Below are 144,179 nucleotides of genomic sequence, written 5' to 3'. Positions count from 1 at the left end.
AATTTGTGTGTGTGTGTGTGTGAGACATAAAGTGGTGCCCTATTGAGGGACTCACCCTAATTGTTTGCAGCCCCTCTACTCCTAATCTCAGGGCAAGCCAGGCTTGCATAACTGCCCGACTAGCACTGTCTCAGGTGGTCTTCTCACTTGTTAAAAGGAGGAAAAAGAGAGAGAGAAGATAAAGTTTTGAGGTTTTTGTTTTAATTGCACTGCTTAGAAAAAATAATGAAGTTTTTGTTCACTACCAAAACGAGAGGCAGACCTGCAGAGGAGCGAGGCAGCTTTTTCTTTTTGAGACGAATCACATTCCCTTTATGTCCTGCTGCACTTTCCCACTTCATCCATTACAGACTTTACCAGACCAGTGAAGCCAGGATGCTAATTCCAAAAAAAGAAGAAAAGATGGAAAAATATTTTTGAAATAAGAAAGTAAATTCAGCACAAATGAAATGCTGGGAATGTTGCTAAACTTCTGTTCATGCTGGTCAGAGCAAGTAGTAGTAGTCGTAGCAGTAGTAGTAGTAAATTGAAATGAGTAATACATTGGTTTCCTAACTCATTCATGATAAAAGACCAGCTGTAACAGAGGTTCAGCATATTCAGGAAAAGATGACAAGCAGCACTTTAAAAAAGAAAGGAAAAAAAACACAAAATAAGAAAAAAAAAGTAGCATTCAGTGGTGAAGGTCTGGATTTAATAACTACTTGGTATTAACCATGTGTTAGAGGATTTTTAAGTAAAGTGGTGTTGTGTAGGACGCAAATGCATTATTCAGTCTTTTTAAGATTAGTAACTCTTTTTTTTTTTTTCTCCCTAAGTTTACATTTCAAAACATAGCTAAGGCAACTTTGTGTGTGTGCTCGGTGTGTGCATGCTCTTATCAAGATCCTGCTGGCAACTAACCGTACAGCTTCTGACAGTGCTCAGCGAACTGCAGATTATTAAAGTGATCTTATCTTAGTGGCCTTGACACAGAAAGGACTTGATCATGATGCTTCATTTTTCAATGTCTCTGCAACTCTTGTTCTCGTTTCTCTTTGTTTAACACTTGTATGTTTTCAGACCTTTCCGTGTTTTTTTTTTTTTTGTTTTGTTTTTTTGGGGGGGGTTGTTTTTTTGTTTTTTAAATGGACAAAAAGGGAAGACAGAAAAAAGACATTTAAAGCAAGGGTTGTTTTAAACAAAGAAACAAAAAAAGACATCTTGGACAGGCCTCGATTGTGTCATTTTTTTTTTTTTTTTTTTCTGAAGCTGATGAGGGTTGACTATTATCTTTTTCCATGTATTTCTGGGCATTGATAGGTTGGTTTTTATAATTTTAACAAACAACCTTTTGGGTTGGTCTCCCTGACCTGTCTGATCCCCTTCAGGCCAGGGAGTGGCAGCTGTTGATCAGCACCCTTCTCCCTTCAAGAAACATTTATGTAACCTGGGACAAAACACTTTCTTTTTGTGGTAACTAATGTACTTGTTTTGCGATTCTTTGTTGGGGCTTTTATCTTAGGGAAACTGAATCAAGCTACGCGGTAATGAATAAGCTTACATATTTGTTTCAGGTGGGTCAATTCCATAGTCCATTTGCTTGGGCCTCAGAGTAGTCCAGTGTCAAAACTAAGCTAAATTCCTGACCTGAAGAAGGCAGGAACTGAAATGTTCAGAGAGATGGGATGTAGGAGATGGGATCTGAAACATTTTGGAAACAAAGTGCAATATTACTCAAAGAATTTTCTTCATTTTCATTTTTTTTCCATCACGATGATGTATTGATATTCTATGAATATACTATGTTCTGAATGCTTTAACCTTTCGTCTAGTTCTTCCTCTTGATTTGAATAAACATTTGTTCTAAATTACACAACTGTGGTTCCTGTGTGTGTTTTCCCTCCAAAGCTGTACACGCAATAGTGTAGGCCAGTAGTTGCACACTTGTTCACCTTTCCTGCGTTTCACTGACTGCCATCATATACAACTGATCACAACAAAGCATCCTCTAAATACAAAAGCAAATGTTGTTTAAATGACTAATCATTATCCAGTGCTTTACTTAAAAAAAAAAAAAAATCTATACAAATGGGTCACAAGAGACTTACAAGCACACAGGCAGCCAATCATCTCTTGAAAAGTAGTACAACACTGCCCCTAGAGGTGGTTTGAAGGTAGCACTGATCCTTGCTGGCAAAAGATACATGGTACTGAGAAGGACACTGAATGGGTCTTAGTTGGATCACAAGTACTAAGATATTGGACGATGCACACATTTTGTGTTAAAACCAAAAACATTTGTGTTAATACAACTTCAAATTCCCTGTAATTTTTTTTAAAATACTGCAGTATTTTTTTTTTTTTTAGCCCAGTCTATCCTGAAATAAGACATCAGTGTTAAAGTTTGCCAAAGTTAACTGGGCCTAGTTGTTTAAACTCAGATAAATGTTTAACTTGTACAACTTGCAGCTTTCTAACTTCATAGTGCTGCTCTCTTGGTGGTTTGTCTACACATGACCTCTTTACTATGTTTAACAGTCTCTTTGCAGACCAGTAAGTCAATTTCATCCGTAATGCATCGACTTGCATTTTACGTCAGCCCAGTTTTTTACTAATTGATTTTTCTTTGCAAACTATGTGCATGTGTGCACAAGTGAGCTCAACAAATTCGATCCCGCCGGATGTGAAAGGATGTGTTGTAGGGCCTTCTGTTTTTGTCGCAAATCCAGCTGGGACAAGATGCACAAATGATCTCACTGACATGAAGAACGTTGATGCTGTTGCAGAACTGGACCTCACAGTTTCTGATACTTCTAAGCTCTGTGACGTGCAGTAGAAACGGAGGAATGAAGGAACCGCTTTCAATTTTCTTTCCCAAAATTAACAAGGCAAATTCGAAGAGACAGCTCATCAACTTTTACTGGAAATGTTTGCAAAGTATTAGTTCAAGCCAGCCTCAGTGATGACTCAGCAGCCCGGCCAGCTTTGACCCAGCACTTCAGTTTTCTCTTTGTCTCCTCTTCTCAACCCTCAATCCCCCCCTGGCCCCTTTTGACTTTTGTGGGCCCGGGCCTTTGTGGGTTTGTGACCCCTGTAGACTGGGGAGAAAAAAAAGGAGGAGGGGATAACTAAGGGAAACCATAGATTGTGGCAGTGTGCATGCATGTGTGTGTGGTGAGAGTGTTGATTAGCAATTGCTGACGCTACACAGGCCTCAGCTGTTTCCTCTCACGGGATAATCCCGCTACCCAGAAGCCCCCGTGTGATCCAGAGGTTCTCGGCAACCTGGTGTGACTAGGCATGTTCAGCGTGGAGGGGGATGTTGGGGCTGAGGCCCCTGTAAGCCTGCCTGCCAGTGTCACATCATCACTGTGACATAATAGAAATGCAAACACACACACACACGCTGAGTGGACTGGAACGCGGCAGTGACGTGAACTCACACATTCTTATGAAACAATTGGATAGCCAGCATAGCCACAGGTCTGATACTGCAATGAAAGCAAAGATCTGGGAATAGGCGTAAATGTATCTCAGAAACTCAAAATTATGACCACTGTTTTTATAAAATGAGAGAAGCATTTCAGCATGATCCACACATTGATTTAGTATAATACAGACATGTATAATCTAAGCAATACGGTCTGACCTCTGCAGCTGACAGACAGAACTGAGCTACTGTGTAGTTATCATTAAAGTGTACCCTTTTCTCTCAAGACAAACACATTTTACTACAGATAGACTCACAAATTCTGGCCTTTCTACATCACATTTGTAACTGGATAACCTTATTTTCTAAACTAGTTGCCATGTCACTGAACCATGCTCGCATGAAGATTAAAACAGTACATTTTTCAGCGACAGAGGGATCCAGATATTCTGGAAGGATATAGAATTTAGACGACACAGCCTGCATGAAAGTGAACATTAGCCAGCAGCTAAATTCAGCCAGAGCTCCACCTGTTTTTATTACTGAGCACAAAGAAAGTAGCAAAGAAAGAGCTAGAAAGCCAGACAGCCAAAAACGAAGTAGCCACACGGTAGGACAAAGCTCTTAATTTCCTCATTTACTATGCTGAGATTTTGCTTGATACAGCTCCAACAACAGGGCAGCACGGTGGCACGGTGGTTAGCACTGTTGCCGCACAGCAAGAAGGTCCTGAGTTCAATTCCAACATCAGGCCGGGGTCTTTCTGTGTGGAGTTTGCATGTTCTCCCTGTGCTTGTGTGGGTTCTCTCCGGGTACTCCGGCTTCCTCCCACCGTCCAAAGACATGCAGCTTGTGGGGATAGGTTAATTGGATAATCCAAATTGTCACTAGGTGCGAATGAACGTGAGTGCGAATGGTTGTCTGTCCCTGTGTGTTGGCCCTGCGACAGACTGGCGACCTGTCCAGGGTGTACCCCGCCTCTCGCCCTATGACAGCTGGGATAGGCTCCAACGCCCCCCGCGACCCTGAAAAGGACAAGCGGAAGCGAATGGATGGATGGATGGACAGCTCCAACATTAAAACAACCTGCCTTCTTTTGGGCAGACCCACTTTAATGCCATGAAAGCATCTCTGATACGCTGTATCTTGGTCATCTGTCTGGCAGTCCAGCATTGCCAGAGGATCTTTTGGATCCAGTTTGTCTCATGGTCCATGGATTGGGGTTTTCCCAGGAGATTCACTCCACAGATTCCAGTCAAGTCTAGAAGCTTGACTGGGCTGGAATCTGTGCAGTTTGGAAAGGCAGCTGTCTTCAGGGAGTGCCGTTGCCATGGTGGATGTGTGCTTGGCTTGTAACTACATTTAGGTAGGAAGCCAGCATGTTAAATAACATTCACAGAAATGCTGGGAACAGAGTTTTGCTAGCAGAACTTTGCATTTTAACAGCATGACCAGACTTATCTGCTTCACCTGTCAGCGGGTTTAATCTTGTGGCAGATTGGTGAATATTAGGCTAAACCTCATGGGGACCTTTAGTCCTTGCATGAATGACATCGGTAAATAGATATTAAAAATTGCATGTATGTCAGCAGCAGCTGCTGCTGTGATTAAACAATACATGTCAGTTGTCAGTTTTTAGCCTGATTGACTAAGTTTGTTCCTCCATGAAAGGCAGATGTCAGATTCCTCGACTAATCCCAGCCTCGGGTCTCCAGAGTTTGTTCTCACCTCACTGATCTGTCTGTTTATAGTAAGAAAACATAATTGTTTTTGTTTTTTTTTAAAAATGAGCTGAAATTGGCTGTGTCTGTGCCACCTCGGCCTTGACACACAGACCACACATAATTTAAAACGATGGTGCTAATTGAAAATCCTTTTAAATGTTCTCAGTGGAGCTGGGTGGGCTGCTGTGGGTCTCCATGTTTAGTAAGGACAGGAACATGATAGCCAGAATTACAGTGGGCTATGTTCTTATGCCAAGACTCCCATCCATGCCATACCAAAGTCCCAGCATGGTCAGCATTCCACCTCCAACCATCCTTCACACATACAGACACACACACACTGCACCCGAGTCCCCTGGCATGTTTGCCACTCATGTGCAGCACCACAACTTTGCCATGCCATTAAGTAGGAAAGGTCCTGCACACTTTGTGCATCTCTTTGCCAGCACATCCTCAGAACTAATCATCAAAATAGGCTGATTATGAGTGACTCCCGCAGCAATAGCCAAAATCACCAAAAAGTAGAGATCAAGTTAAGTGTGATAAAGATTTACTGTGTCATTTTAATTGTGCCAACAGATAGTCTATGTGACCTAAAGAAGGGATTTTGAATCTATATATGCACTTGTGAATCCAGTTGTAAAGTGTCTTTTATATCAAGATGCTCAAATAACAGCTTGATTGCAGACTGCAGAAGAATAACAAAGCCAGTAGTGTTAGCCAGGCCACGAGGGGGAAAGAGTGACCCGGGGTTCATTTTGGACAGATTGTACTTGAACAAGTTCCCCTCCCCCGCTCTCTTTTTTCCAGCTTTTTGTGACCTGTATACCACACAGGTCACATTACTAGATTTTATCACCACGGTGAGCAATGCCGGGTGCTCTGCTCTATTCTGGAGGCTTAAGGGGACTTCACCAGTGACACTCTACCCCCTCTGTTATGTCACCTAACACAGAGCGAGTGAAATTCTGCTGCAGCCTGTAAAAGGACACTAAAAGGTTGCCATAAAAACAGCGATGATACTAGAGTTTCTATCTAGGTGAATTGATGACATGTCCCTAATTTGCTGCTTAATAAAAAAGAAAATATCTGTAATGTCTTTCATAACTGTATTCAGTCAGGGAGGAAGCATAAAAGCATAAGATATTTCTCAATAAAGCTGTTCTAACATCCTTTTTAATGTCTGATATGAAGTGCTGGTCAGTAAATCTGTAACATATAAAATGTGACTAATAGTACGCGACATCAAGCAGGAATTATGCAAGTTGAAATACAACTTCTTTCCGAAAGTCCTTGGCCCCCTTATGTTCTGTTTCAAGGGGGATGAGAGGTCAGGCTGAGGAGTGCTGTTTCACCACTTGTCTTATTTTACCCAGCTGGTCCCCCAGTGGAAGTTGCTCAGCTTCCTTTTTTAGCCACGGCTGACTCATAGCACAGCTCCCATCCCCCTTCTCTGCTCTTGTGCAAAGTCCCTGCTCAGCTTCAGCTCTCTCTCTCTCTCCTCTCCCCACCCTCCTGTGTGTCTTGCTCCTAAAAAACAACAGGTACATCAGGGCACAGAGAAGGCGGGGCTGTCTGGTGGGCAGCCTGTCCGAGCCTTCCAGTCACTTCTCCATGTCATTCCACCCCTCTGCCTCCAAACATCCAATCTGTCACCTCTTCCCTACCCTTTGCCTCCCTCACCCCGTCTGTCCATCCCAGCACTTCTGTCCCTGCGCTGCCTGCCCCTCCTCCTCTAATCTCCAACTTCTGCTGCCCTCCTCTTCACTGGATTCACATTCTTTCCAGGCAAATTATAAGCTGTCCTTTAAAATTCCGCCTGCAAAGCAAACGTGCTTGCCATGGTGATGACCTTTTATTTAAAAATAGCTTAAATGATGCAGTCGCCTCCCCAATTCTCTTTTTCTTTCTACCCCCTTTTGTCCACTACTGCATGCTATAACACTTTTATTGTGATATTTGCACACTGCACGGCGTTAGTTGTGTTGCTGTGTGCTTTATAAAATGTCACACTCAAGTGCTCTCCAACGTGCTGATAAAGCATGTGTTTGTGGATCAAAACATTGGGAACACAGTAGTATCCAAACATCTTGTGGCCGTTTTTTCCCTCTAACATATAGTGTATCCGTTCATTTAGGACCCACTTGGTGATAGCTCAGTGATGTCCATAAAAGTCCTTATCAATGCTGTAAACAGGGCGAGTCTTACAATACATCTCACAGGGGAAACTACAGATGTTTATAAGTCTGCAAGGGGCTTTCGAGTGAGTTTGTGGCTTGCAGATATACACAAAATGTATCAACTGAGGAGCTCTAGCGAAAAAGATCTAATATTGTATAAAAGTATGTCAGCTGGGGATTGAAAAATCTGTTTACTTCTAACACAGACTATTGTTTCTTGGGCCAGCATTTCTATGTCCAGAGTAAAAGTTTCCAAGGATGCTGATAAGCTTGAAGTGCAAAGTTGCCTTGATGTTTTGAATCTATACTCATACACACACTTAAGACATCCTGCTGCACTCAAAAGATCATCATGGAGCTGTACTTCTAGAACAAAACAAGACACTCTTAACAACCCTCAGGATGAATATTCAACATATTAGCAGGAAAATACAATTATAAAACAGAGGCTTTTTTCATAAAGATCTGGCCAATACTTCAACAGTTCAACCGTTTTATAAATCCCTCTGCCTGTCTTGTTGTAGAGAATAAACTAGTTCTTTAGAGGAGCTGCTTATTTGTTGTATTCTCTGCTGAGACTTAACAGAGCTGCTTCCTGACACCTTGCAGGAATCAAGACGCTATTAATGGTGCATAACATCAATAATCGCAGGATTTAAATTTCTTGTCCTTAAATTTGTTGCCAGGTATCCTGGGACTCCAGCTCGTGTTCCAGAAGTTTCCATCTGTCTGGTCTGAACTGGACTGGACAGTTGGCATTTTCTGAACCCATATTTTGAAACTCGGGTCAGAGGGACAGACATGTACACAACATTGCCTGTCAGCCCAGCTGGTGTCTGTAAAGCTAAATCCAGGAGAACGGATAGGAATGGCCAGGTGGCTCAGACAGCCACACTGACACACACACCCTTACACAAATGCAAGCAAAACACGTGCGTCATCATAAGAATGAGTGCATCCAAATTGTCCTCTAGCAACACTTTTGGCTGTGTCCAAATTACAATTTGATGAAAGCCACAAAGGATATCAATCATAACAAAGTGCGAGTTGATGAAATGTTAATGGGGTTTGAGCTGGCTCTATAATAACAAGGAACAGACCGGTGTCACAGAACAGATAAATAACCTACAAGAAGTCATGATTATTAAACTTTTCCCCTCCCTGTTGCTGCTGTTGCACAAACATATTTATGCAGTGCCCTTTCTCCCTTACAGAGAAAGAAAAGCGTTGCATACCTGTCCTTGAGAGATTCAGCAGCAGCAGGCAGAAAACAACAAGTAAGGCTCTCATTCTAATTATCATTTGAGATGATGTGAAATGATTGAGAGCTAAGCTAAATCTCCAGACAGAACCGTGAGGAGATGAGGGAGGATGCGGCTAAACTAATTCCTATAACTTTCTGAGATCTGTCAAACTTATGGAAGCTACTTTTCTTGTTGTGATTTATTAAGGCGGCGTATTGTATCCCAGCAAAATCCCATGATCTCAGTGGGTGCTCCTGTTAAAATAAAGATAAATCTCTGAACCAGAAACCACCACCAGAGCTGGACTATGGCTCCATGGTTCAGCTGACAGACCTCAGCCAATAGCATAAAGGGAACTAACAGCACTTACTTTTTTCTTTTTAGCCAGGCTGCCTCCTTCTTAAACATGTGGTTGCACACACACACACACACACACACACACACACACACACACTGTTGTTCCTTCACGGCACAAATTAACCCCTGTGGATGGTGTGATAAGTCAGTATCGCTAACTCTTTTTTTCTTGTTTTGTTTTGTAGGGTTGCCTCAGAAGTGTGAAGTTAGATATTAGATTTCTTAAAGAAAAAAAATTGCTTCTCTGTGCTCTAACTTTTTCTTCCTATAAGAGAGAGACACACACACACTACACACACACTCACACAAGAGTCACTTTAGGACAAGAGCAGCCTGGGCTGGTCTGCACCAGTTCCATGACTCATTTAATCATTTGGAGCGACTGCCCGGTGAAGAAAAAAAACAAAACAGGGAAAACTAAAAGGTCTCTCTCATTTCATCTGAGTCAGTTTTTGGCAACTGAATGAGCGGAGCTGCAGTAGTCATTGCTGCAGAGAGCTTCGTTTATCATGACTGTGAGCTGAGCAGACAGGCAGGAATGTGTAGCACATAAGTCTGACCTCTGATCAGGTTCCTCTCCGCTCGGCCCGTCCTGGTACCCGCGCCTGAGCGATGAGAATATCTGATACGGATCATTTATGAGGCGAGTCGTATTGTGTTGCTGTCCAACTTTTAAAACGCCCCAACACTGTAGCCACAATCTTCACAAACCTATTTCTGTATATGTTGTGGGAGTGCAACTGGGCCAGTGCAACATGAGAAAAGGTTATGCAACAGTCTACTAGTTCAAGAGTTAAGCGTCAGGTGAACTAAACACTCACTTCGCTTGCACAGTTTGTTTGCTGACTCGTCTTATCATAGGAATGACTTGAAAGTTGCTTCTGTTCTCAGCTACGGTCAGTGAAAATCAGTGAGGTGTGTAAGTGGATGGTTGTTAGCGCTGTCACCTCACAGAAAGAAGGCTCTGGGCTTGGATCCACAGGCTGGCCGGGGCCTTTCTGTGTCGGGTTTGATTGTTCTCCCAGTTTTCTCTGGGCGCTCTGGCCTCCTCCCATGGTCTCACGAACATTTGCATGTTAGGTGTAAACTGGCCGTAGGTGTGAGTGTGAATGGTTGTCTGTCTCTTTGGGTTAAATCTGGGGTAGACTGTTGACCTGTCCACGGTGGACCGGATCTCTCGCCCTGTGACAGGAGGGGTAGGCTGCAACCCCACTGTTATCCTAAGTGGAAGAAAATTGCTTGATGGATGGCCGCTGTAAGCAGACTGGGTGAAACTAACTGGGACTGCATATAAACGCCTGCAGCAACTGAGCAAAAGATTAATGAGACACACATAAGCTGAAGGGACTGAGCTGCTGAGGTAGTAAATGATTATTAACCCTCCTGCCTTCTTGGGACCTTTTTGTGCCACTGCTATGTGTTAAATGGCTGCCATTTCCACTGTGTTCAGTGGAATATAACCAAACTTGCCACAGGATAGTTTTTACCTGTCAATGTTAATATTCCAGTGTGAATTCCTTAAATCAGCCTAAAATGGCTGAGCAGCAGAAATCCCCACACCCATCACCCTGGGGACCATTTTCTGCCCATTGACTTCCATTATAAACGCTATTTTTCAACCCCAAATTATCATCATATGATTTTATTTTTTCTTCTTTTCTTGGATGTCAATGAAGACTCAGGGCCTTGAAGTTTTAATTTTTAAATTGCAAAAAAAATGCAAAAAAAATAATGGCAGGTCAAAATGTATGTTGGTGCCAATCTTTGGTCCATCTAAAGGCCTACTTATAATGACAATCACATATTACTTCAACTGGTTTTTTGTGGAAATATTTAGTTTCGTTTTTTGGTTTTTGGGGCTTATAACACAGGGCGCTCATGTAATAACACTGGGATTTGAAGGGTTAAAACAACGAAAATATAATTAAAACTTTACATGAATATTTCAGGGAGAAGTAGTTTTACAAGGTTGGCTAATTTAAAGTGGAATAAAATATGGATATATGGTCTTTTTATGGCGTGGCTGAGAATGGTCCCTAGGGTGATGGGTGTGAGTTTTTTAAAGGATGGCAGGAGGGTTAAGAGACCAGCACCTTCATCTTGTAACCATGACGATATGACAATATTTAGCTTTCTGCTTACACAAACAGGAAGCGAATGAGTTGGGATGCGAATCAGAATAGTTCCGGTGGCAACAGTCTAACCAGCGGCACCAGCACCTGTTATTTTCTCATTTTATCGTTTTTATACAGTTTATATAATAAGAACAATTTACACGCAAAAAAAGAAGAACAAGATAGAAAGAAGAAAAACACATTTCTGATTAATTGTCTGCACAACAAACTGTCATCCTACCAAAATGACGCTTTGCATGAAGTTCTCTCTGTTGTTCTCAGTGCCCGCCAGCATGAAACAACAGGTGGGTGACTGCAAAAATGGTGACCCCCAAAGCATGCGGCATATAAAAAGATCGTCTTAACACGGAGCAAAACTTCCTGGTAAAGATGTTCGTGGTACCAGTCAAATATGTAACACCCACGTGACAGAGTTTGTGCTGGTTGAGCTAGAGGACAGATCTTGGACTGAGAGCGTGTCGCTGAGCGCGAGTGACAGAAACAGAGGGACATACGGGCTGAATGGGAATAATAAAAAAAGTTAACTTCTGTTCTGATTATGCCATTCCCTTTTATAACACTAACTCCGTTGTGTAACTCGGTCAGTCGGCTTCCTCCTCAATAAACCCTCACGTCTTGCCCCGTCCCGCCGTGAATCTGACATTTCACCACTGACGGGCAACAACAAACAATATTGTTCTTGTGTGCAGTCAGAGCGTAACTGGGCTGGAGCAGCAACATGGCACGATACAGAACAGCCGGATCAAACCAGCTGAGTCTGGCTGGACACACACAGAGTTACACTGTGCCTGTCTCTCTGATGTGTGACTTCCGTTGGTTTGTAAAGGTCATTTGTCTCACACTCGGGTCACCACTAGTTTCCCTTGATGTCCATTCATTCCTCTCTGTGCTTCTTCTCTGCTTTTCACGCAGTCTCCATCCTCTTACAGTCTAATATCAGTCAGGCGTGCCAACCTGGAAGCCCAAATTTCCCCTTATTGTATCTAGAATGTGATATTTATAGAGCGCTCACACGCTCACCGCTGAGGTCAGAAAATGCTCTTCCACCCTAGGCAAACTACAATTGCTCATTTAGGTGGAAAGGCCGTTTATCCTGATTACGTCTCGACTGCCCTGGGATGAAATTAAAAACGTAGGTGGCATCATGTGTACTTTTTCACTCCTTTGCTTCTGAAACGAGAAAAGTTGCCAACCTTATCATGTTTCTAAGCCAAAACTACAGCCAATCAGAGAGCCTCATGTGGAAGGTTTGTGCTAGTCTGGATCAAATGGAGGACTTTAATGAGCACTCGGTTTGTGAAAATGTGAGCACAGTGGCCCTGGTGAGTATGAGAGGAGTTACGAGAGTCAATGCGCTGACTTTTATATGGATGTCAACATGGATAAAAACATGCCTACGCACCCAGATCCCAGATATCGGGGCAGCCAAACAGCACAGTGAGAACAAGAGTGACATGATATGAGAGTCCAGCTGGCTGTATAAAGGCTCTGCCTTTACAACCCCTCGATGGACACGATACCATGGACACTGTTAATAATAGCTATACAATAAAAAGTGATCAGAAACAGAAGCTGTGAAGTCTCCCCCGCTCTGAGCCGCACAGCTTCTTTCAATCCGCCTGCTGTGGGAATTTGCGGATGGGAGGTGTCGAGCCACGTCTCCTTTTTTGGCCGTTATTTTTCGGACTCCCTTAAAATACCACTTGCATTGAGCTGCTCACCGAACTAAGGATGGTTGAAGAATTTTCCAAAAAGAATGATCGTACCTTTGCTTCTTCTATTTTTGAAGGTTTTTTTTCTTTCTTGGTTTGGGTTGTTACAAAACTGCCAGCCATATAACAGGAAGCATACTGTCTCAATATTGTAAAAAAATTACTTCAGATGTTTTCTTGTGGGTTGAGATATATCAGTAAGCTTGTACTTATCTGTATATACAATTTGACTTGCCTGACACCACTTCCCTCAGAGCTGCTGCCCTGGGCGCTTCCCATACATGCCAAATTGGAGCCAAAACTTTAAAGAATCACAAACAGACTGCTTGGTATGGTCGAGACGTGCTAGATTAATTTATTATCAGTCAAATACAGTTCTTGTCAGCCTTTTAGCTTGTTAGCTCATCGATTTTACTCCTGATTCCTTCTCCCTGCTGGCTTTTAAGATACTCACTGCAGAATTTTGGTGAGGCAATTACACAACTTTTAGGTACAGTTAGAGTTATCCATCCATCACTATTATGTCAGCAAACTGAGTAAAGCATTTCATAACGTTTCATTACAAGTTTCATGTATCCAAGAGCTTAATGTTGTGTCTAGAAGATAAAGATTGATAGTGATTTTGTTGCCATATCTTCTGATGTTGATGTGGGCTGTGCTCTGTGGCTTGCTAATATTTGAAATGATTAAATACTCTAAGTTTTTAAAAAAAAAATCCTTCGAAACGAATCTACAAAACATTGCCACTGAATCCTTTTATTGTAATGTACTGCAGCTGTTTAAGCAAGATGGCGCCGGTGTGCATGGCTGACCGTCTCCGACCACGTCTTCGCCTCGGCGTTGTACTTCTCGTTGTTTTATCTTTGGTTTTATGTTCTCTAGGTGATTGTACACTAATAACTTATGACAGAGACACGCTCCTGAATCTTCGGTTTTCCTGTTCTCAACGACCTGACTGCCTTGGGACCGCCGGTGCCGCTATCCCCCTGATGCCTGTCTCCCCTACCTATGTGACCTATCCTCCTCTTCCCATGCTCCGTAGGAAACGCTTCAGGAAACGGGGTAGGAGGAGCGGCGTCCGTGTCCGCGTTAAGGCTTATATCAGAGCCATGGCTATGGACTTCCCTTCTACAAGCCGTGAGCTATCCTGTTTCTTCCACTATCTCAGCAGCCACTCTGCGGCTAGATTGCTAACCCACCGTTGGATTTGCTCCGTCGGCCTTCAAACCTACCCTGCTCGCCCAGTGGCTTACCACTCTGCCCGATTTTGGATAACACCGCCTGGCCGCGGTGTTCAACATAACAACCTTTGCTCCTTGCGACGGGCTACTACAAAGGTCCTGGCCCCCCGGATTCGGATGGCCTTATTTAATGTCAGGTCTCTTTCAAATAAGGCCTTCCTCCTAAATGACTTTTTTCTCACCTCGGGACTGGATGTCCTATTTCTAACGGAGACCTGGACTTCTCCGGGTGAGTTCATCCCCTTCTCTGAGCTTCTACCTCCTGACTGTGCCTTCTTTAGCTCACCTAGGCTAACTGGTAGAGGTGGTGGCTTAGCCTCGGTTTTCAATAATAAACATGATGCACGGCTGCTATCCTCTCCAACCTATTCCAGTTTTGAAGTTCAGCTATTGGAACTGACGGGCTCTCGGACCACTTTGTGTGTCGTGGTCTATCGTCCGCCTAAATATCATAAGATGTTTATCTCTGAATTTGCTGATTTTTTGGGATCCGTTCTTTTTAAATATGATTCTGTTATTGTCTCTGGAGATTTTAACATTCATGTCTGCTGTATGAATGACCAATTGGCTAAAGACTTTCTTGTGCTGACTGATTCTTTTAATCTTATTCAGTGGGTGAATGAGCCTACCCATGTTCAAGGCCACACCCTTGATTTGGTTTTTTCATTCAATGTGGACATTTGCATTAAGGAAATCAGGAATACTGGTCTCTCTGATCATTCCCCGGTCATCTTCGATGTAGACCTGGGTGATACTGGACAATACCTAAACTCTCCTCTTTATCCTACGCGCACTATTAATGCTAATACTGTGGTCAACTTTATTACGTCTTTTGTTAACTCCCCATTTAGTATGCTGGATTGTTCTTCCCCACACACACTTGAGAACTCTACTAATACTCTTTTTACCACCTGTTCCTCGATTCTTAACATTGTTGCACCCATCAAAATGAAACGCCCTAGAACTTTCTCACAATGCTGGTTAAATGATTCTGTTCGTGCCCTACGACGTATATGTCGGCGTGATGAGAGGAAGTGGAGGAGTGATAGACTTCAGTCTTCTTATGATATTTTACGTATTAGCCGCTCGAAGTTCCAAACTGCTGCCAGAACGGCTAAAGCGGCTTTTCTCTCTAAAATTATTACCACTAATGGTGATAATCCACGAATTCTATTTAAAATTTTTAACTCTGTGGTGAACCCCCGTCCCTCTATGCCACTGCTGTCTTCCCCGGGTCTTTGTGGAAAATTCTCAAACTATTTTTTAGATAAAGTTTTATCCCTTAGATCTACTCTTCCTCTGGTGACTGATTGTATGTCTACTCCTGATTGTTCGGCCACCTTTTATCAATTTGAACCCGTTTCTCTCTCCACTCTGAAGCGTCTAATTGATAAATTGAACAATACTAACTGTGTACATGATGCTCTCCCATCCCGTATTGTTAAGGATTGTTTCAGTGTAATTGGACCTTGTTTATTGTCCATATTGAACTTCTCCTTGCTTTCTGGCTATGTACCTTCAGCTCTCAAGCATGCCATAATCCAACCTGTTCTAAAAAAAAAGGAACCTTGAGCTTAGTGATTTTGCCAATTTTAGGCCAATTTCTAAGCTTCCCTTTCTGGCTAAAATACTTGAGAAGGTGGTTCTGCTCCAACTGCAGACCTACCTTGATGAGAATAATATAAATGATAAATTTCAATCGGCCTTCAAACAACATCACAGCACAGAATCAGCATTGCTTCGTGTTTTCAATGATCTCCTACTAATGGCTGACAACGGACGCCCCTCAGTCTTAGTGCTTTTGGATCTATCATCGGCATTTGACATGGTTGACCATAATATCTTATTAGCGAGACTTGAGCACACTGTAGGCATCAAGGGCGCTGCCCTGGATTGGTTTAAATCCTATCTCTCCAATCGGCTCTCTACGGTACATCTGGTTACATCCTCTTCCTCGGCTGTACCTGTTTGCTGTGGTGTCCCCCAGGGATCTGTGCTGGGCCCTACCCTTTTCTCATTATACTTGCTTCCTTTAAGTGCCATCTTTGAGAAATACCATATTGCTTATCACTATTATGCAGATGATATCCAGCTCTATTTTGAGCTAAACGACGATCTTGCTCTGTCTCTGAATAGCCTCCGAGAATGCATGTCTGAGGCCAAGAAGTGGTTGTTGTCGAATTCTCTTATCCTTAATGAGAAGAAAACCGAGATTATGATTTTTGGTAGTAATGCCCTTCGTGCCAAACTCCAGGATGCCTTTGGTTTTCTTAGTTGTTCTCTCTCTGATACTGTCAGGAATCTGGGTGTCTTATTTGACAGCTCCTTTTCATTTGACAAACAAGTGTCTGCTGTTGTCAGATCTAGTTTTTACCAGCTTCGTCTTATCTCTAAGGCTAGGCGCTATATCCCGCATAAAGATCTCGAAAAGCTCATCCACGCCTTTGTAACGTCGAGGCTAGACTATTGTAATTCACTTTATTGTGGTCTCCACTCTTCCCTTTTACAGAGATTACAGACAGTTCAGAATGCTGCAGCTCGCATTCTAACTAAAACCAGCAAGTTTGCCCACATTACTCCTGTCCTTGCCGATCTGCACTGGTTGCCTGTCAAATATCGTATTCAATTTAAAATTTTGTTGTTTACTTTTAAAATTACTAACAACACTGCACCCAGCTACCTTAAGGACCTTTTAAACCCTTATGCTCCTGCCAGGGCTTTAAGGTCATCGTCACAGTTACTGCTGGCTCAGCCCAGATCTCGACTTAAGACTAGAGGTGATCGATCGTTTGCTCTTGTTGCACCTGTGCTTTGGAACAATCTCCCGATTGGCATCCGGGCATCTGATTCTATTCATTCTTTTAAATCACAGCTTAAAACATATCTTTTTAAACTTGCCTTCTCCACCTTTTAATTGCTGGTTTGTTTGTTTGTTTGTTTGGTTGCTGTGACCTATTGACCTCTTGTATTAATTCCCTCCTATCTTTCTATTGGTGTTTTTTATTATGGTGGTACAGCTTTTATCTTGCTATTACCCATGTGCTGTAGTCATTCTTATTGGTAGCTTTTATCTATGAACATAACTCCTTATTTTTTTTTTATCCGTTATCAATGTTTGAACCTTTTATTGTTTTATGTAAAGCACTTTGGTATGCCCAAGGCTTTTAAATGTGCTCTATAAATAAAGATTGTTGTTGTTGTTGTTGTTGCAAATCTTATATAAAGGCAGTCTATTTACTTCAAGACTCGGCTGGAGAAAGTCAAAGTCTTCACCCAGGCGCCCAAGAATAAACACATACTCAAAGTTTTCAATCTCTGTGACACTGCTGGCACGGATGAGGCCACCGGATATCCTCCAGGAGCGGTTGATGATGTCAGAAACACCAGCGCCATGGTGTTGAGTGCCATGTAATTGACGGTACATGACAAGATGGTTTAAGTCACTTCGGCTTGTTGATGAACAGAAAGAGAATCATGTTCTGATCTCATTAAGGAAAAGGTCATTATTTTCCATCCTGCAAGCGTGCACGCATCCATGCGAACTGATGCAAGTGCTTGTTTGACTCCTATCCTCATTGAGCTCATTGTCCGTTTCCTCCCACGGACACGTGCTGAGATGGATAGATAGTTTAAACATATGCAAACACGTGTGCTACAAGATCAGCGTGTCCTCGAGAGACGTGTTTGCGTTCAGCCTTGTGTGACTAACCGTGTGTCTTCTCTCCTTAAATGCAACTTTCTGTCGATGAGAAACTTCCGCTGACTCTGTTCTCTCCTTGTTTATCCTCTGTGGTGTGTTTCAGGGAAGGCTGACAGGAGCATGGGGAATGTGGTGGGAGAACAAGCCCCATGTGCGTAATACACAGATTCACACATGATTAGTAACGGCATAAATCATCTGCAGCTGAACTCGTCTGGATTTTGAGGTTAGCGATGCAGGCAGTTGTGCTGGCTCTGCGTCTTTTCTGCCGAAAACTGAAAAAGGGTCTGAGTTGAATCTTTTAGATCCTCTTATTATGAAGAGAAAACTTATGTTAACCCATCTGCTTCTTAACTTGATCCCATGTTGACTGCCTCACCTCTATAATCAACTTGCACAACTTTCAAATTACCTCTAAGCGAGTTATTGATTATCCAACAGACATCACTGTTGATCGAATTACACCTAAGACACAATATCTTAGGGATGCTTACAGCGATTAGATGTAATCTGACACTTGCACAGTTGTGGTAGACACTTTAATTACCCTGTGGAATATGAGTTTTCCCTGCATGAACCTTAAATAATGACACAGCAGGTCATTTTAAGGGTAAAACCGGTGGCACAGGTCGACTTTGTGTGTTTTTTACTCCTCCACCGACTTCTCCTTTCACTCTCCCCACACACTCCCCAGAACAGAGAATCTACTGTGAGGCTTTACTGTATGGGTGGGACTGGGTCATTATCCTATTGGAGTCTGATCTCAGGTGTTGCATGTACCAGTAAAATGTCAGACTCGATTATTCTCACCTGAACACCATACTTGTTCAGAGACCACAAAAGTGAGGAAACACGCGATGACGTTGACGTTTATCGTGTAGAGAAAAGAACAAAGAAAAGAGGTTAAAAACTGAAAGATCATGTTTCAGAAGCTTAAACCCTTCTCACTGAAATTAAAGATTACTGTTATTCCTAAGGACCGTTGCCATAACAAACGTTCGTCATTCAGAGCATACAAATACACACCACGCCATGTCCTATTGTCTGGTGATATAACTGTCTTTTCTTCAGAAGGATATTGTGATATAGACTGTAGACAAAGGATGAATACACTCACTCTGATGTCGCTCACTGGTTTGTGGAGTTGCATTTACGCAGCTTCATGAAGTCACCAGCAATTTTTTTTTTTACACACAGAATTGACCATATTTAGAGGATGGGGTGGGGTGGTTAGCAGGTAAAGCTCACAAGCCTGTTTAGCGAGGTGGATCCATACACTGCATCACATAGACACGCATGCCTGCTGATTAGTGCTAACAAATTCAAGAATTTCACTCACTATTACTGGGTTACAGATAAGTGTGCCAAGTGTTGGCAGGAGGGATCCTTGTTTTCACGTTGTGTGTGCCAAATTCTGATCGTATCTGAATGCTGCTTCAGAAATTGAGAAGCATATAAAACATTGTAATTCATACTAAAGTTGAATTAACTATCAATTTACCATTTAATAAAGTTGATTACAAAGCATCATCCAAAACTTCCTGAATTCCTCACGTACAAGGTCTCGAATAACGAGACAACATCTTATCTCAAAGCTCTCATAGTACCATACCAGCCCAATAGAGCTCTTTGCTGTCAGAGTGCTGGCTTGCCTGTGGTTCCTACAGTATTTAAAAGTAGAATGGGAGGCAGAGCCTTCAGGTTTCAGGTCCCGCTTCAGTGGAACCAGCTCCCAGTTTGGATTCAGGAGACAGACACCTTCTCTACTCTTAAGATTAGGCTGAAAACTTTCCTTTTTACTCTATGTGTTTATACACCTCTCTGCATTTAATCATTAATTATTTTTCAACTCTGGGTTTCTTCTACAGTGTGTCTTTAGCCCTGTCTCCCTCCCATCAGGCCCAATCAAATGGCGCCTTTCCCTGAGGCTGGTTGTGCCAGAGGTTTCTGCCAGTTAACAGGGAGTTTCTCCTTCCCACTGTCACCAAGTGTTTGCTTATAGGGCGTTGTCAGATTTTTGGGGTCTTCTTTGTAATTTTGTCTATTATTGTAGGGTCTTTACCTTGCAATATAAAGCACCTTGAAGTTGTTGTGATTTAGCACTATATACATAAAACTGAATCTGAATCTGCATTAACTGTATTAAAAATACAATAGGAACCAATAGGTGCCAACACCAAAAACATTGCCAGTAGGTCCAGTTCAGTGACACATTAGCTGCCTGCTTCTTCCACCTGTCACTTTAAGTGGTCACACTGTTTAAACTTTAAGCCCTGGGTGAGTTATACAGTTGCATATCCCTGTACAGTTCTGCTGAAGATTTATAAACCATTTTCCCCTCTGCTATGCTGTAAACATGTGTAATGCATCTATATGTTATGTTAACATGGGAACTTGCCAACAGACTCACTTTCAGAGCAAGCCTCATGTGGCCATGTGTGGAATTGCAATTTTCTGCTGCCAGTGGCTTCATTTTCCAGTGCAGGAAATTACCGATTGGTACCGTGAAAGGCAGTTTTCTCCAGTTGTGACAGACCTTCCTTTGAGGATGCAGTGACTCACTGAGAGCTAAAGTCCCGATTCACCACTGGGGCATACATAGAGACAGACTGCAAGCGATCTGTGAATCAGCTGTTGCCTAGTTATCTGCTATCTAAAGACCAGAGGCTCAGGGGTGAGAAGAGACCAAGGACTCCAACATAAACATGTTTGTCTGCAGTCTGGCTGGTGGGTTGGGACATCATGCTGTCTGCTGTGGCTGTTTAATTACTTCCCACCCCCCAGTTAAGCTCTGCTCATCTAATCTCAGACTCTGTGAAGCAGGCTTCTGGCAGCAAACTTATTACTTTTTATGGGGCACCAAATCAGCGCCTTACGAATCTGAAAATGTCTTGAGACATCCTGTGCTCAGGAACAAGCAACTCCACACTAACACATTTAATCAGCCTGAGCCTGAGCTACGGTTTTATGTCTAAAATCAGCACATGTAATCATATATTTAAAAATACTACAAAATATGCTATGTGCACTGGGACTGGAGTTACATCAGTTAGTATTTGTTGTAGCCTCCATAGCCCTAACATGCTCTTTCATGTTTTGCTCACACTCCACCTCTCCAAGTATCACGAAATGTGGTAATCTTTGCATCTCTCTTGATGTTGCTAACAGGCAAACAATGCAGCTTACAGGACATATAATGGAAATATGTCATGTCAAATGTAAGCCAGGCAGCAATAATGCATGAATGGGTTGCATGTTAGACGCTTCCCTTAGAAGGGGGGGAAACAATAAAACAGGCCGAAGGAAATGTAGATGACAATTAAAAGTTAACGGCACTATTACAGACTCAGCTGCTGCGGGAGAAAGCGATCCCCCAGAGCCGCTGCCATTAAACTGCAGAGTACCATTTTGTTAAATGAAGCAATGACTTTTTTGCTCATTACAACGTGTTCCTTCAAATCCCACGAGTAAAGCCTCTCACTAATGTGAGAGGATCAATCTAAAGCACACGCCATGGGAAGAAAAGCAAAAAACTGAAAAAGCAATCAATAATAAAAATATTGTCTTTCAAGTGAAAGCGTCTGAGAAAACTTTTCCACCCATCATTATTGGAAACATTTGTTCAATTCTTCTCCCTCTGGGTCAAAATGCCACGGGGTTTCCAGCCATGCCATCTCGCTCCAACAAGGAAAGCTGTACCAGCAGATATCATTTATAGATACCACAGTCGCTTCCTGAATAAGGTAAACTATTTCATCAACACCAAGCTATCAGTTACTGTCAGGGTGGGACTTTATCTGGGAAGCTCATTAAGGTCAAAAGATGCACACTTCTTATTGCTGAAGCTCTCCTCTTATCAGCTGGGATCATGGCCACAATCAAGCTCCACCCATCCTGGAAGTTGTAATGAAGAAGGTGGATTGATGATTGTCACATTGTTCAAAATCCAAGCGTGTCTGCTGTCTCTTCTTTGTTTCCTCTTGCGAATCTCACACTTGTGCACTCCTATTTTGCAGTAACAGTAACAGTCTCTTGTGCTGCCAACTTCCAAGAGGTAGGTTTAAACGTTGGGCTGATGAAGGAAAAGGCAGAGCAAAGGTCAGGTAGATGACGGTTTCCAAGAAGTTGCCTGAATGTGGAGTATGTCTTTGTAGATTTACACTCACTGACTCTTTAGGGAGTATAGTTCGCACATTAGATTCAAATGTGACTGAATAGCTTGCATAGCTCAACCGTTACTGTGGATATTTGCTGCCTCATATTTTCACACACTCATTCTTCACTCAGTGAAGATACAAGCAGATCTCCCGAAGGTGTGGGATGAGTTTGTGAAATTCCTGCAGGGAGTTACATAATGACACAAATCCTTCCTTGTGAGAGTGTGACCTCTGGGACCCCATAGTGAAAGACCCGCTCACTGGTAGCAAGCTGTCTCTTAGTGTTAAGTTATGAGACGTAAAAATGAAATCAGAACATGCAAATACAATTCATGTGGTACATTATTTATTGACAAAGTTACACAATCTACATTCTCTATCTTTGCCTAGGTCTCTACAGAAAAACAAAACAAAACAAAATATACATTCAGAAACAAGAGCGTTTAAAAAATTAATTTAGTAAAACATTTATTCGTATTTGTGAACACTAGTACAGTAAAAATCCCATACAGTATCAAACATCTATATGAAAACCATCTATTCAAAAACTGTTTTAGTGCAAAGGATTTTACAATATAAAAATACTGTCTTGTAATCTTTATTTGTGATATGAAAAATAGAGGGACGTGGGATCTGTGTGAGGTGTGAAGGTTAGAGGTGTGTGTCAGCGATGGGGATACGCCGAAGCTCAACTATCTGGGAGTTGGTTACGCTCCCTCCGTCGTGGCTTCCTGGTATGGACTCGTTATCGCTGACATTAAGGCCGGTCCCTAAAAAGAAACAAAAAAACATTGCATTTTTATCAAAAATATGATACGTTGTATTTTTTTATACATTCTATTCTGCAGTATATTCACGTGCATTTTTCTTCTTATAGCACTTAGTAAGTTGGACCACCTAATACCCACTATAATCGGTCCTTATAGAGCAAATGATCTATTTTGCTCTATTATGAAATCATCCCTGCATGTCATGAACTCTGGGATATCAAGTCTGATCAGTCATGGTAATGAGACGTGAAGGGGACAGGCTAACATGCTTGGACTGGAGGCAGGTAGAGAAACAAAATAATTCATTTTAAATGTTAATGGGTAAACCACGTAACTGCATGTTGGTAAAACATAATCAAAAATATGTTAAACACATGCTTTTTAAAAATGCAAAACTGGACTTGTTTTTTATAAACGCTTGGGCTGCTACAGATTTTATCTGAATAAAAACATCATCAGACTTGTTCTTTTGTGCTTTGGTGACTTCTGGATGCTTTCAGCTTGACATACTTGAGAAGAGTTGGATAATGAGCGCCAACGTTGCTGGATTTGCACTGAAACTCACCCAGCGATGATTGCAAAATAAGATCCTTCAAACCTCCATCCTATGCCGTGTTAATGATCAGCTCTAAGTTGTACAAAACAGCACCGGGCGCAGGTGCCGAGATAAGAGCGTGCACCTCGATATGTGCTTAATGGTTCACGATCAAACAAAGTGCGAAGACCCAGATTACTGCAATACTTGCTGACCCCTGTCAGCTGGAACCCTATTATGTAATTATAATAGGAAAATTATCTTTACTGCTGACTGAGTGCTTGAGATTAGCCCAGGTTATAAGTTCAGCACGGCTGGTACGAGCAAAGAGAAGGTCAGGGGAAGTATGAAATGAAAGAGTGTCCTTTGTGACTGGTGGAGCAAAAAATGACAATTTAATGACAGAGTTGAGATGTAAACAGATAACATCAGCGCAGTATCGAGTTTCACGAAAACATCTTTTAACAGAAGTTTCAGATTTACGCTTCATTTTGCACACAGCAAAGATCAACTACAGGAACTTTTATTTACCTTTATTTTCTTGAGGCCATGCCAAAGATCTGGATAGAGCCAAACACTTTGACTTAATTAAACCTTGCAAACTTCCCTCCTTACCACGCTGAATAATATGAGAGATTACTTCATAGCGCTGAGTTTGCTGTGGGGACCAATAAATTCCCTGGCATGTCTCTTGCATCCCGGAGGTTATTCAAAGTCAAACATCACAACAAATCAGGACAGCAGGTACTCTTCGAGAAACAGAGAGAGTGAAATGGAGAGTGACAGAGACACAGTGGCTCTGCTTCACCCTGTCACCACACAAACAATAAGAGGATAAGAACCTCTCTCTCTGTCTAAGTTTTTAACTTTCACATAAATGCATCTATCAACATGCCTGCTGTTAATTTGACTCTCCACAGCTACAAGTTTTGCTTTTAAGGGGTTTCTTCAGTATAGTGGAGCCTGGTGTGGTTTTCGAGACTGAAAAGTCAGGTATTGTATGACCCAAACAGAACAAGCTTTCTCACAAAGTCAGATAAAGCTGCAGGACTGTAGCTTGCAATGCCGTGAAAGCTGCCAAAAGCCTGGCTTGTTGAAGAACTGTTAATGATTACTGTACTTCCTCTGAAAACTATTTCTCTTTCCCTGAACCCCAAGAGATTACCTGTGAAATTCAGTGTGACCTGCCACAGTCCCATTAACTTTGGAGTCTTATCAGGTTGGTCTATCTCGACTATGTATTTCTTATCCCTTCCAGAGTAATCGCAATTTTAGAGGACCAGCCACTTATTCTTTCCATGACGTGACACCAAAGCTGTGAGAGATATTCTTGCTGCTGCAATAGTTAGCTGCTCATCAAGAGTCCTCGTTATAGGTTGGGAATAACAATGACTGACGATGAGCTGAAACAGTAGGTTTTTTACCCGTTAAATGGGTAACATTAACCTAGTTTGCTGACATATTGGCATCCCATTTTGTAATGTCTTTTATATTACTGAGATTTAACACTAGCGGCTGACTGCATGATGTACAGGTAAGACTTACAAAAGCATCTAATACAATATTAACTATACAAATACTCTTTTGTATGTTTCAGGCACGACTTTCAGACTGTCTGCAGTGGATGACCTTGATTTCAGACGTGTGGAAACGGCTCATTCGGACACTGTGAAGCAAAGTCTCAATGATTTGAATAGTGTCTGTGTGTTTACATGAGCTGGTTGTGTATTGATGAGCAGGCTAGGCCCTCGGTTCATTAAACATGGATGGCAATAGAGGAAAAATGACAGCTGAGAGACTTAAGGTCAACAAATGAATGACAAAGCAGAAGTGATACTGCTGGATTAATGGATGCATTAGGCACTGTTAGATGCTTTATGTATGTACAGGGTATAATAATCACAAACACATGCACACACATATATACACACAGACACTCAAACACACCACACACACTGTGGCATTTAATCACAGGCTGATTTTTATCATCTCTCGTTCTCTGTTATCGTTCAATCTAAATTTTAGGAAGTCATAACATCTTTTTCTGCTTTTAGGCTACGGTCACACTCGGGGAAAGAAATGATTGGCTACTGTTGCACAACCAAAATTACAGCGACTGTGTGCAATCAACTTCTGATCTCTATGCTTTTGAAATGGTTGCTTCAAAGATGTGGACCAGGTCTGAGTATGCTTGCAGTCAGACGCCATCTCCAAACTGACTTTGATGCATCAAGATGGTGATAAAACAGGGATATAATGGCAATAAGGTGGAGTCAGACTGCTATCAGTTTTAGACTAAACTGGGTCAAACTGGGTCAATCTGTTTTTGAAAAAAACAAACAAACATCAGAACATCAGAAATGCAATGCTGAACCGGGCCCAGAGCTGGACTTAGGCAGAATCTACGCATCAGGTGTGACTCTGTCAGCCACAGACTGGACCAAATGTAAACAGATGGTAATTTATAATTTATAAACTTATAAACACATAGATGTAAGCAACTGCAGGTTGGGGGTGCTGCATGCTTGGCCTCTGGCAAACCAGTTGCTAGAGCTACCTGCAAGCACTCCCGGACATCAAAAAACTGGATCCAATCACTTCCCAGCCATTAATTTTATCCTGGTCACACAGAGGCTGTTGTCCTGTTTTTACTGTCTGACTGAGACCTACCACACAACTGGTGAAATTGGATTTATTTCTCAAGCATACTGTGTTTGTCCTTTTATGTCAAAATATTTAGTGCAGCAAAAACACCCAAAGGAATATTCAGTATCAAATTGTGTTTCTGACACTTGCTTCCTGTGTAATCTGTTGAAAGGTATGTAGTATAGTTCTCCTCACCTGTTTTTAAGGCAAATATGAGGTCGTCAAACTCCTGTGAATCCTCATCTGCAGTGACCAAGTTGGTGTTGATGAAGCCTCCCTCGGTGGTGTACGTCTCCATCACAGGACTGGGCTTAAACACACTGCTGGGCTGAATGCTAGGCCGCAGTGACGTTCGCTCCCAGTCTGCTGAAACCTGATAGATAAATGTGTATTTAAATAGACAAGCCAAAAAATCACCAAATATAACATAGAGTCCAAATAAGTCGGGATGCTGTGAAAATGCAAATAAAAACAGAAAGAAATAATTAGAAATTCTCAGAAATGGATATTTTATTCTTACTAAACATATTAAATGTTTAAACTGAGAAACTGTACAATTGGGTGATTTTTGAACACACACATAAAAACAACAACCTAACTGAGGAGACCAGTAGCTGGACCTTTGAGAGAGGAGTGTTGTCCCACTCTTGCTGCTCAACAGTCCTGGATCTATTTTGTCACAGTTTTCCTTTTATTGGTGAAAGGTTTGGACTGCAGGCAGGCAAGTTCAGCACCTGCACTCTTCTACTATGAAGCCACGTTGTAATACAGTGCACACACTAATACAGTGTACTACAATGCAATTTAGCATTGTCTTGGTGAAATAGGGCTAACGTGAACATCTGGATGGAAGCATTAAAACCTGTATATACCTTTCAGCATTGTTGGTGCTTTTCTAGATACAAATGCCAAATCCATAGGCAATGCTGCATCCCAATACCATCAGAGAAGCAGAGTTTCCAGTGGGTGTTGACAAAAAGCCGGATGGTTCCTCTCCTCTTTAGTCTGGAGGATGCAGTGTCCGTGTTTTCCCAAAAGAATTTCCATTCGTCCGACCATTTGTTTTCCATGTTGCCTCAGTCCATTTTAAATGAGTTTTAGCCCAGACAAGAGGACACCATTTCTAGATCATGCTCACATATTCTTCTTTATGATAGAGTTTTAACCTGCATTTGTGAATGGCACAGTGAACTGTGTTCACAGAAAATGATTAGTGGAACCGTTCCTGAGCCCAGGGCAGGGATTGCAGGGATTTCCATGACAGAATAAAACCTTTTTTTTTAATGAAGTGTTGCCCGAGGGCCCAAAAATCACAGGAATCCAGTATTGATTTTTGGCCTTTTCTCTCATGGACAGAAATTCCTCCAGCTTGATGATGAGACATCAACATCTTTTTCAGCAATTACCTGCAATACCTTAACCCTCTCGAGGCAGGCGTTGCAAATTTTCAAAAGTTAAAAACTAACAACCTGATTACCCCACATACATATTTTATGAGCTTTTTTTACTCAGAAGTACCACTGCAGGACTTGGTTGTGCATTAGCAACTAAAACTTAATTTGAGCCTGAGAGGGTTAAACAGCTTTTTTTTTGCAGATTGGTGAACATCTGCCCGTCTTTAATTCTGAGAAACTCTGCCTCTCTAAGATGCTCCTTTTATACCCAGTCATTTCACAGACCTGTGGTCAGTTAACCTTATTAGCTGCAAATTGTTCCTCCAGGTGTTTCTGTTTAGTACCACTTACATTTCCAGGTTTTTGTAGCGCCTATCTCATCTTTGAAGATATATTCCTGCAATCAAAGTCAAGTCGAGCTAATATTATGCCTAAAATGATACATTTTCTCAGTTTTCTAAGTTTGATATGGTTTCCGTAGTGTTTTGTGAATAAAATATGGGTTTATGAAAGTTTATGAGCTGTAAAAAAAACATGAATCTTTAATGTAACAAACACACAAAAAAAAAACCAAAACCAGGATAAACTGAGGTCAAACATATACTCGCATATGCAAACAGTAATCATGACTGTGATGAATTTGGGTTATGTAGAGTGCATGGTGTCAAAGCACCCCAAAGAATTAAAGTCATCCCACAGGGTCAGAGTGGGTGCAAGGGGTGAAAGTGAGGTCAGTGTAGAGTTTCTTACTGAATCATACTAACGGCTATACAAATGGCATCTTGTCTGTGTATATAGAGGGTTTTTTCAAGATGAATGTCCGTGCATTAACACAACAAATCACAGAAGTTACTAGAAAGAACAAAAGAAATGCAAAAGAGAGGAACCAGAAGATATCTCTTTTATTTTGACCTCAAGAACCAGATTATTCCATTATCTCATCGTGTTTTCTGTTGTATTAATTCATTATGAATGTCTCATCTGTTCATGGACGTGCATAAACGTGGGTACGTGTTGTACAAGCTTCTCAGGCTTGCTGTTACCAGTACAGAGTGTACGGGTGAGGTGAATTAAGCACCACCAGGCACTTCAAATCTGTCACATCCACTTTGGAGGGCTGTAGTGATTAGATGAGGCCAATATGCTAGTCACCACCTGCAATATGTGTTCTTATACTTGTTACCTACTTTTTTTCCTTTTCTAATTTCCTTTCAAGCGGTCCATTTCTCTCAGACACACACACACAAAATCCAGAATCTACCCCTAGTGCTGCTTTTCTCAGGGGTCTCTAACTGCACCTTTCTTTCTTGGGCTGTAACCAAATCTTTAAGAGGCGAGAGTGTGCTCTCATGAATAAAACAAGATTACCGGATTCCTACGTGTGGAGAGAGAGATCGAGAGAGAGAAAGGGAGGGTGGATTTCCCAGGGGAAAAGAAGCCCCCCCCCCCCCCCCCACAACACCGACCCGCCACCCTTGTTTTTTTTTTCTCTGTCCTTCCCTCACACCAGCTCAGTCCTTATAGGGTATTCTCCAGAGTACGACTGGCAGAATTAGTGTAGCAGTGTGTTTGCGTAAAGCATGTTTTCTGTGCTTGCAAGCAATGCGCAAGTCTAACAGAAGGGTCACAAAACCACAAAACAAGTTGATGGGGCTGTTAGCAGGAGAATCAGTCTGAAAAATCTAAGTGAATCAGTATGAATGTGCTAGAAATGTAAACTAGACAACGGCGAACGTGCAAACGAGCCGTGGGAAACAGAGTTAAAGAAGAATAAGCAGAAATAAGTTTAGTCTTAAAAACTAAATTTCACAGTAGTTTGACACAGAAGTTCCTCAAAACAAATGATTACTCTATCATGTAATCCATGGTTGTCACTATGGTTTCTTCTCGTCATCACCACATCTGCCATTCAAATGCAAGATTTCTACACATTTCTAACAAACTCAACCACAAACTGTAATGGATGTGTGGTCAGAATGGGAGTTAAAGTCATCATCAGACCTCAACAGTCTGGATGGGGAACAAAATCTTTTCTTTTCATGCCTGAAATGAGGATTTCTTAATCAGTAAGTCAAATACAAATGTGAAAAGTCCAGGCATCAGAGATTAGGCAACACATGCACAATAACTGCTGTAAATCTGTGTAACCAACTATTCCCATATGTCAGCCTTTGATTGCATAAGCGTGTCAATGTGATGACAATGTAAGCTCTGTATGTGTACCTCTTCCATGGCACTGATGAGATTTTGAGTTGATTTGCTGATGTCGCCTCCCACAGGGGTGGGTCCCATTCCCTGGTACATAGAATCCGGCCTATCCTGTCCACTCATCTCAACTGTGTAACTTGCTTTAGTTGGCCAACACAGCTGGTTGTGCATGATGAAGTACACAGCAAACACATACAAGCCCTGTAGAGAAAGCAGTGGGGAGAAAAATTCAACATTAGGAATAAGTTATGGCTCTGCTCTTCAGTATGATTAATCTGAAATCTGTAATACTGCCGGCTCAATCAATCTGCAGTGGCAGGCTTGGAGGGTAAAAGAACCAAACGATCCAAAAAAGTGCGTCACAAATTCATTAGACCACCTATCATAAAAGCAAAAAGACATAAATATTTTAGAAATCTGTCAAAAGATAAAAAATTATATAGCTATTCCTTAAACCCATTTTCTAAGAACACTTACAACATACTCATCAAACAAACCTAATTTTCTATTCAAGAATTCAAGTAAATAACTGTACTTTTGGAGCTTAATTAAAAATAATAATGTGCTTTACTATTCTTTTCCAACTGTTTTGTAAAATAATAAAATTATGAATGAATAATAAAATTAAATAGATTTTAGCATAAAAATATTGTTTGGATTAAAGAGCTTGCACATAACTAGTGGATTAACCATTACCAGAACTGTTGATTTAGATCAGCTGTGGCTTAAACCTCACACTCAGTGGTAGTCTAATAGATTTGTTAAGCTCTGTACATATTACATAAACATATGTGATATTAAATAATACTATACTCATTATTATTTTTGTGCAGCGTGTTGCTGTTGCATTCCGAATTAAACTTCTTTCACTTCTTTCAGCATGATTACTGAAGCATTACTTCACCACTGGGGCAGTGACATCATTGGCATACTGGTATTTCTGCCTCCTCCACTTCTTCATCATTACCATTATCTGCTTGGTCAACAGCACCAGGATGCGAATTACCCCAAAACACCAGGGCGTCAAATACCATGAATCCAGCCCATATTTCACAACACCCATCATCGGGCGATGATGGCAGCCACAGACAGAGACGGAACACACAAGAGCGCAAACCACAAGCGTGTGTGAATACAGGCCAACACGGACCTATTAAAGACGTTTACACATGGGGAGAGAAAGTAAGTTTTTGGACAACACGGAAGAAAATAATGAATATAGTAATAAAATATGTTTAGGCAAAACCTGACGGACTGATTGTTTCATTGATAAAACCAAATGTAAACACTTTGCTTTTTTGTGAAAATAAATATCAATCTGTCAGAGTGTGTGTGTGTGTGTGTGTGTGTGTGTGTGTGTGTGTGTGTGTGTGTGTGCGCAACTCCCCAACTTATTCAAATCCTTAAATCAAACTTTGTGACATAAGGTTCGTGTCTGTAATTAAGCTTCAACTTTCCTGGCAGAGCAATCAACGTTACTCATCTCGAGTTTATTGACAGAACGGGATTATAAGCAGCCTGGATGGCCACAGTAAACATTAATAGGAAGAGAGCAGGAACAGTAAATCAGAACTGTGTGTTTATGGGGGCACTATAAAACTGGAATATCCAGATTATGAGAAGGAAAGAAAGCCTGTTTATAAGCTCACTGGAGACCTTGCAGGTTAAAAACAGTGCAGTATACTCCGCTGTTTTCTGACACAGTGACTTAAACAGATTAGTGAATCGTACACTGTGTTCCCATAAATTAGTGTGCCTTGTAGGTAATTGTGCATGAATTGCAAAATGAGAGCTTTAAACCATGTCCTTTAGTAAATGGAACACTTCATGGCTAGGAGCTATGTTCAGGGATATGTAAAGTCATAATGATGTTATGACCTTATATTTGGATATATATATTTGGATTTTCTGCGTATAGCTTGAAGAAGGTAATTAGTCTTCCTTTGTGTGTTCGCATGTAACATGGAACAGAAAGCAGCCAGGTGTGTATTCATATATGGGTGTGTATGTCTTTATCCATGAGCATTTCTCCATTACAACAGCACCGTGGGTGATTAGCACAGATCATTAGCAAGCTGTGTGGCCTGAGGAACAGGCTTAACAGCCATAGGTAAGTTATGTAAGTGTTCCCTGATCGCTGAGTCCATGTCTTTGGAGATCGAAGGCAAAGTCCAAAAGAGGACACTAAGGACGGGATGGTGTTGAGGGATGTGAAACGGACCGTGAGAAGGAGCATTTGATTGTGTTGGATACAACCCTGTTTAAAATCATTTGGGGTGCTGAGCAAAATGTACATATGAAAGCAATGATTTGCATGATTGAAATCATAATGATCCTGACATTTAAAGAAGACAAAGACAACATGGACAACAACAACTCTTTAAATTGAAATATTTTCCCATTCTTAGGTGGAGGATTTAAGCTGCTCAACAGTTTGGTGCTCTCTTCACTGCAGTGTTGTTTCATAATGTGCCAGCTTTTTTTTCAATAGGTAACAGACCTGGACTGCAGGCAGGCTATTTTACAAAAGGGCCACGCTGTTGTAATACAAATGTAGTTTGGTGGTGTCTTGTTGAAAGAAAACAGTTGCTGGATGGTAGCAGACATTAAGAGTTCCTTCAGATGCTGGTAACTTATTCATGCTAGGTGCACTAACACCCTCATGCTGGCTTTTGAAATGTGTGCTGATAACAAAGTTGATGGTCCCTTTGTGTTCATCCTGGAGGAAGTGCAGGCATTCACAAAAAGAATCTCACATTACTGCCATTTGTGCCATTTTTGGCTTTCTCCTTTGTGTACAGAGATACACAAAGGATCTTACATTTCAGAGATGGCAAAATCCTCAAATTCTTTTTAATTTCATATTTAGTTCTCAATTTTTCAAATTATTTGCAGGGTTTATTTAAGCTGCTTCTCTTTTATGGTCTGTTTCCTAACATTTTCAAAACATGTCGCCCGCATCAACCTTAAAATGAATCAAATCAAAAACAATAAAATCTCATAGTTTGACATGTTGCCTTTGTGCTACTTTAAATTAATTATGGTGTTTAAATAATTTGCAAAGTTTTGAGTACAATTTTACACAGCATTCTGTTTTGTGGGTTTTTAAGTAGGGTGTTTAAAAGTGACAACAGCAACGAGCTAAAGAAATGTACTGCTTGTCAGGGGTAAGACAAAGGGCAAGATGATAAAATTAGAAAACTGAAATAATTAAAAAATAGCTCTCGAGTTTTCTGACTTCTTTCAAAGTGATTAAATATACTAAACTGCATCAACTGCAAAAAGTGCTGTGTCCGCAGATTTTTCTGTGCTTTCTGTGCTAAAAGAAAAAGAGCTGTTTGACCGAAGCCCTAAATACTTCCAGGCTTCACACGGCTAATTGCCTACCGCCTTCTTTTCCATAAAAATATACACATATCCTGTGTCCTATTTTTAGCCAGTGCCAAGGCTGAATGTGCAAGTGGGGGTTGAATTGAATTGTAATGAAGCATGGTCCTGCTTCACAGCTGTGAGGCTTCTGACAGCACGGATACAGTGACGTAGTGTTTATCGGTACATCGAACGTGCAGTAGGAGATAATGAGGGGTTGTGCTGTTGTGATTTGATTATTGTCTTCTATTTCAGCATGATGTGACTGACAGCTGTATTATGTAAAAGGATGGATCAAAGGCTTGTAGAGAGAAAAGAAAACCCTGTGGCCTGTTGGCTAAAAAGTCACATTTTCCACAGTATAACTGCAAACATGTGATGTGTTTCACAGCTTGATTTTAACAGATACCCGGCTGGCAACAAGAGGTTGTTTTTACAGCACCTAACCAAAGAGCAATGTGGGCTCTGCAACAGACACTTGTGCACAGCTGTAACATCTGCAGCTGTTTAATGGTGTTCAGTAATCAGCAGTTAACATCAACAACACCAATGAGGTAAATATGGAAAATTCTCTTAATGGAAAATTCGCGGCATGAAGGAAACAAAAAAACAAAAAAACAAGTGTACTTGACTTTGCAGCAGAGATGCACAGCCTAACAAATTCCAAGCTCACGGCATTGAAAACCTATGGGAAGGATAAGATGTTCAAAAATGCACTGGAATAATAATACTGGGAGAATAAGGCAGTCCTGTAGCACCGTGTCCTGAAAAATATCTCAGTTTAATTTCTTTAGTTAACCTAAAAATATTCCATATGGGTTTGAGTTCACAAAATCATGAAACAAAAGTAAGATTACTCTAGTTACCAAGTCATATCTGTTAAGAAATGTGACAATCATCATATTTTGTTAAATCTTGCTGTTCGAGTGTTCATGACAGAGAGTAAGTATCACAGTTGCTTTCTTTAAACTTTACTTTCTTTTTTCGATTTAGTCCCTAATGGAAGTTCTGCAGTGACACAAAATGATCAATGAGTCCTCTCACAGCAACGCTTTTCCTCCATCACCGCTAAACAAATTAAATGTGCTTTAAAAAAAAACACATAACCCAAATCTTGCATACAAATAAATATGATAGCAGCCATGCTTCGTACATGGTTACAGCATCCTGACCTTTCTTTAGTGGTGCTTTGTAGAAAGTGGGTCAGATGAGTTTGTTTATGGCTAATCAATATCCTTGGACACAATGTACCTTTGGGACCCTTACCCGTTCCACTTTGATAAATCCCTACTTCTGGTACTTTTGGTGCAGACCCCAGAGGCTGCTGTTTTAGCTGGAACTTTGTATGAGGCACGGCTGAAAATCAATTGCAGCAGTTCTTTTTTTCCAGATGATACAAAGTTTGATAGAACTTGTCCTATCTGAAGTTAAAGTTAAGCTACATTTAAGTTGCTGAAATACAAATAGGGTAGCAAGAAGCTCTTTTTAGCTGTTACTGTACGTCGCCACCAAAAAGCCCAAAAGTCCTCATTTAGAGAGCAAAAGTGTTATCAAACTACTAGTCATCTGCCAATTAACGTAAAGAGGAGATTTTTATGTACTATTGTGTGGGCGGATGTATGTTTGTGTGACAGCAGTGCTAAGAACTTTGATAACTCAGGGGCCTAATGAGGGGGCCCAAGAACAAATCAAAGTATTTAGAGAGGAAACAAAGGCTATTAGTCTGAAATGTTTCTAAGTGAGAGGATTTTTACCCAGGTTAAAAGAAACACAAGCAGAACTGAGGAAATGTATTTAAAAACTTTGCATGTAAATTAACAATCACAAGTTCATTTTAAATAAAATCAAACTAGCTATGTGATGTCACAGGGATGGACAAAGTATTGCTGGTCATGAAGAAGTGTCGAGTGCGACAATGACCATTGCTGCTGACATCACTTCACTTCAGTCACTGGACTAACAGGAGATGTTTACTTATGTTAAGCGCTGTTGTCTTTAGCATGTAGATGCTACATATCAACATTGGTTGTCACAGACCTCTTGTGGCACATGTTACAGGCACATGGTGGTCTACCCGATCACTGCAAACATTTAGGGACTAGATAAGACAGAAAACAATCAATTGTGCAAAACTAAGCACAACTGATCCAGAAAGCTTCGTGGGCATCTTCTTAAAAAAACACATTATGCATTAAGCACTTCTACAAAACTAAACCTTTGCGCCAGAAAATGTATGATTTAGTAGGTTAAGTAAAATTGACAGAAGACAATTTAAAGACAAGTAATAAAGCTACTGATATGAATGAGCCACAGCTAAATCCTTAGTAACCAGAAGACAAAAGTTTTTAAAAAAATGTCTCAGTTACATGAGTAAGCATGTGTTTCCCTCACTAAGGACATAACTGAAGGCAGAAAAATCCACAAAAACTTGCACAATGTGTTCCAGAGTTCACGATGATATTGTTGCACAGGTTTTATATTTGATCATTAATGACCGTCCTCATTTTGTCCAGTTTCTTTTGAACAGGTGGAAATTGGTTATAGGGACTATATTTTTATTAAGCCTCTAGATTGAAGCCCAGCATCTACACTTCCCATCCTTATTTCTTTTTTTGGAATCTGTAGTGGCGTGATGCAGAGGCATGCTTGTGAAAATGATCTCACTGTGCAAATATTTAAATATGTACTGGACTGCATTTAGTGGTAGAGTAATCTATCTTGCATTTGAAATATCTTTACTTAGCTACACTGACATCTGAAATACAGAACTGAGAGAAACAGAGGGAGTAAATAAACTATAAAAAGATGCAAACAAAGGGACCAAGAAAAGACAAAAATAAAGTGGAGAGATGGACAAACATAGCAGTGAGAGGCGTTGGTGAGACATGACACAGTGATAACCCTGCCTCTCTCTCTCCACACCTGAGGCACTTCTTACTCTGCCTGTCAGATACATCAAAGCTGGCCTTCAAAGTGAATGGACTTCCCTTCATCATACCTCTCCACCCCCCAACACACACACACACACACACACACACACACACACACACACACACACACACACTCATGACATGACACCGACTCTGCAGCGTTCTCAAATTTTCAGCTACAGCAACATTTAGTTCAGAGAGTAGCTGAAAATTTGAGATTAGATAGGTAAAAACAATATCTTTCATAAGAAAAATCAAACCTGGAGAAAGAGTACACACATCGAGCTTGAAGATATAAAAAGAAGTGCTTTAACTTTATAACTTTTAACTGTACTCCAATTACAACAAGAAGAAAACATATGCACAAACAGGAAACAAACAAACAAACAAACAAACAGAAAAGGAAATGATCTCACCAGCAGGCAGTTAAAGATGACGTAGAGGATGAGCATCCACAGGTACCTGTAGCCCATATGGAGTCCTGCCCACAACCAAACTAGGGAGACGAGCAGAAACAGGTAGAGGACCAGCGGCACCTCTGGAGCACAAGATAACAACAGGAACAGAATGAAAACAATATCAGCACTGTTGTTCAAATATATATAAGCCAATACAATACATTATACATTACAGCTGAACTCAGATTCTAGATACTATTTTATCTGTATGACATTCATGCACTTATTAATTTGAACATATTTGAACAAATGCATATTGCAGAATAACTACCGTACATTACATAGTAATTGATGGAGAATTAATATAGCTGCTGGTGTGTTATCATTTCTATTTAGATTCTCTAGTTTCTTGATATTAAACTATATATGCTGTGGTGTAATACTCATTCTTCCAAAGCAAGGTCTGGTAAAAGAGGAGGAAGGGGATCTAATTCAGGAGCTGTCTAATGAACCACATTTTACAACCCTAATACAACACTGATGCAGCGTTTCTGCTCCAACAGTTCTCTGACTTCCTGTGGTTTGCATGTGGATTTACGTGGACTCAGATTAGAGACTCAAGCAACAGTGAGGAGACATATAAGGGAGGGTAAAAAGCCACACACTCATACTTGAGTATGAGCACGCATGCACACATGCTATCAGAGCTGTACTCTCTATCCAGGGCTTCATCCATTCAGCATTTGGGATGCCACTAAATCATTTAGCTGCCTAAGATGGGCTGAAAATGATCTAAGAGACAGTGTGCACAATTCTTTTCTTTGTGCAAACAGGCAGCTGGTGTGTCAACATCTTCACATCAGATGTACTTTATATTTTAAGGGTGCAAAATAGATTGTCAAAATGGAGAAACATACGAATACTCGTCCTCATGCAGAGGTCAAACATCACACATTTACATTTACACATTTACCAAAGGGGGAACCTATGGCTTTTTATTTATTTTATTTTAAACTGAACCAAACAAAAAACAACCCCCGAGTTCTGAGAGTAACACTTTGACAAACCTTGTAACAACTGTGCATTGACACAAAGTGTACTGATCTCACCAATACGACTAAAAAGTGCATAGTTTAAAAGGTCTTCTTAGCATTTACTGCTTTTAGACCATAGCAGCTAGTCAACCTGCAGCCCACTGACAGGAATACATCCTGTCACCTCAGACTTCAGGATGTGACAATTCAAGAAAAAACCCCACTGAAGTAGGGACAGACTTAAGATAATTAAGTAAGTATCCAGTGGTCCTTACAAAGCAGAGAACATTTTACAAAGGGAGTGCACTTCATTATTACTTGCACAAATAATTCTCTTAACCTGCTTGTTCTTGCTGTACAAAAATGGGAGGATATCTGTTAGCCTGCTAACCAACACAAGTGCAATGCACTAGTCAAATTTGGACACTGTCAAAAGAATATTCAAAACACATCCACATTACCAGCACCACACCCATCCTCCCTGCTAAGTATGTTGCAAATGTGGGATCTCAAATAAAAACACTAGGAGTGCTACCACCATGAAATTAAGAGTATTGCACCATAGTGATGAGTTTTGCTTTGTTCAGACAAATACTAGCCTGACTCCTATTAATACTTAGCTAATATGCTGAGATAAACATCTTGAAATAATTGTAGGGAGAAGAATAGAAAAGTAAAAAAGCTAAAACAGTGGAGGGATTAAAGCAGGGTGTGACAAGTGAGTACTGAGAAACTTAAGCCTGTAGTCAAATCATCAGGTGCTTGCAGTTGGCAACCAATACCGATTTACAGATATACAGATATATACAGATTTTTAGCTAAAATATGGCTTTAACACATAAAGTGCAGGGTTATTCAGTGAAGTCAAAGTCAGATTTATTCATATAGCACATTTAAAAAACAACTTAGTATTTATTAGTATTTAGTATTTATTTATTTATTGTCATTGTCAAGAACAATGAAATTGCGTTTGGGGCTTCCATACAACCCAAAAAAAAGAAGAAAATAATAAATAAATACCCCTTAAAACCCAAGTGTACATATTTAACCCAGTGTGACTCCAATGCAATAAGACAATCCTTAGCAATAATGTTCGTAGAAATTCAGACAAAGACCTGAGAAACATGACAAAATACAACAATGCAACCCATTCAATATTATTGTACTGTGAGATATGATATCAGATATGATAGTTATCTATTTAAGAAAGAGGGGGGGGGGGGGCAGGAGGGGGAAGAGAATAAAGATATGATGCACCAATGCAGACCAGTTCATTGCTATTAAGAAGTTGGATATGGTTATTGTCCGTGAGAGGGGGGCAGAGAGTTCAGGAGCCTCACAGCCTGTGGATACAGGCTGTTGGCCAGTCTGGATGTTCTGGCCTGTATAGACCTGTACCTTCTCCCTGAGGGCAGCAGATGGAAAAGGTGGCGCGCAGGGTGATGTTGGTCCCGCAGGATACTGTGCACCCTCCTCAGACAGCGAGTGGGGAAGATATTACTGATCTCTGGCAGACTTGTTCCAATAATTCTGCCAGCTTCTTTCACCACCCGCTGGAGTGCTTGCTGATCGGCCTTGGTGCAGCTGGGGAACCACACTAGAAATCCATACGTCAGAACGCTGCTGATGGCACAGTTGTAGAAGTTCAACATCAGAGATCTGGGAATGTGTGCGCTCCGCAGTCTCCTCAGGTAGTAGAGGCGCTGTTGGGCCTTCCGTACAACTGAGGTGATATGGTTGCCCCAGGACAGGTCCTCGGTCACAGTTACCCCCAAGAATTTAAAACTGCTCACCCTCTCCACCGCCTCACTGCCAATGAAGAGAGGCAGATGGTTGTTATGACCCCTCTTCCGGAAATCTACAATGATCTCCTTGGTCTTTTTGGTGTTTAAGACCAAGTTATTGTCGTGGCACCATGACTCTAGTTGTTGCACCTCTGTCCTATAGTTTGTCTCATCATTGTTGGATATAAGTCCGAGCACTGTAGTGTCATCTGCAAACTTAACAATGAGATTGGACGCGCAGGAGGAAATACAGTCATGGGTGAAGAGAGTGTATAGCAGAGGGCTCAGAACACACCCCTGAGGGGCACCGGTGTTGACCACAAGGGTGGAAGAGGTGTTCTTACCCACTCTGACACTCTGTCTACGGTTAGTGAGGAAGTCCACAATCCAGTTGCACAGAGAGGAGTTAAGTCCCAGTTGGTGGAGTTTGGGACGGAGTTTGTATGGCCGGATGGTATTAAAAGCCGAGCTGTAGTCTACAAAGAGGAGCCGTGCATAGGTATTCCTGTGTTCCAAGTGCTTCAGTAATGTGTGCAGCACTGTGGCGATCGCATCCTCGGTTGACCGGTTCTCCCTGTATGCAAACTGGTGCGAGTCCAGGGATGGTGGAAAAGCAGCTCTGATGTGTTTAATGACCAGTCTCTCCAGGCATTTGGCGGGAATGGGGGTGAGTGCCACAGGTCTGAAATCGTTCAGACATGTGACATTTGACTGTTTTGGGATGGGAACGATGGTTGCTGCTTTGAAACAGGATGGTACCAGTGAACAGGACAACGAGGTGTTATATATAGAGGTGAAGACGTCCGCCAGGTCCGCAGCACAGTCTTTTAGCACCCGGCCCAGCACTGTTGACCAAAGTGCTGTACATTTAAAATAATCAAAGGAGATAAAAACATAGGAAGACATGACAAAATTTAAGAAAAGAAGCATAAAATGAGAAGATTTGAGTCAGAAAAAAGACAAATAAAAGTAGTACAAACTCATTCTGATTTAAAAGCAAAGGAATAAAAGTGGGTTAACAAGAAAAAAGGGGTTTTTAAACTGTCTAATGTTGGGGAGGTCCTGATGTGAGGGGGCAGTTTGTTCCACAGTTTAGGAGCAGTCACAGCAAAGGCCCGATCACCTCTGTGCTTCAATCTGGACTTTGGGACAGCTAGGAGCATTTGATCCGCAGACCTCAATGATCTTGCAGGAGTGTACCAGTTCAAAAGATCAGAAAGGTATGAGGGTGCTAACCTGTGCAATGGCTTAAAAACGAATAATGAAATCTTAAAATCAATTTGAAAACTGACTGGAAGCCAGTGTAAGGATGCTAGTATGGGAGATATGTGGTCTTGCTTGCTCTGCCAGTTAGTAACCGTGCAGCAGTCGGCTAACTGATGACAGACTGACGCCTGAGTAAACACTCAGGTATCAACAAAAATCGAGGCGAGATGAAATGAAGGCACGGCTAGCTCTCTCAAAGTCTCTGAAACAGAAGAATGGCTTCACTTTTGCAAGCAGCCGGAGATGAAAGAAACTGGTTTTGATTACAGTACTGATCTGTTTATGAAACATTAGATTAATAACTAACTCCACATTGCATTATCAAAGAATGTAAAAGACATTTTTATTAGGCTCACGATACCTGTGATGCTGTGTATGTGTGTGTGTGTCTTGAAGTGAAAAGTGCAGGGTCACAGAAGATAAACATAATAAATTTTACAGCTACATGAGGCGTAAAAGCTGTTTTTACGATGATTTGAAGGGAACATCAGATTCAAAATTACACTGTTGAGTCACTCTCCTTACAGTCTGCATGAAAGGTGTTATGTAGGACAGAGTGTACAGTTCTCTTCACAAGTAGGATGGAAACACAGGACACGGGCCCAGGTTTGCACAAAAACCCCTCACTTAGGTGCCACATCCACCACACTGTCATTTCCACCCTGCTCTAACTTCTGCTCCTTATCACATAGTATTTTTATTTATTTAGCTCTATCATACTTTTTTAGTGCTTTCTTCGCTGTTGGCCTTGGTCACGGCCTCTGATGCATTATTATTTCACACTTCATCTCGGTTTGCCTTATGTGGACAAACTGTCTACAAACACGTGTAGGTTAAATAAAAACAACTTTTTTCTATCTTCCATCTATCAATTTCTATCGTCTATCTTTCCCATTTCTTTCTTTCTCTCTCTCTCTGGCTTTAGTGTGTCTTGCACATCTGTCTCCATCTCCTCCCTCCCTGGTTAGACTTTTTCCAACCATGTAAGCACATTCCTGTCTGTGGACGGGCCAGAGCTCCCACAGTAAGAACAGGTTCCCAGAGCCGAGTTGAGACGAACTGCAAAATGCTGACTGACTGTTTGGCTTTGTACCACTAAGTAGAAGCAAAGAGCCTGTGTGGCTGTGCATGTGTGTGTGTGTGTGTGTTCATATTATGCATAAGCAGACATGAATTCATATGCAATCCTCTGCAAAAGCTTTGTGTTTCAGAGAAGCTCAATGATGTCATGGCTATCTTTCTTTCTGTACAACAAACACACGCTGCTTTCCTCCACAGGCAAGCAGACAGGCTCAAGTTCAAATTTGACCAGTGCAGCGTTCTTGGTGTGAGAAGACAAACTGAGAAGTGAGCATGCACAGAAGGAAAACAACCAGAAAGAAACTCGAGATTGTGCTAACATTAAGGTCACAGAGAAGTCACCAGCTGTAATAACAACAAGCAGGAGTAAGCGTGTGTTGAGTGCATCTAGTTACAGCTAGGAGTAATGACCAAAGGAAAAAAAATAATACTAAAAACAAGATGATAAAAACAATCAGCTGTTAAAGTACAATGTCCAAATAAGGATGTGCATTTCAAGGCCATTACTAATAAAGATATGACAAATATAAGCATGCGCTTAGCATACAAATAAAGCAGCAACACTCAAACACACAAAGTAAATAAAACAATATTAAGTAATTAAACATTATCCATCATTTATTTGTGTTTCCATACTGCTGACCAATCAATGCTAAAAGTGGAGCCGGGGAACATTAAGTGCCATAAAACTGCAACAATAATAGTTATTCATTCAACTTAAAGTCTGGTCACTTGCGCAACACAAGAACATAAAGTCTTTCTAACACAAGATAAGGGTTCACTGTTGTGCTTCTGATATGCACTGTTGTACCTTTTGTTCGTTTATTATTATTCGCTGCCCTGCATTGGCAGAACTCCAGACTTTCTCAAATCTGTTGATGGGGAGGAACATAAATGAAAGCCCACCAACGCACTTCCTTGATTTCACTGACGTCAGAAGTTCTGCTAAATTTCACACAGTCCTGTGAATTTTACATGTGCGGTTCTCATAATCTTGCATGCACGCGCGCAGGCATGCAGGCACAAACACACAGACAGACACAGATTACTTGTTAGCTTATCTCATCGGTTGTTGCTTCACTAAGGAATTTGAAAACATGCACATGGCGTTCATTGTCAAAATAGCATCAGCAGTCCAGCAGGTTCTGCACGAATCTCAGCTGGCTGGGAAAGTCAAGGTTGAGTTTACTCTAAGTGCTTAATATGAATAGTTATTATTTGGATTACTGCAGAAGCACACACAGAGCCTGCAAGCAGTGGACAAATAATAGGGATAATTATTGACTGTCATGATTGTCATGCTGCTGCATAGTGCAGGGTTCAGTTCCTGTTGTTTTAAGTCAACTCATACAACCTTTAAGTAATTCCGGGAAATGAGCAGAAGGGTAGCCTGTGTTTACAGCAATAAATATATTCTCCCATAATTGTTTTATTCTTCTTTGGACTTTAGACATATTGAGACACTGACAACAGCAGAGTACACTGCAAACACTGGAGTATACAATGTGCACTAAAGTGTGTTTGTGGGCATGTTATGTTTATATGTGCATGTAGATATGTACAATTGTGTATGTATGTACAGTATAGGTCAAAAGTTTAGGCTATTGTGAATCATCACACATTACAGTATCATATTTCAAACATAAATGTTTGTCCAATTTACTCTATTTTCTTTCGCTTTCCTCACAAAAAACTGCTCATGTGAAGTACAAATCCTACAGGCTGGCCCTTTGCCTCAGCCTGGTTTGTGAATGAGAAAGTGCTGTTCCTTTTTGAATAATGCACACATACCTGCAACTCAGTAAAGCATCTACACTGCCTCAACACTCCTGCACAGTTTGCGGGCAAGCTGCTTGCCAACAAAAGAACTGGCACTAATTCAGGCTTGGCTTTGTCACCGGAGAGCCTTGACTGAGCAAAACAAGCTAAAGCCTGCTGATTCCCACTGATGGCCATTGATTGCAGCCCCAATGATCAGCAAGTAAAGTGGTTTGGCTGAATCTTCATGTGTGGCCAAAGGGACTAACTGCACTGTATAAACAGAGCTGATTTGTACGGGTCATAAATCCATGATGGATGTGTGTGTGTGTGCAAACAAGAATTCTGAATAATCTACAAGTTGGAAATGTACAAGTTTGCACACCTACTACTACATTGTACTGATGGGTGTTTTTGTGTGTGCTAGATAACTGAAAGTTCGCACTTTCTGCAAAAACCCTAAATCTGTTTTTGTCTCCAGCAAACAGCAAACTGGAAAATAGGGGATGAAAGCTTCTGCCCAAAATAAGGGTATGTTGTTTGTAGCTTCGTTCCAGAGGGACATCCTAGTGGTGTTTGTACATGTCCACGAAAGAAAGAAATTGGGTGTGACTGAGTGTAAATGCAGATGTAACTCTCATGATCTCTTTGTGGTAACAGCAAGTGGTAAAATAATAAAATCTCTGCTTATGCATACATTAATATATTTGTGTGTGTTTGTGTGTGTAGTCACATATTTGGTTTTTACCTGTGCTGTTAGTCCGTCCACGGTAAATGTCATCGTAGGCCTTCCACTGCTCAGTAACTTGGTAGATGTGGATGAATACAACCACCACAGCAACAAGACAGATGAGAGGCACCAGCACTGCCGTGCACAGAGCTACATAGATGTTTGGGATAAAGCACCTAGAAGATAAGGAAAATAAGATGAAAGACACACTTACAAAACTTACAATAAGCCATCTTGCAACTAGGAAAAAAATCTCCAGTTGTCTGATGATTGCACTGAATTATTTTTATATTCTGCAAACAACTTCAAGTAGTTGCAGCAACAAGCGGGTTCCCCAGAGGTTGAACATGCAACATTCTCAACCTATGAGCTGCTTCTTTTGACTGCAAGGTGACTGCACGGGTTATCTGGTGGGAGGCAACTTATCTCCAAACAGTCAGGGTCCAAATCACACCAACTGCAATTACTCTCAGACAGAGTAGTGAAGGCTTGCAAATAACTGCTGTCTAATTTATAAAAGCAGACAGATTGGCGACATGTTGCAATTAACTTCTCTGCAACACATCTCTTTGGAGTGGGGGACTTAACATAGCTGGTTACCATCTGGTTGTATTGTAGTTATAGTCCTGTATAAGAGCGAAATGTTTGTCGTTTAGCAGTTAAATCATCATTTTGCAGCAACTATGTCACTATTTGTTATTTCTGTTTCTGTTGTGAGGTTCTGACTAGACTCTGAATATAAGCAGTTAATAAATATTTCTGTTTAATCTGAAATTTTCACACGGCTGCAATAATTTTGGCTGCTATTTCCAAACAGTGATCCTTTGTGTCACCATAGCATAAAGAACACATCTATCTCACAGATAACGTCTGGAAAAACTGAAAATATTAAACTGCTCTATATTTAATTTAATTTAATCATAACGCAACTCTTCTTTATACTTTGTTGCTTTGTGACACATCGGACACAACCACCGATAAATCCATCGGCAATTATAAGAATATATATCCATAGGGGTCACGTGATTTCCACTGTTCATCCTTTTTAACAGGTAAAGAAGAACTTTCTTTGGAGAATTATTAATACAATTTTTTTTAAAAATGTCAGTAAGAAGTTAGACTGTATAATACTGACAGTACCATCTCTATGCTGTTTTCCCGGTGAACCTCTTGAACTACCGTCTCAGGATCTTTCAGGCATGTTTATCTTTATTAAAGAAAACTGCGGTTTTCCTCTGGGAAAATCAACATCCTTGATATTTGTTGCCAAACAACTAGAACAACACTGATGTGACCACAACCTTTTCACAAAACACATTCACGCTCTGGTTCGGTGGGAGCATCAAATCAGACAGGACCTCCGCATGTTTGAGTGATTGCAGAAAAATAATTGGATCTGTCGTAGTCACAACATAAGATGAGCTATGCCAAATAAAGCGCTGGATCACCATGTCACAAAAAGACAGCCGGGCCCCTAGTCTAAATACAGTGGAAAATGGACAGCTGTACTGTTGGGGCCTTGCTAGGGGGATGACCTCTAACTATAGTGAAAGTCTCACAAGGATGGGAAATCCCAGGGATTCCTGAATTGAATGAAAAAAAAACATTACCCAGGGGTCTAACGCACCCATTTCTTAGCTTGAGAGAAAGAAAGTTAATCATGCCTTTTATGGAGGGTTTTCATCCAAAGGCTGCTGGGATTTTCTTTTAAATGTATACCACAGTAAGATCCTATGTTACCACTCTATGATAACATTTTTACTTAAATCATGTGATCACAAGACCCCATGTTTGGAAGATGCAACTTGAGACTACAAAAGGGTCAAAATATTCATGAGTGTAATCAGTCTCAAACTAGACTCATTCAAAACAAAATTTAATGCTGCTGAAATGTTTATGACCACTTTTGCTGAGCAGTTGTCCATGGGTGGTGAGAGAGGATTCAATGTTAAAGTTGGCTTTTTGTTTTCTTCCTTTTAAAGATGTACAACATATGATCCACAATAAAGATTAAAAAAGGCAGAAACCACAGGGACATTACAGTCACTCACTGCCTCACAATGTGATAACCATCAGAAGAGAGAAATCCTTAATATGCTCAATGCACATAGCTGGGGTTAAGTACAAACTGGTCTATATGAAAGACAATGTCCCAGCACAACAGTGATGGTAGAGGCATGGAAATGGTAACTTTACACCGTTCTGCACTTATTTATCCATAAATCTCCATATCTCTCTACTACAGCGTGAGTATAGTAGTGGAAAGCAAAAAGACAGAGTAAAAAAATGTGCTCCCATAAGCAATTAAGTCTAAAGGATACAAAGTCTATTGACACAAGGTGTGAGCTTAACACTTTTGTATGCAAGCAAGGCGAAACTGAAACGAGTGGTGAGAAAACAAGAGACTAGCTGTTAACACCGAAGAGGAGAGAGCGAAGGAGAGAAACAGAGCGAGAGAAGGAAAAGAAGTGAAAAGCTGCCTTATGTCCTCAAAGAGGAAGGTGTGCTCCTGGGAAACTGAATACTCCTCTATGTTCTTAAATCTCTCCTGTATGCGCTCACTGTTTCACACTCCCATCCACAGGAAACACCCACAGATACTTGATCCCAAGGATAACAGGCACACCTTAGACCATTGACTTATTATAGATGTGGTTTAGGAGTTTCAGCTTCATACTTCTTTGACTATTATTGAACATTTGTTCACAAATGAAAGACATGGAAGACGGATGCACATAAAGACACGGGCAACTCACCTGTGTTGGGACCTTTGTACGTGTTTTTTGTACACAGTGATTTCTTCTATTGTTTCTGTGCTTTAGGTAATTTAAGGGAAACAGCTATATAAGGCTCTGTATGGCGCGATTTCTCAAAGACTCCACCTCCGAGACTGAAGTTTTTCAGTGTGGGGAGAGGCATGCAAACAAACATGAGACGTTCATTCATTCAGTCATTTGATTGGGCAGGCTCACTGGCTCTGTTTGCTCTACCTAGTCTGAAGTGGAATTTCCCTAAGCTTAAAAAAGAAACTGAAATCACTGTAAACGACTCATACCAGTTTAACAAATACTCTCCTAAGTGTACTTACGATTCACTGGATACATGCCATCAGTTCAAAAAGACCACTTGTGTGTGTATTTACATGTGTTGCTAACTCACACGTCGCCTTGCACCAGTCCATATACTTCATGTATTTTCCATCCAAAGCCACCAAGTAACACGATGACCAGGACGATGATGACCAAAGCAGGAAGTCCCCACCCCAGGAGGAAGTAGAGCAGGTATCGGCGTTCTGTGTGCTCATCATTCATCACGAGCACTTGCCAGAAGTTCACCGCCTGAGAAAACAGTTTGAGAAAACAACTTATTCACGGGGATATAAAAATAAAAAAGTAACTTTTACAGACTATGAAATGTATCTTAAACTTATCGCAGCACAATAAATAAAAGGGGGAGAAAAGGCTCGACATCTTCCCCTTTGATGATTTTTAAACCTTCCTCGGTTGTGTGCACATTTGGTCTTTATAGTCAGTAAAACACAAAAACACACAAGTATATCCATCCGCATATCACACCCAAAAATATCTATGTTTGCTTAGTTATCTAGAAGGCTTTTATAGTCTCATCTATCTGCTTTACTAAGCCATCCACTGTTGCATAACTGGCTTATGTGAACACCTGTTGACAGCAAGCAGACGATGTCTTATCCTCATGTGAAGCACACTAACACTTCATTTTCTCTTTCACATTTCGCTCATATATGGTGCGTTACGAGCTGTTTTACAAGCTTTAAGCCATCTAACATACATAAAAAACAAAAGTCTATAAAGTATTACATTTGAACATGAAAAAAAGGAAATGCTATTAAAATTTATGCAACAGGTCAACAGCTGTAATGAATAACAGCTGATAATGTCTATCTGTTTGCAAGCACTTGAGCAGCACATTTGCAAAGAGGAAGATGTGATGCAACTAATGACACAAGGTCAAATGATGTTGACCTCTCCCTATGATTACTCTGCTCAACCTCTTCCGTAACAATATTGTATAACCACTGACCCAAAAAGACCTTGCTTCATAACCACACCAACATGAACACAAACCCACAAACACAGATGCAGCAGATGCAGCAAACAAGACTGTACGGTTCCCGTTGTGTAACAGCTCGACTCCCCTGAGATAATACAATGATGTCAGTCAGATTCAAGAAGTGTTATTCACTGGCTGTGAGAAAACTGCAGTCATTGTGGTACAGTAAAGGGATTATGGGCAACTTTGTGCTGAGCTGTTGTTTTGCAGTGGCTATATCACTCATGGAGCCACAATAATAGGTTGGCTCAATCTCACCGCAGAAAAAAATGCAGTATTTTTTAAATATTTACTTGCAGTTATGTTTGATTGTGCAGATCATGTTGGGACTACTTCACCAAGTTTTTAGATATGAGCTATATTTAGTTTCCACAGTGCAAATAAAGCCAAAACCGCAAGTTACCACTGAAGGTAAATACCAGTTGTAAATTGGTCACATGAACCATTGGTGTTGTATTAAAAGTCCCAAATGACTGGATGACTAATTGGCGAGGAGACAGGACAGGCATTATCACATAAAGATATTATTTAGCAAGCTAGAAATGTGTCATCCTGGCTTCACTAGCTAGCTCAGGAAAAATCCCAGAAATCCTAATCCTGATGCCTTTAAGACTTTTTTAATAATGTGCAATTTTTAGTAAGCTGATGTTAACTGCAAACCTCTGCATTCAACACATAGCTGCTCTGGACAGTGGCCACATTATTGTGTGTTTTCAAGCTTTATGCCAGTGCATATTCCCCTGATCAGGTTTTGGACGTGCCCGTTCTCACTACTCTCAATTACACACACTCACACTGCTGTTATTGATTCAGGTCTTTGTCATGCCCTGAGATGGGCTGCTGGCGCCCACTCATATAAGCCACTTATCTGAAAGCAGCTACCTGATCTGAGGGAAACTTGAGTGGTGAGACATCACTGGGGTCAATGCAGAGATGTTGGTGAGGATGGAAGGGTCTCGGTTCCTCGCATCAGTGAAAGCCAAGGTGGCGGTAATATTTTTCTTGTCAGCTACATTCACAGTTAGAGTTGACATTTATGAAATAACAAGATATTTTTTGAAGGGGTGTTAAAGAACAATGCCATGGTCCTGGCCTTTACGTTGTATTACTTTTTCTTCCTCTCTTCCTTTTGTCCTGCTTTGTTTGCCCGTCTTTTTTGAAATTGTGCTTCTAATGAATAACACTTCCTTACCTTTGTAACATATCTGCCTTTTCTATCACACAGTCTGGCTCTCTATTTAAATTCAACCTTAACGAACAGGGCATGTTATGAAACAAAACAAATCTGTGAGTGAGTATATAAATAAACCAACAAAAGCCTAAGTGTTTTTTCTTCATGCTTCATTAATCCTCCTATTTGAATTCTTTACAGGGTGAATCACTGTTTGTGTCCTTCACTCGATCCAGTCAGCTGTTACCCTACTAACTACTACCATGTGTGTCTAAAACCAGCTTGAACGTCACAACCAATTTTATTTGAGCTCCAGATCTGCCCATCCAAATTCTAACACCGCTTAAGCCACATGAAAGCCTTCGGCCTGAGACTTTATCCCTTAAAATCTCCCAGAAGTCATAGTAAACAATCAGATATGAGAAAAAGCCCACTGCGTCCAACACGTACGCCGTTGCATGGTTCCAGTATTACCCTGCTGTGGTCAGCTTATGCCACAGCTAATCTTATAATACTTTACCAATAACATTATTACATACTATGTTCCCTATGTAAACACTGGTTATGTTCACGTACGCATGTCACATGTTACAAAAGGTTGAAGATTGATGAGAACAAGGCAAATGTTATGCAAGAGAAGGACAACAGGTGGGAAAAGATGGGTAGATGGGGAAGTTCATTTAGGGATACCATTCCTATTGGTAACATGTGTCTTATGTGACGGTATTTTTGTTACTGTGAATTCAGTTTGACTCATAATAGCATAAATTGTGATTTATGATGGTGATAAATCTCATTTCCCTTCTTAAAAAAACAAAAAATGACAACAACTGAGCCTGAGCCTTCAGCTTGATTGTCATCAAGTGGATTTAAGATTGTTTGGAAGAATTACACAACAAATACATATGTATGGCACAGACAAATAATATAGATAAAGTTATTGTCTAATGTCTGTCAAATCTATTTAATCAGGTTATATTTCAAAAATTACAAATAAATAAACAAACATCCAAGGATTTCCTGTATTACGCAACTACCTTTGTTTCTTTGCAGTTCAGGACTCGTTAGGAGGCGGATTACTTAGGAAAAGGATTTATCACAGCAGCAGCACTAAAGCTGCTGATGAAACCTCTCCCTGCATTCCTTTGCTATTGCAGCAGGTCATAAGTCATCAATAAACTCTTTCCAGGATTACAACTACAATTACAATGCACAGATGTATGTTTACAGTCTTCATGTTCCTAAAAATCCTGGGTGGCTTTGGTGTTGACCAATATAATGCAAAGAAAGAAATAAGAGAATAAGAAGGTCTTGTTAAGAAAGAGCTGTTTAGGGTCCTTGTAAGGTATTATAAGGTGATCCTGGGCAAAGGGTATGCCAGTGCAGTGTACTGGTAACTTTATGACTGCCCCAGTAGATGTGGTAAAACAATCAAATTTCACTGCCTGTTGCACATAAACCAAATGCCATATGTATGAAATAAAAAGAAAGAATAGGAACCTTGGCAATGCCAAATTATGAGATAAAATAGGCAGGAGGAAGGTGGAGAATCATATTTAAACAGACAGCACAGACGTCCCAAAGGACCTAAGCTCGGTCATTCTCGACCACAATCGGTTGCATGTCCCATTTTGACTTCAGCACTTCCAGGCAGTACTCATGGCAGATGTTTCTATATGCTATACTGGCAACTTGGTTATGGCGTCCCATGCATACCCTGCCTGCTAGCATCTTTCACACTGCTGTTATGTGCTGGATTGCCTCAGGGGCATCTTTTTACAGCCTGCATCTGGGGTCTTGCTTGGTGTGGTAGATCCCAGCTTCTATTTATGTTGTGCTCCGAGCTTGATCCTGTGCTGCGATGATTAGTGCTTCTGTGCTGTCTTTCAGTCCAGCCACTGGTGGGATCTCTGGATCCAGCCACTTCTTCTATCTGCTGGTACATACTGTGCAGGGGCCTGTCCTTCCGTGATGGTTGTTCTCCATCTCCACTTCTTTCTTGGGTTTCTATTGCCTGAGGTATTCACTAAGCACATGGTCTGTTGTGGCTATTTTCCGTAAAGTGTCACAGTGCAGGATTTGGGGTGAAACCCACCATATGTGGTCAGGAGCCTCCTTGTCTTCATGTCAGTGGCTTCCTTTGGCCAGTTTATTATCCCAGCAGGGTATCTGATCATGGGCAGGGCATATGTGTTGTTCTTCCCATTCAGCGGACTCCTCAGGACTCGCCTTACCCTCTGCAGGTACTTGGTGGTTGCAGCTTTCTTAGGCGCCTCTTCGTGTTTCCCATTTGCCTGTGGGATTCCCAGGTACTTGTAGCTGTCCTTAGTGTCTGCAATGTTGCCTTCTGGTAGTGAGATCCCCTCAGTTCTGAGTATGTTCCATCTCTTTGTTACCATCTGCCTACACTCCAGTCCAAATGACATTCACATTCACATGTTATTACTATAGATCCTAGTGTTGTGGATCAGTGAATCAATGTGTCGTTCACTATTGGCATACAGCTTGACGTCATCCATGGCGCCTGATGATTGTTCTATTCCGTAGTGGGTATCTGTAGCCAATCTTGTCAATGACACTTGATGGTGACATGTGCTATAGGCTTGAAGTTGGCCTCTAGTGTTGTTCACCACATCCCCATTGAGTTCCTGATGAAGGCTCCAAACTGTTTTTCCAATCGGGTATTCCTTGCCAATTCCTTTTTGTGCCCTGTTTATGTATTGAGCCATGTGCCACTATGATGTCTGACAGGAGCTTCCACGTGGTACTGAGGCAGGTAATTGGATGGGACTGGTCCTTTCTGGAGATCCTTGGGGATTAGGACTGTTTGGCCTTCGGTTAGCTATTCTGGGTGTCTCTCGTCAATTAGCAGAGTATGCCTTGGTTCTTTGGAGCGGTTTATTCCCCTGGCTTCTGTCTCTCTGGTATACCTCTTCAAGTGAGGTCAGCTGCTCTTGCACCTAACGCTCCTTCAGTCATACTTGGTACCCAGTCTTGGGTGACCTGACGTCCTTTCTCCCCCTTGCCGTAGCACATGTGTTGTATCTCATCGATCTTCAGTTGTCATAGCAGTCGCTTCTTCCAAATGTTGTTTACACAAATGCAAAAGGCAGTTACAGAAAGATACATTTTTTCCACTTGTCAGAAATCAAAAGTGTTTTTTTTTTCCTCCTCACATGTATCTAGTGTTCACTGTGAACCTATCATTACCTGTATGAGCATCCAAAAGAACTGACTGAGATGGAAATAATGAGAGAAGAGCGCCAGAGTAGCACAGCTGTCCTCTGAAAACACTTGGCCACGGAAAGCTGACACCAGGAAACAAATCTGCAGACAAACATGATAAAAAGAGAAACACACATTTGAAATAGTTTAGTATTGTCTTTAACTCAACTTTTCATCCTTGTGACTATAAAGACAAAGCAACAAGTTTTCATTTCAACTACTGCATATGCAGATTTTACACAACACAGTCAGATTTTGCATGCCTGCCAAACTGACACCCACACAGGCTGAGTGCAGTGTCAGCAGTCCACATTGAGCATGAGGCCATTTATTGCCTGTTATATAGTGTATACATTTTTAAAGAAGACTGCAGGACTCTGATATGCACACCTCCCAAAGAGAGATATCCCATCCTGCGGACCTGTTACATCACCTTGCAGCAAGCTCTGAAGGCGGAAGGAAAAGTAAAAGCATCTACAACACTGATAAATATGTTTTGTCATATCGTCCTTTCATCCCACACGCACACAAAGAATGCAAAAATGTGTGGGTGATGCACGTTACAAAAACAGCTTGTGGAAAGTGTGCATATGTGTGTGTGTGAGAGAGAGCGAGCAAGAGAAGGCAAAAGAGACAGCAGCAAGGGAGAGCGAGTTTCATAAGCATGAATGCAATGGGGCAAAAATGCAATCTATATGACTAGAGGCAGGATTGTGTCGAAAACCCATGAGGACAGCACAAAATACTGCTGCTCTGTTGTCCATCAGAAAGTTTTATTAAACTCTAGTGCCAAAGCGGCCGGGTGATTGTTACATAACCTGCAGCCTGTCGGATCACTGCCAGTGCCATGGACCAGATAGGGGGTGAATGGACGACAGCAGGAGTTGAGAGTTGTGGGAAGAATGATAACTTGGTCTCAAGTGTTGCCTACATTTTCATTATTGTCAACAAACAAGTAGCAAAAACGGCTTTAGGTAATAAGAAAGGTGTCTGCTGAATAAATTTCAATTTTAACTAGCATCTAATCTTTGAGTAATTAGGTCTGACTTTAACAGTCACAGTTTTTACAGATCAGATACCAGATACAGATATCTACCTCTCTGAAACACCTCAGTGTATACTGATACTACAATATACATTATATATAGACCGTGCGCTTTAGTAAGCCAGTAGCACTCTGTGGTTTCATTGATTTCATCACGTCAGTCTGTACAGTTACCGCATAAGCATGGTGAAACCTGTTTTCCAAACTCATTGACCCACAGCTTATACTTGTTGCCTTTTAGATGACACCACAAATACTGCATGTTTAAATAGGCTGACGTCATGCAGTCACTTCTCGAATGTCTATTCTTTATAGGTTTTCCACTGAAATTTTGGTCGGTCATATTTTCTAACTTTTTGTTAACCTAGGAAATCCCAAAATGTCCATTTCTGGATTTTCCAGCACTTCCCAACCCTGTCTGCATCCTCTTGCTGAGCGAGAGGAAAAGTCAGTCCCTATTTTAAGGAAACTAAGAATCATAAGTCACTTTCTCATTGGTACACCAAGCCCTGGAGGGTGTGTATGTGGATAGGATGGCATAGGAAGGAAATTCGTGCATGAGCTACCAGGAATGATGCCTGAATCAACAAGCTGTTTGGGTAGCTTATGGGAAAAAACAGGGTTAGGTATTTTTAGCAGAGTTATGCTTATGTCGCCTAAAAGCAAAATGATGGGGGAAAATTACCAAATGCTTAAAATCTGCAAGATATAAAATCATGAGCCAACGTGATGTAGATATATGCACCAAGATTATAACTTTGAAAAACCAAGCAGAGTAACAATAAATACTAAACATTCTCTTTAATGTGTACTTCAGTTTATCAGCAGCTGTGATAGCACAGGTAATATTGTTTTCACCTTGAGTGTGTGAGTTTGTATGCATCATCATGGCAAAATTGGAATAGATAACTTTTTTTTTGTAAATAATTTAGTAGGTGCTTACATGTTGAGACATTGGAGCTGTGATTGTGTAGCTAAGATGTTGCTTTCGCCATTTGTGTGGACAAATGATGGTTCAAGAGACACCACAGAGGTGATTCAAATATCTGGGAGAAAACTGCAAACGTACAAAATAAAGTCACAAAACTTCACAAGTACGTAGCTGGAATCGAAATAAACAGCCTGCTGGGAGATGGGTGTGGCCTGACCATAGGTACTAAGCAAAAAGTGCCAGAGCAAGAAGGGCAAGAGTGACTAGAAAGTATAATTACCTCGTGTAATAACGTGAGGTCCAAGGCCTCACTGGCATCTTGGCTATGTTCATTGTAAGAGTTTCATGATTTTTTAGGTCAGATTCTGTGTCCGTTTCATGCAATAATACAGCTTTGACCAATGAATCCACACAAGTTTACCATAGCCTTTTGTGAAATAGCTTAATAGTCGCAGGAAGTGAACCTAATGGCAGGCGGTGACAAAATGACAGGTACAGAGAAACAGCTATGTATGGGGGAAAGGCAAAGGACTGAAATGAACATATGCAGTGCTTTGAACATGTAACTGCCTCTTAGAAATGCACGAGGCTCTGTTTTTGTACTGTTCTTGTTCTCAACAACAGAAGCGAGGTAAAAGCAACCACTCTGAATAAGTTAAAGATTTGATTTGATTAGAACTCGTCTGTTTTTTATCTGCCTTGTCCAACAGGCATTCAGTAGGTAGTAGTACAAACAGATACACACAAGCACATGAGGAGCAGGCTCTCTTTTTTGCTTTTGTTCTCACTCTATTGTTACCACTCAACAGGGACATATTAATACATCACACTTCATATCATGTGGTTGACAACTAACTCTTATGTAGGGCACTGAATCAAAGTTAGCTAAATCTGTCACGACTTGCTATGGTATTGTTCTCCGTGTTTTTGTGTTAGGTTTCACTTCCTTCGGCTCATTTTCCTGATTAGTATCTGTAACTGTCCTTACACCTGCTTCATCTCCCCTCGTTACCTGTGTATGCATATCTTGTCTGAGTCTCCCCTTGTCCTTTGTTTCATAATCCCTAGTGCTTGTGTGTTTTCTAGTTCCACGTTTCCCAGGAGATTCTTCGCGTTTGAATCATCTGCGCCTGCTTAGTCGCTGTCTATTTTGTATTTTAGGTGAAGAGTTCAGCATTAAAGCTGCTTTTTGAGTTCATGTTCTTTCTCCCAAGTCCTGCATTTGAATCCACATCTTGCCTGCCACACAGCCGCACCCTGACGCTTACAGTGTTTTAATCATTATGATTACTCCCCTTATTATGTGGCCAAAGAAATTTTATTGGTAGGACCTGGGACCATTTCGTGGCCTTTCCATTTTTTAATTCCACGCCATTTCCACTGTGTTTAATGGAGTATAGCCAAATTTTCAAACATGTATTTTTTTCCCATTTTATTTTAAAATTTCAGTCTGAGTTTTTTAAATGAGCTTAAATGGCTGAATAAAAGGCATACATCCACTATCGAACCTCGTGGCCGATTTGTGCCCCATTGAAACCCATTATAAACGCTATTTTTCACGCCAGAAAAATTACGGTCAAAGGGATCGTCAGGTTTCCAGCTTAGGTTTCGTTTTGGACTACAGGCCTTAGAGTTGTAATTTTTTTATTTGTCCACCGGGTGGCGCCCTTGCTTCACATTTGACCTCTGCTGGAAAACAGCGGACTGCTTGGACAGACCTGCCGGAAATGAAGCCTCATTTCCGGCGTGCAGCAGCGGCTTCGCCCGCTGATCGTGCGGGACCATTTTTTGGTCCCTAGGACCATGAGAGGGTGCATTTTTTTTTTTTGTCAACAGGAAATGACGTATTTGTTGTCACGTGGTATCGGACGTGTGGGCTGGAAAAAGCAGTCCCCGGTGATCGTGCCCCGGTGATCGTCGCGACTTACCCCGGCAACATGCACTTATTTCGGCCTAGAGGAGGAGCATTTGCCGCCTGGAGACCATTTTCTGGTCCTGAAAAAAAAAATAAAAGGCGATCGAAATGACTCTTGGTGCCAATCTTTAGTCCATCTAAAGGCCTAATTATAATAACAATCAAATATTACTTCAAATGTTTTTTTGGGAAAATATTTAGTTTTTTAGTTTTTTTGTAATTTAAAGGGTTAAAACAACGAAAATATAATTAAAACTTTATATGAATATTTCAGGGAGAAGTAGTTTTAAAAGACTGACCAATTTAAAGTGAAAAAAAAATTAATATTTAATATTTTTATTGCACTTTTTGGGGAATTGTCCTTAGGCATGCATTTTTTAATGTGCTCCTGCAAAAAAAATAATGGCAGGTCAAAATGAATTTTGGTGCCAATCTTTGACCCATCTAAAGGCCTAATTATAATAACAATCAAATATTACTTCAAATGTTTTTTTTGGAAAATATTTAGTTTTTTTGTTTTTTGGGGCTAAAAAAACAGGGCGCTCATGTAATAAAACTGGGATTTAAAGGGTTAAAACAATGAAAATATAATTAAAAGTTGATATGGATATTTTAAGCAGAAGTAGTTTTAAAAGACTGACTAATTTAAAGTAGAAAAAAATATTGATATATAACATTTTTAGAGCACTTTTGGGGCGGGACCATTTTTGGTCCCGAGGTTCACGAAAGGATGGGATTTTGAGGTTTTACCAAGTTAAACTTGATGAGAGGAGTGATCATTTGGGTAGTAGTCACTGTTCAGATGGAAATCTTATAATGGGATTATAGCCAACTGTCAGAATGGTAATGAATCACTGGTTACATTAAACACAAACTATATTTATATTTTTTAATAGGATGCCTCTGTTACAGGGCTCAGTTTGTCATGGATAGCTATAACTAATTAGCTAACAGAAGTTAGCAAAGAAGGTATGAATGTCATTGTTCAGTCCACTCGCAGTGTGACCTACCAATATGGAATAGGTTGGTAGAGTAAGGGGAAGTGACAGGTGTGGACATGAAGTTTATCAGGTAGTTTATAAGCTACTGATCTGCTTTTTGTCTCCAGGCTCTTTTTTCCCCTATTGTGTAACACACTGGGAGTCAACCTGTCTAGACCCTCAGGCTATAGACTTATTCACAGCCGACACTGGGAGGTGATACAGGACTCTAAATACAAGTCCTGTCAGTGAAGTCTGTGCTGTGTGTGTGCTTGCATGTTCTTGTGTCTGATAAAACAGGAATCACCAAAGCTCACACACATCCAGCTGTCCTGGTAATCGATTGCCCCAGTATACAAAGATACAATTCAGGCATGCAGTTTTTTTCCACAACATAACTGAAAACAAGTAAATAACAAAGAAAATTAGACAGAAAATAATACAGAAGCAGCTCTTCATCCACAGACTTTGTCATCAGACCAATGACGTTGAGCTTCAATAACTATTCATTCATCGCTTTGGCTAAATTTCCAAGAAATGTCAGAAAGCCCCCATTTGTTTTGTGGCCTGGAAGCACCCCATTCACTGCTGTTATTGTGCTTTGTTTTGTTCCTACTGCCTTGGGAATAATTTTACTTTCACTGGACAAGATGTAAACACATTTTTGTATTGTATAGGGGGCGATCATGGCTCATGAGTTGGCAGTTCATCTTATAATCAGAAGGTTCGAGCCCCGGCTCCGACAGTCTCAGTCGTTGTGTCCTTGGGAAAGACATTTCACCCGTTGCCTACTGGTGGTAGTCGGAGGGCCCGGTGGCGCCAGTGTCCGGCAGCCTCGCCTCTGTCAGTGCGCCCCAGGGCAGCTGTGGCTACAATGTAGCTTGCCATCACCAGTGTGTGAATGGGTGGATGACTGAATGTAGTGTAAAGCGCTTTGGGGTCCTTAGGGACTAAGTAAAACGCTATACAAATACAGGCCATTTAACATATTGTAACAAACTGGCATAAAAATAACTAAATGCCCTTTTTCATGAACTTTTCCTGGCAATCTAAATGATACCGGCAGCAACATCGTCAAGATAAAGACAAAAGAACACATAATGTACAGTGCAAAATGCCACCAAAAACACATATTTACTTGTTAACACGACAAAGGAGAAATCCTACAACATCAAACTGCACAGAGGCAAAATATTTAGGTGCTGTTGGCTGCAGCTCTAATACTCACAGTCAGTGTGCAGCTGATCGATCGCCCTGTATGCTGAGCTAAGTGTACTAGGATGGCTAAAAATAGAATCTGCCATATGCATTACATCACTGATGGAGTGGGGTCTAAGCTGTCTGCCAGAGTATCCATCTCATATTGTGTCCCGAAACACTTAACCTCTGCGTTCCCCTGCTCCTCCACCTCCAGCTTTCCTCGTCACATCTTTTTTTTCCCTTCTTCCCCCTTCTCCCACCCCATCCGCTGCTCCACCCTTCATCCCATCTCCCCCTCCTCTTCTCTCGCCTCCCTTCTCCTTCACCACCCCCTACTCTCTAACAGCTACCGGTCTGATCTAGCTGGCTCCAGCATCAGCCTGCACCCTGGGTGTTTCCTCTTATGCCTTTGTTCAGAAAGAGCTTAAGAAAACAAAAGGGGAAAAGAAATATATAACGTTACCACTTCACTCTCATTTCCACCATAATTTTCTCACTTACCGTGGACCAGTTTTATTTCTCTAATCGCAATCATTCATACCTCCTCATCTCACAAACACCTCAGAAACACCTTTCTAGAATATGCAGAATTACATCAGAGTCTTTGCATGCTTCAGCCCCTCAATGTGCTGATACATATAGTGCAGCCAGTTGCAAGAAACAGGTGACACAAAAGTGGCTGAGAGGTGGGTTAGTGGGCCAGTGTGTGTTGCAAAGAAGAAGAAGCGATTGAGCATTTGCTGACATGACGCAGCTTTATCAAAATACTGAAAATGATTCCTCCTACTGTCACATTTTCAGAGTAGCACTCTTGCTTTTTAAAAAAAAAAATGAAACTATTTAAGTATTTTTGCAACTTAAAGCCTCTGTATGCAACTCACAAAATCACATATGCTCCCAACATATCTGATAATGATCAGCTATTTCAAGTGTGCTCAGTTGCTTAAGGTCTGAGGGAAAAGTAAAGTTCACAGGTGTTTTGGGTTGAATCTTTGGTTGGGACATACTTGCTGAGCCAGCTGTTAGCAAATAAACACCCACCCTCTTTGTTCTGTTTCACATCCAAACAGCCACAACGCTGCAGCTACTTTTGCTTACGTGAGGACAGACTGCAGTGCTGTAATTGGATGTATGTGATTGCACGAAACAGGAAGATGATATCAGGAGCGTGTATTTTGGGATCAACTGATATACTGTATTTCCAGAATAAACAATAGTGTGAGAGCCTGCAGGTCTCAAGCTTTCAGAGGCAGAGGTGATTCAGCAATAGGGGACAAACTCAAAAGCTGTCAACAAATTCACAGTGTCATTAGGGTCATTATTTAAAGTCTGGGGAATGTGGAAATCCAGGCTTGTTTATGCTGTCTCTTTGACTTTGTGAAGACCCCTCGTCCTTATATTCACACAAAAAGTGAATGAAAAATATCAATAGATATCAATACATAAACAATCTACTGATACTCTGTTGAAACTAACCACATTGTTGTTTTTGTTATTGCTGGATCTTTTTGTCACTGCTTATTCTATACTCACACAGCTACCAGCAATAATGCTAACTCCTCCATACAGAGGACTCAATAGTACCACCCACATGAAGCAGTTTTAGCTGCATTCCTAACAGGCCTCCTCTTTCTCCTATTTAGTCTTCAGTCAAAGAGCCTCAGTACTGCTGGAAACTGAAGCTGCTTTTGATCTCAACATGGCTACTTTTAAGAAGTCTCTTGAATTTGTTTCTTCAACATCTGGTGAGAGGAAATCTGGGGACCAGACAGAAAACTCTCTGCAAGCAATGGGACACACACACACACACACACACACACACACACACACACACACACACAGCTATAAAAACATTGTAACCAGCTGTTCAAGGTCAGCTCCCTAAGCTCACACACTCAATGGGTCTACTTTGCCCTACCACAAACCTCTGTGTGTCCCACAGTGCATTCATGATGTGGGTGTGATTCAGCCCTCATACTGACTTCTTCAGTTTTCTGCCATGGTTTGACCAGTAAAGACATTTGCTTTATGTTATTCTGCATAAACGGATGAAATGTCATACAGCAAAACATCAAGGAGGCTAAAATATAGGTCAAATTGTGTTCTATTCACAAATGTTGAGAAATTCTCTACTACAATCATTCACATCTGATTATGACAACCCCGCCATGAACAGTCTTTCCACGCTTACCTGCTTCTTCCAGATTAGCAATATTTCTAAGGTTCGGGATAATTGCAAGTCTAACTACAGTGATCACAAAGCCTGCAGAAACCTACACTGACCTTCTTAAGCTGTTTCATTCATTTCCGTCTAACAAGCCATTGATTAAGAAAACTGATTGATCTGGAGCAGTCCTCAGGGTGTGGCAATGGCTGGCTGTAAAGCCAATCAATTTGTGAAAAACTCTGGATAAGATATTGCTTGCTCCATTCATGCTACTCCTGCCAGCATATCTATCATATACTCTACTTTGGTGTCTCCCTTTGTAATTTAGACTTAATAAGACCAACTGCTGTGACATCATGCATTTAATAAAGTCTCAATTGGCCCTTTCTATCTAACGCAATAAATTATGACTAAACAGGTTGCTTGGACCTTCAACTTAATCTTCTAGTTGTAATTTAACTGGGGGCTCTTGTAATTTTTGCAAGGTACTTGCAGATTGCTTGGATATAAACAATATCTTGACTGCACAATTTTTAACTAGCAGAAAATTCTGCCTAATGAGGAAACTTGTTTACAACTTGCATTCCACAACAGGTGAATTCATTCAAAGAAAACTGAGATGGAAATGTGAGTCAAACATGTTCCCTCCTGTGCCTGTGAAGGATTTTCTGTGGGCTTCAAAAAGCTCTAGTCATAAAAATGAGCAGAGCTCAGGGAAGTCATTGATCAGAAACTTCATTCACCGCTGCTGTTGAACTTGGCTCTCGTCATGGAGCTATAGTGACCCCTACAGGTTATTGCGATGAGGGTTTGGTTGCTCAGCCAAAGTTTGTAAGGCAGGGGTTATGTGTGTATATTGGGGGGAGTGGGTTAAATGAGTGGGTCACTTCTTAACAAGATTGCAAACATTTGTGTTTATATCACGTACTCCTGTCTGACCATTTCCATGATCCATGGACCATGGAACCCTTTTTTTTTTTTTAATAATATGAGTTTTCATCATTTAAAGCTCAAGTTATTAAATCATGTTCAGGAAAATACTGCAATTAGACACACATTACAAACAAACTGCCAAGGCAGACTGATTACAATCTCCTGGTAACCCAAGAACAAAAGGCCTTTATATAGATATGTCTCAGTCTTTTCAGGAAATATGCCGTTTCCTTCCTAAGTTCATTATTTTATGACTCACTGAGGAAGTTGGGTGGCTCACATTTTCTATTTCGGTCCATTGAGTTAGCAAAACAGAGCTAACTCTGTTAGCTCTGCAATGAAACTGCAATGAACTGCAATGAAAGTTTGTAGATTTTACAAACTTTCATTGCAGTTTGTAAAAACTACAACAGCTTTAAAGGACTCACAAAAATGTGTACTGTACAACGTGGCAGTAGCAGAACCATTACTGCGAGTCTGCTATACGTGACAACAACAGGGAGACATCCTGCTCAACTCAACCTAGAAAACGTGTGCAAACATCATGCTGGAATGGCCTCAACAGTTTCGGTGTAAACACTTTTCTAAACGTCCAATGTTCACTCAACTCAACATACAAAGCTCTGCCAAGACAAGCTGTCAAATTCCAAAAATAGAACAGATGATATTGGGGACTTTGACAACTGTAGGCTCCCACTTTGTTTATCATTCACTGTGTCAACAGTCCTGATGGCAAACTGAATGACTCCACATAATCAGGTTAAAGGTGACTGGGGAGTTTAGCAAGTACATTTCTAATCATTGCATTTTAAATCAGCTTGCAGTCACAACACTTTGGCCTTAAATTTAAAAGGAGCTTGCGTGACAGAAAAACATATTTACAGAAATGACAGTAACTGCAGAATAAAACAGGCCCTTGACTTAACTTGCCACAGGAGAGTCTATGCACAGACGGTTTATATAATACCTTTAACTGTTAAAGCAGGTAATGAATGTAAGTTTTAGGCAAGAAAGTTTTTAGAACTCAGTTTTACAGTTGTCCATAAGAATATACTTTCAGGACGTATCACAATTATTATTCACAGTTTTTCAAAAAAAAAAAAAAAAAAAAACACACTCAGAATTAACTGCTTTTGGGACTTGCTCTTGGATGCATCCTCTTTTTCACAGCTACCAGGCAGGCAACTGTAGAAAATGATCTACTGTGACTTTTAGCTTTATGTGTAAAAATACAAGTTCAGATGCTTCTAAGGTCACCATAGCCCACTTTCAGAAAAGAATTATATGTAACTTTCAGAGGCTACAAAGGTTAGACTCTCTGAACACAACATATGGTTAAACAACCACTAGAATTAATCCATTTGCATTGCTACATATTAACAAATAAACAGGCACACATGCAGCTAGAAGATCAAAAACACAGATATGTAATGTCTTTTAAACATATGCAAATGCAAAGTTAGTAGTACTTCTGCAGTGTAATGCAAACGAGCAGTAAGCTGTCTAGAGTGCAGTTTACTTTATCTGCACAAAAAGTCATCAGTGATGAAGATAATCAGGCTACAATATACAGCGGCGTGAAAAAGTGTTTGCCCCCTTCTTGATTGACGTATTTGTCACACTTACACGTTTCAGATCATCAAACTAATTTTAATGTTAGACAAAGATAACCTGGGTAAATACTAAATGCAGTTTTTAAATGATGATTTCATTGATTAAGAGAGAAAAGTTATCCAAACTTAACCTGTCTCGTTAAGTTTAAATCATTAAATCATGAATTAACTGTGACTAAGTTCAACTTCAGTAAAAACACTCTGGCCTGATTACTGGCAGACCTGTTGAATCAAGTCCCAAACCCCTTAAATCAGGGGTGTCAAACTGAAATACACAGTGGGCCAAATTCAAAACTGGAACAAAGTCACGGGCTAACGTTAATACTTATTGAAAAAAAAATCTTCCTCCAGATATAAGAATGAATCTTTTCTTATGGACTCAAATAAGTTTTGCTGGAAAGCTGAATATGGAACAAGCAAAGCTTAATACTAAACAATATATATATTAGCTGTATAATACCAGTAGGCCAGCTCTAATAGTAATTTGGTATGGCTTCGCGGGCCAAATGTAATTAGGCCAAATTTGGCCCGCGGGCCAGAGTTTGACACCTATGACTTATGGCAAAGTTACAGTCTCAATCTTATTCTATATTTTTTCTCAGTGTCTTCTTGAGGGACAGTATGTGTATATGTGTACGTGATATTTAATGAATGTTTAAGTGCAGGTTATTGTGCAGACTCAGCACTGAGCATCAAAGAGTTGATTTGTAGTGTGTCACATCAGTGTGGTGGCCGCTGTCCTGGCAGCCATTTTTGGAATTCCATAATATACTATGATTCATATCAGTATGATATGTGAACTGAACTTCAGGTAAGAAGTTATGACCTGCAGGCTATCTGGGTCAGATATAAACCAAGTTTAGGTGGAGTTTATTTTCGTTATGCTGACTTTTTACAGTCAGTTACAACAACTCGTACTGCGTACTAGCTAGCATGACGGAGTTTATATACAGCTGGGCAGGTGCTATGATTTTATTGATGTTGAACTTGTTTTATCTTATTCTATTTATAAGGTTAGTTATTAGTTTCCAACAGTCCCGTAAAAAAACGGAATCGTCTCGTATTCAGAGAAAATATTGCGCGTTTCGTTTTGAGGTGAAAAGGAACACAGTTTGAAAAAGACACAAAGCTGGATTTATTCTGTGTCTTTGCTGCACAGCTGCCTCTTCTCCTGTCATTCTCTCCCCTCCCTCTCCTGTTTCTACTTCAATCATGAAACTGATCAATGATCAGCTAATCGGCTTTTCTCTCTTGTTTGTTTATCGCCCACAGCAGCACGTTTAAACTTGATCAGCTGTTGTAAAAATTTATTTAATATTAATTTATAGTATCAGTTGATGTTTGCTGGAGCCACAGCTGTAAACCTGCTGGTCATGATATCGGTTTGGTTATCTGGTGAGAGGGAAACATGAAGATGAAACCAGGAGATGTCGTTACTGAATTATCAGAGCTGAACAGGTGATGGAGAAACAGGTTTACCTTTTAGGTGACATGAATGAGTTGAAGGGAAGTTATGAACTGTTTCTGAGAGACAAATAACACCAGGATCCTTTTTTATGTAGCTGACAGCTGGTAACTGTGCAGGGGCGGGTCTAGCAAAGTTTTGCCAGGGGGGCAGGTAGGGCATTAAAAGGGAAAGGGGGGCACAAAGAAATACTTTTCTTTCTTATGTCATTTAAAAACTTTGAATAAATAATTATCTGAATCTTACAACAAACGTTTTCATCTGATGTAAAAGGTATAGAAATCCATTATTGTACATAGTAATTTTTTTAGGGTCTCATCATAATTTCTTCAGAAGTAGCTAAGTACTGTATAGGATGCCAGTATTTTCCCACATTTTCTAGATACTGTACCAGTACTGTGTGTAAAATGCCATCAAAAAGTCAATTAAGTTTTATTCTTTCTCACCTGTCTTTCTGTCTCCTTTCACTTTTTAAAGGTTGCCATGTTAGAAAAAATATTTTGCTCTGCCATGCTGTTTATTGATGTGGTAAATGAATAGTTTATGAAAATATATCTAAATCTGTCATAAGTAATCAGTAATGGTCATGTCTCACCTCTAGTCTTCTCTGTCTTAATTTCAGGTTTTCACCTTGTGTTGTAGCTAGTTCAGGAGGTTAACTCGACCAAGCAGTCTACTTTCGGGTACTGTTTAGAATACCAGAATAGGGAGGATGGTATAGGTTTAAGTTTATTAGACTGATAAATATATACCAACAAGACAGTGTACATCACTGTTACAACGACGTTTGTTTGCATTCAAAGGATTTATGGTTTTTCCTATAATACCTGGTGGGCCGGTCTCTAGTCAAAATGCCCGGGCCGATTTTTTGCCCAGTCCAGCCCTGATTATACATAAATGGAAAAAACTTGGAACAGTGATGAAGCTTCCGAGGAATGACCGGCCGACCAAAATTACTCCAAGAGCACATCGACAACTTATCCAGGAGGTCAAAAAAGAACCCAGAACAACATCAAGCTTCTACATGTCTCGCTTAAAGTCAGAGTTCATGATTCATCAATAAGAAAGAGACTGGGCAACAATTGCAGCCATGGGAGAGTTCAAGACAAAAAACACTGCTGACCAAAAGAGATACAAAGGCTCGTCTTACATTTGCCAAAAACATCTTGATCATCCACATTTTTGGGGGAAAATATTCTGTGAACTGTCGAGACAAAAGCTGAACTTTTTGGAAGGTTTGAGTCACGTTGCATCTAGCATAAGAATAACATAGCATTTATATAACACATCCTACTAACAGTAAAATATAGTAGGTGGTAGAGTGGGAATGTTTTGCTGCCTCGGGACCTGGAAGACTTGTTGTGGTAAATCTAACCATGAATTCTGCTGTCTACCAAAACATCCTGAAGGAGAATTTCCGACTATCTGTTCATGAGCTCAAGCTGAACACTTGGGTTCTGCAGCAGGACAATGATCCCAAACAGACTTGCAAGTCCACCTCTGAAAGGCTTAAGAAAAAAAAAGACGAGTTCAGAGTGCCTTACTCAAACTTCTGACCTGAATCCAATTGAGATGCTGTGGCATGATCTTAAAAAGCCGGTTGATGCTCAAAAATTTTGCAAAGAAAATGCAGGAAAGAAAATAGACTGACGTCATTCATTTAAACAGGGCTGATTTTCATACTGTGGTGGCAGAAGGGAGATTTAGCCTGAGTGTTTCAGCGAACTGAGCCAGGGATAGAGAGTCCAATTATCACAAGTGGTTTATGTCTGAGAATCACTCACTCTTCTTTATCTGCAGTAGTGTGCTCGAACACAAACCCTAAGGAACAACATGTCAGCAGAAGTGTTGCATATCTGCTTAACCTGTGGGTTATTGTACAGGTGAGCTGAGCCTGTGTGCATTCTCATTACCTTGTGTTTAATTTGCTATTGTGGTAAAAATAAATGTTGTCTCCTGTGTGTACTCTGTACTCTTTCTTCAGGGTAATCCACAGCCTGCAGACTGTTTTGCTACATCTACATATACTGTCATTGTTTAAACTAATGAGTCACACCAGTTACACCCAGCCACCTTTAGAGGGTTAGAAAGAAGAGACAGAGACAGAGTGAAACAGCCTTTTGCTGGTAATGTCACAGCTCCAAGCAAAGGCTACCTGCTGCCAGAATGATAAAGGGGACAAAGAATAGAAGAAGGGACACTACTCAGTATTTTGTCATGTAAAAGCGGTGAAAGAAGGGAAAATCAGAGAAACAGAAAAAACAGATGAACATAAGGAAATGAAGGTAAGAGAAAGTCAGGCAGTTGGCTATTACTGTACAGTGTTGGCTCATTTTTCAGTAACAGGTAAGAGACATGGACACAATGAATAGTGAGCGTGTAGAAGAAAAATGCTGCTGACTTTAACAATAGATGGAACAAATTAAGATAAGAGGAGCTAGGGAAACAAAGGCACGAGGTGTTCGAGTAGAGTATCTCCCAAAAGGCCTTCCTTACCCCTCCACTGTTCTGTTACACACACACACACACACACACACACACACACACACCGTGGCTCCTGCAACATGAGCATTTCCTGGAACCCATACACAAACGGTGACACAGGCCTCAGCTACTGACACTTATACCCTTAAATACCTTGTGTGCCATTTGCTCAACTCTGAGACAGTAATGCATTTAATAGGGACATGCTGTGTTTTAGCCTGCTATTGACTTTTTAATAACTGCATGAAACAATAACACCCTAAGATTTAGATAGAAACTGTACAAAATTTGAGACATTTGTCTGAGAGGGACAGGCTGGTAACCATTATGTTTTCTTGCTATTTTCCTTCTTTTGTGTTCTGATTTATAAACTCTTGTGGGTTTAAACACATAATAGGACAAGCTAGGCATGTACTCTGACGTCAACCAGAGAATCAGACCCTAAAAGACATTCAAAACCCCCCAATGTCTACTGATTCATGACGGGAACAGATACATTTCCTCAGGAAAAACAGAGTCTCAGAAAGACTCATGCTGATCTTATCTTCTGTACAAAACTACGTCTTTGACCACACATTTCATACGTCTCCCCTCCCTGAACACCTGAGAAACTGCATGCATTCGTTCAAACCCTACCCCACTCCTTCACCACATGCACATACACAGTGACGAGCGACAGGAACTTTTAGGAATCTTGTCAGCAAGCACACAACTTCTGTATTCTCCTCAGAGATGGGAAATGACAGCAGTGGTTGTTGTGCAAGAGGAAAAAGAGTTGGCGTAGTGTTTATGTGTGTGTGACTTTGTGCATGTGGATACAAGGGCAGACTTCTGAATGCTGGATTTGGTCCCAGAGCTAACAGGAAATCCTTTATAACCAGAAGTAAGAGTCACCTAAACACCTCCCATGTACTGGAATAAAGCAATGGCAACACAGGGGTAAACACTTTACTGAATGTGTGTGGGAATGTCTGTCTGAGACGTGGCGGTGGGCTGTTTAATCCCAAAGGAAGAGTAATTTAATAGTATTTTTTATATATATATAATTTTTTTCCCGCATACAGAAACTGGATGTGTTCAAGCATGCCCACATTTCCATTCCATTGTGTTTTTGACAAGTAAATATATACATCCAATATAAGAATTTATATTATTATATTAAACAAAACTCTAATTTTTCATTTTAACTAACTATTTAAGAAGTACAGCATTGGTCCCCGTGTTCAGATGCTCATAAATAAGTGGACAACACCAAACAATCATTATGCTTTCATAACAGTGAGTATAAGAATTATTTTTAATATTTGGATTAAAACATTTGCAGTCAATCACTGCCTCAAGTCTAGAACCCATGGATATCATCACCTATTGTGTTTCCTCTCTTGAGATGTTCAGCCACCTTCAGTTGCGGTTTGTTTTTGGATCTTCAGTTATGTATTTATATTTATGTATTTAACTGGACAATAGGTTCTTATTTTATTGCTGACACTGTCGATTCTAAGATCTGCTTAGAAAGAATATACAATTGATCAGGAATAACCATGGAAACACATATCGTTAGCTTCATAGCATAATTGCCTAAGTCATTTGACTAAGTCAATGACTTAGGCAATTATGCTATGAAGCTAACGATATATTTTCACATTCTATTGCACAGAATGTACTTCATAATTATATTATATTATATTCATTTAATTTTATTTTTGAAAGTCATTATCTATCATACTATCAGGATAAGACAACCTCCTAAACAAGTCTAACCATACGGTAACAGGTCTTTCTCCATTTCTTCCCCAACCCTATGATAATCTTTTCAAAATAAAATAAAGGAGCATATTCCAAAGCAAACAAAACCCTGAAAATTTCAATTTTCCTATTTAATGCCATTTAGTTTTCTTTTTCATTTTTCCATCTCTAAGCATCTAAGCAATATCTGTCAATGTAAAACAAAATAATTGTGCATATACGACCAGTACTTATGTAGCACACTGTTAAATTTACACTCAGACAAAAACAGATAGACAGGCCGACACACCTACAGCGGATGTGACAAATTTTTATTTTCTTCTCAGTCGGAGTCCTGACGCAGTGGCCTTGACAGTGGCCACTGCCTGTAGGTGTCTTATTACTGGCCCAGATCAGTTCCAACCTGTCTGACTATAAAACACCTTCAGCAAGATTTTGTGTCTGCAGTACTGCTGGATGAGTCCTCTTACTAAACCTATATATCTAAACGTATACAGTCTGAGCTTTATACATTTGAAAAAAAAATCCCAGAAGATTAAGAAACACATATTAGAACACACATTACTCAAGATGTGCTGCAATAGTTTGTAGAAATCTGATTGACATTTTCTTCTCCTTTAAGATGGTAAACATCACATCACACAATCTGGATATAATATCATAGTAAAGTTAAAAGTTTGTGCAATCTTCTCTTTCATCTCAGTCCTGTTTGCTTCATCATCTGCCTCTCTTGCTTGTACCAGCACTGCTGTCTTAGTTTTCATGGTGATTTAGCAATTAAATGTCCTACCTCTGGTGCCCTTGGGTCTTTGGCATTTTCTAACTAAATACTAAAGAGGTAAAAAGCACGACAGCAAAAATACTGAGACAGTAATGCAATTAAACTACACAAACTGAACCAGAAGGCTCCACTTTCTCATTTAAAAATGTATTTTTGTTATTTGGCGTCATTAAACCTAATAACCTCAGTTGTGCAAGGCAGTGCCCCTCAGGTAAGACAACACAGTACTTCCTGAATCTAGCTATATACTCACACAGACAGGTCCAGAAGTCTTATAAATACAATGCAAATAAAATTTTATATAGTATATCATTGTCATATTATTAACACGCAAGCAGCTAATTACTATAATTTGTCTAAATTCTGGCTTTATTTGATAGTGTTACGCTCCCTCTAGTGGTCACTGTTGGGTGACATAAGTTCAAATTCAGTCTTAGATAATGGTGAAATGCAGCGAGTGTGCAATTAAGCATTTTTCTCTCAGTAAAGTCTAAAAAATATATCGTTGTGACTGTAAAATAAATTAATGCATTGACTATTAATGGTGGCTAGCACTGTTGCCTCACACATCAAGAAGGTCCAGAGTTCCACTCCACCATCTGGCCACCATCCGTGGCCTTTCTGTGTGGGGTTTGCATGTTCTCCCACAGTCCAAAGACATCAAAGTAGTGAGGTTAGGTTAACTGGTAATTCTAAATTGTCCATAGATGTGAATGTGTATCGTTATATGTGCTAGCCCTGCGTCAGATTGGCAACCTGTCCAGGGTGTACCTGCCTCTCGCCCTATGAAAGCTCAGATATTCTCTAGCGCCCCCCTGAGAAGGATAAGGTTAAGCGAAGAGAATGGATGATGGATGGATGGATAGATGGATGGTTCTTTTGTAAATTGTTTTCTTGATTTAAAAGATTTAAATATGTTTAAGAAACTATCCTGCTTGCTCATGCTAGGTTGTTTGTATAGTTACAGTAAAAGGAATAAAGAGTATATTTTTACATGTTTAACTAGACAAGCACATCTAAACAACCAACAGAGTTTCAGCCCCCAAAAATCTGTAAAGTAGAAAAATTAAACCCAATTAAAAATGATTGCTGCTAGCATTCATAAAGGAAACCGATCCAGTATTAAATATTTGTGAGGGAGAAAAGAATGGGACACTTAAACGAAACTAACCACTAACTGGTTCAGATAAGGGCTGATCATTCCTGCACGTTAAGTTGGAGTAAGCTTTGCCAATATTGCTCATATGCTCATATCCCCCTAAACTCAGGAATGAGGAATGTACATGAGGTGCCTTTCCTCCCTACTGTGTGCTTCAAATCCCTCCAAAACATTTATTTTGGAGAAGGGTTACAACTTTGATCTCACGTTTGCAACATACTATCTTTATTCTTCTTCTCTGGCCATTCTTTGGTATGATACCTTACTCACTTAATGATTACAAGCCACCGTGGCCCAGATGCAGCAAAACAGACTTTCTTCTTACAGCCCTTTAACTGTTTAGAAGTAATTAGGAGCTCCTTTATGGCCTCCCAGACTATTACACGCATCATTCTTATTGTGATCTTTGTTGTTTCAACTCTTGGGAGGGTAGCAATAGTTTTATATTTACTTGATTAGTACACAGTCTTTCTGACGGTATGTTGTAGGAGGTCGAAATCTTCAGAAATGGTTCTGCAAATCTTTTTAGTCTCAAGATAATCAATTAACATTTTTTCTGAAGTGCTTTCAAATCAAACCCATGATTAATTTTCTTGATTGTGTTATGAAGTTCAGACTGTCCAGAACATTCCAAAGATTTCCAAAGTCTAATATTTTTGACACATTTGGTTTACTTAGCTTTCTTTATCTTATTTTGTATCTTGTATCATAAAATAATAAAAAAGGTCAGTTGATATTTTAACTGATATTTATGTAGATATACAGAATATCTCAAAGGAGTCACAGACTTTTCTTCTGCAGCTGCTTTCTTCTACCGTGGCTGCTTATTTATTCATGTGATCAGTTGCATTTGAAACACATGGTTTAGTTGTTACAGTTTATTACACAATAAAGTTGAGAGAATTTTCACGGAGAATGTACAATTTATCTTTTAAATTAATACATACTTACTGAAGTGTACCTGTAATATTAAAAGAGGTAGATACCAAACAGGTTTTTATTTCTATTCTGGGCTTAAACTGTATATTTAAGTCAAGTATCAAGTCTTTATTTGGTCGCCCATGTTAGCTATCTGTCCAGTTTATACTGACTTGTCAGAGAAGCACTGAGAAGCACGAGTAAATCTGAATCTAATTACAACAGAGTATTTCATTTAATGAATGTGTTTCTTAGATTCATTCTCAGTGTGTACAGGAAAATTTCAGAAGTATGCTAAAAACCTTTGCCAAACAAGTAAAGAACACATTTAAAATCATGACTTTAAACAATGAAAATGATTACTTGCAAATCTTAAAAGATCAGCACAAGATTCTTTTGATACGCAGAGGATTAGAGAACAGTGGAATGGCCTTAAAATTGCCTGTGATAAGGAAAGCTAGATCCACCCAGTGCAACTGATTGGTCAGCAGATGGTAGTTTTATAAGCACTGGTCTGCTGCTAACTGCTACCTTGAAAAGCCAGGGTTGCCTCGCTAACCCCAAATCCTGCTTCGTCACTCAACTTACAGACTGTTTAAGAGAGGTGAAGTATTATGTAAGTTCTCTTCAGTGTACGGTAGCAGATGCAGAGAGAAATTCATCAAACTGGCAGCTCTAATTTTCTCCACAGAGAGGGCAAACTCAGTGAATGATTACAGCCAACACAGATGGCATACCCTACCTGCCAGAGGTGGTTGGAGTTGGATATGATCCTTCAAATCAGTGGTGATGTGTGAGCTACAACCCACAAATATGGGAGACATTTGTGTTACTAATAACATTTGGCATCTATTCTGATATATATAAAAAGAAGAAAAACAGCACTGTCACTGTATCAGTGATAGCCACAGCTTGACCAGGAAAAGCTGACTATGAGCTTGCAAGAACAAAGCATCTCTCTCTTTCTTTAAATGACACGTTTGCAGAAGGATTAGATGAATGCAATTAACATTCTTGATTGACAGGTAGCATTTTTAACAAAAACAAACAGAAAAACATTCACTCTTTGTGAATATGCAACATTTTCAAGACATTAAGTGGTAAATATTCTGACAGAACAGTTATAAAAAAGGACCCTCCTGGCAAATTGTTGAGGTAATTGATTTATGTCCAAATACATGTGTCATCCAGTTTGTGGATAATTATTTAAAAATAAAAGAAAGAAAGAAAGAAATCAGACTGTCTAAAGAAATCTGCTCCAAGTGATTTATATAAGAAAAATAGTTTTTTCAGCAAGCCACTTGACATACAAGCTAAACTGAATAAGTGAAGACAAGATGTGACTTGATCTAATTCAATTCAGCACATCCCACCCATCATTATCTCCGAAATACTTCCAGCACTAACAAAAGACCGCTTAAAGGCTACATTTTAACATCAGAACCTACAATCAGATAGGCCTTCAGCAAGCTTTTCACAGCTGGCTTTGACTAAAAGGCTAGAAAAATGCAAACATTTCGAATCCCTAGACCAAAGTTAGACACACGCACTATCGAGGAAGAAGGCATTATTATACAGTAACGTACAAACTAGGAAAGAGAACAGGGTGGAATTTTCCATCCAAAACCCTTTTAGGTTCAGGGGCTCTGCCTGGGCCATAAACGGGTCTACTCCGAGGTGGCTAGCCCCCAGGGACCTCTTTAGAAATGACTTGTGTTTGTCAACCAAAGAGAGGGGGACCAGTGGAAAATTACCAGTCCCGCACTCAGTCACGCAAGCACACATGCACACACACAAACACACACACTTGATCAGGACCACCTGTAGCCACATATCTACCTCGCTCAATGGTTATGTGACAGCTTGCGTTTTTAATGGGTGAGGGTGCGGGGGGCATGGTTGCGTTGTCAGGACGCACCAACCCGCAAACTACGCAAACGATGACACTGGATGATGTTCGCATCCATGCACATTTCCAAGAAAATATCCGCGACATGTCTAGCGTGCGACGTGTGACTGTGGGTGTGTGAGTGAGTGCACAGTGAGCAGCTTTAAAATGCTCTAAGCGAATGAATCCACGTATGAGTGCTGTGTTAATGTTTGCAACCCACATATATCTAATATGCTGGTCTACTGGAGCACAGAGAAATGGATGCCTCAACAACAATTCCCAGAGGTGCCCTGTCATGTACATTTGCACCTGATGCAAAGAGATGAGAATACCAAAGAAACTAATGCTGCATTCAGAGTTTAAAAGCAGAACAAGATCCAAACTAATGCTTTACCTGAGTTCCAAGGCAGCTCACCATCATGTGAGTGAGCAGTTTGGCAGCAAACATGGGGAAACGGGAGCACAGCACATGGGATATTATGGCCAATGCAAAGCCTGTAGACAGAGAAGTCAGCATTAATGATACTTAATTAAGTGATTTATTTGAATCCATTTATACAAGTGGGGATGTACATATGGAAACTCCACAAGGAGGGTAAAAAGATGAGAACTCAAGGGGAGAGTGTGTTGTACCTGAGATACAGATAAATCCTGAGGCAAAGAAGGCTTCATTGTAGGATGCAAGCTTTGCAAACTCAGCATGGGCTGCATAGATAGACAAGTGCGTGCATGCACACTCAACATAATTCCCACTTTCTTCCACAACCCTGCAGTATTGACCATTTGATGACCAGCTAAAGGGAAGACAAAAAGAGACAATAAGAGACGAGACACTACAACAGAATATAACAAAATACGAGCAAAGCAAATACAAAGGGCAATGAGTCTAACCATGCCCATGATTGTGTGCTTTTGTTCTCTGACATTTTGGCTTCTTTGAGTTTGTTTTATTATTATCTACAGTAACCTTTACTTTGCAAAGAATGTGTGAGACAAACCAGAGCATAACCATGTTTGTGTTAGATTCACTGTTACTGTGATTCTGACTCTCTCTCTCTCTCCATATTTTGCTCTCTCTTGGTATCACTTGCATAATAAATTTAGCTTCCTGGGGTACGTCCTCCAAGTAGCTGCTCTGTCCAAACCAAACCTGCCAAAAACACTGTGTTCCTGCCAAGTCCAATTTCAATCCCCAGGAATGTCCTCAACAAAGTAACTCAATGTGGGATGATTCAGCGTGCAGGAGACTGAATGTGTAGATATAAAGGAGAAAGATACGGCATCAGCCACAGAGAGGCCTTATTGAGAGGACAAACTAGGAACTCTGCCCTTTATTTAGCAAACTATTACCCAAAATAAGTATAAGGAAGACAAACAGAGGCCTTCTTTAGATGCTAATCAAGCCATGTGTAGTCTTAAATAAGGAAAGCAGTACACTGGTTGAGCTAAATTACGTCGAGTAAAAAATAAATTAGTAGGCAGACACTAGAACTAGAAAAAACCTCAGCAACTGATATTATCAGGTAACAAAAATAAATGGAAATATTTGTATATAAATAAAAATATACATCTTATATTTTTGTATATAATGTGCACGTTCTATTTTTAGTCTATCTGAGAAACAGTTAAGCTTGAATCTCATTTAATGTGTTTTTGTTACCTTCCAGTGGTCTGGTTCCAGAGAAGGCACTGAGACTGGCCTGGTTTAACCTGCTGACCGGGGCTGTGGATACGATACACCACCTCGTTGCCATCTTCCAGAGGTCGTGACCCTCTGCCCTGGAGACTGGCTGAGAATACCTACGTATAACCAGATACAACAGAAGACGGTTCAGTTGCAGAGCAGCCACCAGATTAATGGCTGCTTTATATCAGAGCCATACTGCCACCTGCTGTTTAAAAAAAGAAAAGGAGATTTTGACATTTTAACAATTGCTCATGATTTTTCAATGAAGTCAGTGTCCCAGCACCTACTTTCCCATTGAGAGCAGTAGCTGCATCACTGGTGCGAAACCAATGTTCATTTCTAAACTCGGTCAGCTGCATCCTGTTGAGGTTGCCGCAGTCCGCAGTTAAAACTGCTGGTACTGGCAGCAGAGTATTTGGGAGCTGGAAGAAGTCTGCATTACGGCCCCTGAACTTGTATCCATTAATTTCTGTGGGGTACCACTGGAAGGCAGAGATGTTCATATACGGACAAGTTTCCAGGACTGTAACCTTTCTGGAGAAAAATTTTACAAAGAAGAAATTGTAAATCCAAGCACGATTTAACATTAATTTGTGAGGTAATATTCATCTGTATTACAATAAGGTGTACCATGCAACTCTTCACTCATTTAGAACATTTAGGACACTCACATCTCACACTGACTATGTTTAAGGAGGGAGAATGCAAATCGCTCCGCCACCTCAGCAAGGTGGCTGACACCTCGAGTGTCGACTCGACTGGGATTGGCCAAGGCACACAACAGGTTATAGGTCAAATTCCGGCTGTTGTTCTGTAAAGGAGCTCTTTCTGCCTCTGCAAGCACCTGGCTCAGAAGACAGAAAGGATGAGAAAGACTGAGGAGCTCTGAGTAAACTTTAGTGCTGTTATTCACACATCCAAAGCACTCACCTGAGTTACTTTCTTTAGTTTGACCTTCAGGGTCATGCGCATTGTGTGTGCTCAGAATGCATTTTTCTCTGTAGTCCCTACTTCTTATTTACTCTTTCTAAACATGTCCCTGTATATTCTGTTTATTCTTTTGTGCAGCTGGTTAAGAAGATGCAATAAATAGATTCTAATTTCAACTTCATGATAGCAGCAATCTTATTAAGTGAGAACTAATGAATGACAGACTGGTCCACAGAGCTATCAAAGTAGCTCATGGGAGGCGATGTATGGTCTTTAACTAAGCTGACAGACACAAACAACTACACTGACTCACAGTCACATGCAATCACATAGATTATCCAATATTTTATACACTTATGCAGTAATTAAAAAAAACTTTTTTCTTGGTATAAAAACCAGATGATTGGGCTTACCTTCCCCAGACCTTCAAACACAGCGATCATCTGCTCATTATTGAGAGGTGGACTGACTTTATCTATTAGTCCCTGCAGCACCAGGTCCAATGTAGGAGTTTCAAGGGGTTGATGCAACTGGTCCAGTAAGACCCAGACAGCTTCACTTGCTGCATTTGACACCAGAGTCACATTAGCCAGGCCAAACTGGGAGTGTACTGTGGCACCTCCTGTTGGATTGTATAGTTCCACTTGGAAGCGCTTAGGTGTGGGTAAGGATGAGGCACGGTCAGGTGTTAGGTAAATCTCCAGTGATGTGTTACGTTTGCCCACATCAAAAGTCAGCTGGCCCTCCTGCTTAGGGAAGTCCATCCCTGCTTCAGCAGGCCAGATTATAAATGGACCCACCACCTCTTCTCTGGAAAGCTCCTAGAAGAAGAAAAAGAAATAAAAACATGCTAAACTCTGCTGGACTTAATTAAAGGAGCAAGTGAAGAATGGAGTTATATAACCACCATCATATTTAAAGAAATGTATAAAAGGTGACACAACATATAAAGTTTTCAGCTGAAAAGAATGAACAAATCATACATTAAACTTGTAAAGGCACAACTTCCATTTGGTATACAATGGTCTAAATGCAAATAAAGCCCAGTGAAGTTGCCCAAGTCATGATAATTAGGCTGAAAACAACCAAAATGTGAACCAAATGGGGACTGGGCTTTTATTATTCAGCAAACCTGGTGTCTCACAAAATGCTTTGAGAGATGAAAGCGGATGACCCAGCCGTGTGAGGTTTTTGATTTTTTTTAGAGTGCACTCAACAATCTTTCATCTTCACTTTCAAAAAGTACAAACACCAGTAGATACTTTACGCCTTGGGGCTATGTGCAGATATCTTTAATCATAATCCCTCATAGAGAAGGAGGGCGATGATGAGATTAAAGAGGTGAGGAGAGGGGGAAAACTTTGGTCTCTGTCTGTGTACTTCATCAATAAACCATTACGTGTATTAAAATATATAAAAAGCATTCATGACAGACAAAATAAGAGGCAACAAAACAAAATGTATTTTTGTAGTTGGAAAAAAAAAGCTTAGATAAAAGCTCATAATAACAAACCCTTGCAGAAGACTGAAAAAAATTAATATAATAAGTCTTGGTGCTTAATTGCTCAAAATGGCTTAAATAATAAAAAATAGATCTGTACACTATGAGATGTCTATTAAAGCCAAGGTCTTAAAGTCAGCTTAACTGGTCCAGAAATAAACAGTTAAACATTTTTCTGGAGTTACGATTTCATTTCAGTAGGTAAATAGTGTAAAACATATTTGCTTATATAGGAAATATCTGTTACACAGAGTGGTGATAGCATGACACGTTCAAGGTAACAGTGAATGAGCAACAACTGGACTTAAATACATAAATAGCCCTTTTTGAACTAGAAGTCATAGTCATACATTTCATTCACACCCAAATGCATTGGGGACAATCGAAGGTTCAGTATCTTGCCCTTTGACGTGTGGACTGATAGCATTGGGGACTGAAGCACTGATTAGTACGCATAGCCACAGCTGCCCAACATAAATGATTCCATGTTGGTTAAAGACCAAACCAATCAGCTGCATATACACTGCAAAAACTCAAAATCTTATCAAGTATATTTGTCTTGTTTCTACTCAAAATTTCTCATCACACTTAAAATACGAGAAATCAGCTACAGAGTAACATTTCAGTGAGATATAGGAACTTGTGAAAAAGTCTTGAAAACATATTGTTTTATTTTTTGTACCTTTTAACATTTCACAAAGTAAACTTGTTTTGTATTATGAAGACATGTTTTTGTTGGCTGGTTAGAGTTGCATGGATCGCAGATTTATCCGTTTTTTGTGAATATAAGCTGCTGACTGGTGAGCAGAATTTTCAGCTTGGTACGTTAGTGTTCATCAGTTAATCATCAAACATATTTAGTGCTTATAACAAATATATTATGCTAAATAAAGACAGATTTTTCCACAATGTATATGATAGTAAGAGTTAGTAAACCTCTATTAAAGTCTCCCTCTGCAGTCTGTTGTTTCTTAGATTCAGCATTGAAACTGAATTTAAAACAAAACATAGATGACATTCTGTCGCCTCGGCAACCACCAAGATCTCACTGCCTACAGACATTCAGTAACTCTCATTGGATAATGTTAATAAATATCTTTCACTAAATATGAACGTTTTCTACCTGTCCTTGTTTAAATTATGAAAGAAGTTATTATGCCTGAGAATCTCTAGAATGTCGAATACTTTCCACTAAACAGTTGTCTTCTACTTTGGTTAGTTTTTTTAACAACCATTTAAAAAACATATTTTTCTTTAGTTTTATTTTTTACTGCAATTCCTGTAGAGTACCTTTTATAGTGTTAATTCAGTATGTGCTACAAAATAAAAGCCTTTCCTTTACATTAGGTTTGTGGGCATTTTATTTTGAATTGTTCTAATCATGGCACTTCAAAGGAACAGCGCATCACAGGAACAGCCTGTGATGTCACTGTTCACATTCTACTGAAAAACCTATAAATAGGGGAGACATTCAACCAACTTCAGTGGATCTCGGATGGCAGAAACACAAAACAACCTGGTTGTTAAAACAAAGACAAGGCAGACGCAGAGAAACGCAGACGCAAACGCTGACGCATCTACAATGGCAGAAGCAAAAAAAGCCGCACAACCAAATACTGAAAAGCCTCCTGTGGCACAACCACCAAAGGAAACGGTTGTGAAACCAAAGAAACAACAAAAGCAAAAACAGAAAAGAGTGGCTGAAGAACCAAGAAGACCAATTACTCGGGCATATGACCGGGCTCTTCTTGAAGCTCAAAACAGCACGGGTTATGGAGCAAACCCGAAAAATGAAGAAGTGCAAAAAAACACTGAAGCCACTCCTGAAAAAGAAAAGGCTGAATCCCTCCCCATTTCAAATGCAAAGGAGGACATGGAGAGAGAGGGAAATGGGAAGAACCACAGCAGACCAAACCCTGTGCCTAATGGGGGGACTTGGCAATATCAGCCCAATCCCACATCTAGACCCCCGTTTAATCCCTGGCACGAGATTGCTGCTCTCAGACACCAACTGGAAGCCTCCCAATACCATCAGAACAACCTTTACTGTAAAATGGTAGGTGCAAACAAGAGGGCCTCTTATCACCAGCTTGAGGTGAACAAACTTCGTGAAGAAATTCACGAGAACAAGCGAAATTATGAGGAAACGATTAAAGACCTCATAGAGCAGCTGGAAGAGGCTTCTAGTAATAAGCCCAATGACATCAGTGAGACAGACACTCTCACAAATGACAATGAAGCTATTGTCATATTGGATGAGGTGATTGCTACCCTGCAGGACCAAATCAGCCACCCTACCACAGAGCAGTGTGTGGAGTCTGCCACTCCAACCACAGAGGCTTCACACACTGACTCTGTAGGACTGAAGTCCTCTAAGGAGGCTGAATTTGAGCTCAAATGTAGGATTCAGCAGGAGCAGATTGAGATGCTCCAGAAACAGCTCCTAGCAGCTCAAAATCAGCTTGAAGAGCAGGCTGTTAAACATAGGCAGGAGCAGGAGACACTCAACCTGGAAATCAGTGACCTGAAATCCCAGCTCTGCCCCAACAAGGCCCTTCATGATTTGAAGAAAGAATCTCCTGAGCGAGAGCTGAAAGAGGCCAAAGATTGCTCACTTAAAATCCCACAGCAGCACAAAGAACAAAAGTCCACTGCTGCAAATGAAATGCATAAATGTGAGCCTCTGAAAGAAAACGAGACTGGAGAACAGGAGAAGATGGAAAAAGAGGACTCACTGCCATCCACTGCAATGTCTCTGCAGGAGCCTCAGAAAGAAAAAGACACCACAGAACAACAGAAGATCGAAAAAGAAGAGTCAGCTGCATTTTCTGTACAGGGATCTTTGCAAAGTCTACGAGACAAACAGAAAATGCTCAATGTCAAGGTGGCTGAACTCGAGAATGAAGTTAAGAGCCTGCCAGAGATTCCGCCAAGTAAGAAGAAGAAGAACAAGAAGAAGCGGAACTGTGTGCGTCCCCAATTTCACATAATTGGTGTCAACATCAAGTCCTAAAAATCATATTTATATACAACTAAATTGTCAGTGAACATTTGAACCCCTCTCGGTCGAGACAGAAGGCCACCCCTTCCTGAGCCCGGTTCTGTCAGAGGTTTCTTCCCATTAAGAGGGAGTTTTTCCTCTCCACTGTCGCAAAGTGCTTGCTCATAGGGGATTTGGGGGCTTTTTTTTTAACACCAACCACTGGTAAGTTCACTGACATCAAATTTAAGACTCAGCAAATATGGAAATGGATCATTCGTCATCAAGTGAGGAATCATCCATTTAAAACATGTTTGCTGAGTCATATTTAGTTGTATATAAATATGATTTCTGTCACACTCAGGCCAATCACAGACTAATTTGGACAATTGGTAAAAAATAAATAAATTGAAAAAATTGAAAAAAAGTAGTTGTGTCATTGTTTCGTGTAGATTTCAAATAACATGCCATTTTATGTCAACGTATTTCTGTTACATTTGTAGTGCTCGTGGTTTTATATTCTTATGATCCTGTTTGTTTGATGAGTATATCCTTCTTCCTTACTTCACATATTTACTGCTGCTTGGCTAGCTTTAGTCATGCTAGCATCAGCACGGGTAGAAACAGATACACATCAGAGACATCACATGTAGCTTGTGTTTATGTTCAGAGTGACATCTGATTTAAAAGCAGGCAGCAAAGCACTGAGCAGCATATCAGTCAGCACAGAAAACAAATGCCATAAATGTCATCAATTAGGCTGGAATAAGTTGTTGTTTGTCTTCTATTGTAAGTGCTTTACATTTCAGCATGACATCCTGTATGTGTCCTAGGCAGTAGGGCTGGGCAATATTATACCGTTCACGGTAATACCGGTATAATGTTAGGCAACGATAGGAAAATTAAATATCGCGATAGAATATGAGTAAAACACGCATGCGCAGTGCCTTTGTTTTCATACGCACATGTAGGGCTGGGCGATATGACCCAAAATTCATATCTCGATATTTTTTACCTGGACGGCGATATAAGATATATATCTCGATTTTTTTTTTTAAAGCCATGAAGTAAGAACAAAAAGAGAGTTCTTAGTCAAAGCTGTGTCCCAGATGTCACACAGGCACTTTTATTAACATAGAGCATAGATGTACATAAGATTTACTCAAAAATAAATTATGAGCATTTATTAAATAATAATGCTCCATAAATAAAAGAAAACAATGTTGTTTTTGTGCATAACAAAAAGCTCACAATTGTGCAGTCAAAATGTAAACTAAAAGACGCTGAGTAACAAAGACAGATTTCACAGCTGCTCTGTTCCCAACTTCTACTGTGTGACTGACAGTCTTGAGTTTGAAATCCTCTTCGTAACCACGTCTCTTAACAGGTGCCATTTATGGTCCTTATACACAGTAGGGTAATATTACGTTGAAGCACAGTACGTATCACTCCGCGAAGCTCCTCGGTAGCCGTAATGCTCCGACAATCCATCAAGCGGTGCAGCACCGTAGCTTACCAAAGTCGTACTAAAACATTTTTGACAGATTGCTGAGCGCTGTGTACCACATAAAATCGGTTAGTGGCCATCAAGCACAACCAGAATTCATACATAAGGCGCGCTGTCAACTTTTGAGAAAATGCAAGGATTTTAGGCGTTAGCGTGGTTAGCTCGTTAGCGTGGTTAGCTAGCTAACACGTTGACGGCGTCCAGCCCCACGCACGGGGCGATGTGCAGTAACTCGTTAACGGAGATTTGCCGTGTCCATCTTGTCGCTTCCTGCAGGTGAAGCGATGGGGGAGGAGGGGGAGCTGTGTTTATTGAAGGAGGGGCGAGGCCGAGTAACGTTGTGTAAAGACAAAAGTGGACGAAAGAGAGGCAAACTTGCGGCTCCACAAGTATAATTATAACGTAACATAGACTATATCGATATAAAGGATATTGTCACATCTTATATCTCGTATAAAAATATATCGATATTTTTTAAAAACTCGATATATCGCCCAGGCCTACGCACATGGCCGATTGTTGAGTGAAACAGATGAACCAGAATTGGTTTGTAAAAATGGTGCAACTTCAGTGATGTGGAACTGGTTTGGTGTTTGTCCGTCAGATACACGACAAAGCACATTTTTTTGCAGAACATGCAAGCGGCCGTCGTTATTGTCGTATTTGTCGGACTAAGATGCTCTTAAATCTGGGAGTAATCTGGGTTCTAAACTCCGTATGCGTCAGGTCAAACGAACACTGCAGCATCACCGAGAGTTAAAAACTGTCTAAATTCTTTCATATTTAATAAAACGATCAGCATTGCTGCTTTACCAGGTGTAACTATGAAGTTTAACTTCCAAGCATCCATGAAAACAAAATTTATTACATTTAACGGAGTTAGAAGTTAGCGGGAAGCTAGCGGAAGTTAGCTCGCTAGTTTCGCTAGTTACTTAAGCATGATATTGCATGTTCTGACTGAGAGATTTCTGAAAAAATTCAAACGTACAGCTAGGGTTGCCAACTCCCTGAAAAATAAATAAGGGACACCTCGTGGCCAGGGCCAGGCGACCCAGTTGTCTTCACCCTTCCCAGTGTGGTGAATTTTCTAGCTCTTTTTTTGTGTGTGAAATTATTTTTTTAACCATTTGACTTGAATTTGATTTAAGTAGATGTGTATTCTTTGTGATATGAACACATGTGAAACAAATGATCATTTAGCCATTTATTTTTAGCTCAAAATGACAACATTAACACAATAAAACAGGTCTCCTTCTTAAACAGAAGCCTGTCATGCTTAACTTTTGAGAATATAAGTAAATCTTTCTTTAAAAGAACTCTGTCCTGCTTAACTTAAAATAATAGAAAACAATAGAAAGAAAAACATTCTTGTAACAGTGCACATTTAGTGCATTTAGTACAATTGGCTTAATGCTAATCAGCTGCTCCTGTTTGTAAACCCGCTTGTTCCCATGATTACGCATCTTAACTCATCATCATTATTCATCTATGTATTACTTTTATGTATTAGTCATCTATTTGTTGTAATCATCTATCCTTACAGTTGTTTATTACACAAAATAAATTATATTATCACACTTCTGGCCACATAGCACTGATATTCACTGCACATGCCCATATTAACTTTTTCCAGCCAGGTGTTTTCCTTTTCCCATTTTTCCCTTTCTCTGAACAAACATTGCTGCTCTAATGCTGGGCTTACACTGTGCGGTTTTAGGCCCATTTTGAGCCGATTTTTGAGTGATCGGACCGATTTTGGCCTTCATCGTGCATCGTGTAGTATACGTGGGGTAACGAGAAGTGATTAACACCTCACGACCAACTCCCGATCATCAATCGCTCGTGAGGGTCTCACCACAGCCGCTCACACTGCTCGCGCGCAAACACGTAAACGTTGGTGTAAAAGATGGAGCAGCACGGCTGTGCAGCGTGTGATCTGGACACAAGCGATGGAGGCACACAACCGTGAAAATAGTTGGATTTACATTGCTGCTCAGTCACAGCTGCCCGATCAATGTTTTTCATTAGCAATTTAGCAAAGTTGATGGTGGTGGTGTGTGTGTCTGTGTGAGTGTAATGCTGGGCTTACACTGTGCGATTTTTGGCCCATTTTGAGCCGATTTTTGAGTCGTGCGACCGTTTTGGCGATCGGCCCGATTTTGGCCTTCATCGTGCGTCGTGTATCGTGTAGTATACGTGGGGTCAGGGACGTGCAGAGAGGTTTAAAGGGGCGGGTGCTCAAAGTTAAAAAGGGGCACATTGAACCAGGCTGAATAACAACAACACACATTCATCAAGAATCTAATATGGGAAGGGCGGGGCTGTGTTGATCTGAGACTGTAGACATTAAAAAGTCCACAGGAGAGATGGTAGCTGATTAAACAAGTGTCATGAGATAATAACAAAATGCAAAGATTGGTGACAGCGCTTGGAACCATAAGGCAACAAAAAACTGTGACATAAACTCGGCTCTGCCTGTGAATCACTCTTTGCTTCTCTTCTTCCTTCCTTCCCATCATTTCATATATCACTCTCCACTTGCTGTCCATCTGAGAACAAGGCACAACTTGCTATTGCAATAAACTATAATCTAATTATCCACACCTAACAACTCTTGCACTTAATCTATAATAAAATGATGACAGAAAAATGTTATAGCACTGCCTTTAGTAGCCTCATACAGCGCCTACTGTTTCCTCCTCATGTCCTTACCAGCCATGTCTGCACAATGTTATATCATGAGTAATATTTTTTTAAATCCAGCTAAATAAAACACACACATGCACACACAGTGACATTTTAGACCTTCTTCAGAATACTGTATATACTATGGGCATCATGGTGCTGATCCAGAATCCTTACATTATTATTCATTACTAGAGCTACAATAATAAAGCAATGAGGAGGGGGAAGTAATAAATATGAAATAATGTATTTATGATGATTCCATTTGTTTCACTATCCACTCTGTGCAGGGCAAAGCTTATTACATGTTTAAACTGTAGAGATACAATCATTTTACTGCTGTAAAATCCAACTTTTGTCTTATTTAAAATATAAATCTAATATAATCTGCTTCTTAATGTATGTTTTTTAAAATACAGCTTGTGTTTTTTAATATATTATAATTATAATAATTATTATGTGGACATGCATATTAGATCGTTTTTTAGTGAAATATAATCCCTCCAGAAAGGCAGGAAATGCCCAGAAACTTACTTTAAAACTAAATAGGTTCTAAATACTTTAAAACTAAATATGTTCTAAATACTTTAAAACTAAATATGTTCCCTAAAACGGTGACAGAGCTACAGACCCATGACAGCCTTACACAGGTAGCCAGCAGCTATGACCAGCACTACTTGTGCAGTTAATAAAAGGACAGGTAATGTTTGTCGCGCTGTTGCACACACAGCACGCTCGTTTGTTTCAGTTCGTCAGTTGCAACAAGACAACTTACCAACGTGTACGTAATAAGCTAATACTCCTGTGTGCTACACACTACAGTGTACGCTGTACACCTACTTACTGGTTGTGTCGCATCAGTCTGTGTCTCTGAGTTAACTTGTGTTTCTCCTACAGCTCCGGACCGCAAAAAATGCGCGTGCTCTTTGTGAGCTCGTTCCCGGCTCGTAACCAGCGCGTTCTGCCGTCGAGGGCGATCATTGGTTAATAGTGATCATGTGACTGATGCAAGCCAGATCCTTTTATTTAGCAAAACTGTGATTAATAGTTAAATATTATTGTTGAGGGGCACAGACAGGACTCCGCACGCACACACACATAAAAAAATAAATAAAATTTTTTTAAAAGTTGCCTCAACAAAAGGGCACTTTGGGCACTCATCAGGAAAGGGGCGGGTGCTCAAGCCCCTCTAGCCCCCCCCCCCTCTGCACGTCCCTGCGTGGGGTAACGAGACGCGATTAACACCTCACGACCAGCTCCCGATCATCAATCGCTTGGTCGGGAGGGTGTCACCGCAGTTTGTCACACTGCTCACGCGCAAACACAAATGTCGGCGAAAAAGACGCCGCAACACGGCAGTGCAGCGTGTGATCTGGACACAAGCGATGGAGGTACAACTTGTAGAACTTTGGAAAGCTCATCCGAGCCTTTTCGATGTGGCCTCAGAAATTATCACGACACAACAACCGTGAAAATAGTTGGATCTACACTGCTGCTCAATCACAGCTGCCCGATCAATGTTTTTCATTAGCAATTTAGCAAAGTTGATGGTGGTGGTGTGTCTGTGTGAGTGAAAGACGGAGAGAGAGAGAGCGCGACAGATTTTCTGTTATAACCTTCATTTTATGGAGGCACAGTGTGAGCTCTCAGGTCGCATCAGAGCATCGGGCGGTATAGTGTGAGACCCTGCATCGTGACCTACCAACTTCTAACCCCTGCGAGTCAATCGTGCAGTTTGAGCAGGAGCTGAATAACGTGACTGAAAAAATCGCACAGTGTTTGCCCAGCTTTAGGTGTACTGTCGTCCGAGACTTGTACCGCAGTGTCGGCGTTTGTTTCCCTGTTGGCCATGCTTCTTGTTGTGGTCATCTGTTGTCTTCCGGTATTTTCTCCGTAAGCGACCTTTCCTTGACCAATGAGATGAGCGGTAATCTGAATTGTCATACTCGTAAGTGTGCTGTCAGCTCATTGGTCACAAAGCAGGAGAGGGGCTGGGAATTATGTTTTCAAACAAAGCGTTAATGCCATTAAAAGTTATAGACTACTTTTGATTCTCACTGTATTACGGGACAAAGTGCGTCCCTTATTAGCTCAATACGGGACGTGTACTTTTGTTTCGAAATACGGGACGATTCCGTATTTTAAGGGACGGTTGGCAACCCTACGTACAGCTCTGCTATCACTTCCAACATAAATGAAGACAGGAAACTAAACAGCAGTGACGTTTGTAGGGTTACTGAAGTTGGGCTAGCCATCAGACTGCTGAACACGTCATAGACACCTCAGCTTCACTACTGGAACTTCAACATTATGCACTCCACACTGTATATAAATGCCACTTGTTTTGCACATATTCAACTCTGTATATTTTATATATTTTATTATTATTATTATTATTATTTTATTTTATTTTTTTACTATTTAATTTGTAAAAATGTGTATACACACACACACACACACACACACGTAGGAAAATATTTAGTATACACATCCAGAAATGCATACACTATTATATATTGTACATATATTTATTAGTTTCAGGTTGGCCATTCTTGTATTTTGCTCGTTTGTGTTGTTGTGTTTGCACATCTCTGTTGCTTGTGGGGCTCGCACACAAGAATTTCACTCGCATGTGCTGTGCCAGTGTGCCTGCACATGTGATGTGACAATAAAAAGTGATTTGATTTGATTTATATAATGATGTGCTACGTGATCGCTAGCGACACAGCTATGTTAGCATAACATAAACAGTGAAGCTGGAGGACGAACACTAACACTTTTCCACTTATAAAAGTTAACGTTAAGGTTCCTGATAGATAGAGACAAATGCAATCGCATGGCAGGATGCTGTAAACGGACCAAACTTCAGTCAGGAGAACAACTGAGATAATCCATCCACAATACAAGGTTAGTTATTAATATACTGCAACAACATGGAAATAGAGCAGCTGCCAGAGAATTCAACATTAATGAATCAATGGTACAGAAGTGGAGGAAGCAAGAAGAATGAGTTTAATAAAGTTTGATTTATTTGACTGCTTTGTTTCACTTAATGTGCCTTATAATCCTGTGCACCTTATGGTCCGAAAAATACGTACTGCACACTGCAGTTTAATGTTGCAAAGCACCTCTTTTTAACTTCAGTGGATATTATACATGGTTATGCTCAGGATATGTCAGCCCATTTCTACTGGAAATGCCTTTTGGTTAAACTTTCAGCAAGGAATTTGCATTTGCACTGTTACATTTTTATAAAGCTTTAATGTACATAAAAACCAGCTTCTTGTTTAAGTGAAAATAAATGGAAGGTTGCCTTTTTGCGCTAGTAATATTGTGGAGTTGTATTTTGTCTTGCATCAATTATATCGTCACTTATATCGTTATCGCAAATTTTCAAATATATATCGTGATAAATATTTTTGGCCATATCGCCCTGCTCTACTAGGCAGTATCGTTAGAAGACATAGCATACATTTTCACTGCTATGCAGATGACACCCAGCTCTATCTGTCCATGAAGCCAGATAACACACACCAATTAGTTAAACTGCAGGAATGTCTTAAAGACATAAAGACCTGGATGGCCGCTAACTTTCTGCTTCTTAATTCAGATAAAACTGAGGTTATTGTACTCGGCCCTGAAAATCTTAGAAATATGGTATCTAACCAGATTCTTACTCTGGATGGCGTTACCTTGGCCTCCAGTAACGCTGTGAGGAACCTTGGAGTCATTTTTGACCAGGATATGTCCTTCAACGCACATATTAAACAAATATGTAAGACTGCGTTCTTCCATTTGTGCAACATCTCTAAAAATTAGAAATATCTGTCTCAGAGTGATGCTGAAAAACTAGTTCATGCATTTATTACTTCCAGGCTGGACTACTGTAATTCATTATTATCAGGATGTCCAAAAAACTCGCTGAAAAGCCTTCAGCTAATCCAAAATGCTGCAGCAAGAGTACTGACAGGGACTAGAAAGAGAGAGCAGATTTCTCCTGTTTTGGCTTCCCTTCATTGGCTTCCTGTTAAATCCAGAATTGAATTCAAAATCCTGCTCCTCACATACAAGGTCTTAAATAATCAGGCCCCATCTTATCTTAATGACCTTGTAGTACCATATCACCCTATTAGAGCACTTCGCTCTCGCTCTGCAGGCCTACTTGTTGTTTCTAGAGCAGGGCTCGCAAAATCGCTAGCCCGACGTCCCAGGGCTAGCGATTTTTCCAGTCGGGCTACCAAAATCTATCTCAGCCCTGCCCGTCGGGCTATCATAGGTAGGAAAAATATATGTCAATGCTTTTGCATTCTTTCGGCAATGTAGTTGGGTAATTATGTCATTGGCATCGGTGAGCCACTGTCAATATGTCACATATTGAAATCGCGTTTGAATTTGCGCTTGTTTTTTGCTTCACTTTGCAATCGCGCGAACTGCGCATAGAGAGCGACAGTACTGATTGGTGAGTGACGATAATTTGCGCACCAATTCCTCTGACATCGTCTTATCAATCGTTAGCTTACTATGCAAACATGACAAGTGAAATCTCCCGCAGCAAGCTTAAACATGTGAGAGGTTGATCGCGCAGAGAATCGCTGACAACGTGAGTGCGTGTGTAAAAGCAGCAGGATATATATTTTAGTTCAGCCAAATAAGACAGGTCAGGGTGAAGAAGTGACAGCCAAAGAAAAGCTTACCACAAAACGGAAAAGAACAAAAGGAAAGTGCAGCTTTATGGTTTCATGGACAAAAGAATTTCTGTGGCTGCAATATGACAAGCTAAATAACCAGGGATGCACATAAGTGGTCCGCAGGTGCGCATTCGCTGTCAAAATAAAAAACGCGCACAAGATAAGAAGTTGCAACGCGTGTTTGCGTACATAAGATTTTCTGGAGGAGGACAGACATTTGTTTAGAACACTTAAAGATGTCGAAGAAGCAAGCTCCTTTAATAAGCAATTACTTTGGTGTTCCTCCACCTCCAAAGAAATGTCAGAAGGAGTCCGAACCACAAAAGAAGCGCGTGTTCTCGGAAAAGTGGTTGCAGGAGGTGAGCTGGCTTCAAACAAATGATGAACGCACAGAGATGTGGTGCACAATGTGCCGTGAAAATCCCACTCTAGCGGACAAAAACAGTGCCTTTTATATGGACGCAAACGCGTGTTGCAACTTCTTATCTGGTGCGCGTCTTTTATTTTGACAGCGAATGCGCACCTGCGGACCACTTATGTGCACCCGTGTAAATAACATAATGTTCTGCCGGGTGTGTTGTTGGTTTTCCCTCGATTTCTGAGTCGACAAGCGTCTTTGTTACTGGGACCAGTAATTTTAAGAAAGGCCCCCATTAGAAGCCATGAGAAATGCAAGAAATGCATTATTATTATTCCAGAAATAAACAGTTAAACATTTTTCTGGAGTTACGATTTCATTTCAGTAGGTAAATAGTGTAAAACATATTTGCTTATATAGGAAATATCTGTTACACAGAGTGGTGATAGCATGACACGTTCAAGGTAACAGTGAATGAGCAACAACTGGACTTAAATACATAAATAGCCCTTTTTGAACTAGAAGTCATAGTCATACATTTCATTCACACCCAAATGCATTGGGGACAATCGAAGGTTCAGTATCTTGCCCTTTGACGTGTGGACTGATAGCATTGGGGACTGAAGCACTGATTAGTACGCATAGCCACAGCTGCCCAACATAAATGATTCCATGTTGGTTAAAGACCAAACCAATCAGCTGCATATACACTGCAAAAACTCAAAATCTTATCAAGTATATTTGTCTTGTTTCTAGTCAAAATTTCTCATCACACTTAAAATACGAGAAATCAGCTACAGATATTTCAGTGAGATATAGGAACTTGTGAAAAAGTCTTGAAAACATATTGTTTTATTTTTTGTACCTTTTAACATTTCACAAAGTAAACTTGTTTTGTATTATGAACACATGTTTTTGTTGGCTGGTTAGAGTTGCATGGATCGTAGATTTATCCGTTTTTTGTGAATATAAGCTGCTGACTGGTGAGCAGAATTTTCAGCTTGGTACGTTAGTGTTCATCGTCAGTTAATCATCAAACATATTTAGTGCTTATAACAAATATATTATGCTAAATAAAGACAGATTTTTCCACAATGTATATGATAGTAAGAGTTAGTAAACCTCTATTAAAGTCTCCCTCTGCAGTCTGTTGTTTCTTAGCTTCAGCATTGAAACTGAATTTAAAACAAAACATAGATGACATTCTGTTGCCTCGGCAACCACCAAGATCTCACTGCCTACAGACATTCAGTAACTCTCATTGGATAATGTTAATAAATATCTTTCACTAAATATGAACGTTTTCTACCTGTCCTTGTTTAAATTATGAAAGAAGTTATTATGCCTGAGAATCTCTAGAATGTCGAATACTTTCCACTAAACAGTTGTCTTCTACTTTGGTTAGTTTTTTTAACAACCATTTAAAAAACATATTTTTCTTTAGTTTTATTTTTTACTGCAATTCCTGTAGAGTAGCTTTTATAGTGTTAATTCAGTATGTGCTACAAAATAAAAGCCTTTCCTTTACATTAGGTTTGTGGGCATTTTATTTTGAATTGTTCTAATCATGGCACTTCAAAGGAACAGTGACATCACAGGAACAGCCTGTGATGTCACTGTTCACATTCTACTGAAAAACCTATAAATAGGGGAGACATTCAACCAACTTCAGTGGATCTCGGATGGCAGAAACACAAAACAACCTGGTTGTTAAAACAAAGACAAGGCAGACGCAGAGAAACGCAGACGCAAACGCTGACGCATCTACAATGGCAGAAGCAAAAAAAGCCGCACAACCAAATACTGAAAAGCCTCCTGTGGCACAACCACCAAAGGAAACGGTTGTGAAACCAAAGAAACAACAAAAGCAAAAACAGAAAAGAGTGGCTGAAGAACCAAGAAGACCAATTACTCGGGCATATGACCGGGCTCTTCTTGAAGCTCAAAACAGCACGGGTTATGGAGCAAACCCGAAAAATGAAGAAGTGCAAAAAAACACTGAAGCCACTCCTGAAAAAGAAAAGGCTGAATCCCTCCCCATTTCAAATGCAAAGGAGGACATGGAGAGAGAGGGAAATGGGAAGAACCACAGCAGACCAAACCCTGTGCCTAATGGGGGGACTTGGCAATATCAGCCCAATCCCACATCTAGACCCCCGTTTAATCCCTGGCACGAGATTGCTGCTCTCAGACACCAACTGGAAGCCTCCCAATACCATCAGAACAACCTTTACTGTAAAATGGTAGGTGCAAACAAGAGGGCCTCTTATCACCAGCTTGAGGTGAACAAACTTCGTGAAGAAATTCACGAGAACAAGCGAAATTATGAGGAAACGATTAAAGACCTCATAGAGCAGCTGGAAGAGGCTTCTAGTAATAAGCCCAATGACATCAGTGAGACAGACACTCTCACAAATGACAATGAAGCTATTGTCATATTGGATGAGGTGATTGCTACCCTGCAGGACCAAATCAGCCACCCTACCACAGAGCAGTGTGTGGAGTCTGCCACTCCAACCACAGAGGCTTCACACACTGACTCTGTAGGACTGAAGTCCTCTAAGGAGGCTGAATTTGAGCTCAAATGTAGGATTCAGCAGGAGCAGATTGAGATGCTCCAGAAACAGCTCCTAGCAGCTCAAAATCAGCTTGAAGAGCAGGCTGTTAAACATAGGCAGGAGCAGGAGACACTCAACCTGGAAATCAGTGACCTGAAATCCCAGCTCTGCCCCAACAAGGCCCTTCATGATTTGAAGAAAGAATCTCCTGAGCGAGAGCTGAAAGAGGCCAAAGATTGCTCACTTAAAATCCCACAGCAGCACAAAGAACAAAAGTCCACTGCTGCAAATGAAATGCATAAATGTGAGCCTCTGAAAGAAAACGAGACTGGAGAACAGGAGAAGATGGAAAAAGAGGACTCACTGCCATCCACTGCAATGTCTCTGCAGGAGCCTCAGAAAGAAAAAGACACCACAGAACAACAGAAGATCGAAAAAGAAGAGTCAGCTGCATTTTCTGTACAGGGATCTTTGCAAAGTCTACGAGACAAACAGAAAATGCTCAATGTCAAGGTGGCTGAACTCGAGAATGAAGTTAAGAGCCTGCCAGAGATTCCGCCAAGTAAGAAGAAGAAGAACAAGAAGAAGCGGAACTGTGTGCGTCCCCAATTTCACATAATTGGTGTCAACATCAAGTCCTAAAAATCATATTTATATACAACTAAATTGTCAGTGAACATTTGAACCCCTCTCGGTCGAGACAGAAGGCCACCCCTTCCTGAGCCCGGTTCTGTCAGAGGTTTCTTCCCATTAAGAGGGAGTTTTTCCTCTCCACTGTCGCAAAGTGCTTGCTCATAGGGGATTTGGGGGCTTTTTTTTTAACACCAACCACTGGTAAGTTCACTGACATCAAATTTAAGACTCAGCAAATATGGAAATGGATCATTCGTCATCAAGTGAGGAATCATCCATTTAAAACATGTTTGCTGAGTCATATTTAGTTGTATATAAATATGATTTCTGTCACACTCAGGCCAATCACAGACTAATTTGGACAATTGGTAAAAAATAAATAAATTGAAAAAATTGAAAAAAAGTAGTTGTGTCATTGTTTCGTGTAGATTTCAAATAACATGCCATTTTATGTCAACGTATTTCTGTTACATTTGTAGTGCTCGTGGTTTTATATTCTTATGATCCTGTTTGTTTGATGAGTATATCCTTCTTCCTTACTTCACATATTTACTGCTGCTTGGCTAGCTTTAGTCATGCTAGCATCAGCACGGGTAGAAACAGATACACATCAGAGACATCACATGTAGCTTGTGTTTATGTTCAGAGTGACATCTGATTTAAAAGCAGGCAGCAAAGCACTGAGCAGCATATCAGTCAGCACAGAAAACAAATGCCATAAATGTCATCAATTAGGCTGGAATAAGTTGTTGTTTGTCTTCTATTGTAAGTGCTTTACATTTCAGCATGACATCCTGTATGTGTCCTACACTGAGGACACTTGAAACTGGTCATTTTCTTAGAATGGAGCTAAAGATAAAAACAAAACAAAACTTTCATAAGAAACCTTTATTCTGCAGTAAGGGACATTAAAAACCTAATAATGTTATCATTAAAAATATTAAAATGTGAAGTAAATGGTAAATGGCCTGTATTTATATAGCGCTTTACTAGTCCCTAAGGACCCCAAAGCGCTTTACACATCCAGTCATCCACACATTCACACACTGGTGATGGCAAGCTACATTGTAGCCACAGCCACCCTGGGGCGCACTGACAGAGAAGTAATCATAATTTTTGCACAAAATCAAAATAATCTGTTTATGCAATACCAGGTGCTGTAACCTTTTCCACTCTGTTATGCTCAGTCACTGCATCTTCATGTAAGACACGTTTGTTTGTGTGATCTTTAAAGCTGTTCTTCTAAAAAGTTATGCAATCTAGGATTTTGAATGCTGATTGCTTCAAGCTGCAGCAAAATGTATGTTTGATACATTCAGTCATGAGTATTTTATACTGTTATTATTCCTGTTAAGAGTATCTGGAATATGCACTTCTTACAGTGGCCATGTTACACAGTACCCTGCTCAAATGTAGGTAATGTTAGACATGAGTCTCCTGGAATTAGACCTCAGTACTGTTAAAGTTGAGTTACTGACCCGTTGCTGTGTCAATAAAAGTGCAAAAAAGAAGAGTGCTTCTGGTGTCTTGCTTTAAGATAAAGTCCCATATTTTTTGTAGCTTTTTGAACAGATGGTGTCTTATTCTCAGCACTTTTTTCTAATTATTGTTGTCAGAGTTGAGATTTAATTTTTATATATTTAACTCAATCAAGAAAGAAACAATTCAGTCTCTTTCCTTGCAGTAAGTCAAATTTTCTTCATTTAAGCATAAATTTTAGACAGTTTTGTCTAGTTAAAAGGCATAGATTCATTTGCTAGTTTTAACAATTCTAGTCAAGTAACTTTTGCTCAGCCCACTGGCAGAATTTTTTTCTTCTCAAAACAAGAAACTTTTGTCAGATTTAAGAATATTTGGCTTGTTTCAAGTATAACTGTTTATGCAATGTACCCCAGTTCTACCTGTGCTTAATTTCTACATAAAGCATGTCGTTGTCTCTTACCAGTGTCCGATACTGTACAGACATGGCAGAAGCTGTGCTTGCTTGTCTGTAAACTTGGAGGATGAGGCTTGTTGTTGTCAGGGTGGCGATGGGGAGTCTGTGGCCCACAGCAAAGTACACAACGCCATTTGGGTTGTCGCTCTCTGCTAAGGTGATGTTGGAAAAACGGGTGGTCTCATTAATGGTAGCTCCAGCACCCACTTGATAAATCTCCACTAGGAACCATGCCTGGTATTCTGGTTCCTACAGTAGAACAGATTAGCACATTTCAAGACTAGAAATAAAGGAAAAGTGCTATAACATCTACAAGTGTCTACATCCACTGCCTGCCTTACATCATCATTCACAACCTCCAGAGTGAGAGTGCAAATTATCTCGCCTCTCCTACAGGTCGCTGTTCCTGAGGTCCGAACAAGCTGTGTAGTTAGGTTGACTCCATTATTGACAAGTGTTAGCGATGTCTTGTCGAAGGTCGCTCTCCAGAAGACCTGCAGATCCTCAAAAGCTCTGAGCGGAAGGAAAAATGGCATAAGGAAAAAACACATTGATAATGGAACCATTAAAAGGAGATGTGTTTTTATCAACGCCACTTGTTAAGCAGAAATGAGAAAGAAGGTGTGTTTCATTACCTGTTTTCCTGTCTCTGCAGAGAGAGCAGAGCAGTTCTATTCTCTGAATCTTCATCCAAAACCTTTCCCATCAGAGAATTAAGGCTAAATCCTACAATGCCGTTATGGAAGTCACTCCCTGGTGTGAAAGGAAAGAAACAGAGAAAACAAAACAATCAAAATACAGTGGGGCAAAAAAGTATTTAGTCAGCCACCAATTGTGCAAGTTCCCCCACTTAAAATGATGACAGAGGTCAGTAATTTGCACCAGAGGTACACTTCAACTGTGAGAGACAGAATGTGAAAAAAAAATCCATGAATCCACATGGTAGGATTTGTAAAGAATTTATTCGTAAATCAGGGTGGAAAATAAGTATTTGGTCAATAACAAAAATACAACTCAATACTTTGTAACATAACCTTTGTTGGCAATAACAGAGGTCAAACGTTTACTATAGGTCTTTACCAGGTTTGCACACACAGTAGCTGGTATTTTGGCCCATTCCTCCATGCAGATCTTCTCGAGAGCAGTGATGTTTTGGGGCTGTCGCCGAGCAACACGGACTTTCAACTCCCGCCACAGATTTTCTATGGGGTTGAGGTCTGGAGACTGGCTAGGCCACTCCAGGACTTTCAAATGCTTCTTACGGAGCCACTCCTTTGTTGCCCGGGCGGTGTGTTTTGGATCATTGTCATGTTGGAAGACCCAGCCTCGTTTCATCTTCAAAGTTCTCACTGATGGAAGGAGGTTTTGGCTCAAAATCTCACGATACATGGCCCCATTCATTCTGTCCTTAACACTGATCAGTCGTCCTGTCCCCTTGGCAGAAAAACAGCCCCATAGCATGATGTTTCCACCCCCATGCTTCACAGTAGGTATGGTGTTCTTGGGATGCAACTCAGTATTCTTCTTCCTCCAAACACGACGAGTTGAGTTTATACCAAAAAGTTCTACTTTGGTTTCATCTGACCACATGACATTCTCCCAATCCTCTGCTGTATCATCCATGTGCTCTCTGGCAAACTTCAGACGGACCTGGACATGCACTGGCTTCAGCAGCGGAACACGTCTGGCACTGCGGGATTTGATTCCCTGCCGTTGTAGTGTGTTACTGATGGTGACCTTTGTTACTTTGGTCCCAGCTCTCTGCAGGTCATTTACCAGGTCCCCCCCGTGTGGTTCTGGGATCTTTGCTCACCGTTCTCATGATCATTTTGACCCCACGGGATGAGATCTTGCGTGGAGCCCCAGATCGAGGGAGATTATCAGTGGTCTTGTATGTCTTCCATTTTCTGATGATTGCTCCCACAGTTGATTTTTTTCACACCAAGCTGCTTGCCTATTGTAGATTCACTCTTCCCAGTCTGGTGCAGGTCTACAATACTTTTCCTGGTGTCCTTCGAAAGCTCTTTGGTCTTGGCCATGGCGGCGTTTGGAGTCTGACTGTTTGAGGCTGTGGACAGGTGTCTTTTATACAGATGATGAGTTCAAACAGGTGCCATTCATACAGGTAACGAGTGGGGGAAAGAAAAGCTTCTTACAGAAGACGTTACAGGTCTGTGAGAGCCAGAGATTTTCCTTGTTTGAGGTGACCAAATACTTATTTTCCACCCTAATTTACGAATAAATTCTTTACAAATCCTACCATGTGAATTCATGGATTTTTTTTTCACATTCTGTCTCTCACAGTTGAAGTGTACCTCTGGTGCAAATTACTGACCTCTGTCATCATTTTAAGTGGGGGAACTTGCACAATCGGTGGCTGACTAAATACTTTTTTGCCCCACTGTAGAGGAATACACATTACATAGTTATTAGAACGTATACCATAAAGCCTCTTTCATGCATTTACCAAGAATAGTGATTTTGGCAAAAGCTCCAAATCCCTGGAGAGAAGTGTTTGTGATCTGTGCTCCTCCCTCTGGATCACTGAGGTAAACATAGAATACTTCCTGTCCCTCAGGCTCTGAGTCATCCAGGATGAAGAGGATAACCTCTGTCTCATTCTCACCAGCTTGCAGGGACACTATAGGGGACACCAAGCGGAAGTCCTGCTCTTCCTTTGCAAGGTTCCCAACAGGTTTTAGATTGATGGGTAGCTGAGTTGTACTTCCATCTAAAAGAAAAAAACCCCAACAAAAGTTAGAGAAAATTTTTACACATTACACTAAATAACACAATACACTGTCCCACAATATCGATGTAAAAGACATGCAGCACACACACCTCCATAGGCTTGGACTCGAACCCGCACAGCCCCATCAAAACCAGCAGACCTGCGCACCCTCAGAACCACGCTGCGCGCCTGCTGGGTTTCCTCATCCATGTCCTCTTGTACCTGGATCAGATCAGGTCCAATACTCAGTATTCCACCAGTTGCATCACTAGCCAGGATGGTGACGGTGGCGGCACTGTGCTGAGGGTTAAGGCGAGGAGAGGTATGTGCCCACGCTAAGTCCTGATTAAGAACTTGAACATCTGTCAGGTTTACATGGAAGTACTCATCAGGTTCGGAAAGGGAGTCATCAAGCACTGAAAGGCTTAATGAAGCGTTGGTTTGGTAAGGTGAGTTGAAGACCAAACGGCCATCTGGTACAGCCAAAAAGTCCTCTCCTGCTGTTGCGCTCCCTGCTGTTGTTCTAAATGACAGGTAGGTGGTATTGCTACGAGAACCGTAAAGTTTCTGAATATAAAGTGTAATAGTCTGGATGTCTTCTGCAATAACAATCTGGCGGGAATCAGAGGAAAACTGGTAGATCCCCAGTGGCTCCACCTCTGCCACTGTAAAACCTGACCTGTGCAGGGAGAGGAATTAGAGTGAGGTCACATGTGAAATTCAATGAGTAAGTAGCAGTCCAATATTCAGTGTACCAACTACCTGAACTTGACAGCATCAGCTCCAGCAGAGCTGGAGGCAGCAGTGGTGAGGTGTATAGCATAAGAAGCTGGATCCAATGAATCGGCAACTGCTGTTAGCGATATGGCTTTACTCCTTTCTCCATGGGCCAGGGTTAGTGAACCTAAATATAAAGAAGGAGCTCACTATCAACTGTTAGAAGAGGACGTGCAGCGTTTAGTGCGCAGAAACACTACACCTTGAAAATTTTAGTGAAAAAAATACTACACAACTTAAGTCTTTCAGAGCTCAATCCTTGTCTTTTTCTCACTGTTTTACCTGAGTTTGGGATGATTGCTCCGGCTTTAAAGCCAGGCAGAGTCTCTCCTAAAGGATACCCAGCCTTCCATTGCACCCTGATGTCTCCAAACAGCCCTTTTCGTGTCACATTTGCCACACAAATCCCTGTTTCCACGCTTGAAACCTGCAGAGCCAGTGAAGCAAAGCCAACCTACAGAACATAAATGATAGAGGACAGTTAATAATGGTGTTACTTTGGTGCCCTCACATACAGGGAGTGCAGAATTATTAGGCAATTGAGTATTTTGTCCACATCATCCTCTTCATGCATGTTGTCGTACTCCAAGCTGTATAGGCTCAAAAGCCTACCACCAATTAAGCATATTAGGTGATGTGCATCTCTGTAATGAGAAGGGGTGTGGTCTAATGACTCAGAAAAGTCAAAAATAGTGAGATATCTTGCAGAGGGATGCAGCAGTCTCAAAATTGCAAAGCTTCTGAAGCGTGATCATCGAACAATCAAGCGTTTCATTCAAAATAGTCAACAGGGTCACAAGAAGCGTGTGGAAAAACCAAGGCGCAAAATAACTGCCCATGAACTGAGAAAAGTCAAGCGTGCAGCTGCCAAGATGCCACTTGCCACCAGTTTGGCCATATTTCAGAGCTGCAACATCACTGGAGTGCCCAAAAGCACAAGGTGTGCAATACTCAGAGATATGGCCAAGGTAAGAAAGGCTGAAAGACGACCACCACTGAACAAGACACACAAGCTGAAACGTCAAGACTGGGCCAAGAAATATCTCAGGACTGGTTTTTCTAAGGTTTTATGGACTGATGAAATGAGAGTGAGTCTTGATGGGCCAGATGGATGGGCCCGTGGCTGGATTGGTAAAGGGCAGAGAGCTCCAGTCCGACTCAGACGCCAGCAAGGTGGAGGTGGAGTACTGGTTTGGGCTGGTATCATCAAAGATGAGCTTGTGGGGCCTTTTCGGGTTGAGGATGGAGTCAAGCTCAACTCCCAGTCCTACTGCCAGTTCCTGGAAGACACCTTCTTCAAGCAGTGGTACAGGAAGAAGTCTGCATCCTTCAATAAAAACATGATTTTCATGCAGGACAATGCTCCATCACACGCGTCCAAGTACTCCACAGCGTGGCTGGCAAGAAAGGGTATAAAAGAAGAAAAACTAATGACATGGCCACCTTGTTCACCTGATCTGAACCCCATTGAGTAGCTAAAACTAAAAACAAACTAAAAACTACTTCCAAAAACATTCAGCTTTGATATTAATGAGTTTTTTGGGTTCATTGAGAACATGGTTGTTGTTCAATAATAAAATTATTCCTCAGAAATACGACTTGCCTAATAATTCTGCACTCCCTGTAAAGTAGAAGGGTTATATTTAATGGTTATGTGTAAGATGTCATGTAAATTTAATATCTAACGACACCAGGTTCAGATACTTGTATTAAAAACAGATAAATGTACACAAAATAATCAATGACTCATCAATGCCTCACTTTGAAAGTTTTTCTTCAAATTTTAAATGATCTGAAAACCTATGTGGAGAGGAGTCAGATGAATACAGTGCTAAATATCAAGGTTTGTCATCAAATGACTAGTAAAATGATATTTATTAATCAATTTTTGTCAATATCTGTGTAAATTACTCTACCCTGACTCAGAAAAACTGACACATAATTCCATATTTATAATGGAAAGAAATACCTGCAAACGCACACAGTGAGCATATCTCCAGGAGTGTCTTTCTCTGATAACTGGCAACAGTTTCTGTCTAACAGGTAAGCCATTTAAATATAGAAAAAAAATTACAATTCACCTCTGAGTTAGCAGCTTCTTCAGGTACAATCACTGTAGCAACTCTGGCCTCGTGAAGAAGGCGTGGCAAAGAGCCAAGGACGACACTGACAAGTCTAACATCAGTGAGCTCTGCGGTGATGCTTGCACCCACTGACAAAAATGCCTACGGTGGGAAGAAACAGGTGAAATAAACAAGGGATTCAAGATATTATAAACTATTCTATTGTAGAAGGTGTGTTCACTTTGTGTACGGGTAATTCTCTATACACGAGTCACTAAACGTGCTTTTTCTCACCTGGCTGCTGATGGGTAGAGAAATAGCACTGAAGCTCTGTCCCTCTTTTAAGAGCAGTCGTCCTTCAGCTTTTCCACCCAGTATCTCTGTTATGTCCATCACTTCATCTATCCCACCTGTGATCCTGTAGCCTACACTAGCATTGCCAAATAGCCCAGCAAGCCGTGTCACATTTATAACCATAGCTCTGCTGACCTCTGACCCCGAGCCTGTGACTACTATAAACTGCTGCTTGGAGTTCAAAGAAAAAACCCCATGAGGCTCATCGTTAGCAGGCACCCTGTGGGAGAGAGAGGAATAGTAATTTTAAGGTCATTCAGTCTTTGATTTTTCTACTACCATTTCTAACTGATCAAATAACAAACCTGATGCGAGCTCTGATCAGATTCGGGTTGGCATCCAGAGTACCCCCACCCTCCACAAATATGAGCTGAAGAATGTAGAGCTCCTCTAGCTCTGGCACTGTATCAGGCATCAGCTTAAGGACGATTTCTGCTTCTCTTTGGCCTTCCCGAATCATCACTGAGCCAGTTAAGGCTAGAAAGTCACCTGCAATATCTGAGTCACTCTGTATTCGCCAGTGCACCTGAGGATACGATATGGTTGTGTTTACAAAAGTAAAAGTATTATATTTTTCGTTTAAGCAGGATATTATTAGTAAACAGTAAATGTATATTTAAGATATGACCATACCGTGATGTTACCCATGACACCCTCTCTGCGCATAATCAGATAGGAAATGTTCAATGGGCCCTCTGCTTCTGTGGATTCATTGTAGACACGCTCTCGAAGCGCATCCTCAGTAAACTGGACGATACCATTGGGATCACCAAATTTCTCTATCTGACAGACAAAAAACATTTGGAGAAAAGGAATGATTGCGGTGCCGAGCTTAATTCCAGTACAACTTGCCTTCAGCGAAAAAAGTGCTCTGAAAGAGAAACTGTGCACAACAATATGAGCGAACTGATTAATGATGGCGAAATCAAGTTTGCAGTCATTACATGGTGAAATACCTTCAGTGTTATGGAACTAGCCTGAGGATCAACATCCATCTCTCCAGACAGAATATTGAGCTCTATAACAAATGTCTCTTCCACCTCTACTTCCCCATGAGGGAGAATCCGCAGCTCTATGGTGTGCGTGCTTTTCTCTCCATCCTTGAAGAACAGGGACCCGTTCACAGGTCCTCTAATGTCAGTATTGATGAGGGGAAGAGCCTCTCTACTGTTAGGGCCAAGGATTATCCAAGCAACCTGTGAAAAGAGAGGGCTAGTTTGAACTGTATGATGTCACCATGGAAACCAACGTGCTCTAGCAGTAAGCTGCAATGATGCGATTTATTTTTATAGCATTGTTCCTCATACCGTTGCATTGCCCACAAGGCCGCCTGATCTCTCCAAAACCAGACTGAGTTTCAGAGTGGAGTTGGGATTGGCCACGGTGATTAGGCTTTCATTGAGGAAACTGACAACCCCACTTGGAGAGTCGCTCTTACCGATGGTTACCCTCACAATATTTTGGGAGCCTAGAACGGCACCCTCTGTAGCTCCAACCAGCACAACCTCAAATACCTCTGCATATTCACTGGGGAAGGAGATTTACAGTAGTTGTAGAATGAAATAATGTCTTTTTTGTTAACTGTGTGTTTTCATCTAGGTGTGTATCTGTGTGTGGAATAAATATACTGTATACTTTAAGGTAGACTTGTAGATTTTTTTTAGTTATTCTTCTCACCTGTCCAGATCATCTATGATAGTGACATTAATGTAGCTGGTATTCTGTCCATGCACAAATGTCACTGAGCCATTATACAGGATATAGTCAACATCAGGTGCTGCAGTCAAGCTTCTAGAAAAAAACTGAGCAGAGACTCGCCCGTATGTGCCCAGTCTTCTCACCACTGGGATCAACAGGGTGCCAACATCCTCTTCAACTGGAAGCAAGAAAGGCATGATAAAAAAGAATTATTTATGCAGAAATAAACTTATAATTAAGTCAAACAGTTTGTAGCAAATTGTGCAACTTCAGCATTTTACAAGACAAAAAACTGCTTGCTTTTGTTACCTGTAATGTTAACATAGTCCTGCCTGAACTCCAGGATACCTTCAACATTATCATTCTGTAGTATGATGACAGCCAGAGAAGAGATGCTGCCTACGGCTGGAGGCTGGTCCAGTTGTAGACCTGACTCTCTCACAGTGTAGTCAACATCTCTGGCCACAAGAGGGAGACACAGAACAACTAGTTGCCTATGAACTCTTTCACATCAGCAGATATTTTAGGTCACTGGTATGCATGGATTTTTTTCTATTTGCATCCTTGCAATCAGCAATATCTATGGAATAACAGCACCGTCTCAACAAGATTATAAATCTAATGCACCTTCTTAACCTTTCTTACCTGATATTGTCTAGTGCCACTGCAGTGATGTTAACAAAAAACACCTCAGGCCCCTCTGGAAGACTGTCATCCAGGATATGCAAGGCCACTTGTTGCAACTTCTGGCCAGGGGTGAGTAGCAGCTGCCCTGAAGCTGGAGCAAAGTCCAGTCCACTGAGTGCTGTGCTACTTGATGACTCATAGGTCACCAACACACTGCCCTCATTGCCAAAGGAGCGAATGATACTCACATTAACCTGAAGAAAAGAAATTAAATTATATTGCTGTGGGTTATGAAACTACACCAGATGATACATCATGTACCAGGGTATTTTTTTATGACTTTACCATTCCTTCCTTCTCAGTTGTATTGATCTGGTTCTGGGTGAAAGAGAAAAGGCCATATGGGTTGTCGCTTGCTGCCATAATAATTCTGGCACGCCCGGCCGTGGGACTTATGTCCAGTCCTGCAGTAGCAGAGGTCAGTGTAAGCTGATACTCACGGCGCGTCTCAGGAAGTTCATCATCCAAGACCTAACATCAGAAAAGATGTGACTGTGATAATTTTATGGAAATCCCTTGTCATTACGTTATTATTCTGCTTTTTGTCCTCAAATAAACAGATAGAGACAATGCCACAATTTTCCAATGAACACTGCTCAATACCTTAATAGTAATGGTAGCAGTAGACTGTCCATCTCTCATAGTCACAGTGCCAAAGATTGCTTCAAACTCAGAAACTGCAGCTGGAGTGATATTCCAGTACACCTGTACTTCTCCAAACACACCTGGCCCTCGCACAAGGCTGGAAGAAGGAAACACATTGCATGACAAGTTTTTCAATTGAGACCTCTTGTTTGTCTTCATAGGTTGAATCAGGACAATTATCTCACCTGACTCTGGCACTCCCATTGTAATTCCCCTGAGGTTCTCCAATGAGGATGCTCCTAGAGGACTCTGCTATCCCAATAATCCCCAGGGCAGCTTTGTCACCCCTGATAGTGATGGTGGCCATACCTATAGAGGACTAGATCGATGATTACTGAATTCAAAATGTGCACCTGCATTTTGACATTTTATTTTTGCATACTAACCATTTAAGGGGTCTATGACAGCACCACTATCTGCAGGAAACAGCTGTACAGTGAAACGCTCTTCTCCTTCCACTACAGTGTCAGCAAGGGCTCTGATCACAAATGACTTCATAGATTCAGTCTGAAACGTAAAGGAGAATTAAAGAAGAAACTTACTACTACTTACAGATTGAGACTACAAACTGGTGGATACTTGAAGTCGCCTTTTTTTCTACTGTACCTCATTGAAGACGAGAGTTCCATTTAAAGGTGAGAGGTCCCCTGCAGCGCGGACTTCCAGCTGCCACACCAGTGTCACTGCACCTACACCTGCCATACTGCGCAGCACTGTTAGTGTTGCCACAGCAGATGGATCATCCACAAACTCTGGTTCACTGACGGCAACCTTGGAGAGGATTAGGCAAGATGATTATTCATGTTGTTTACTCTACACTGAATAGAACAATAACTGTCAGTTTTAAGTTTGAAATTGATGCCAACAGAGATGTTTTAGTTTCACCTCTCGTTTCTGAAATCCAAATCGTCCGAGTGGCGAGTCATTTGATGGAATATTTACAGTCGCTGAGGTCACTTTTCCGAGTCGAGCACCACCAATCACACGCAGCAAATTCACTGTGAAGGTCTCCAAAGGCTCCACCTGTTCATCGTCTATGATGGTGATAGCAATTGTGGCTTCTCTCTAGAAATAGTTGAGTAGCCTCATATAGTGACTTCATGTGATATTTATTGTGAATTAATTTCAACACGGGACCAATATTAACTCACTTGCCCATCCTGAAAGGTGATGTTTCCAGAAAGGGGGTTGAAGTCATTAAGATCGGCAGTGACTGGTTGAGCTTCCCAGTAGACAAGAAGTCTTCCAACTGTACCGGCGAGTCGCAACACTGATAGTAGGAGAACATTGTCTGGTGGTGGTATCTCATAGGCCAGGATGACACTTCCAGCTATATCCTAGACAAGAAATTCAGAAGAAATTTTCAATGACTAAGAAATTTTGAAATAAACATCTTTAAGGATGTTACTGTTTATTATTAATTTAGATATTTTTTGATGTTTCACAGTTGCATTACTTACTTATTTCTTTATCACAAGCTTTTTAAAAAAGCCTTCTATGTATCAAATTGGAGGTTTCCCAACAACCTCAATAATTCAGTGTCAAGCTCACCTCTCTGTAATGTCCTATGCTCACCTCACCTCAGAAACATTGAACTGGAGAATCCCTCGGGGATCATCATTCTCCGGGATCGTGATCTCTGCTACCTCCATACCAGGTCTCTTCACACTGGGCTGCCCTGCTCCAACTGACTCACTAACGAGCTCCACCTTAGTGATGTTTACCAGGAAACTCTCTGCCAGCTCTGGGATATCATCCTTAGAAAAACAAATGCATACATGAAAACACGAAATAATAGAAAACCGTTATTCAAATTCACAATGATTTTTATAAACCTTAAGATGTGAAAACAACAGTAACCTCAAACTGTGCAAATTTAATACAAATTTAAATAAGGAAGGCTATGAGAAGCGATAGTTTAATGAGGATTATTGGTTGTTTATACCCTGATTGAACAGGACACAACAAGCAAAACAATTTAAAGTCTAGTGTTTAAATAGAACCAGGTCTGTTCTCTGTTGATCCTGAGTGTGAATGGTTGTTATTGCAGAATTAGTAAGATAAAGAATCTGATTTAATATTTTCACCTATTTAAGTAAGCATGCTCACAGTTTTTTTTCCGTATAATAACAATATTTTGGTCCTATTTGCTACCAAATGTGGACAGAAGCTAAACTATATCCTGTTTCTTCTCTAAGTAGAGAAGAAACAGGTGTTGCTCATCAGCACATCCTTACCGGTAGGATTGTAACAGTAACAAGGGCCACGGTAGCACCATTTATCATGATGATGGTGTCATCTTTGGAAACGTAGTCTTGTCCTGCGGTGGCTTGGTTGGAGGGGGGGTTGTATAGAGCTGGCCTGGTTGTGTAATAGATTGCCACCTCACCTGAGGAGCCCTGCTCCCTCACAATGGAGAGAGTCACATTGGTTGGAACCCCTGCAGGTTGAAAAGAAATTGCGTTGTGGTAAATAAGTCAGTAATAAAACACAACAGAAATAATTACAAATCCATTCTACATACTGTATAAATGTATAGAAGACCTGTAGGTTAAGAATATTTCAAAGACTTTTACTCTACGATTCAGGCTTCCCTGGCATGGCTGGAAATCGCAGCAAATCTCTTTTACGGTAAATCTCAGTGTGATTACTGTAAACTGACCACAAAAGTAAAAATGTGATATTCTGTGATTTTTCAAGAAAGTCTCAAACACAGCAAGCTAAATTAACAGAAGCTGCGACTGAGGAATGTATTTAAATAAGTTAACAATAATTTATCTAAAATTAATTACACTACATCAAACCTCTTTCACTGAGATCCAATAAAAACCCACATTTACTGACTGAGCCTCGTTCAATAATCCACCCATCCATTTATTTTCACAGAAATTCTTACTCTGTGGTTCTTGTGTTAGTGTAAACTGGGAGTCGAGATGCCATCCAATCACTCCATAGGGAGAACCATTTGGTAAGATGGTGAGTTGAGCTTGAGCCCGTCGCTGGTCAATGACTGCAGCCTGTCGTAGGTCTTGAAGTCCCACAGTGGTGACATCACGGAGGGTGATTGTGACATACTCCTGTAACTCTGGGACACCATCTGCTCTAACAGCCAGTGATATGATAGCTACTGTTTGACCCTCTGAAAAAGTAACCTGTGATAGAAAATAACGTTTTACATTAAATGACATTAAATTCATAACATGTTGTCAGTACATCATGTGTTTTATGTATAACAGAGGAAGTGTTGCTCACCACTCCTGAAGTTGGATAAATGTCTGCCAAACTGCCATTGGCAGCCCAGTGAACAGTGAGTCTGCCAAAACTCCCTCTTCTTCTCTCCACACTTAGAGAAATTTGATTATCTTGCTCCAACTCCTCCAACTCCATAGACAGAGAGTTCTGTAGAGATGCAATAACAAATACTTCTAGATTGCAATAAAACACATTTTATGTATTCAGTATATTGCAAATAAATAATTTGAGACAATAACAAGATAGACATGTTAAGCAAATGCACAAGCCATCTAATATCAAAAGGTTTATCCTCCTACCTGAGCAAAGCCGATGACTCCGTAGGCATCATCGTTGGTTGGGACAATTACTTTCACCTGACCACCAAATCCAATCTCAGCTCCACCTTTTGGATTCTTCAGCCTGACCAGGAACTGCTCCTGCACCTCAGGGATGTCATCATCTATGATGTTCAGGGCTATCTCCAGCTCACTATCACCTGGCGCAAAGTGCAACTCCCCAAAACTGAATGTGAGAAAGTAAAGGAAACACAACAAGCATTTCAGAACTCTCTTTGATGATATGCTTCTTTTTTTCTGAAGAAAAACTACTGTGTCTTCACCTTGTATAATAAAATGTACAACTTCACACAATCTGAATACCTGGGTATGAAATCAGAGTGATTGGAGACCGAAGTGAATTCATAAACAGTGGAGCTATTGTCCTCAGAAGAAGCCAAGAGGATCTTTGTGATATTGAAGTATGGAACCATGAGAGAGGAGAAGCTAATGGCTGGAGGGGCCCTGAGGATGATGGTGAACAGCTTTACATCAGGCCTCCAGGAGTACAGCGTTGAACCATTTCTACCAGCTAGCAGAGCATAAGCTGTGAAAAAGAGAAAAGTATTTAAGGTGTTTGAATGCCACATAGAACACAGTTTTTCAAACCTCAGACTTTAAGTGAGTTTACGTCATTATTGAAAAAACTGTGTACAGTACAGTATACAGTCACATGAAAAATGAAACTTTCACAGTACTGTGGAGAAATACACACCATGATTCAGTAGTTTGTGGAGCTACCTTTAGCAGCAAAAACTTGAAGTAATCATTTTCTGCATGACTTTATCAGTCTTGTATCCTTGCAGAGGAATCTTGGCTTACTATTCTTTACAACATTGCTTCAGTTCATTGAGGTTTGTGGGCATTTATTTATGGACAGTATCTCAAACATGGCACTGTGCATTATGGCCAATTTGGTCTTGTTTATCCAAAGGACATTGTTCTAGAAGTCTTGTGGTTTGCTCAGAGGCAACTGAACAAACCACAATGGTGCCATATTCTTTTCAAAGAGAGGAGGCTTTCTCCTGGCAACCCCTCCGGGCAAGCTAATTGGACTGTCATGAACGTTAACATTTAACAAGCTAACTGCGGCCCTTAGAGTCTGACATGTAGCTCTTAGTTTTTTTGCAATTTCTCTGAGGTCTTTTTGCTGAGACATCCACTCCTGGGAAGATTTTGGCATTGTGTTAACATGCATCTGAATGCTAAAATGCTAAAGACAAAACCTTGTTTCTTTGTGTGTTGCTGTATTTTTAGTATCATTATTCTAGTGAATGAGGAACTGTCATCCTATGAGTACTGTCCATCACACGACTGTTCTCCAGATATTTACAGACAACAGTGTATCATCACACGGCAGTTTGTGACAGTTGTGCTTACCGATTCCAGAAGGATCAGTGAAGGAATGAATAGATGTGAGGCCAGGGTGAGGAATAGACTGATGGAGTTGTGGTGAAGCCTGCTCTGAGCTCCATTGTAACACCTCACAGGATGGAAACAGACCTGAAAAAATACAGGCACATGAAAGCAAATACAGACTTAAGTTCTTTCACACTAGAATAGCATGTTTGTGTAAAAAGAAACCACTGGCCTCGCTGACACACCCAGGACTGACAAATTACAAACTCTGGGCCAATGTGTGGCTCTGCTCCGCTCCACACTAAGGCATTCCCCATAAACCCACAAGGGGTCTGAACCAAAAACACTCTGTGCTTTTTTTAGACTCTGAAGGATTATGTCTCGTCAAAATATACAGAGCATAGTATAAATACATGGGCCTAGTCGACATGGTAAATTTTGCAAACTTAACTGAGACAACAGAACAATGTAATAGATACAAAATATTTCTGTTTTCCTTCTGGAGTATCAGCAGTTTGTTTGTACTAAGCTAACCAAGATCTAACCGCTGCCCAATACACACAAACACTACAACCAGAAAAAATGGCATCTCATTGCTTCTAAAACCAAACCATCATTTTGGCATACTGCAGATTACACGCACTTGATTAAATGTGGTAAATATGCAATCTCTGCGCCAGTGTTTTAGGAATTTATGTGTATTTCATTCCAATTCTGCTTAATTCTTCTGGTCACCTATCTTCAAATATGGATATACCTGAATTTAAATTCAAAATAAAACTTGCACCATTCACACATTTCATGCCAAAGCAGGAAAGATCACCTTCAACAGCAACCAACAGAAGAATTTCCTCAGTTCTTCTGTTGATTTTCTCCACCTGACTTGCTCTGCCAGAAAGCGGGAGAGGCTGTGGATTCTGAAATCTTCCACTGGTCCACCGAAGCAGGAAGCAGCTCGCATTCTGTCTGTCTATGCACACCAGCAAGTAGGGAGTGTCTGCACGAGTTAACGTAGTTGCACTGAGGATGTCCTGTTTGAAGTCAAGAGTCTGGTGAAGCGTAAAAGAGCCTCCAGTCCAAATGAAAATCTGCAGCATCAAGGAGACGAAAGTAATTTCAGTCATAAAAGGTTCTGAATACCTTACACGAGGAACATCTGCATATTTGTAATAATTTTGACATTAAAGTAAATAATTAAGTCTGTTTCAGTGGTCATCGTCACCTGGCTTGACGCTATCAGATAATCTCTGCCTTCAGTGGAGAAGTGTTTCACATTCAGGGCTTCAACACCCAAGACTTGTTCCTAAAGAAATCAAATTATGCAGACATAATGCAAGAAGTGTTATAGTAATGTAAGAAAACTTGATAGAAATGTTGTATTATTATTGGGTTCAGAATTACCAATGTGATATTGAGATCCTTCTGCAATTTAAAGATGCTGAGGTTGGCAGCAGGGGAGAAAGGAAGGCCACTATGTGTAATGCCTATGTAGGTAGAACCATTTATTGCAAACCCAACACATCTGCCTGGGTCCTGAATCGTAACAGACTGTAACAACAAAAAGACAAAGAGATTTTTAAGCTAACAATGGAGGTGCTGCTTAATTGTACCAGGACCACCACGCTGTTTTAGATACAGTGTTGCTAACATACCTCTACTGGCACGAAAACACCCTGCCATCGATACAAAGTGGCCAAGGTGTGAGAGGATCCAACAGTGGGCCTCATATCTAGCCTCACAGCCAGCAAGGAAGGTCCCTCAGGAAGTGAGCACCAAGCAGAGGTTGGACTGTCTTCAAAGGTCTGATACACGCCTATGACTGGCACGTAACCCCCTTAAAGAAAAGAGAAAAAAGGAATCATAAAAAAATAACAAACAATGGAACAAAATAAAGGAGCCAGAATAGAAAAGAGAGGAATTTAAGAGACTTTGGTAGGTTGCGGTGGCTTAAAATTTAAACCTTTATTGGTCTGACCTGAGGCAACAGCTGTGCCAGACTGAATCTCCCATTCCACGCTGACTGCTGACTCCAAACCATTACTGCGAGACACAGTGAGGAAGACCGCTCTGCCACCTTCCTCTGCAACAATTTCAGTGCTAGTTCTGTACAGATAACACAAAATGAAGAGGACTAGGTATATAAAAGAGTGTCTGAGCACACTCAGAAACATCTTTTCAAAGTTTATGATGGTTTTAATGCATCTGTGCTCAGACCTGTTGAGAGAAGGTCCAATTCGAAACAGGCCAGAAGGAGCTAAGTTCTCCAGGACGGTGATGAGAGTTTGGAGCTGGTCACCGAGCCGTGCACCTCCTGTTGGGCTTGACAGGGTCACTCTGAAGGTTTCATTCCCTTCAGGTTCAGCATCAAGCATTACGCTAATCTCCAGCATCTGAAACAGCACAAATGTGAGTCATCATTAATCAGAAAACGCACACCACACAATTCTGAAATGATAAATTGATAATTATTGTGATTACAGATGACTACTATAAGGTGCAATTTTAAGGCTTGGAATGGAAAATAAAAGGAAAACTGACACACGTGTATGGATGTTTTCTAACGCATCAGTTTGTATGCTGTAAAAATCTCATTTTGTTCACCTTAAATCTGACTCCATCCTCCAGGACCACAAACCCGTGTGTAGGTATCAAATCGCCCTCCGCTTGGGTGCCGTTGGCATCAGTGATGGTAAACTGAACAGATACGGTGCCAAATGTGCCTTCCTCTGGGTTTCGAACCACATATAGGTTGGCCACACTCTCACTCAGCCCTGACAGAGAGGTGGGCTCTCTCAACAGGAAATGCTTGGTGGTGTTAAATGAAATTACACCATGTCCATCATCACTGGCCAGTATAGTTACAGTTGCTATAAGAAAAGAAATAAGTAGTATTATATTGATCAAAGATTCTTACCTATCGGACATGATGATGTCATCATGTTACCAAGCCACCTACTACCAATTGACTAAAATGACCTGTTTTTAGCATTTACGCACCTATAACATGTTATGAAAAATCATTTCAAGTTAACAACAAGAACATCTCGTTTATATTCACAAATGTTGATTTACTATGACGCCATAACATCGCCTAGCAAAAGCCTAGCAACAGGCACAATGTTTTTTCTACATATGAGTGCACTAAGTACATCAGTTTACCAGCAACACAAACAGACCAAACAATACTGTAACATGGACATGTATTGATTTATTAGCTATTAATAATAATAATAATAATAATAGCAAACCAGGTGTCTTTATTATATATTTCTATATCTAATGCAGTGTAAATAACTTTAAGCTTAATAAGCTTATTTGAAGCTTATTTGTAGTGACTTTAACAAATACTTACCAGTTAACTGCAATATTAAACGCTTGAAGATGTTGGTATAGTCACCATTTTCAATATAAAACTATTCACTGACTTGAGATGGCCTGATACACATTTTTAAAATTGTACAATTTCTGTAAATCCTGCCATCAAATCAGTAACAAGTATTAGCTATTGTAATGGTTTAAACTTTTATATCAAATTTTAAACTGAAAGTCTTGACTTTTTAATTGAATATGGCCTATAAGCTGCCTTAGGCTGCTGAGTTAAAAAAAAAAAAAAATCACAGCATTTTATTTTACATACCCGTGGTATTGGTGCCCAGCTGCAGCCCGGGAGAAGGCTTGGACAGGATGAGCTGGAATCTCTCAGCACTCTCTGGAAAGGCATCATCGGTAATCTGCACTTCTACAAACTTATACCTTTCACCATCAGCAAAATGGATCACCTTGGTGGAGACAGGGCACCTTAGTTTAAAAACTTGTTCATCTTGTTCAGAACTGAGAATCGCTTTTAGATGAAAGGCAATTAAAGATATTACAATTTCAATACATTTTGTCCTTGTTAATACTCAAACATTTCTCCAGGTCGCTGATGCTGTGCTTACCGTTTCACTTGTATTGTAGTCCAGCTCCTTTTGAGCTTCCAGGTTCTGAGCGAAGAAGGAAAGAGAAACATTTCCATGTGTTCCCTTATTCCTGTAGGCAACTAGAGTCAGAGACCCTATTGTTTCATTCACTTCAAACCTGAAAACCAAAACACATTTTTTATTAGAGCATCTACAAATCATCTACAGAACATCTGAGTTATTTCTGGATGCTTGTCTTACACAGTGTTTGTCCATTCAATGACTCCTCTGATTCCATCATTAGCAGCAATGCTGACTTCTGCCACCAGACCCTGTGTGTCTGGGAAAGACACCACATCACAGACGGAATGAATGACGACCTTAAGGTTGTCATGTTTACCGTGGTAAATAGCAGTGATTTCTTTCGCCTGTAACTACAGCGCAAGCACCAAGAGCAATAGAGTGTATTGAGAAAGCAGTAGAAGATCTATCTTCTGTCATGCTACATTTAAGAGAAGGATTATAGCTAAGAATCACCTCTTGTAAGTGCCTTGTGAGTCTGAGGAGCTAAGTCTTTTGGGTGGACTGATTTATGACCTCTTGAAGAGTCATTTCCCATTGACTCTGTGGCCAAGACACTGGGAGGCCAGCTACGGGTTTAGTTTGGCTTTCTCTTTCCTCACCACACAGGGCTACTCGGCTCCCTCCAAATCCCCAGGCTTCCTCAATCATGGAAAGCATCAATCTCACCATCCAACCCACATAATGATTGCTGCCAAAAGAGCTGCCGTGTGTTTACAGTGCGTCTCCAGGCAGAAGGCTGATAGTATTCTGAGAACCTCCAAGTGCTATTCTGCCTGTAGTATTCTGTCAAGTCATCACTTTCTAAACTTACTCATTCATAAATTGGCCTGAGGTTTGGATTATGCAGAAGCAGTAGCAATAACTACCAAGCTCTTTCATGGTGCATTTTAAAAATAACTATAATGTTGAGATTCAATGTACCATAAACTATTATTGTGCATCAGTTACTATTAGATTTTGGGCATTGTGAGCATTTTATTTTTACCTGACAATGTGCAATACACAACCTCTACTCATCAGACAGAGCAAGAGAAATTATGGAAAAGAAAAGAGGGATTTTGTGAAATTACGCAAATGATATTTTGGACAAGAGCGGTAAAATCTAAAAGAAACAAAACAGCAAAACTTTTTTTAATGTAATTTGACAAAGAAGTTATAACATTGTATTTTATGGTCAAAGTTAAGGATAAGTTAACATAACTAAAACTAAGCAGTGACTGGAGCACTCTCACAGTTTTCCATACCTAGCTGGGGAACAGTTGCGAGGGTCGTGATGAGCACTGCTGATGTTATGTTGACCAGGAAGAATTCCTGCAACTCTGGGATGTCATCCTAATAAAACAAAAAAAATGTGAACTTACAAATCAAAATTAATCTGCTCCAAAAAAAGTGAACAAGATCTTATTTTATCATCTTGTCGAGCCAGTTCAGCATCGCAAACATTCTGCACATACACCTAATAACAATGAGAAGAAAGTTCAAAGGGTATATAATTACTGAGGCACAGTGGGAAGAGTTCACAGTGGTGAGTTATAAAACAGTGCTGTCAAGTTTGATGAATGGAAATGTCGCATTATGGGAGGCAGTCACAGGTTTTACCTCCAGTATGGTAACAGGGATGGCAACAGAAGTCTGTCCCTCCTGAAGAATTACGTAACCGGTACCGGAGATGAAGTCTTGTCCCGGCTCAGCTAGAGCCCCTTCTACCTGGGATAGGTTTTGCACAGAACCTCTTATAACCTCATAGGTGATATTCACTGCCCCTGTACACACAAAAATAAGGTTTATCTGTAAAAAGTGGATACAAAACTTTAAGAGGTATACAGGAATTAATTTGTTAGAATGTTTCTCCTTTTTTTTAAATTCATAGTTGAACCACTGACCAGAGGCTCCAAACTCTCTGTTGATGTAGATCTTTATAATCTGTTCTCGTTCCTCTGTGGTCACTCTAAGAGATGTTGGCGCAATAGTCAGCAGGCCATAGGGCTTATCGCTGGTGTCCACAGTAATCACTGCCTCACTGCCTTGAGCATCAAGGGCAGCATGGCCCGTCACCACAACACCTGTGTAGAAGTCAGTTTATTAAGTCTGCAGGGAAGAGTTATTTTTGGTATTTATAGTTTGCACACAAAGATACGCCACACAATTATCAATCAAATAGATACTAAGTGGAGTTTGTTACCAAAGGTTTGTATGTTGGACAATGAAACTCTGTATTCATCTTTGTTCTCTGGTGTGGCATCATCAAGAAGCTGAAGGACTATGGTATCATTCAATTCTCCCTATAAAACACATTCACAGAACATACAATTACTCCTCGAGGTGCCCAATTACAGACGGTAATTACACATTTGTGCTTTAACTGTGAAATAAACATGGTTGACTATGATTCTGCCACAAAACTATTTACCTTGGTAAAGAACAGGGTTCCTGAGGTTTGGGTGAAGGTTCGGTGTACAAGCGGCCCTTGTATAGTCCAATCCACAGTAACATTACCCAGACCTGGAGCCGTTCTCAACACTAAGAGGGACAGCTTTTCACCTGTAAGGTAAAACATAATGTCTCTAACGTTTGCAATCAAGTGTAACCTGAGTATAACCTTTTTTTTAAATTATATGCCCTTATTTCCAATGTTTAGTAAATTCAATGCAAGCCACAAATGAGAAACTTTAAATTTCAAATCAGTCTGAAACATGCATTTATCTTATAGATGTATTTCTTGTAGTTTTTGAACATGGTTAGATTTATGGACTTCTGAATTGAATATTATTATACTTGTTTTAGTTGTATGGAAATCTCAGTTGATCACGTTTCTAAGTCAATATATAAACAGAAAACCGGCAGCATGCTGTGTATTCTCTGATTCCTAAATAAACATAAATAATAATATGAGGCGGACATGGTACACACACCATAAAGAAAATATTGAAGCACATTTGCAAATTACAAAACACAGCCATCCACCTTCTCTGGCGATGATAGAGCGGGAGCCTGAATGGAATCCTACTATCCCAGCCACGTTGTCATTGGCCAGTATCACAATGGTTACAGTGTCAGAGCTGGGCAGGATTCGACTTCCTCCAGCCGTATTTACAAGTCCAATCATTAGGCTCTCATTGTCCTCGGGTACAGCATCATCTCTGATTACGATCTCTACTGTCTTCTTTAAAGAACCTGCAGACAGACAGGAAAAAAGACAAGCCACATAGCCTAAGTGTTAGATGTTCTTCTAATCCACCAGATTATTAGGTCTGATAAGGACCTGACACTGGACCACTGGATACCCACTTAATAGAAAGCTGTCCTAAAACTATTACTCATTGTTGAGTAATGCACATACCATCAAAGACCAGAGTTCCTCCAGTCCCCGTAAAGTCGGCATCTGGTGAAGCCTCTCCTCCAACAAAGCTCCATTCTACAGTGACTGTACCCAGATTCCCTCCTCTCCTCTCTATAACCAGAGGCACAACCATAGGCTCCTCTCGAACTTCTAGATAGAGCCCCTGATTAGTGGTGTTGGGACTGAGGCTGTAGATCAAAAATACCCCAAATGCATCTCCATTCACCCCTATAGTGACTACTGCTTTGTCCGGTTGACCAACTGAGGGCAAGTTCTTCTGTGGTACGGTCAAATTTATTAGCTCGACCTTCAGACAACACATGATAAAGAGGTTTAATTTTTACAGTTTCCCATAAAACTCTAATGACAGCAAATACAGAATTTATTCCAAAGAAGTTAAACCATCATTAATGTAGAATAAACATACAGCATATGATTGATTTTTACCTTTAATATCTGAATGGAGAAGCTCTCATCCATTTCAGGGAAAGAATCAGTCAAAATCAGGACTGTGAGGTTTGCAACCACTGATCCATCATCCATGAAGGCTCTTTGAGCCGTCACAGGGGTGTAATCACTTCCTGCCACAGCCTGGGAACTGAACAAGACAGCAGCTGCAGTCATGTTTTTTACATAAGTCATAACTTGGGACTGAGAGGTCAATTGGTCAGCCCCTGATGGCACCCAAGTGCAAGATGGGGTCCCACTTGATGACAGAGAGAAGGCCTGGCATGCACGCTCTCTCAGACAAGCAGCAGCACATGCAGCCAGGAGGTCTCTCTGACCGGTGAGGTTAAATGTCTTAAGGAGTGCAGCAGCTGGAACGCCTGGTTTTGGAACGTTGTAGTACATAGACAGATTCTGGCCTTTATCCTGAGCCATGCCAACAATGTCAATTTCAGAGGTGCTGTACATGATCTCCAAGCGACCAAAGTGACCATCCCTGTAATAAAGACAACGGTGATTACAACAGAACGACAGCAGAGAGGAATAGCTTATTCAATGTGAATGTAGTGACACAGAAATCATAAAATAAAAAAAATACCTCCTACGAACAGTGATATTGGCTCTATAAACTCCCTCAAGTGGCTCCTGGACGCGGTACGTAGAGTGTTCAAAGTACACTGTTCCATACGGGTTATCATTGGCAGGCACGATTATATTAACAGATGTATCAGCTCCCAAGTTTCCTCCATTACTAGCATCAATTAGCTCTACCTTAATTGTCTAGAAAAAACAGAAAGAAAGTGACAAAGATAACAAATAATAAGTAATAAAAAATACTTCTAATAATGTATCATTTGAGATAATTCACAATGACATTTCCACCCACAGCTTCTTACCTCAGTAATTTCAGGTACATTGTCAGCTAGAATCTCCACACTGAGTGTCTTCATGGTGTCTCCAGGAGCAAACGTTACCTCTCCTGATGTGGGCCTAATGTCCCCTACTGCCAGTTTACCATTGACAGTGGCCTGCCATTTAACTGTCACTGTGCCAATAGTGCCAGCATTACGCACAATAGGTAATGTGACAACAGTAGAGTCAGTGTCTGGCTCCTCTATTGTAACTGGAATAGCCTTGAAGACTAGATAGATTTTAAAAGAAAAAAGGGGGGGGGGGGGGAGAAGTTGGTAAACAATGACAAACTGTGAATAGAAAGAAAGGTTAAAATGATCCTGTATATGGGCTACTAACCAAAAGCACCAAAAGGGTCATCGGATGGCAGTATGGTGATGATGGCACGTGTAACCTCTCCCAGAAGAGCTCCTCCTGTCGTCTGGTTGATGAGCTCAATGAGGAAAGTCTCCTCCAACTCAGGGATCACATCATTAATAACATAGATTGGTACTGATTTACTGGACTCCCCTTCTAGGAGGACAACATCAGTTGAGGCTACGCTGTAGTCTTCACCTACAAAGTTAAACATGTTGAAAACACAATGACAAGCCTTGTTGCTCACACGCATACTGTAGAGAGAAAGAGTCACCTCTACAGTCATACTTACTGACTCTAGCGGTCAAAGGCACTGCTCTGAACTTTACAGATACATCAGCAAAAATGCCCCCAACACGGGTGACGTTGATTATGGGCCCAACGTAGTGTTCAGCCACACTGACAGCAGATGCTGACAGCTGGAGGATTCCAAAAGCATCATCACTGGCCTCCACTATCACCTGAGCTACAATATTACTCCTGGCACCCAGAGAAGGGGAATTGGAAACTGAAAGAATCATATCATATCATATCATATCATATCATATGTTAAGTATTTTTTCCATGTCTTCATCTTACCAAGCCTCCCCTGTTCTCCTCTGATGAGATGAGCACTGATTAACTTCACAAACACCGACTCATCCCTTTCTGGATCTTCATCATCCAAAACTCTGAGGGTGATGTTTGCTTCACTCTGATTGGCCAAGAATACAACAGAATCGAGCAGAGGAATAAAATCCCGCCCCTCAGTGGCTCGGCCAACCCCAGGGGTCCTGTAGGGTTCTGGGTCTTTCTCATTTAGTGTCCCATATGTGACTCGCACCTAGATGAAATAAAAACGGAAAACAATATATAATTTGATACATGATACCACAAGTTGAAATCTGTCAATCCAAGCTATTTATATATTTAAAAGTCAAAAAAACAGAAGCTTAACTGGATTTATTTTCTATGGTTTCTATTAAGTTTCTAAATCTTCTGCAGATCACACCTGACCCATCAGGCCTCTCTGTCGCTGGATGGCGAGGGAGACAGTTGAGTCAGCTTCAGGAAGTCGAACCGACTTTGATGCATTAGCGAATACAAAAACACCATATGGATCATCGCTGGCGAGCACAGTCAGATTAGCAGATGTCCTGACACCCAGACGACCATGTGACACTTTAACCAAGGACACAGTGAAGCTCTTGTCCAACTCGGGCATCTCATCCTCGACCACAGTGACGATGATGTTCTGTGAAGTCTGGCCTACACCAAAGGTGATGTTTCCAAACCTGCTAAGAAGCTCCCCCTCAGAACTGGGATCAGCTTCCCAGTACACAGTTACATTGGAAAGGTCACCAAAGGACCTATCCACCTGGGAAAGAAAAAATGAGAACAAAGAACATAAGATAAACAATCACTGGGAAGGTCCTAATTTTTCAATAGTGTTGTACACTGACCTTCAGAAGCACAGAACTATGCCCATCCTCTGGCTCTGTCCCATTAACAGACAGCGACTCAGGACTAAACTGAAACACTCCATGGGCATCATCAGATGCTGCAATGGTGACTGCAATGCGAGATGCAACTCCCAAGCTGGCTGCACAGAAAATATCAAATGTATTTTACTAACAATTAATTCATTCTGGTTGCATTTTAGGAGTTTGATCCTAAAGCGAATGAAATGAAAAAAGTATCAATCAAGCAGTTAAAGCAGACCAATGATAATACAAGTCTCCTTACCAGTTAATAAAGTAATATTAATATTACTAGTATCCCAAAGAGCATCAGATTAAAATACAAGCTCTATACATTATGTGGAGATTACTTCACAGTATGTGGTAGTGGTATGTAACAGCTCACATTAACTACTTTAATTTTCTTGCTCCATGAAAGGGTGTTTGCTTTTCCCACATAAATCTCCCTGAGCTCCTTCTCACAGAGGCTCACAGCTTAATGTAAATACCACACACATTATAGCAAACATGTATATGCACACACACACACACGCTTGCAAATGTATGAGTGTGTATATGCATCGCAGACCATTGTGGGGAAGAAGGAGCACAGACTAGAAGCAGTTTGAAGGGGAAAAGGAGGGGGCTACTTACCATGGTGGCGATAGGACGGAAGGAGCAATTGATAGTCACTCTCCCCACTACCACTCCCTTCACTATGCAGAAAATGATCCACTGATGGATCAAACATGAGGATCAGGGAAGTGTCACATCAGAAGAGTAAAGATTGAAGGGCGAATGGGAAGGAGCGTAGGTTGGCAGCCACATGTGAAGGTATTGGGAAACACACAGGAGGGGACCACACATAGAATACAGAAAAACAGCAGCGCAGAATACAGGGTCAGTTCAGTTCTAAATAAAAAAGGTAAAGACAGCTAAGAAAGATGTGCAATAAAGAGCTACTTAAGATAAAAACTGAGAAAAAAAACATGCTGATCATACAGCTAAGAATTCCCACCTCCTCCATCTGCATTGTAGAGCTCCACTCTAAATATCTTTTCCAGTTCAGGGACAGGATTATCTATGATGGTGACATTTATGAACTTTAACCTTTCCCCTGGAAGAAAGTCCAACATGCCCTCTGAGTCCTGCCAGGAGCATATGGAAAAATAGGAAACCAGTGAGCAGCCAAAACATATTTTCCCTTCACCTATTTGCTTGTTCATCAATACATCATCAGTGAAACCAACCTCATAGTCTTCAGGGCTGGATGCTGTGAAGGGGGTTGTTCTATATCCCACCATGATCCTACCCAAAATGCCTTGAGCTCTGGCCACCAGCAAACTAATCTCTCCATCTTCTTCGTTTACAGTGATGTGAGCAGGTTCCAACGCTGGAGAGATCAAACCCTCTCCTGGAGGAGTGGGCTGAAACTGCAGCAGCCCTGCATAAGGATGTTCATGTGTTTAGTGACAGCAGTAAGGAGGATGTAATAAGAAGGAGGCAAAAGGTATGATGAAAGTAGTAAGACACAGACAAGAAGAGGGAAAATTGTACTGATATTTTAGCTCCCTAATAAACCACTTGCAGCAAAATAAACATACTTGTGCTTATACACTAAGCAACACTGAGAGAAAAATAGTGTTGTTTTTGGGGAATGGTAGTAAATACCATAGGGATGGTCACTAGCTGTGACAGTGATGGTGTTAACAGAGCTATTGGGGTCAATGCTTGCTCCACTTGTGGGGGTCGAGCCTGGCTTCCCATCACCGGACTCTGCAGACACCAGCACAACCTGAAAGGACTCTGCAAGCTCTGGGAGGTTATCATCCAACACCAGCAGGTTCAGTACCTAACAGAAAGATGAACAAAAGCTAATTTTGACAAAAGTCATGTTGTTTAGACCCAGTGGCACCTTTGTCCACCTTTCCTCTCCAGCCCCATATGAGAAATTGATTATTACAAATTCAGGTTTGAAATTGGATTCTGCTCTAAAGTTCGACTCTCATTTGAACACACCGGTAAAATCCCGCATGTTTCCAGTTGAGACTGCTGTTAAAAAATCAACCCTCTTCTCTCCAAATGCAACCTTCAAATATTAATACATCATTTTATAACGTCATCTCAATTAAAGCAATGCACTTCTTATTGGAATTAGTAGGCCTCCATTGCTCGCTTCACCAGCTTCCAGTTCATTTACAAATTAATTTAAAATTCTTTTAATTGTTTTTAAGTCTCTTAATGGATGTATTCTTTTATGGTTTAACTTCCACAGCTCTTTTGCATTTCTTTTATGCTTGGTGTTATTGTACAGCACTGGTGGTACTGGTCAGTCCTGTTATTTTTTTAAAGTGCTTTATAAATTAAGTGGTATGATATGGTATTTTTAGATTGCATTGCACTTTTGAAAATAATCTATATTTATGCCACTTCCAAGTGGTCAGTTTCAGCAAACACCTGTTATTTTATCCAAAAATCTGCAACCAACCAACCAACCACTAGGCGGGGCTGGTTATCAATAAACACTACAGATGGGTGAATCTGAAAGACAGCAATCGGTAGCTGCTTTAACATTTGATTGTACGCAGTGAGTGACTACAGTCTTTGTCATCCTGCATAAATTCAGAAGGGCTTTCCCCAACTCTCGCACAAACCTGAGAAGGCTCTCCAGGCGTGAAAAGCACAGCTCCGGTTGCATTAAGAAAATCTTGATTGGCCGGTGTGTCGCTGTCCAGTTGGGTTACAGTGTAGTTGACATAAACATGGTCCAGCAATCCCCGCATACGCTCAATCACACAAGATATAGTGGAGCCCTCTGCGGTGGTCTTTGGGGACAAAGAAATAAAAACATTAATGAATTCAGAACCAAAGGAGGACTTGATCAATACTAAATGCATCTTCGTCACTTATTACAATTTGTTAGATTCAAATGCGCTAGCCTTACTAACTACAGCCCAATATAATTCCAGCATACTAATAATGTGATTTAGAGTGCGATCATTTGATAGCCCACATGTTCCTTTGCCTTTAATTTTCTAGCGGTAGGAGATACAGTAATGGAGACGCACTGGTTCTGATGGAATGCCATCAGCAGCTCTGCCACCTGTTATATTGATTGAAATGGGGAACAAGATCTCTCATTTCTAGCAAAGGAACTCCTGATCCTCTACTATAGGAATGCCCTCACCGACAGACCTGCTGTTGCCTCACCAGCTGTCACTCTACCTGATATGACCCAAGACGAGAGCCCACTCATCCAATCCAGCTACTAAGAGAAAGCATGCTCTCTCTGCAGCCGAGCATGAAGACTAATAAAAAATGCAGCAGGACAGGGGCTGACAATCAAATGGGTTTACATTACATCTGCTTCTATGCATATGTTTACTGTGTAGAGACAAGTGAGTGATGACATTAAGCACAATATTAATGACACTGTGGTCATGCAAACCACATAATTTATTTAGTAGTCTGATTTACTTTCTTGTTTAATTGCTTGAAAGACTTTCATGAAGCAGCTTGACTATTGATAACAACAGACACTTACATCAGGTATGCAGGACCCAGTGAATCCAAAAAGCCCATTGGCATTGTCACTCTTCAAGACTCGCAAAATTGCAGTGGGTCTGGGGAGGGGGAGGCGTGCTCCACCGCGCACTGCAACCAACTGTAGGTAGAATACCTCCTCTCCTTCCTCCTCAGTGTCATCTCTCGCCTCCACCACAAATGACTTCTGCCTCTCATCCTGCTGGTATCGTAGGTAACCAGAGATGGTACGCAGGTCTGCTTTAGGGGGCTGAGTGTGGAGCTCGTGGATATGGCTGCGGTTCAGCTTAGTGTGGTACAAGCGGACATCCTGGAGAAGGCCAGTGTAACGCTGTTTACCCTCAAGATCTGACCCAATGAACATTGAAGCAGGTCCTGGGGTAGAAAAAAATGACCCAAAAAACACTGAACAATATTTTTTAATGTTTAATGCATAATTAATTTGATGTCATAATAATGTGACATGATCATATACATTGAACAGGTTTGTGAAATTACTTCCCTTCATGATTTCTTTCTTTTTTTGCATCTTTGTCTCATTTACATGTTTCGGAGCAGAGCAGATTTTTTATATTAGACGAAGAAAACCAGGCTGAGTAATGAGTCTTTTACATTCCTGTAAAATATGGATTACCAGTGATTGTCCCATTTGTCTTTACAGAATTCTTTTAGGTCAGGCACATTGGAGGGTTTATGAGCGTGTTCATGCTAAAGCATCTCAATTGGGTTCAAGTTGAGACTTTTACTAGGCCACTACAAAACCTTCTTTTTGCTTTGTTTTTTTGGCTTTTTTATTTTTAGCCATTCAAAGACAGACTTGCAAGTGTGTTTCAGATTATCCAAATTATTGTCCTGCTGTATAACCTAATTGTAGTTTTTATGAAATGCTGTGATAGTTTTACACATATGTAACAGGACTCAAACCTCACAAAAGTTCAACTTTTGACTCACCAGTCTACAGAATATTTTCCCTGAAGTCTTGGATCACCAAGATGCTTTTTTGGAAAGTGCGAGGTGAGCATTTGCTTTCATTTTGTTCAGCAGCGGTTATGCCCTGGGACTCCTACATGGATGCCACTTTTGCCCATTTTTGATTGTTGAATCATGAACTCTTACCTTATCTGAGACAAGTGAGGCCTGCAGTTCTTTAGATGTTGTTCAGGGCTATTTTGTGACCGCTTGCTCAAAACTGTTCCGAGGTTTCTCCATTTGTGGATAATGGGACTCTCTGTTGTTCACTGGAATCCTAAAAAGTCTTAAAACTGGCTTTGTAACCCTTTTGAGACTTATAGAGATCAATGACTTTTCTGTTTCTCAGCTTTATTTATTTATTTTTTACTTTGTAGCATGATATGTGGCTAGTGAAATTGAACTCAGCCTTTGAAGTTAATTCATAATTTAATAAGAGGAGAGAGAATTACTATTTCACATTTGGCCAAATAGGAAGGATAGCTTTAATCCCTTTAGCAATTAAATCATCACTTAAAAGCTGCTCTGGTTATCTTTGTTTGTCTCTGTCTGATTTAAAATCTTGTTTGATGATACATATAAATGTGACAAATACAAAAATCACCAGGAAGGGGGAAAATACACAGTACTGTAAATTCTAGTAATATTTCCTAGAATCTCTCATTTACAGTGTTTGTCATGCTGTCATATTGTTTGTCTGATTTACCAGTCACAGCCATAGCCACAGACTTTTTTTTTTTACTCCAGTGCAATTGTGTGTTATTTAACACAAACATATTTAACTTAAGACTTGGTGAGATCAAAGCAATTGAATACTAATTGCATCATTTTCACACTGATTATTGAGCCTCCTTTGCGGTGTTGTGTACCAGTAACGTAATAAGGGTCATTACTCCAGGGACCAGAAACAGAATCTTGATTAAGGTATACAAATGCCTAGGTCTAGCTCTTTCTCATTACTCATTTATACACTCACACCTCATGCACCTATCACTTTGTGAACTTGCACAAAGTGAGACAAATGCAGGAAATCTGCTACAGTGACCAAGTACAAAGCCCTGACACGAAGCACTCCATGCATAGGTTGAGTTACCAGAAGAAAACAATGGCACAACATGACTGATGATAATGGATAAATCCACTGTGACTGGAGTAAGCTACAGAGGCGTCAGAATATTTCCCCTATGGGAGCTTTTGGTCAAATACCGGCTATTGTGCCCATTAATTAGAGAGAATAGGAAGAAAGAAGATGCCAACCGATTCCCTTCAGCAGTAACAATGTGCAGCACTGCTGAGGGTAAGTGGTCACTCAAGCACTGGGAAGTCCCAGTACAGTACTCCTGAACAATGAGGAAGCAGCAGAGCATGTGAAGGTGCACATGCCTTTTATCTTTATGTAAGAACTTAAGACTCTGAACAATTTGAAAACTGTTTCCTACACAGTTTGGACCTTGGACAACATTTTGACACTGAAAACTAAAACTTTTTTACGACTCTTAAATGACAATTGAACAGTCTGTTACTTGTCCAGATTGGAAAGAGCCTTTCTCTTCAAGATTCAATTCGATTTCTTATTCCACACTTGTAAATATCAAAAGTTACTGACGCAAAGAAAAACAGATGATCTTTTTATCAATTGAATAGCTTTACTCTTAGCAGCAACAGGCATGGAAAAGGAGAGGAGTAAGGATGAAAAGATGCAGAAGGATGCAGAGGATGGTTATGGCATGCATGCAGTTCCTTCCACTGTTACACCTCACAAGACAACATTAGATGTGAGGATGATGAAAATATGTGGAGCAACAGGTGGTCCCAGTACTGTTTGCTAGTTTGTTACTCTAATATATAGTAATGCAGATACTAACTGCTGGTTTGCTTTGAAAAGCACAATGTCAAATCTTGTATTCTTTAAATCACCATCTGAAGAATATTAACTATGGTAGGCAATACAGTTGGGTATCCTGGTCTCACAATGCTAAACAACTTCTTACTGATTCACTGACTTTCATTTTGACACATGAATCAAATATTTTTTTGGTGAGTTAGAGCTTTTTGTAATTTACCTACAGTGATTGTATGAGCTATTTATAAAGAGTGATTTTACCTTTGCAAGAAATGTGTCAAAGAAATTGAAAATAAATGGAATGAACAATGAAGCTTACCGTCACTGATGCCCTCTCCTTTGATGCTTTTCAGTCCCCCAGGAATAGGTCTGCCATCCAAGAAGAATTCAATAATCCCATCATCAACTGTTATGATGACATGTAGCCATGTATCTGCAGAAAACTTTTCTGCAGAGGCCCGGGCCACTTGGGTACTGTTTGAACCTATTACTGTATAATATAGCATCACAGTGACATGAGACTCATTGGTGTGGACCTTCACTCCATAGTACAAGCTTCCATTTGTTCCTTTGGATGCTATGAAGCCGTCAGTATCTAGTCTGGGTAAAAGCCAAGCAGAAAAGGTGAAGTTGCTAATGGCTGCAGGCCCATCGTCAGGTGAGATGGTACCATAAGCTCCAGGAAGCCCGGAGAAAAACCAAGTGTCTGTGGCTGAGTGGTGTCTCCTTGCATGAGGCCTGAGCTCTACCTCATCTGGAAAGGAAGCTACCAGGAGCAGATCATCCATCCGAGGAAGGCCCTGTGGGAAGTGACCAGAAACAATTTCCCAGGACACCCTTACATCACCAAAAGTGCCCTGCTTACGGAGGATGGTGAAAGAAGTCACATCAGCCATATCATCTTCAGAGAGAACATCTTCAGCTACTTCTTGGTCCATGTTGTCCTCAGCAATGGCAAAGACACCAAATGGGTCATCATTGAACGGGATGAAAACAGAGGCATTTAGAGCACTCTTAGCCAGTCGTCCGCCCTCGCCGGGGTAACCGCCTTAGAGAAATAATGGCCAAGTGTCAGAGTTTTCCAAACGAAAATTAAATCTGCAGTTACTGATGATTCAAGAAAAATTAATTTCATCTCATTTTCTCTCTGCTTTGTGAAATTTCTTCTCATATCTGTCTTATGCGTCTTATATCAGTTTTATTTTATGCTTTTCTTTTACTCACCTGAGATATTTACCAGCCTGAGGATGTAGAACTCATTGAACTCTGGAAGTTTATCAGAGATGGCTTCCAGGACAATAGGCTTGGTCTTTTCCCCTGTAGTGAAGGTGACTGATCCACTTGTGTTTGTAAATTCCTGGTTTTCTTCCAGAGGAGTTAAAGAATCGTTGGCAAACAGCTGCCAGAATACTGTAATATTCCCAAAACGGCCTCTCGCACGTAGTACACTGAGGAAAAAAAAAAAGAGAAAATATTTCAGTAACAGAACATAGGTAATTGTCTAAAATATCAACTCTAGCGTTTTGATAGTACTTGGAGATTATAAACTACTGTTTTTGACAGAATCATGAAATAAATACAAATAAAAAAACACAAGATATTTCAAGTGAAATAATATTAACCAAATGTCACTCACTAAAAGTGATTGGTTTTTCCCTCTTCAACTGGTTTTTCTACAGGTTCCAAGGAGAAAATCCCATTGGCATCATCATTGGCCTCAATCACCACAGTAGCTGTGGCTGCTCCATACACAACTGCATCACCTGTGGACACATGCACATTATTGACGCTGGAATCAGATAATTAAGGAAAGGCAGACACACAGAGTGCTGGCCATATTGTTACTGCCATGTTAAATTTCACGCAATAGGAGGAGACTGTCTCATTAACATAGCGCGCTATTACTATGGTAACCAAGCCTAGGAGGATAAGGTGGATGATTTGTGAATAAGCTAAATTCCAAACAAAGGATTCTCTCTGCAGATGACTTAAAGTGAATATCACCAAGAACTAAACCAGAACTATTGTATTTGAAAGTTTAAAAATATGGAAAAAGTGTAGCTATAGCAGCACCAGAAGTGCAATATCCTCTCACAAGCACATACTTCAAGTTGCCGGACAACGAGTACCCTGAAACAAGCATGCAAATCTGTTTGTGATTAAGCAGACAAGGTAAAGAGTGTGAAGACGCCAGTATGAGTTTAGCTTACTTCTAACATTGGGATTATTGACTTTTAGCACAATCCATGCCAGCACAGCCCTCCGATATAAAGAAGAGGCTAACCCTTTCTTGATTCTACTCCATGTCAATCAGTAAACAGAAAGACGCCAAAGGAATGTTTGCCTTTGTCTCTCAGACCGTCTGGAGTTTGGTTATTAAGTTCCTGTTTTGTCCCACTGGCCTACCGTTCCCATCCATGAAAAACAATATAGGCCCATGAGAGCCTTTAGTCTTATCACAGACACTGCTAAATACCTCTGCTGCATCTCTTAGTACGTACAGGATACAGACAGAAATAATAAACAGAGCAGAAGATGTTAATTTCAGATGAATTGCTTGATTCATTTGAGCCACATTGAAAGAAAGACAACTGACTTTGAGTAAAAATGCAGATATTTTTATTATCCGAAGTGTAAAAAAAGTGTGTTTCTTTATTGGTTCAGAGTTAATTGTATTTTAAGTTATAGATAGAATCGGTCACTGATCAATTTGCAACAGACTAATGACCTGTCCAGCGTGTACTGGAGAGGATGTACCTTCCTCTTGTCCAAAGGCAGGTAACCAAAAGAAAATACATGAAAAATATGGTTTACTCTTAACCAATAGCAAAAAAAAGTCTTTATTACAAGAGAATGACATTTACATTATAAAGAAATGCTATATAAGCATATATTACCTGCCATAAACACATATATCATTGTAATGCATATTGCTACATTTTTGTTCTCATCACTTTTTTAAGAAAACAAGCACATACGTACCAGTGGCATTGTAGAGAACGATGTAAAAAGGCTCATCGGTCTCCGGTATGTCGTCATCTTTTACAGCCACAGAGATGTTCTTCGTCCATTCGCCCACAGCATATACCAGCACTGTGTCATTACTTAGCAAGAAGAGGTCATCTGGCGATGCATCATTGTACTCTACTCGGTACATCACTGTGGCCACGAAGTCTGCCCGTCCTGCCCTCACAACTGTAAAGTTGGCCACACCGCCTTCTTGAAGCCGCACAGCGACGGGTTCTACGATGAAAGTGCGAAAATGAAGGAAAGGGAAGGATGTCAGAGAGGGAGGACAAGCTGGAAAACACGTGTATTATTATATAATTAAAATCTTTACCTGAGAAATAAATGGGGTCATCATTCTTATTAATCCATAAGTTGGAACTGACTATGTTTCCCAGTCTTGCTCCACCTGTCGCATTTAACAGCGTGATGGTGAAATTCTCCATTTCTTCTGGAATCTTAAAAAAAAGAAAGAAATTTAAACAAAGAAAACTAACTGAGCTGTGGACGATGTGCTCTTTAAGGTTTAGTTTACATTTTACCTCATCAGGTACAGAGAAGAGAGTGAGATTTTTCAGGTACTCCCCCTCTTCGAAGGTGATGCTTCCTCGAACGGGGCGGACGTCTCCAGACAGTGCTGGCTCCAAGACCCACAAAACTGACACTTTGCCAAAGTGACCCCTGTTCCTCATCACGGGGTACAAAGCTGAAGGAGAAACGGGGCAAACAGACATGATCAATTTAGAAATTGAATGTTTTTTTTTCTCATAGATAAACTACATTTGATTTTAGCTGTACACATGTTTATTTATAGCAAATACAGGTAATACAGGCCATTCACTAGAGGAACTACTTTAACATGTCCTCATGTTTTACACAAAAACACAGACAGCCTTTGTTTTCCTTAACAATCACATGAAAGTTGGACACTCTAATTTTCTGTGATTCACTCCTCTTAGATCCATTTTAAGTGTCAATGAGGTACCACTTGACCTGGAAAAGTATTACTATTATCTAAAGGACTGCTACTTCAAGTTACCCTGGTGCGTCTCGTCTCCTTTGCTCTCATTGATGGCCACTGTCAGTCCCGACTGGCTGAACTCAATGACTCCGTAGGGGTCATCGTTTTTCCGAACGGTGATGTTGACCTCCCGGTGGTTGCCAAGACGACTAGGTGGAGTGCTGTGGCTGCTAAGTACCACAGAAAAAGTCTCGTCCAGCTGTACCCACACACATAACAAAATAAACAAATACAGTAATCACACTGAAAAAGTTTTAAAACATTAACTTCATAGCTTATTAAATGTGAAAGTAGGAAGGATAATGCATTTGAATTACACTGCAGCACTGTGTAAAATGCAGAAAATAAATAAGTAAATATTAATATCTTGCCATTTCTTACCTCTGGCACCCCATCAGGCCGTGCCACCAGCGCCACCACCACCTCTCTCTCTCCGGGTTTAAACTCCAGAATGCCCGTAGCACCGTAGAATTCATTGTTGCCCGAGGGCATAACGGCATATCGTATCAGCTGTTTCAGAAGCTGTCCCTGGGCTCTGACCACATGCAGTTCAACCGCCTCACCCTCCTAGGTTAGAAGAGACAAGCTTCAGAGCAAAGAAGCTAAGAATATATTCAGTTGAACCTTTAAGTCAATTTTAACTCATTTTTCAAAAATACATTTTCACAGCAACCATTCTGAAATTATTATTATTATTACTGTTATTACTGTTATTATTATTATAAAGGTTGTATTCAGGTAGAGACCTTTACTTAATGAAATCAGCAACACCTGCATTTGACTACTATTTCATGGTAATAAAGCTGCTACAAAATATTAGCTATTTCTAACGTCACAATGCACAGAAAAAAGCTAAATTATGAAGGCAAAACTTGGACTCTACATGTGTAACACACATTAGGGAATTATTTCAAAGTCCTATCACTAAGTTACAGTAATTGTCAGTTATTGTGAGTCAGTCGTGAGTCAAAAAACACCTAAACTGACCAGTAAATTCTAAAAATTGTCAAGCGTAGCTATACCAATTTTGACTCAAAAAAGCAAAATAATAACAAACAGATTTGAAATTTATAAGCAGTAAGAGGTCTTTGACTGAATGTGCAACAGTTTGGGCCACATCCAAGGTCAAATACTACACATACTAATGGAAATAAACCCTATTTCTTTTTGGGGCAGCTTTAAAACTGTGGCTTACATTGATAACCCATGGACCTCTGGATAACGGGGAGAACTCAAAGACTCCCCCCGGATCGTCATTCTCCATGATGATAATCTCTCGGCTGGTGAAGCCGGCTTTCAGGATCTGATTTTCAACGTTACTCCTGAGACGTGCACACAGAAATGCATATATAAGCACATACACTATTATTATTATTATAACTAAACACAAAAGAACAAGAAAAAAAGACATGCCATTACACCCTCTTTAATGAGGAATTGTGGAGCTGCATTAACATGGAGCTGCTTTAGGGCAGGTATGTGTCAGTTTCATGCTGAGTATAGCTCTGAAATGTCTGCTTATTGTACTTTTGCTATGTTGTGTGTTTACGTAAAACGTGCAACAATAATAACAATGACTAAGTAGCTTAACTTAAACTTCTCAAAGCATTCCTTGTATTGTGTGATGCTCATTCATTATTGACTCTATATGCTGAAGCCCTGCTGTTTAGCCCACTATTAATAACAATGTCAATCAACTGCCTGCCTGCCTCTTTATTGCTCAGCAGGGGAGTAAGTATATGTGTATGTGCTGGGAAAATTGAACCCAAGCAAGCATAACATAATGGGAATAACAAAGACACGACAGGATGAAGCACTCAAAACAGTCACAGTCAAGGCACTGCATGCATACAAACACTTGCATCTTTAAATGGTACATAATCAAGTCTGGTTAAATTAGTGCAAGAACATATAAAGAAGATTCTCAATTTTCTTCCAACAATCCTTTTCTTTTGGAATTACGTTTTTTCACACCATCACAAAATCCCCCACCGTGTCCCAGACCCCCTCATCCCCACATTGACCAAAGACCTCCAGAAAGCCTGAAGTAGGCCCTTCTGTGAAAAACAAAGACGTGATTCACGCCACACAAAAGCCCCAGGTTCACTCCACTCTCCACTTACCCAAAGTACACTATAAAGCGTGCAGTCTCCACCCTGCAGGGGACGAGTGGGAGGGAGAGAAAGCTGTCGTTCTCATCCAAATGTAGACTAACAGATTAACCCCCAATAAACATGCATCGCAAAACAAGCTAAGGAAGAACGGGAAGAATCAGGACCTAGTCAGCCCCTCCTTTCCTATTGGACTCAAGTGGTGCATAAGCTGACTTTAAACCATTACAGATAACCTCAAAAAGTGAATGTATTATAGTTATTGCATGCCAAGACTGATTTGATAATGACTAAAATAAACACTTAAAATAAATATAACGATGAATGTCAATTAACTTTAATGGCCCTACCTATCGAGAGTGAGTAGTAAGGTCTCGTTGACTTCTGGGATGTTGTCAGCCAGGATAGTGAAATTGATGGAGGCATCGCCCTGCCCAGAGACGAAGATGACAGAACCACCAAAAGGTTTCAGGTCATTAGCAGTAACATCCCCACGATTGGCTCCAGTTGGCTTAAGACTCCAGAACACTTCAGCCCGACCGTCCGTCCCATCACGCCGCAGAGGGAGGCTGACCTACGACAATTATCAGAATCAGCCTCTTACTAGAGATGGCACGATACCACTTTTTTATGTCCGATACCGATACCGATATCATAAATTTGGATATCTGCCAATACCGATATGAATCCGATATAGTGTTTTTTAATCAACAAAACTGTTTTTTTAAATATCTTGCTGCATTTTGCAAGTCTGCAAGTTCATACTCAAGTTTAAAACAACAACTACACTAAAGCTATTCTGTTATACCTGTATACAAAAAAAATATTTCATAGTTCAGCAATACTGATCAATCTAATAAACTTAGACCTACACCATCCTCCCTATTCTGGTATTTTAAAGAGTACTTAGCGTAAATATTAAGCAACCTAACTAATAGGGTTCCAACTCCCAGCAACAACAAAAATAAATAAATAAAAAATAGGGAACCACCCCTCACGCTCCACCTCATGATGCTTAATCGACGTAATCAACCTTAATTTGATGCAGTGTGAAAAAAAATGCACAGAAATCAATTATTTTTCAAGAAATATTAAATAGATTCAACATCTTTCTTCAACAAAATTGCAGACTGCACAGATGGTACCTTCCCAAAGTAAAAAGTACTATAGCTTACTAGGGTATATATATTAGACTTAATAGTCACTATGTACAGTAATTGACTTCTATTCATTTTACATCAAATTAAAACTTTGGGTGTCAGATAATTATTTATTAAAAGCTAGACATTTTAAATGAGAATAAGAAAGAAAAGTATGTCTTTGTGCCCCCTTTTCCCAGTTCATGCCCTATCGGCCCCTCTGGCTAAACTTTGCTAGATCCGCCCCTGCACAGTTACCAGCCGTCAGCTACGTAGAAAAAGATCCTGGTGTAGAAATTAATATTAAATAAATTCTAACAACAGCTTATCAAGCTTAAACGTTCTGCTGTTGTTCAGCCGCTGGTTTGCTCTTTCTGGCGCAAAGTGGACCAAAAACAAACGAGAGACAGACTCGCGACAGAAAAGCCGATCAGCTGATTTAAGCAGTTTCACGATTGAAGTAGCAGCCGGAGAGCGAGAGGCAGTCGCTTGTTAAGCTTAACGTGGGAATGCTTTACAAACATTCAGAGATGGACTTACACACTTGCTTTACTTCTCTCGGGGATAACTTTGTCGGAGATGAAATGCCAGGTTGCTAGCGAAGCTCCACATGCTATCCAGACCACCACAGGTCCTGCATGCCACAGCTGCTCTATCACGTGATGCATACGTTCTGAGGTGAGTTACGGCGTGTTGCAAGTTTTGTGAGGTGCTTTCGTGATATTTAATGGATCGGATTACATTTTTTATTTTTCTCCGATATCCGATCCAGTAATTTAGGTCAGTATCGGACCAATACCGATACGTAATATCGGATCGGTCCATCTCTACCTCTTACACTTAGACACAGTCTGTATAAATTATTCACACTCTGAACATTGTTGTTTCTTTTTTCACTGAATGTTTATGAAGCACTGAACTATGAAAGCGAACAAAGGCAAGCTTCACAAAACTGATAGTCTTTGTATATCTTACTGTGCTGGTATTGCTGTCCTCTGGTTCATAAACCACCACTGTGGTGTTGCTTGTAAAGCCAATTTCCCCATTTGCAATGTCAGGGGTGACAGTCAAGGTCAGGTTTAGCGATCCTCCAAACCTTGGGCTGTTTGACGGAATTGAGGGACTTATGTCGATCAGTTCCAGTGTATTCAACTACAAAAAATAGAACAGAAAAATAGAAGGCTAGATACATATTCATCAGACAGAAAACAACAAATTACACTCAAATACGACTGTATTGTCAGTTTGTAGGTTGCATTGAAAGACCTGTTAATGCTCCCCTCAGTCTATGTATATTTGTACACATATGTGTTTGTATTGAAGCTGAAAGTGTGTGAAGTAATTAAGCATCTACAGAATGTGAAGAAGGCTTTTCTAGTACTTTTTTGCCAGCTTTAAGGGTTAGGTGATGTTGTTAGTTTGGACAGCTGGGTAAATCCCATAGCAACATGCCAGATTTGAGTGCCAATGTAAAACCATTCACACATCCAAATGAGGCACTTAAACCTTGAATAGTACCAATTTGGCCAGAGGTACAGACAGAAACAGAAGGAATGCATTTGGTGATGTGAATGTGAAACGTCGCAGCTGAATTACAACTTAAATTACCTTGTTTCCAGTGGTATTACCTGTATTAAGAAATGAGCTCCATTCTGCAGAAAGGCATCATTCCTGATCGGCAGTATGATGTGGACCATCCGCTGACGGGCAAAAACCACATTAATGGTCCCGCTAACATTCAGGACGTGGTCACGGGCCCGTGCTGGGTCTATGGGACCCGCAGGAATGTAGAGGGCACCGAAGGCCATAGACACGTTACCCAGTGTACCACCACTCCGCAGAAAATTCAGAGACAGAAAACGGCCCTCAGGTTGGCTCTGGATGTTCTGCTCTTTGGCTGGGTCAAACCGAAAAAGGCCGTAGACATCGTCACTGTCCTGAATGTAGAAAACCATCTGAGGAAATTGTGGGAGAAAAAAAATTGCAAAGAAGAAGGAGACATATGGAACATTTTGAATGATGAAGGAATGATGTCTTTTAGAAAACACAAATTGCCCCTCTATTCATAGTTTCACTGCTAACAAGGGTTGTACAGTCCCCGTATGGAGCGAGCTAACAGGTCTCAAATAATAGCAATGAAGCCTGGGTGTACCATCAATTACAGTGAAGGATTTTGTGGAGTATCCTGTTTTTATGTTACTAAGATTGTATCTTGATCATAAAAAAGAGAGGTGAGGAACAGAGAGAGTGAAGAAAATAAGCAAGACTGAGAGTAGTAAAACAGAGCCCTGAGCTAACTTTAGCAGGGGCATCCTCTTTAATTAAGTGTGCTAAGACTGTTAAGAGTAGTTTCCACGAGCATTAAACTGTGGTTCAGTCATGGAACCTATACTTGTCAGATGCACTGTTTGGCACGCTCACTGATTTAAAGCACAGTGTGATGTGCATATTTCCGTTTTTGGAATGTGATACAGGATCTGCAACTTCACTGACAGCAGTCATGAACTTTCTTTTATATTTGTTTGCTTATGCATCGAGAAAATTCTTCTGAGCAAACTTGTTCTGCACACATGGCAAACAGGCCCTATAGTCCCATCTAATGCCTTGAACATAAACGAGTCTTGGATCTGCCCACTGCTTTCACATGTAGCCAAGAGGCTTGGACAAAGATGGAAGCAATAAAAACTTGTCACCATTTCATCCGTGCTTAAAAAACCCCCCCACAGAAACACCCCACTCAGAGTGTGCCGCCTGTTTCGACTTTGTTTTGATTCAGCCACATTAAGGGAACACCCACAGAGCAAAGTTACACACTAAGGGGTCGACTTTTGCAGCATGTGCCAAGTTTGCCACTGTGCCTTACAGTAGGTCACACACATGCAAAACACATGCAACATGCGTTCCCTAACAAGTGCAGCTAATTTTTTCTTACATACCCCAACATAATCCTAATAAATAATAATATAAATAATCCATAATCCTAAAAAATTTAATTAATTCATTGATTTTAAAAAATACGTCTTTTAAACTCACCTCCATGGGTTCATCAATCTCAGCATTTCCAGTTACTGTACTAGGCAGCAATTTGAAAACGAAGGCCTCTGCTTCTTCAGGTTGATCATCAGCTACAATGTTTATTGGAATAATAGCAGTCTTGTCACCGGCAGCAAATCTTACTTGCCCCACCTCAGGCCTCAAATCATCTGACACTGGTGAACGATCACTGGAGTTTCTGCTGATGGACCAGTTGGCAGACACTTCACCATAGCTGCCTCCGATTCTTACAATAACGATGCCATCATATCTGGAGGAGTGATAATCTTGGATGTAAATGGTTGATTTTATTTTTACATTAGCGTTTAGATTTAGCTAGCATGTAACACAAGAGGAGTTAGATCACGGATGTCAAACATAAGGCCCGGGGACCAGAATCAGCACAATCTGCCCCACTGGATAGATTTGGAAATTCTAGAGGAGGGCATAGACGTTCAGACTTTTAAATGTATTTTAAAACATTTTACAGCTTTTCCTACTGATAAAGATCTACTTCATTGCCATTCATGCTACACAAGATTAACTAAGTGATTAATAAACAATTTAATAACAAAAAGGTGTTTTTTCAAAATTTACTATAGAAATTTATTTTGTTTTTCTACAATGGGACCAGAAAAACTGGATATTTTCTGTGAATTAACAGAAGCTACCAGATTTCTTTTCTGTAATTTTACACATGCATTTCTTAAAAAGATTTTCTTACAGCACTATTCATATATGTATCATGAAAAATCTAAGACATACTGCTGAAACCGCAGTTATTTTCTTATATTAAGCTATCTTAGGGATTAAATTCGTAGTTTAACTTCTTTACACTTCAATGGTCCAGCCCACTTAAGGTCAGAGTGGGCTGTTTTTGGCCCTCGATATAAGATGAGTTTGACATCCCTGATTTAGATTATACAACAAATTTTATAGTACCCATTTATAGAGAAAACAATGCTACCTCTGTGTCAGATCTTCATTGATGCTGATTGGCTGAACCAGTGCACTGCTGCTGATTGAGAGGACACCATGAGGTTTGTCATTGGGCTCGATGGTCACCTGCACAGAGTTAGGCGATACCAGCACAGCATCTCCTCTGATCGTGTCCTCCAGGAGGACCAGATGGAAGGACTCTGCAAGTTCTGGCACATTATCATCACTGATGTTGAACAGCAGGCTAGCTTTATAGACAAATGGAGGGAATGTAACTCTTCTGACTGGCTGTAGATCGAAGAAATCCACAGCTGGTGTGGCACTGCCCAGGCCTTCACCACTCACCACCATGTAATCTACAGAAACCTAAAGACAGTAGAGTCCAGATGTTTCATACAAATTAGACAAATGCTCTCTGTTTTCTCTACATATAAGTTGTTGATTGTGTGTATATGAGTGCTTTTGCAGTAAAAGACTATGTAAACATGAAAAACTAGGTTTAAAGAACACAACCTCAGTGTCAACAGAGCCAATGAGTGGTCCATCCTCAGTCAATCGACCTCTGGTCACATTGAGGGCAATGACTGCCGCAGACTCTGGTACTGCCATGACAGTGTGGGAGAACCGCAGAGGGCTGTCATTACGCAGGATTCTCAGCCGAACACTGCTGGCGTTGGGCTTGAGGAGAGCTCCCCCTGCTACACCAGTTAGTCTTACTGAAAACACTTCATCATCCTCTGGGACCTGGTACACAGAGAAAGCAAAACACATACCATTCAAAACTCTAAACATGTATGTAGCAAAAAAGATGAGGAAAAATGCTGTACACTTTATTTTACAGTTAAAAGAATTTCAAAACTTCAAACTTTTGCCAGTGCAGTAAAAAAATTTATAGAGACAGATTTTTAAGAAACTTAATTGGTCCAGTGTAATCAATCAGTTCAATACCTGGTCATCCCGAATAAGTACAGTGAAGTGCACTACAGCCTGGCCTACAGGAATAGTGATGTTTCCACTGTCGGGACTGAGATCCTCACTGGCAGGGTTGGGACCATCAGCGATCTATGAAGACAGGAAGGAGAATAACCCCAGTGATATTCCTACTTTGACAATCCATGAGCTCAAAATGAATGTGAATTTATCCTTACTATGAAACACAAAGCAGTTGCATTATTTATTAAACATAGATGTTGCTCATTGTATCTAAATAATCTAAACTCTTGAATCCACAAGTGTCTTTAAGGCAGTGGGATTAATTTATAAAAGCATCTAACAAGCTACATGCAACACTGATTTGTTAGACACTGTTAGTTCTTGAAACACAAAAGTCCCTTAGGTATGCTAATATTATTCACATGATCTCACCTCAAAATTTACAGTCACAGTACCGTATGTTCCCTTTTCTCTAATTAGAGTTAAAGGCACGTAACGGTTCCCTCCTCTGGGTTCATCAACTATGATCTCCTCAGTCTGAGATAAAAAGAAAGAAAACATCAAAACAGAACTTTAATCAGCTTACATTCTACTTCATTCATTGACAATTAGAACCATCCAAATTAAGAATAAATGGAAATGTAACATTTGCAGCAGCAAACAAAAACAGGTAATACATTTCATTTGAACTGAACCCCAATCTGGCAGTGGAAGCGAGCAAAATGCCTCTTTACACATGTAACAAGAGAACCAAGAGAACATTTACATTTAATTTAAATTATTGTATTTAATTTTGAGATATCCATACTCTTTTTTTTCTGTATTATATATATATATATATTGTTTTATTTTATTTTTTTTAAGATACTTGTCGTTATTTTTATTAGCAAACAAGTAATTTATTAAGTCACTGTATTTAAAGTGCTTAAATCCTTTGGTTTCCAGTTTTTTTTTTTTACGTTTTTTTAAGTTTGTAAATTGGTGAACCAGCAAAGACAGGATGAAGGTGGATGGAAAGTTTCTTACTGAGTTGAAGGCAATTATTCCAAAGGCGTTATCATTGGACAGTATGGTGATGGTTGCCTTTTTTGGTGTCCCCACTGTAACACCATTTGAGGAACTCTGAAAAGTCAGGAGAATAGAAATGTTTAGATAAAGCAAAGATTATAGCGTATTTATATTAACACTCCTTTATCTTCCCCCCCTACCAAAGGTAATCCTGATCCTCATGTGGACAGCCAGACCGACTGCCTTATCTACGGGCTACACTACATTCCTGTGTTCCCACCGAGAAGCACTGGTGAGAGGGCACAAAGACAGGAAGTACTGGTTTCAGACCAGTTGATTTGTCAGGTTAGCTCTCTGCAGGAAACCTTTTCAGGATTTGTACCCTTCTCTCTGATTCAGTGCTAGACCAGAAAGACTTAACATCCCAGCAGGCCTAAAATCACACCATGAGTTACCAGGGCTTACGCCTAAGTGTTTACTGATGATCTGCAAGGTTTTATTTTTTTCCAAGACAGGATTCAAAAGAAAACAACAACAACAACACACTTTTACATGGTGTTTCCAGGGTTTCCATTAGTGAGCTTAAATATGTTTTTACAAGACCCAACAGTTCTGACATCCACCAAAACTTCAAAATTCCCTTTACAACTTTCAAACATCTGGATATGCACTCACTGCAGGTATTTTGGAAAATGACCAACTATATTACATTCTTGTCATAGTATTATAAACAGAAACACACATTTCTCCACTAAAGCATGTGTTATATCTCTTTAAGTTTTCTCAGCCAAACAAAGTGCATTTGAAACTTCTTATCAAAACCACTACATGTTTCGGTCTCCACATGTAAAGGTGAGCGCAAGCCAAGGCAAAAAAATAAAAAAAAAAACAATAAAAAAAACTACTTAAGCCTCTTGCATTCGTCTCTTGGGGCTTTTTTAGACTCTAACATTCTTTCTGATGCTGAGCCCTTGTAGCACGTCAGCTCACAGACAACAAATCCACACGCACTTATGTGGACACACTCATGTAAAGAAAAAAATCACTTTAGAAACTTTGAAAAACAACACTGTTGAAAGTATGGCGCTGTAAATCAACCATGCCAAGTCTTTTATGCCATGATCCGCTATGTGTTTCTGTAATTTTGTGCTGTGCTGCTAGGCTGCACCTGCTCTGATCTGCAACGACTCAACACTGTTTCTGTAAAAACAAATCTTTTCCTGTCATAGTCAACCAGCAATGTAACAGATTTTATACACTGAAGCGTGATAATAACTATGGCCCTGATTTTCCCTTTATTTTCTTGTGTTTAATCCATGACACCTTTTGTGGCGCATACTTGTACTCCAGACATAACTCCAGTAAGCTGACAGGCTTATATTTGGCCAAAGCTTTGTCTCATTGTAGTGTAAATAGAAGGGCTAAAAGTGGTCGCCTCATTTGGTCTTTCACTCTAGTAGCAGGCTAAAAATTGAGTTTTGCTACCGAATGTTAACCAGAGGTCACAAAAGCGTCAAATCGAGAACGACTGATGTGAAGAAAGCCACTCTTGCTGACAGATGTTTAGAATTGTTGCTGTTCTCTTAATTTAGACTACAGTCTCACAATCTGGGGTGTTTCCCCTACAATTGCCTTAGGAGAGGGAGCCAAAAGGAAAAAAAACCCACATGGAATAAATGATCAATTAATGAATGAATGAATTAACTTATTTCAGCATATTTGTGTACACTCATTGCATTTCACAACAATGTAGGAATCTCTACTGTGCTTTGCTTCCATTGTTGCGTCTCTACCCTCAGCTTTACTGTGTGTGTGCGTGCGTGCGTGCGTGCGTGTGTGTGTGTGTGTGTGTGTGTTAGTTTCACTCCCATACACAGAGAAAAGAAAAGGAAGGTAACTTTATGAGACAACTTGTTGTGTTAAACGGAATAAGAGTAGCCCAACAATAATAAATCCATCTAAAATGAAAGGGTATAACAATTCTTTTAGGATTTGTCTTTTTTTTTTTTTTAAAGAAAGCTGAGCCGACAGGGAAAAGCGGGATAGTCACCCCCACAACCAGCCAAACGCAGGGGATTCAAATGACCTTTATCTCTAAGTGAGGGACAAGATGGGCAGACAACAAGACCAGCCAAAGCCAGCCCATCAAGGATACATGAAACCATGGAGATAGTCTCTAGGCTTAAGTCATCCAGAACTGTGATGGCAATTGGTTTGAAAAAGATTTGTAATATGTACCATTTAAGATCATTTTCACATCTTTCACAAAATCTGACACTGACGTAGCCGTGCTTTTTAGGCCATGTGTTCGCCTTATTTTTCATCTTAGATTAATTAAGTAGCACACTGAAGCGCAGTACTGAGGGACGAGAAGAAAGTGACACACACCAACTCGCAGAGAAGCAATGGGCTCTCACCTGTAACATGAGGTTGAACGTAAACGTCTCATCGGCTTCAGGCAAGTCGTCATCTTTCACGGCAATAAAGATGGTCTTACTGGACTCACTGGACAGCAGGAAGGCTGCAGCATTAATGGCTTCAAAGTCCCCGGTGTCAACTCCCTCTAGCTGAATGAAACATGACAACACATTTTAACTTCACTTTTTTTCAGTTTACCTATATTTTTATATTCATGTCAAAGTGTGCCACTAGCATACTCCAGGCCTGAACTTGCAGGCTCAGTTCAGAAAATTCATTTATACTTGGACTTGCTTGAGCAAGAGTTTCCTGAGCATCTATTTCTGTTAGTTGCTGGATGGAAGTCTGACATTAAACAGTATTTTAACCAGCAATGCAGCTCTTGGTATAAAAATTAATGTAACAAGAAATATGGTAAAGATATCAAGAATCACAAAACAAAACCCTAAAACTACTCTTCATCGCACCGCCAGTTCGTATTTCCAGACACCAACTGTGAGCAGCTGACACTGGGCTACATGTAGACGATGTAAAGCCAAAATCCATTCATTTCCAACTGAGTTTCTGCTGACACAGTGGGACTTTTATATCATCAACGTTGTTTGTTATAGACAAAACAGTTACTGATTCTGAAGTTCACCTGATGTGAAGGTCAACTTTCCCAGAATAAGGACACTTATATGTTTAACTGTACAGACAGAACAGGCTAAATGATTCAACAGGCTGCAGAATTGTTCAGTAATTTTCACTCACTGCTGTGAACTGTTGTGAATTTCTATATTATTTGTAAGTTCACAGCACCAACAGTTGCTAACCTATGCACATATTAGAAACATATCACTAGATGATAGCTTCATATCCTACCAGAACCAAAGCTGTCACATTGACTGGGTCTCCCACTCTCTCTATGACCAGGCGGACCACAGCTGCGCTGCTCTCGTTGACAACAAAGTCAGTCTGCCCCAGGAACCGCAGCGTGGCCGACTCTGATGTAGTGCCAGGGATGGACAGAGCCAGAATCAACCCAGCTAGCAGGAAGGCAGGGAGCATTCCTGCCAGCACATGGAAGAAAATATTGAGAAAAATGCAGCAAATCAGATAAAATATGTGCAGTGAAAGAAATAAGAGTTTTACATGTAAAGAAGTTAATAATAATAATAATAATATAATACTTAATAACACACAAACATACTTCAGATTTAGTACATAATGCTGATATGTTCTCTACAGGACCAATTCTGAATAAACAATCATCACATCAAAATTTGTCATTACTGAGAAAGTGATTCACATATCGGGGAAACAATTATTTAGAATACACAAGTTTATTTAGATCAAAAATCCTTATTCATATACAAAAACAACTCTAAAAACAAATACAGAGTTTACAAAAATAAACCTATTTTTTACATTAAACATTACTGATGTTAAAATGTAAACATACACACATTACAACTGTTATGTGCTATAGGCAATACTGAATAGCCAGATGTTCAGAAGGCCTGCTGCCTTTTATAATGTGGAGCCTGGCAGGCTTTTTGGTCATTGTGGTCTGAATGATTCACAACAGTATCCCATAAGTCCAATGCCTGTTGTCCTCATGTTGTCATAACTGCTAAAGCAGTTGCATTTGAGTTTACAGTTCTTCACCACATGAATCAAAAGTCATGCCCTGCAATCCGTGCAATTCTGCATTACCACCTCTGTCTTTTCTCCCTCTCTCTAATTATTTTGCGACTCCCCTGCTTCCTCCAGCAATCCTCACATCTTAGTTTGTGTCCTCCACACCCCCCTGCTCTCCACTTCTCTCATCTTGTCATGTTTTCTCATCTCTCTTCTCTGTCACCCCCTGCTTAGCTCTCACACGCAGAATAATCCAGAAGCTGGATGGAGCTGCTGAGACAGTTGTCATGGTTCACAAAACAAAACAACACAGCATGACGCGTGGGGCGGAGCTAGCCTAAAGCCAGATTGTGTCCTCCTTGTTGCCTTTTACCCATCCCATTCATGATCTGCACCACACAGCCTGGCTAACAGTATGAACACGTAAGGTCTTTTAAAAAAATATTTGCTCTTAATTACAAGGTTGAAAAAGAACATCAGCAACTAGAGTGGATGAAGTCATGCTGTTTGGGTTCTTTTTTTTTCATACACGGAAATCATTTAGGAAAGTTGGGCATTGCAAATACCCCACTTTTCATTTGTTCCATTACTGTTAAATCAATCTGAGTAATTCTCAGTACGGGAGGATGTTTAAATGGAGACCATCGATCAGTCATTATGTCAACTTCAATGGCAGAAATCACTGTAACAGCATTAAAAGTTATCGGCTGATGAATACACTCAGAATAAACTGGTGCAAATTTTATGTTGTGACAAATACAACAAATACTGCACGTTTTAAGAGTTTGTGTTTTGTGTCTGTGTGCGGGGGGGTGTTGCATATATCACACACATGCCAGGAAGGGAGAGATGGCTGGAAAATCCATCAAAAAGGGATTTAAAGCTGGTGGGTCACAAAGCTGGACAGTGGGGAACAGAGAGTAAGGCTAAGGGGGAACAGAGGTGAGTGTGTTGCTGGACAAAGAGGGGCCCGGGTTGAATAAATCCTCTTATTTGCCGTGCTCTCGTTCCTGGGGTTGGAAACCAATTGAATTACTGACCGAAAGTTTGAGTAAAACACCATAAACCTTATTGGTTGTATCATCTCACTGAAATTGACTTGTAAGTGTGTGTGTGTGTGTGTGTGTGTGTGTGTGTGTGTGTGTGTGTGTGTGCAATTGTATCCACTTGCCTGCCTAATTAAGTTATATGAGACAGTAAAGTCACCAAATGTCTAGTTTGGTCTGGCCACAGGTTGTAAACTTTGTAGAAAATCTTCAAAGTGTTATTGTAGAGAATGCAACATACCGTAG

General features: G+C 40.5%; 2 protein-coding genes across 4 annotated transcripts in view; one reads left to right on the top strand and one right to left on the bottom strand.

The window, feature by feature from the left end:
* The window catches only part of arrdc3a (arrestin domain containing 3a), a 7,724-nt gene extending 5,883 nt beyond the window's left edge, over window positions 1-1,841 (top strand). Inside the window, exon 8 of the mRNA XM_085367223.1 lies at window positions 1-1,841. This exon is cut by the window's left edge and continues 1,246 nt beyond it. The gene's annotated coding sequence lies outside the window, so the exon portion shown is untranslated.
* A 20,671-nt stretch (window positions 1,842-22,512) lies between these two features.
* adgrv1 (adhesion G protein-coupled receptor V1) lies at window positions 22,513-142,314 on the bottom strand. 3 transcript variants are annotated; one of them, XM_085367220.1, is made up of 95 exons: window positions 142,129-142,314; window positions 141,264-141,413; window positions 138,865-138,960; window positions 138,271-138,375; window positions 137,854-137,967; window positions 137,419-137,649; window positions 136,934-137,271; window positions 135,967-136,237; window positions 134,562-134,888; window positions 133,909-134,085; window positions 132,145-132,368; window positions 131,807-131,839; window positions 130,879-131,005; window positions 130,065-130,250; window positions 129,702-129,882; window positions 129,205-129,368; window positions 128,997-129,120; window positions 128,639-128,899; window positions 127,293-127,419; window positions 126,881-127,104; window positions 125,976-126,704; window positions 122,846-123,219; window positions 121,956-122,126; window positions 120,973-121,153; window positions 120,552-120,745; window positions 120,320-120,449; window positions 119,956-120,036; window positions 119,305-119,444; window positions 118,854-119,219; window positions 118,442-118,685; window positions 118,155-118,370; window positions 117,845-118,060; window positions 117,490-117,734; window positions 117,192-117,373; window positions 116,594-117,089; window positions 116,147-116,453; window positions 115,771-115,980; window positions 115,217-115,347; window positions 114,989-115,088; window positions 114,690-114,869; window positions 114,406-114,569; window positions 114,051-114,138; window positions 112,984-113,062; window positions 112,762-112,900; window positions 112,461-112,602; window positions 111,425-111,690; window positions 111,038-111,213; window positions 110,799-110,926; window positions 110,476-110,657; window positions 110,225-110,371; window positions 110,046-110,126; window positions 109,647-109,911; window positions 108,845-108,967; window positions 107,789-108,011; window positions 107,447-107,651; window positions 107,148-107,294; window positions 106,792-107,047; window positions 106,133-106,335; window positions 105,476-105,652; window positions 105,047-105,232; window positions 104,781-104,960; window positions 104,502-104,666; window positions 104,282-104,402; window positions 104,081-104,204; window positions 103,854-103,992; window positions 103,536-103,721; window positions 103,209-103,444; window positions 102,873-103,021; window positions 102,543-102,741; window positions 102,173-102,392; window positions 101,822-102,061; window positions 101,499-101,648; window positions 101,171-101,391; window positions 100,806-101,085; window positions 100,530-100,673; window positions 98,731-98,902; window positions 98,434-98,575; window positions 97,782-98,350; window positions 97,408-97,671; window positions 95,576-95,693; window positions 95,282-95,453; window positions 94,947-95,189; window positions 76,508-76,915; window positions 75,836-76,008; window positions 75,452-75,698; window positions 75,138-75,277; window positions 74,111-74,271; window positions 73,872-73,972; window positions 52,235-52,351; window positions 46,924-47,102; window positions 43,783-43,940; window positions 36,131-36,252; window positions 29,431-29,616; window positions 26,009-26,186; window positions 22,513-22,632 (listed from the first exon to the last, which is right to left on the bottom strand). In XM_085367220.1, the coding sequence occupies exons 1-95, from the start codon at window positions 142,312-142,314 to the stop codon at window positions 22,514-22,516; spliced, it is 18,639 nt and encodes a 6,212-aa protein (XP_085223346.1). In that variant the 3' UTR covers window position 22,513. The 3 variants fall into 3 exon arrangements, with proteins under 3 accessions (XP_085223346.1, XP_085223347.1, XP_085223348.1); XM_085367221.1 differs by lacking the exon at window positions 131,807-131,839 and adding an exon at window positions 113,792-113,815; XM_085367222.1 differs by lacking the exon at window positions 131,807-131,839 and having other exon boundaries at window positions 119,305-119,440; window positions 119,952-120,036.
* Window positions 142,315-144,179: the final 1,865 nt, after the last annotated feature.

This window comes from Diplotaxodon limnothrissa, linkage group LG12 (assembly GCF_057381915.1).
Source record: "Diplotaxodon limnothrissa isolate DT_005_m linkage group LG12, D_limnothrissa_male_GT1.1, whole genome shotgun sequence".
NCBI classification, from domain to species: Eukaryota; Metazoa; Chordata; class Actinopteri; order Cichliformes; family Cichlidae; genus Diplotaxodon; species Diplotaxodon limnothrissa.
Note: the sequence above shows the minus strand (reverse complement) of the source record. Positions and strands in the feature narration are given on the sequence as shown.

Excerpts from the sequence above, each read along its gene's own strand:
- adgrv1 (XM_085367220.1), bottom strand. The coding sequence starts at position 142,314 with ATGCTCCCTGCCTTCCTGCTAGCTGGGTTGATTCTGGCTCTGTCCATC. Across the intron at positions 136,238-136,933 it reads AATGAAGATCTGACACAGAG|ATATGATGGCATCGTTATTG; the intron begins GTAGCATTGTTT and ends TCACTCCTCCAG. Across the intron at positions 120,746-120,972 it reads AGCTAGTGACCATCCCTATG|GGCTGCTGCAGTTTCAGCCC; the intron begins GTATTTACTACC and ends ATCCTTATGCAG.